The 144,179-nt window shown below is 42.0% G+C and overlaps 1 protein-coding gene across 6 annotated transcripts; it reads left to right on the forward strand.

Moving 5' to 3' along the window:
- Window positions 1–18,269: 18,269 nt before the first annotated feature.
- Window positions 18,270–110,420, forward strand: CD47 (CD47 molecule). 6 transcript variants are annotated; one of them, XM_089512327.1, is made up of 11 exons: window positions 18,276–18,629; window positions 22,638–22,988; window positions 57,640–57,729; window positions 74,930–75,031; window positions 79,557–79,649; window positions 80,691–80,786; window positions 84,092–84,187; window positions 90,086–90,117; window positions 97,200–97,224; window positions 97,860–97,887; window positions 108,006–110,420. In XM_089512327.1, the coding sequence occupies exons 1-10, from the start codon at window positions 18,578–18,580 to the stop codon at window positions 97,883–97,885; spliced, it is 963 nt and encodes a 320-aa protein (XP_089368453.1). In that variant the 5' UTR covers window positions 18,276–18,577; the 3' UTR covers window positions 97,886–97,887; window positions 108,006–110,420. The 6 variants fall into 6 exon arrangements, with proteins under 6 accessions (XP_089368459.1, XP_089368454.1, XP_089368455.1 ...); XM_089512333.1 differs by lacking the exon at window positions 57,640–57,729 and having other exon boundaries at window positions 18,270–18,629; XM_089512329.1 differs by lacking the exon at window positions 97,200–97,224 and having other exon boundaries at window positions 18,275–18,629.
- Window positions 110,421–144,179: the final 33,759 nt, after the last annotated feature.

Genomic DNA, 144,179 nt, shown 5'->3' on the forward strand with positions numbered 1-144,179 from the left:
GGTACACCACTAGTCACTTCTCTCCAGGTCCTCTGGGAAGAATTTGCTGCAGCCTAAGAAGACCAGATTGTCTGCAGTGACCCAGAAGACCTTTTCATCTGCTGCTCCTAGACTATAGAACAACCTGCCGGATGAGATCCATCATATTAGCACTCTAGAAGTCTTTTAAAAGGCTGTTAAGATGGATCTCTTTCGGCAGGCCTTTCCAGATTAGCCACCCCCTCACCAACATCAATGGCCCCATCCCCGCAAGAAAAAGATACGTGTCGCGCCTCAAATCTACCCCTAATTTTAGAATATTTGTATTTTAATGTTTTTAATTTATACTGTTGTTTAATTTTTATTTATATTGCTTTTTAGCTGTTATTTTTATGATTGGGGGAGGGTTGGGGCATGGGACTGTTTATAATTGTGAATTTTTATTCTTCATTATATTTTATTGTTATATTTGTTCTGTAATCCGCCTTGATTCCCTTGGGAAAAGGTGGAATATAAATTATTATTATTATTATTATTATTATTACTACTACTACTATTAGGAGGAGGAGAAGCCATTCATGAGTACCTTTTGGGTTTAGCTGGGCAAGCAATTACAAATCCAGTCAACAATCACATTGTCTAGGGCACATTTTATAAGCTTTTTTGACAAGAATATCATGGAGGACCTTATCAAGGGCAATACTGAAATCAAGATATGCTATGTCTACAGCATTCTCTTCATCTACCAAGCTGGTAATTTTATTAAAAAAAAAAAAAAAAGATCAGATTAGTCTGGCATGACTTGTTTTTTTAGAAACCAGTGTTGACTTTTAAGTGCTTACCCCCCCTCCCCCAAAAAAGAACCCCCAGCCTTTTTTATTGTTTTAACCTCTCAAGCAAGCCTGAGCTCTTTCCATGCTTTAGTTTTTCTGATATTCTCCCTACATGTGCTGGCTATTTGTCTGAATTCTTGCTCATGCTACAAGATCTCTCCAGGAGAACATGATCACTTGCACCCTAACAATCCCACCACTTCCATCCCGTTACTTAGGTCATCCCTATTGGATTAGGATCATATCTAAAATAGCAGATCCTCTTGTGGTAGTCCCATGCAACTTTGAATATCATGGCTTCTTCATATAGAATCTAAGCTGTTGTAGGTTGGTGGGGATTTTCGGTAGGCTTGTGGGACTCTCTGCTTGAGAGCATGAATGCACTCTTTTAAACTACAAGCTTTCCAGCAGAAAATTTGAAGTACCTTACCAAAATACAAATCTCAGGATCCCAAAGCAGATAGCCATGACAGATAAGTCAAGCTCTTGGAAAGACCCCTGAGACTGTCAATGACAGGTAGGGAAGGAAGGTGAGGGAAGCAATCCAGACCACAAAGGCCCGATGCTCTGGATTCCACGTGAAAGAAAACAAAGGTACATTCCACTTTATATGGTACCATCATTTCTTCTTCCACAACCAAGCTGAAACCAACTGCTTCTCCGTGGTCTGAATCAACTCCCCCCCCCCCCAAACACACACACACTGGTAAGTGACAACAGCAGGGCTTGACAGCTGCCAGGTTGTGGGAGGATACAGAACTGCATGTGCAGAGCTACATGCTGATGTAAGATCATGTCCTAAGGATGTAATTCTCAGGTCTGCCCACTTTTATCTTGGTTTTGCCCACTGTTAGAACACTGCCCTTGAGAGCTTTTCCAACATGGAATTCAGCTCTCAGCCATGATCTAGGATATAAGCATATATATTTTTTCTCTTGTGGGGGAAATCATCTCAGAATGGGAGGAGAAATGGTTTCAGCAAAGAAATAAAAGACTTCCCCCAATGATCTGAAAACCTAGGAAGGCTCGTATGGGAAAACACAGGCTCCCCAAAGCAGTTAATGCTAATATGAAACACGCAATTATTTTAGGAAAGCTATTTTCATATGCAAATGTACAGAGATTTAATTGATTAATTAATTGATTAATTGACTAAGATTTCTTTAATCAGATGATAGCTCTACTAATCACTTAATTAGACTGAGTGCTCTGTGAAACAGTATCTTCTTAACTTGCCGCCTGAGGCTCAAGCTAGACATTACATGAAAAACTTCATGCATTTTTTCACATCTGTTTTCGTGGCAAGGTCACCTTGCATCATGGGGTGAATAGGCACTGGGTTTGGGAAGAAGTTGTTTCTTCTTCTTCTTCTTCTTCTTCTTCTTCTTCTTCTTCTTCTTCTTCTTCTTCTTCTTGTACTCTAGCATGGGAGAAATAGTTAAATCCTTTTTGTTCACATCATTCTTCTGAGCAGGAACTCCATGCTGATGACTGTTATTTCACTTCTCAAAAATTTGTGTGCAATCTATTTCCACATTTCTCAGTATGATGCAGCATAGGGTTGTAATCTGAACATTGGAGTAGTGCTCTGGGTAACCAGGGTTTAAATCACCATTCAGGCATAAAAGTCACTGGGTAACCTTGGGCCAATCACTCTCTCTCCACCTTAAAAAAAAAAAAAGACAATGGCAAACCATGTCTCAATAAATCTTTCCAAGAAAACCATATGACAGGGTCACTATAAGTCAGAAATGACTTGAAGGTACATAACAACAACAACAACAAATACTTCCCAATAGTGTGAGAACTAAATGCATTTCCCTTGCAAGGTAGTTCCACAGTTCATTTAAACAGCATGAGTACTGAAGTCAAAAGTTGGGCAAAGTATGACCTGCCAGGTGTTATTGGACTGCAAGTCCCATCAGTCTTAGTCAGCCTGGCCAATAGTGAGAAATGCTAGGAGTTGCAGTTCAGCAATATGTGGAGGCTGCACTTTTCTCATTCTTGAAACAGGTAACTTTGGGCTGGCTTGATTCTCATAGTACAGCGCAGAATGTGTGATTGTGTGTTTTACTGCAGAGGTATGTTGTCATTCAGATATTGGAGGACTCCAGCTCCCAACAGCTCTCACCAAGTATATTGTGCATTTCGGTTGGCCAATAAAGGGATCACTAATGGATTTTTCTTTGCATTAGTTCTCAGATAGAGTTGATGAAAGTTTCTGTTATAACACTGGTAGGACTACACATTGCCAGTCCTACTTTGCCACAGAGTCGAAGCACAGTTGTACCTCCTGCATGTAAATGGTATAGTGTGATGTGACCTTCTTGCACATCAGCTCAAGCCAGCATGGTCAATGGTTGGCAAGAACGTGATGTGTTGTGCAATACAACAGAGGGGGCACACACTCTGCAAACCAGGTTAGGACATTGAACTGTTCCAAAGACTAGGGGCAATGGGTTCAAGCTATAGGGAAAAAGATTCCACCTAACATTAGGAAGAACCTTGTCTGACCCCTTTGCCAGTTGGGAACCATTCTGTTTCTCCATGGTCTGTCCTGACAGTGGCCTCTTGTCCTGAGTAAAGATTCCTCATCTCGTAACTTCCCTGTGAGCCTAAGAATGTGAGGCTGGCCCAAAGTCACTGAGTTTGATGTCTGAGAGGGGATTTCAAACCTACAAGTCCCTTCAGTCCTCACATCTGAACTTGGAAAAACTGTTGGAGATTCTGAGAATGGTAGTAAAAAAAGAAGAAGAAAAAAAGTAACTTTTCTAAGCCTTGCATCATACTGGCTTCCACACAAACAGCCAGGGTGCCATAATGAATAATTGTCTCTGTAGTGGCTAATACCAGGTTTCCTTTCATATTTACAGCTGCCGCTATGGGCCCTGCCTTCCCCCTCTAGAGAACCAACACATTTGTTTCACAGCTGCTTTTCTGAGCAGCGAATCCTTTGGAGAGGCACCACCAGTAGCTAGTTGTGTGTACGTGCCACTGTCTCTGGTAAGGCAAGTGTGGGTGTGCTAGGCAGCAGGGAGTGGGTGTGATCACAGAGCTGCCTTGGCAGCAAAGCGATGAGTGGGTGTGCTGCAGCTGCATCTCTCTGGACTCAGCCACACGAGGAAGGTAGGACTGCAGAGTCATCCCATAATATAGACAGCACTCTGTGTGTGAGCGAAGGCGAGTCCAAGGTTGGCACACAGAAAAAATTTCCAGCCTTTGCCTCGGTCTATTCAAGTTATTCTCTCTGAGGACTGAGTTGGAAACAGCAGCATCCTTCCTCCCTGCACTCCACACACCACACACACATAGTCTGTTAGCTTCAGTCAATTTCGACTGGCTATCAATGAGTGCCTTTTGACTCCCACTGCAGGGAAGAAACTGGCTGGGTATAGTGTTGGTCTTTCCCCTCTTCAAGCTTCCCCATTCCCTGCTCATGCCCTTTTATTAAACAGCCAGCTGGGCTGAATTGCTGTAGGGAACCTTGATCACTGCGAGAGATCTCCCGAATGCTTCATGACCTCTCAGGCAGAAAACACAATTAATCTAAGGTCAAGGGGCAAAGGAGCATGAACAGAGGAGGCAAGGAAAGTAACAATCTCTCCCCCACATGCCCTAGATCTCATATTACATTATCTAAACTACATAGTTACACATTGGTTATTCACACAAACTGAAGATTGCTTCCAACAGGATTTAGTCCTGGCTAGATTCAGCCCTGAATCCAGTTTTTAATGTCATAGAAGACAAGAATGTTCTGGATCATGTTTAGTACTGCACAATAATCAAATACTGCCCATTTCCCTCACAGCAAGGAGCTGGCAATGCTAGGCAGGCCCAAGTACCTGCTACCTTACTTTTTACAAGTTGATAACAACTGCACTTCTGTCTCAGCTTTGTATAATTCATTTTTCCTTTGCTCCAATTATATTTTCTGGGCAGTATTTATATTTACCATGCTTTGGCTGTAATCCTATACATAAGAAATCTCCTCTCAACAGAGCAGGATTTAATTCTGAGTAAATATACATAGGATTGTGTTCTCTGTGAGCCAGCTTGACAAAAGTGTAGGCAGAACACACGTGCTGAATGTCTATGGACACACCTAGCCAACATATCGGCATGCCAGGGCTGTACTCTGCAAGTGGCAGAATAATGGAGTGATATTCATTTTATCCAACTTCCAAAGGCGGCCATTTTAGTGTATTGCTGTAAAAACAAGAACAAGATTTGTGGCAATTTACACACTAGAAAACTGATTATAGTAGATGCTTTCGTAGACTACTGCCCACTTCATCAGATAGATAACACTTCATATATGCTGCAGATATATAGGAAAATGTATGATATAATAAATTGGCTAGTGTTTAAGATGTCACAAGATTCTTTGTCATGTTGTATGATTATATCTCACCTTTTGGCCTCCATGACAAAATTATTACACCTGATTTCCTATTTCATTCTAGGTCCCACAATTTAAAGGTGCTGTTTTTCCCCTTATGAATGATAATCACAATTGTTCAACTTAGCTGGCAATGCTAATTCATAATTCTTCAACTGCAATCACTATTTATCTGTCAAAATACCCAACACCAGGGACCATGACAATGTAATATGTGGGGGTTCAAGACTGGGAGGCCATTATGGCATTTTGTGTACTTAGTGTATGTTTTTTACAAAACAGTTAGATCGTGGAATTCATCACCATCATCACCCTCATCATCATCATCTTCATCATCATTATCTACCACTGACTAGAGCAGTTAACTAGCGTTAATTGAGCTAAAATGGTCAGGAATTTTTTGAGTCTGATAACTACACAGTGTTCTACTCAGGAAATAAAAAGACAAGAAGAAAAAAGTAAGAAAAGACATAGCAACAGCAGTCAAAAAATATAACACAAGGACAAATCGAATAACATCAATAAGACTTCAGGGAAAACCAATCAACATTACCATAATCCAAGGATATGTGCCAACCACACAGGGAGAGGAAGAAGAAATTGAAAAATTCTATAGTGGAGTCCAAGAAAAAATTGACAACTGTGTCCCCCCAAAAAACAAAAACAAGCAAACAAAAAAAGCAAACAGTGTTTTTTGTTTATTATAGATGACTGGACTAGGATGAAGAAATGAAGCACCTGATAGAGGTCTGTGAGGGAAACAATCTATTCATTGCAATGGATGACAGGAGAAACACTTCAAGCAGTAAAGGAAAGAAGAAAAGCAAAATAATAGGGAGATAGGAACAAAACCAGAACCATGAATGCAATTGTTCAATGACTTGTGCGCAAGGATAAAGAGAATTACTATAATAATCAATACAGAGAAATAGAAGCCAACAACAAAAAAGTAAGAATATGAGACCTCTTCTATACGATCTGGGAAATCAAACAGAAATTTAAACCAAGGGTAGGGAAGCTCTACAATCAGCAGGGGGCCATATTACATGACCAAGAGGCAATAAAAAGACAATGGAAGAAATACATGGAGGAGCTATGTAAAAGAGATGAAACGATATCTGACACATGGAAGAGGAATCATAAAAAGATGAACCTCAAATTCTGGAAAGTGAAGTGAAAGTGCAGTCAAAGCAATTAGGAAGAATAAATCACTAGGAACAGATGAGATCCTGTTAGAATTGCTACAAGTAACAGAGTTAGAATTGATTTTAGTTTTAACTAAAATCTGCCAACAAATATAGAAAACAAAACGATGGCTCACAGACTGGAAAAGATCGGTATACATTCACATTCAAAAAAAAGGAAACACAAAAGATTGCAGTAGCTATAGAACCATTGTATTAATTTCTCATGCAAGCAAAGTCATGCTCAAAATTTTGCAGCAAAGACTCCTACTATATACAAAGCAAAAAATTCCAGAGGTCCAAGCTCAGTTCAGGAAAGGAAGAGGCACCAGGGATGACATTGCAAACATATCTGGATAATGGAATGCACCAGGGAATTCCATAAGAAAATCAGCATGTGCTTTATAGATCAGAGCAAAGCTTTTGCTGCATAGATGATGAAAAACTATGGACTGCTCTTAAAAAAGGGATGTAGCATTACATTTGATCATCCCGATACATAGCCAATATTCAGGACAGGAAGCTACAGTTAGAACAGATTACAGAGAAACACCATGGTTCCCAATTGGAAAGGGAGTCAAATAAGACTGTATTCTATCACCCTGTTTCTTCAACTCGTATGCAGGGGGGGGGGGAATCATATGCAGAGCAGGTTTAGACTTGGAGGAAGGAGGAATGAAGATCAGAGAGGAAAGAATATCAGCAATGGAAGATATTCAGACAATACCATTATTAGCAGAAAACAACCAAGATCTTGAACAAGTCCTGGAGAAGGTTAAAGAAGAAAGTGGAAAGGTAGACTTACTTACTAGTGAACATTAAAAAACAAAAATAATGATCATGCAGAATGTACATAAATTCAACCAAGACCAATGGCAAGAAAACTGAAATAGTTAAAGATTTCCCATACTTTGGGTCAATCGTTGATCAGAATGGAGACTGCAGTCAGAAAATTAAAAGAAAACTGGTACTGGAGAGAGCAGTTATGAAAGAACTAGACACAGTTAACACTGTGAATACCATGAAAATAATGACTAAATAATAATGAGAGACCCTAAAATTGTTAAGACATAAAATTAATATACCAAGGAAAAGGGAAAATATATATAGGACTCTGTTAAGTGAATGTAAAGGTAGTTATAAACTTGGGTACTTTTGTCTGGTAGTTCTTCAGAGAGCTCAGCTACACAGGAGTCTTGGTGGTTCTGATCCTTGGCACCTCATCATTTTGGGGAGCTTAAGCCCCCTTGCCCCCCTGTTTCAGGGTCCATGCCCCACTTCCATTATTTGTTGCTACCTTAGCGACCGGACAATCAAATTCTACAGCTGATGTATTTATTTATGCATTCCTTAACCTAAAATATTTATCCCCAGTCTTTGAAAAGTTTCCAGTCCTGCTAACAATAGTAGTAAAACCACAACTATAACCCAGAATTCTTCAAAGAAAACAACAAATAGTACAATCCTAAGGGAACAACTGCTACATCTGACCATTAGCAAAAACTGCTGTATCCAATAAGCCATTCCTCAGTTTTGGCACCTTAACTCAAAATACATAGAGCCAAGCCTGTGATGTCAATCTGAGTGTCTCACTAGATATACGTCAGCAGAAACATTCCAGTCCCAGACTGTTTAAGACTTTCATATTTGAAGCAAACACTTGAGCTGACTTGGAAATAGATGGGTAGCCCATGAAGATGGAACAATATTGATATTGTGTAAGTTTCACATGGGGATAGGATTCAGAGACATAGCTGGGTTGCAATTGGAAAGGGATCCTGTAGCACCTTTGCGATTAACTGAGCAAAAGAACCTGTAGCATAACCTTTCATAGACTTGGTTTACTTCTTCAAATGTATGCATACATCATATGGGGAATTTCTATTCATTTTGATCCACTTCAAGTTTCTGAGGACTCTTCAAAGGCAATCCCATATACAGCATACCATGGCATTCTAATCTAGATGTTACTCAACCATGTCACTGCCCAGATCCATTGTCTCCATAAAAGCATGCTGAAGTAACAACCTAGACTATTAAAAAGCAATTTTGACCACTATTGTCATTACCTGAACATTCAAGAGCAGCAAGTGAGTCTAAAACTGCACAAAACACATTGGCCTGAATAATATTAATCCCAACCAGAGTAAACCCATTGTACCAGTGGGACTTACCTTACCTATATGTTGACTCATCATTCAACAATTGATTTGTTGGGTGTACTTGAGTTGAGACGAGACACCAGAATTCAGTTTATCCCTCTCACTTATTTTTAACTGGTTTTAAATGGTCTTGTTTTGATTGATAAATTGTTTAATATATTTAAGTCTAACAATTATTGTTCTTGTTATTTATTATCTTAAATTGATTTTGTTGTACCATGCCCTTAGATCCTCGATCATAGAGTGGGATATACATGTTTTAATAAATGAATAAATAATCCTGGACTAACAAATCTCCCAGCCAACAGGGTAAATGTCACTTGGTCCACACTAGGAATGTAAACTTTGCATTCCTCACTGTCACAAGAACATATCAATAATTCTCTCACTGTTTTCCTCACTGCACAAAAATTATGAAGATTTTGGGGTAGTCTTTGGAAAGTCTTTCAGGAAAATATTTTTCACAGAAATATGCATGGGTTTGTACAGAGAAAACATGTCTCCTTCACAAAATAGATTGTTCCCTGCACAGGACCCTTGTTTTTTGTGCAAAAGCAATTTTTTTTTGTCTGCAGAAAATCCAGATGTATTTTTGTGCAGCTGAAAACTGTGAGGGATATGGCAAAGTGTGAAGAACCACATGGCTGCTGTTATTCTACCAGACACAGATTCTCAAGTAGCGAGGAACCCTGTCTCGGCTGAAAATTTGCAAAAAAGGGAGAGAAAAAATAATTTTCTTTCCAGTCCTAGTCCACACCCAGACTATCACTGCAGTCAGAGTCTGGTTTGGAAAGATATAGTGTAGTAAGCATGTATGTGTAAGATGTGTTCCATCAACATACCCATCAAACTTCACTCAACAGTATAATGTAGACCACATATGATCCACAGGCTAAATGCAACTCGTTGCAGCCCCTGAGGCCTTTTTTGACTTGCTGAAATTTGCTTTTGTGGCAGTGGCTGAAAAAGCTGCAGAGTTGGACATACAAGTAGCACATCTATTATTTTGAAGCACAGACACAGTCCCAGAAACCTCTCAGCTATGCACTTATGCTCTTTTTTAAAAGGCACATATTTCTCAAAAGCCTTGTTCTTAAAGAGAAATGTGTAAAGGCCACAATGGGGGTGGGATTTGGCACTTAGAACCACAGAACTTGCTCACCCTGATGTAATGCTAAATGTCAAAGACAGCATGGGATCTTTGGTAATGCATAAGCACTGGGCCATAGAGTGTGGGACAGTAGTGATGATTGGATCCCATGTCATAGAATCATAGGATCATAGAGTTGGAAGAGACCACAAGGGCCATCCAGTCCAACCCCCTGCCATGCAGGAACTCTCAATCAAAGCATCCCCGACAGATGGCCATCCAGCCTCTGCTTAAAGACCTCTAAGGAAGGAGACTCCACTACACTCCGAGGGAGTGTGTTCCACTGTCAAACAGCTCTTACTGTCAGGAAGTTCTTCCTACTGTTGAGGTGGAATCTCTTTTCCTGGAGCTTGCATCCATTGCTCCAGGTCCTAGTCTCTGGAGCAGCAGAAAACAAGCTTGTTCCCTCCTCAATATGACATCCCTTCAAATATTTAAACATGGCTATCATATCACCTCTTAACCTTCTCTTCTCCAGGCTAAACATCCCCAGCTCCCTAAGTCGTTCCTCATAGGACATGGTTTCCAGACCCTTCACCAGTTTAGTTGCCCTCCTTTGGACACGCTCGTTTCTCCACATCCTTTTTGAATTGTGTCAACCACTGTAAAATAAACAGTAATTTTTATTGAAAAACATACAGAAATAATGAATTTTAAAACTGTAAAAATTTAAAATTATCAATTTTAAACATAGATGGTTTTAATAGGTATGTGTCTTGTTTGTTCTTTTAAACTGATGTACGTTTCAACTGATATTGCGTTCTTAATTGATGCATATTTGCTGGTCTGTTGTTGCTCCCTGCCTCGATCCATGGAGAGAGGCAGGTAAGAAATAATAATAACAATTTCAGTTAGGTCAGTTGGCCTGTTCTAGTTTAGTAAGGTCTGAGTGGTGGTTATATTTAGAGGGAGTGAGTGGGATAAAGAATGGTTAAAAGCCTGCCAAATGGTTGGTTTTAAGCATACTAAGCTTGAGGTTAACCCATACAAGATCATCATCATCATCATCATCATCATCATCATCATCATCATGTTGTGTGAGTTAACCTCAAGCTTAATATGGTTAGATTAAATTCAACCACTTGGCAGGCTTTTAACCATCCTTTATCCCACTCTCTCTCTCTAAGTAGAACCACCAAACAGACCTGACTCAACTAGAACAGGCCAACTGACCTAACTGACAACTGAATGAATGAATATTTATTATGGTGCATAGCCAGCACATGACTCTGCGGTGTTTAAATCCTCCCTCTTGACAGGAAGCCCCACCCAACCAACACAGCTGGGCTTGGTTTCGCTCCTTCTGTGCTGTCCGTTGCCTGGCAACCAGCTATCAAGCTGCCCTTCCCTACAAACTAGCCAGATTCTCAAGAGGTGTCCAAGGTGCTAGACCTATTTAGGAATAGGGTTCAGCCTTTTGGAGAATATTTCCTTACTGATATAATATAATAATATTATATTATATAAGTATACTATAAATATAGAAATATAAATATATATATAATTTTCCAAAATTTTGGAGCTTATTATTATTATTATTATTATTATTATTATTATTATTATTTCTTACCCACCTCTCCAAAGCAGCTTTTATGGCATGGTTTGGTTACATGCATTCCCATGTACTGCATAGTCAGGTATCAAGGCAGGGAAAAAAAAAGACTGGCTGTCAAGAGGAAAGGGGTGTTGAAGTACTGAGGAAAAGAGGGTGTAACCCATTAGGCGCTGCTTGAGCCAGGGAACAACAACCGTCCAACCAAAATACAAAATTCAGTTAAATACACACATCAGTTTAAAACAGTGGTTTCCAATAATTGGTCACCCAGACATTTTGGACCTCAGCTCCCAGAATTCCTGGCAGTTGGCCAAGCTGTTTGGGGCTTCTGGGAGCTGAAGTCCAAAACATCTGGAGGACCAAAGTTTGGAAACTATTGATTTAAAAGAACAAACAAGAAACATATGTATTAAAACAATCAGTATTTTAAAATAATCATTTAAAATTACAATTTTAAAAAATCACTTGGATTTGCCTGACAGAAAAGACTGGTCTTTAATGATATTTTAAATTCGGACAGTGTATTTAGCTGTCAAATTTCTTCTGGCAAGTTGTTCCACAGTCTAGGAGCGGCTGAAGAAAAGGTCCCCTGGCTGACTGTTGTCAATCTAGTCCTCGTTGACGGGAGTTAATGTCTCTCAGAGGATCTGAGGGTATGGGGCAGATTATACAGGAGGAGGTGATCCCAGATGTAACCTGGACCCAGCCTGGATTAAAGCCTGGAGCAGCTTCATTGCCCTACTGAAGTGGGAGCTACCAGCCACTATTGTGGAGCAGCAATCTTTCAATTTCACCTTCTGGAGACTGTCTGCTGCCATGAAAATACGCTTGCCCCTCCATATTTGCTAGGGTTAGGGGCACAAGATCCCTGTAAATATGGGAAAACCGCAAATAACAAAAACACCATGTTTTTACTTCTTTAGGAATCTCTAGGTCCTCCAGTGCAATTCTGTGGTCAATATCCAACAGAGACTGACCATAGAACTGCACTGGAGGTGGTACAAATACCTAGTAGAGTATCCTCTCTAGGAATCTCTAGGTCTTTCAGCGCAACGGTTAGTTAAAGTTGACCATACAGTTGCACTGGAGGATCTAGAGATTCCTAGAGAGAACATATTAAACAAATCCATGAATAATCAAATCTGCAAATATCAAAGCGCAAATATGGAGGGATGAGTGTATAGTGCAAACCCCCCCATCCCAATTCCAGAAGGCAAACCAGAAGAATACCATGATTGATGCTAAGCAATTCAGGATGACCAGCAGGATCATACTCTGCTTATCCATCTCCCAGCAGAGACTGTCAGATGTGATGATCAAGACAATTTCGGTCCCAAATCCAAGTTGTTGGTTGTTGCTGTTGGATGTCTTCTAGTCATTTCCAATGTATGACAGCCCTAACGCTACCCCTATCAGGGGGTTTCCTTGGCAAGATTTTTTGAGAGAGGGTTTGCCTTTGCCTTCCTTTGAGGCCGAGAGAGTGTAACTTGCCCAAGGTCACCTAATAGGGTGAGTGAGGATTCAAAACCTGGTCTCCAGAGTCATAGTCCAATGCTCAAACCACTACACCACAATGGCCAAATGCGAGAAGCCAAATTGAAACAGATCCAGATAATCAACCTTATGTAACAAGATGGAACATACCATCACATACATAGCACCTTGTTTGAGTAGGATGTGTTTGAGACCAGTTGATAATTTCTCAAAATCAGTTATAATTTGCTATGATGAGCTCCTGTTGCTGCAGCTTTCTTCAAGGCAGACAGGACCACACTGTCAATGAACAGCAACTACATTCTCAAATTGCATGTACTCACGTATTACCATTAAAAAATGACAAGGAGAGATCAAAGGTACGTCCGATACTGACTATTTAGCCAGGGACTTCAATTAGAATGGATGTGAGCAAATTAATCCACCATGTTTATCAAACAGCATCAGAGCAGTTACTGAATATTCCTCTAACTGCCCTTGACAGCCAACCTGTAATGTCATGGAACAAGCTGGCTGAATGCTACCATGTAAATTCCTTGGTGACAGAGAAATAGGATTTCTTTGGCACCATCTTCTTCCTGAAGCAAGACCTCAGAGAGAGTCTAAGAGCCTTATCACACTTGACGAATCCTGCACAGAAACAGGATTTTAAAAGCAAATGTGGTATGTTTTTCAGATACGTTTGCACCAAAGAGCAATAGCACAAAAATAAAATGAATGGAAAGTCAACAAAAACTACACTTTTTTACTTTTGGGAAGTTCCCAAAAGTACTTCCCAGGTGTCGTTTTTGTCGACTTTCTGTTCACTTTATTTTCACGTTATTGTTCTTTGGAAGAGACGGCATCTGAAAAACATCCCGCATTTGCGTTTTTTTCCTACTTTTAAATCCCGTTTCTGCCCAGGATTCGTCTAGTGTGAAAAGGTTGTAAGAAACCAAACTGGTTCTACTAAGTGAGAGAGATTACTTAGCAGTATCTCTTCCCACATCCAGATTCACCAGAAAAGTGTGAATCGCTTGATCAAGAACCCTTTTCACAGAGATCAGAAAGCAACCTAGAATCCACATCCACTCAGCCGCTACAGGTAGATGCTTCCTCCATTGTTTTAGAGTTCAAAGATGTTCTACATAAATCCCTGCCTCCCTAGATCACGTTCCTCCTTCCCAGTAAAACACCAAATCAAGTTTATAATTTAACACATGAGAAGTCTGTAGCGCCATACAGAATCTAAAAGTAGCCTATGACTGCCATGTATTGTTGAGCTCTAGGAATGCTTTGTTTTATTGGTGTTGCCACCTAGGGTGACAAGTCTGGAATTTCCACCCCCATCCATGAACAAGCCACCTCTTGCAAGTCTGCAATGGGGATAAGTGGTGAGCCAATAGTTTCCCTTGTTGTCTTAACAGCCTAGCATCACGGAAGACTGTTGGACTTGGAAAGCGTGGTGGTATCACAGTACACCATTGTGATCCTAACTACTGTCTGTTTCACCTAGAACCCTGATCTGAGGCAACTGAAGAAGCCTTTTTTGTTCAGTCTGATCATGGAAGTACAGTTGGCCCTCCACATTTGTAGCATTGACTTTTGTGGCTTTGATCATTTGATCATTATGTTCTGTCTAGGAATCTCTAGGGCCTCCAGCATGACTCTATGACCAATGTTTTCCAGACATTGTGTAGGGGGGCCTAGAGATTCCTAGAGGCATTTGTAGCTCCTCCAGCACAGTTCCATGGTCAACGTTTGGTAGATGTTGACCATACAGTTGTGCTGAAGGATCTAGAGCAGTGGTTCCCAAACTTTAGTCCTCTGGGTGTTTTGGACTTCAGCTTTCAGAATCCTCAGCTAGCTTGGCCAACATTCTGGAATTATGGGAGCTGAAGTCCAAATCATCTGGATGCCCAAAGTTTGGGAACCACTGATCTAGAGACTCCTGGCACTTTTTCACATGGAAGAAATTGAAAGTTTAAACTGGTCACAATGCAGGGTCATCCAGGGCATTAGGGACAATTTTGCAGTTGCTTTTCAGACAACATTGTGCGCAAACCAGTCAGACTCCAGACAAAGTTAGGTGAATCCAAGAGTAAGCATTTTCACCAAAATACTGTATTTTCATGTCAAGTTCATTCACGAATTCGCTCTCTTCGTGTAATAGCACCCGTCTAAAAACCATGTCCTGGCTTCTCCCAGTTTCCAAATTTCCCAGGGTTCCTTGCTGTGCCAAGGAGAGGGAGACAGGCTTGTTCTTAAAGGGACACACACACACACACACACACACACACACACCTCTTTACCTCGTGTATCTGATCTCTTCCTCCTGCAGCAGGAAACAGCTGGTGAGAGAAGGCAGAGGGAGAGGATGTTTTGGAATTACTCCTCTACAGGAGGGAGAAATGGAGGACATGTCCTGGAAAAGGAGGGCATCTGGGAGTTTCAGCTCTCACTGAAATCAGGCAAGTTTATGGACCAGCCACATCCCCTTTCTCTCTAGTGTGTGTGTGTATGTGTGTGTGTGTTTGTGGTTTTATGGGAATTTGCAAAGGGAAACCTCAGCCTGCCTTCCCCTGAAACAGTTTCTGGCGCAAAGAGGATTTTCCTCCCTGGTTTCCTTTCCCTCTCTGGAGCATGTCTGTGTGTTCACTTGTGAAAATGACAGTTTGGAGCATGTGCAAAAAAGTTATTTCCAACAGGGATTTGTCCTCATCCATCTGAAACTCAGGCCTGTTACAGACAGCCAAAATAAAGCTTCTTCGAGTCACAGTGGAGGTATGGTGTTTCAATGATGCATACGTCCTAAGAGTCCAGAAACCACACCAAAGCCACGCTCCAGTCCTTAGGTCTGGAGCGTGGCTTTGGTGCGACTTCTGGACTCTTAGGACACATGCATCATTGAAACACCATACCTCCACTGTGACTCGAAGAAGCTTTATTTTGGCTGTCTGTAACAGGCCTCAGATTCACATTCAACCCACTTTCTTGCCTAAGTAATGTGCTTTTACCCCTTGTTGTGCTCTGTGTGTGATAAGCATTAACGAATTTGCTTGCTTTTCTGGAATGCCAACACTTTAACCATTTTCAGGACGCAAGCACATAGGTCCCCGTGTGAAAAAGTCCCTAGAAGTGTCCTCTCAGTTTAAAAATATGGTGTGTTTTTATTTGAAGTTTTTGCACTTTCATGGGAGCCCTGCACCCCTAACCTCAGCCGATGTGGAGGGCCCACTGTACACACCACACTGGAGGATCCAACCTCTGGCTGCAAAACGTATTTCCCTATGCACCCACTTGGCACTGAGTAGCAAACTATTAAAGACTAAAACATCCATGGATAGGAAAACTATAGGATGGTCTTAGCCGGCAGGCTGGAAAGGGGCAACACTGAATAGATGAGACTGTCTCTGTTTTCTTAATTTGTATTGATGATAGGGCTGCTGCAAAATGGTGCTTCCCTGTTTTTGTGTAGTCCCTTCAAATTATTTGTGCGTGTGCCACAGAATGGTATTTAAAATATCACTAACGCATGAAGCTTCTGCTCTGTGGATGATGACCAAGCCTCTCTGTATGGCTGAATAGCATCTAAATTAGCCTTAATTTGTTGAAAACACCGTGTTGTGTATTAAATAAAACAAAATATTGAAAAAGCTGTGAAACTGACTAAAAAGGCCACCTTTATTTGAGTTATTCACAATTAAAATTGGTTATGATATTCTCTAAAAGAAGATTTGCATTTGAATCTGAACTGAGAACTTATGTAATGATAGTTTGGGTTTAACTTCAGACATTTCAATGGCATGATTTCTTTAGGTTTTATGAAATGTGACAGAACCACAAGACACCCGGCAAAACAAGGGCAGGAAGCGTCTCTGGATCCACGCTGGAGAAATAATCCGGCTTGACACCGCTTCAACTGCCGTGGCTCAGTGCTATGGGATTCTGGGAACTGCCCCGTTTGCTGTTCCCCTTCAAGAAGGGAAATCATTTAAAAGAATAATTTAAATGTCTATTCAGGCAAAGAATTTGTTACTAAAGTCCCATTTCAAACATTTGCCTTGCTCTGTAAGTATATGGTAAGCCCTCAAGGCATGTGGATGAAGGTATGTGTCTCAGAAAAATATAAGGGAGAACATAACAAAATAAAGAACTATTGTGACATTATCAGTGTTTTGAGCTTTGCATTTGGCCATGTCCTCCAGTTTGTGGGGGCAGGGGTCCTCCTTTCCCAGGACATGTCCTCCATTTCACCCTTTGAAGGAGTGTTCAAAAGGCCCTCCATTTTGAGCAGAACCAAGGAGCATGGATTTACATCCTTAGGAGTGCTTTGAGCTTTGTGTTTGGTCATATCTATCCACCAACATCCAGAGGCAGAGATGGGAGGCCAACTCCATCGGGCGAGAAGAAGAAGAGGGGCCCTCCCTGCCAGGCCTCAGAGGGAGAGAAGACCTGCTGGACTTCCCCCTTCCCTACTGCCATTCCCTTCTCCTTTTTGGATTGTAAGCTGGGCAGGGAAATGTAAGCCGCTTTGATAGCCTTTTGGCTGGAGAGCAGGGCATAAATACTAATACTAATGTCCTCCCATTTTTCAGGAGGGGTCCCCCACTCCGGGGGTGTCAGGAAATGACATTGGTGTGGCCACTAGGGGGAGCTGTTGTGCAGGTAATCTACAGCTCCAGAGGCAATTATATGTCTCAGCATTTAAGCAGTGCATCTTGGGAATGTTGATGCAGCTGCCAAGTGTCCTTCCTAACTGTCAGTGAGAGACAGTGAGATGGTTGTGTGTTAATGTGGCTGCCTCAGAGGTTGTGTTATTATTGTTAGTTGGTGTAAAGAGTGTGTATTAGAGACGGATGTCCAATACACTGTGTATATCTATTGTGTAAATACTGCAAACGAGGATTAAAGCCCTCCTGAAGAGTGAAGGCTTGCTAGTGTTGTTATTTCCCAGGCCTAGAGCTCAAGGCCATTTGCAGTTACATCTCCACAGGTTCCTTCTCCCGGGCGTCCTGTTGACGTGGTTCAACTCTGCAGGAGGTTGTGGTGGACACATAGTGCGTCATTCCATTCGCCCCAACAGAACTTGCCCTGCTGAGACCTTAGAGACCCCCATCTGGGGACCCAGTTCTCCCCCTGCTGCAACCCCACTGTCCCCATTTTGCTCTGGAACTGTTCTCTATGTTGCGTTTCCTTTTTTGTCCTGCTTTGCCATGATGATGATGATGATGGTCGTTGTTATTATTATTCCCTCCTCTTCCAATATAGGGACATTAGGACCTGGGCGTCTGGGAGTCTTGGGGGACCTTCTGGAGGTCCTTAGAAACCCCCCTTGGCGCCCCATCATCCCCGTGTTTCCCTGAGGCCCGTCCTCCATCTTGCGTCCTCCTGGGCCATTGGGGCAGGCGGGAGTCTCGGGGGGAGCACTCCCTCAGAAACCCCGCCAGGGCCTCCCCCTTGGAGAGGAGAGAGGAGACTAGGGGCTCCCTTCCTGCTCCTCCTGCTCCTGCTCTTCTTCTCGGAGGGCGGCGCAGAGCGAAAGCGAAAGCCTTCCTGGGAGGCCCCGCCCCTCTCGCTGCGGCTGGAGGGACCGAGAGGACGGGGCTCCCTCCTCCTCCTCCTCCTCCTCGTCCTCGTCGTCGTCAGGCTGCGGCTCTTGGGCGGCTCCGGCTGGGGCTCCGCTGCTCTCGCTCTCTCTCTCTCTCTCCCTGGGCTCCCCTCCTTCCCTCCCTCCCTCCCTCCCCATCTCCTTTTTTTCATCCTCATCCTCATCGCTAGTCTTCGCGGGAGACTCTTCCTCTTCGCTGCCTGCCTGCGCTCCTCCGTCGAAGCCAGGATGGGGCTGCTGCGCCTCTGCTGGCTCCTGCTGGCCGCCCTGGCCGCCGCCGGTGAGTCCCTCCGCTCCCTCGCCCCGAGCCCCGGAGCCCCGGCGCTGCTCCTCCCCACGGGATCCCCTTCTCCCCGGATCCCTCTTCCCCTCCCTCCCCCGCTTTCGGCTTCTTCGCCTTCAGCTCTCTCTCTCTCTCTCTCTCTCTCCTCCCTTTCCTTCTTCATCATCTCTAGCTTTCTCTTCCTCCTTTTCCTCCTTCATTTCTCTCTCTCTTTCCTTCCTTCTTCGTCTTCTTCTTCATCATCATCTCTCTCTCTCTCTCTTTCCCTTCCTTTTCTCCTTCATTTCTCTCCCCCCTTTTCTTCTCCTATCATCTCTCTCTCTCTTTCCCTCCCTCCCTCCCTTCCTCCTCTTCCTCTTTCTTCTTCATCATCACCATCATCACCTCTCTCTGTCTCTCTTTCCCTCCCTCCTTTTTCTTCTTCTGTCATCTCTCTCTCCTTTTTCTCCTTCTTCTTCATCACCATCGTTATCATCATCATCATCACCATCTCTCTCTCTCTCTCTCTCTCTCTCTCTCTCTCTCTCTCTCTCTCTCTCTCTGGGGCTGTGGGGGGGGGGGGGGGTCCTGAGAGGGGAAGGAGGGGCGGCGAAGGCGCTGCTTGGCTCCAAATGGAGGGAAAGGGGGGCTTCGGGGGCTGGGCTGGCGTTGCGCACTTTGACAGGACGGACTAGAAATCCCTCCGGCCGGGATCCCTCCCTCTGCCTCAGCCCAGTTCTGCCTTTCCTTGCACACTTTGGCAGAACGAACTAGAAATCCCAGGCTCGATGGATAGGCTCTATTAGAGATTGACCCGGTTGTTGCGCACTAGGGCAAGGTGAACTACAAATCCCTCCGGCGGGCTGCGTGCCAGATGGATAGACTCTTAGGGACTGGGACTGTCACTGCGCACTTTGCCAGGGCGAACTACACATCCCTCTAAAAGGGATGCCTGCTAGGTGGATAGGGTCTACATATCAGAGACTGAAGCAATCATTGCCCACGTTGCCGGGGTGAACTACGGACCCTTGTACCAGGATGCCTGCCAGAAGGACAGGGGCTGGGCACCAGAGACCTTAGAGGGACCCTGGGTCCTCTCTCTTTCTCTCTCTCCCTTCCTCTGACACCCATCTAAACAGGTGTCCTCACCACAAAGGAGGACAGGGCCCCACAAAATGGAGGACACCAAAGGAAAATAGAAATAATAGAAAAGCATGCTCTTTGGTCATGATCAACATGGAGGACCTTGGGAAGTTCTTCCTGGACTCAGTCCCTAATGGAGCCTATCCATCTAGCAGGTTGAAATGGAGGATGTGTCCTGGAAAAGGAGGACAACCTCTGGACACACCGATGATGAGACCCCAGCTCAGTCTGACTTTAAGAACTGTTTGACAGGAGGAGATGCTCCATCTTCCCAAGTGGGGTGGAGCCTCCTTTTTTGGAGGTTTGTAAACAGGGGCTGGTGTGTCTGTGTGTGTTTGCTTTGATTGTGAGTCCCTGCATGGCAGGGGGTTGGATTGGATGGAGTTTATCACATGAAGCAGATTGTGAGTTTATCCCATGAGTGTCCCCAAAAAATCGCGTAATTACGCAAACCACATTCACATGGAGTCACCATTAAAGTGGCCAGAAAGAAGCATTAAAGTACATCTTTTTACTTTTGGGATTCCAGCTGCAGTGCATTTCCAATATTGCTTCATTTGCTCAATTGCGTGCGATAATAATCATTCACGCCGTTACTCGCCATTTCTGCTTTACTTGCAGGGGGGCTTTAAATGCGCTTTGATCTCTCTTTAATGCCAAAATTAGCCCCAGTGTGACAAACTCCTAGGATTCTGTGTCCTAACTGCAAAGGAGGACAAGTCACCACTAAATGTAGGACCTTCCTGAAAAGGGTAGGATGTGACCCAAGAGATGCAGCCTCACTACATATAAATGTCAATACATATAAATACATATAAATGTAAATGCTCCAAAGGGAGGAATTTTTTTTTTGACATTCCTCCTGGAGAGAAGGTGGAAAGGTAGGACATGTCCAAGGAAAGGAGGACGTCTTCTGGCCACCCACAGGCACACACTGTGTGGAAACACACTCGCTCTTGCTTTCTCCCACATGTAACACACGTGGCACACTTGCCCACATGCTCCTGTTCTTGCACTGAAGCCGTAAGGAGAGCCAGGCTTGGGCTGCTGGTTTATCGCCACAAGTGTTGTGTTTTCACAGTTAATCATTCTTGGCGATGGCTCCTGCCCTTGAAAGAACCGTCCTAAACAGCTGCGACAGCATGTGATCTGCCGCTCTCTCTTTTTTCCCTTTCCCCCTCTCCTCTTGTTCACTCTTGGGCTCCAGAAACTATGGCACACTTGGGCACAGCAATGCCCCACGCTTCTGAGCAAGCATCCAAAGGGGGAAGGCTACCCTTGGGGCTGGGTTGAGGTGGGATGGGGAGTCACTTTTTCTTGTGATGTTCCCATGTAGAAGAAAGTCATCAGACAGACTGAAGGATCCACTTTCATTATATGCACTCTTGCCTGACCCTTGCTGTGAGTGGATCATAAAGATTAGATTTAGCTTAGATTTAGATGTATCTTAAATTTAGATTCGCTTTATCTTTAGATTAGATTTAGCTTAGAGGGCAGACTCTTCCAACTCAAAGATTTAATGTACATGCTTGACTATAAGTCAACCTCATTTATAAGTCTAGGGCAGGTTTTGGGACCAAAATGATGTTTTTATATGACCCATGGATAAGTCAAGGGTAAAAATTAGGAGCAGCTAACAAAGGATGTATAGAATGAAACAAAGGAAAACAATGTCAAAGAATTATAACTATTTGTGATCACACTAAAGGCTGGATGGATGAGAGAGAGCAGAGGGTGGCTAGTGCTTCCAGGACAGATTATATTTTCCCCTTTCACCAGGAGATGGTTCCTTTTTTGATAAGAGTTAAAGTACAGTACTTACATTGATCCATGAATAAGTCAACTCAGCTTTTTTTGGGTCAAATGTTTGACTAAAATTTCCAGACTTATACATGAGCATATACAGTAAAAGCCAGATTTTTCTTCCTTCCTTTCTTTCCCTCTTCTTAAAATAATAATAATAATAATAGTAATAATAATAATAATAATCTGGAAATGACACTGGACTTTTCTTCTCTCCAGAGAGAAAGACATTCTCAGATCGTGTCGCCTTGTTATGGATAAAAATCAACTACTGCTGTCATCATTGCCACAAATGTTCTTGTAAACATCAGGTGACTTAAGCGCTCCTGGAATCAGAAACTGTGTTCTTAGGAGCTGAATATTTGAGGAGCAGGTCGAAATTAGATCTTTGAAATCTCTTTCCAAAATTTTGCTGTTGGAGAAGAGACCAAAGAGAATGGTTCTCAAAGTAGCTGGTTTGTTGTGAAATCAGGCAGGGCTTATTGACAGTACTTGGGCCTCAAATGAACTGTTACATATGCTGCAGTAGGATGCTTAGTTCTGTGACGCCTAGGAAGTTCAAATAAGTCTTTCACATCCTGATAAATATTTAGAAGTTTCAGTGCAGCTGATTCTGTAAAGTTAGATGGATGTTGATGCTGGAAGTACTAAAAATGCTTGTTGCTTCAGCCCCACTTTCCCATTGGTATGCTCAAGGTTTCTAACAAGGAATAAAAATTTCACTGAATAGTTGCAACAAATAACTGCAAAAGCATTGTTCCAGATGTAAGAATCACAGAAAATCAACAAGAAATGTTGATAGGTGGCTTTTATCCCTTAGTATTCTAGAGTCACTAAATCTTCTTCTGTGACAGTAGTAGGAATGAAAGAACAAATGCAACAGAAGTCTCCACTACTTCAGGGGGACAGAAAGAGAGAGAGAGAGAGAGAGAGAGATTTGTTTTGGCTGAAGAACAGTGTAGGAATTTTATTTAAATGAACAGAGGGACATTGCATTCAGAACTATTCTCGAATAATTAGGACAAGGCTAACCTAGATTTATTAAGACAAAAATAACTAACTGACTTTGTTTTCTTTCAGGTTCTGCACAGTTGTATTTTGAAAAGGTTCGGTCTGTTACACTGGACATTTGCAATAGCAGTGCCATTATACCTTGCATAGTAACTAATCTAATACTGCGCAGGACTAATGTAACATTCGTGAAGTGGAAATTACAAGGAAGTGAATTTTTTGCTTACGATGGAGTTGTTGATAAAGTCACAAGGAACATTACTTTTCAGTCTGCAAATTTACTGGATTTATCATTGCTACCACAAGGCACTGCTTCACTTGTCCTGTCAAGAGAAGAGGCACTTCCAGGAAACTACACCTGTGATGTAGCAGAATCAAACAGAGAAGGAGACACTATAGTCGAACTTATACGCGTTTCAGGTAAGTTGTTCGTGTTGTGTCCCATTCCTTGTGTATTGATCACTGGTGCATTTTAACTGCTGTCCATAAATTATCTCCATTTTTGGGTGAATAGTAAAGTAACCTATGGCCCCCAGATTTTGGCTTGGCTCCAATTACTCACTGTAAGTTGTGATTGCAAATGAATCTTCTACTTCCCTCAATCATGTTCCTATGGCAGGAGAATTTGACAGTGGAGAGGGTTATTCATATTGTATGAAGCTTTGGAATATGAAGGCTGCCTGCTTCAAAGATCACCGAGAGCAGAAATGCCCGCTCTTCCTCTTTGAATGTGAAACATGGAGAAATCTCTATATGCCAGGAGCCTGCTCAGCACAGTGTTAGAAACGTCCCCTAAAAGTTCTTTATAGTTTTAAAAAAGAACTCAGGAGGAGGGAGGACATGTTTGTTGGTGCCTTTCCTGTTGGAAAGCTTAGTGGCAATGGTCAGACAGAGGCTGCAACTTAGTTGTAGATCCCATGTTTTCTATGCCAAAGGAATCAGGTTCACTTCCAAAGAGCTGGAGAGTTGGACAAACTGTGGAGAGCCCCTGCCTGTCTTTGTTGATAGTACTGGATCAGATGAATGGTCTGTTGTAGCAGTCTGGCACTTGCAGTGTGCCAGGAAGATAGACAGGCTTCTCGGTAGTTAGCCAGTGCAGTATAGTGCATCAGAGCAAGATTGGGGGAGATCCAGGTTTGAATCCCATGAAGCCCTGGAGTAGCCCCAAATGGGTCATTTTCAACCTAACCTCTACAGGGAAAATAATGGTGTGTCTGTGGGAAACTATGTACAGTGGACCCTTGGTATCTGCTGGGGTTTGGTTCCAGGACACCAAAATCTGTGGGTGCTGAAGTCCCATTAAACAGAATTGATTGTAAAATGGTGTCTTGTATATAAAATGGCAAAATGAAGGCGTGCTGTTTGGAATTTATATATTTTTAAATATTTTCAAGCCATGGGTGCTCAGATCTGTGGATAAAGGGTACTCAAAATAGGGAAATAGGGCTACCTGACTTATCGTGCCAGTCTGGTTGCCGCTGGGGGGAATGGCCCACCTGTAAGGGCCCACCAGCCCGGCAGAGCCCCAGAAGGCACTGGGCTGGGCTAGCTGGGCCGGGATTGGCTGTGGCTGGCAGGAGGGGTGGCACTTCCAGTCCAGTGCCCAGACTCCAACTCCCAGCAGACACCAGGACCGGAAGTGCCGCATGATTGGGTGGCATTGGGGTGTCCGGGCCCCATGATTGGCTGGGAACTGGGGGCAGGACTTTTTCCCCTTCCTGGCTCCCAATTGGTTGGATGGCCTATTTAAGGCCCACGTGGCACCCTGACCGGCGCCATTCCAGCCCAGCTCTCCCTCCGCCCCTCCTTATGTTTGGTTTGGGTTGTGCTGTTACAACTAACTAGGGGAGGTAGCATAGGTCTTGGATCTGATAGATATGGTTGCCAGGGCTGCGTACCACTGGACGGGAGTCCTACGGGGACACGGGAGTGCTGGGAGTTTGCTGTATTAACATTGCGGGGGAAGCATTGTATCAGCATCCCTTGGTGACAAAGGGTGGAGATGCGAAGATGTGATCAACCACTTAACAGAGAGGCAGAGGGGCGATTAACCAGTACCCCCCCCCCCCTTTTGTCATCCTGAAGCTGGTCATGACTAAGCAAATTGGTTCATCAATCAATAGATGATTGGTTGATGACAGATCTAGACCTTATGTATTTTCAGGCCAACCCTACTTTCAGCTGTTGTTGTTAATAAAGTTGTGGCCTTTTTTTAAACTTCCAATTGAGGTGTTGGTGGTTATTGTTGCAGCGCCTCCTCTCCAAGCCAAATGAGCATTCTGTAGAAGAAGGGCATGTGTTGTTGGAGAAGAGAATAAGGTTATCAGGCCTCAACTGCTGTATGTGCAGTTATCTGATGGTGGAAGATAAAATGGTACAGGGAGAAGTTGTGATTAAGGACTACAGTAAATTGGCACCATGATGGAGCATGTTGGGAGATCCAGCTTCGAGAGAGGAGGTCTCCACGATGGGGGGAAATGGTCTGCTGTGCTTAAGTTTGAATACTCTGATGTTTGGAAATTTCAGGCAAGTTTAAACTGGGAGTGTGGTTTCATAAATTCTGGGAAACATTTCTTAAGCAATTGGGTTTTAATTGAGGACTTTGTGGTCAGCACATTTAACTTGCTCAGAAGAAAGAGAAATATGTACTCTTTTGCTCAGCATTTAATTATCCTGTGGAACAAACCTACTGTGTTTACATGCCGTGGTTACAGTTAGAACAGCTGTTAAACTGGATCTGATAAATTCTTAGAAAATCAGTTTATCAATATTTATGGGTGATTTGTAGAAAGAAAGCATCTTTCTACAAGTTTTAAAAATATGATTGTCCCCTGTCTATATTTTTTTTTTATGATTTCTGCCACTGAATTAGCATTGCATTATTGTCATTATATAATTTTAGAATGCTGCTGGAATAATTTAAAGACATTCTTGTTTTGATTTTGGAGCATGGGGGTGATGAAGAAGACTAAACATTTCATGAAATTACCACCTGTGCTCCTGTTTCATAAGCTCCTAATGTATATAATGATGATAGTTTTTGATGACGATAACTGGTAGTAGCAAAATATCGTATGTTGTTGTTTTATAATGATTTTTGTTGCATTCGGTAGAATTCAAAAGCAGCCATGCTAATCTGGAAAATCAGTATGCAAAGGAATCGAGTAGTACCTTTGAGATTAAATGAAAGAAAAAAGCTGGTAGCATGGGTTTGAGCATGACATGCTTCTGAGGAAGCTTCTTTCTTTCAGTTAGTCTCAAAGGTACTACTAGATCCCTATGCCCACTTTGTTGCATTGTACACATTCAAGGAAATCTAGAGTGCCAGACTAGACATTCTGTGGTAAATGTTGCCAGCACACACCTTACAGGATACTTTTAAAATAAATGTGCTATGGGAGTTTCCCAGTTACTCATTTCCTTCCCCTGTAGCTTCCTACTATAGTTCCCAGAATGGCCCCTGTGGTATTTCCCAGGCTTTACTGTAACTGCACATGTGACTACAACCAAAACCCTGAAACCAAAACAAACTGCACATTGCTTCCTTATTCAGCTCTGCCTCCACTTTCTTCATCTTGCTTTCATGTTTTAATTGTATTTTGTAATCCTTTTGACCTTTTGTACCCTGTAAAGTGCCATGCACTCTGATAGTAATGTGTAAAATAAGAGTTAAGTAGGTGTTCTGCCCCAATGGGCTTCTGTTCAAACTGGAACCCTCCCATGAACCCATGTTTGTGTTGTTGCTTGTGCCTGTCATATCACTTTTAAAAAGGTACAGTTGACCCTCCACATTTGCAGATTGGACTTTTGTGGATTTGATTATTCACAGATTTGATTAATATGCTAACTCTAGGAATCTCTAGGTCTTCCAGCATAACTCTGCTGTAAACTGACCATAGAGTCACACTGGAGGACCTAGAGATGCCTAGAGAAAATACTTCTCTAGGTATTTGTAGGTCCTACAGCACTGTTTTAAAGTCAACGTCTCGCAGATATGAGCCATAGAGTTGCGCTGGAGGACGTAGAAATTCTTAGAGAGGTGTTCTTGCAGGTTAAAAAAATAGTGTTGGAGTCCCTAATCCCAGGGAATGAGGAGGGCTAAATGTATTATGAATGTTTTCCACCTGTACTACCATTGTGATTGCTTTGGTAATAGCAAAACTGGTTGGTTAAATGTTTGGCAGTTTGAAAGTGAAGGGGGATGCTCAGTGGCTTCTGTATTCCTGTGTGATGCCTTATATATGCAAAGTATATACAGTGGTAAATTAAAAAGTAGATTCAGCATGCTGGGGTGCATTGAGTGTCGGACTAGGACTCCAGGAGACAGTGTTCAAATATTTGCATGGCCATGGAAACCCATTGGGTGACCTTGGGCAAGTCACACATGGCTTTAGAGGAAGGCAGTGGCAAACCTCCCCTGAACAAATCTTGCTGAGCAAACTCCATGATGGGCTCACCTTAGGCACAAGTAAAAAGTGACTTGAAGACACACAACAACAAATTAAAAGAGGCCCCCTGCCAAATGTGGTAAAGACGTGTTAATATCTCAGCTTTATGGAAGAGCTGTAAAATTGTGACCCTTCTGGTGATGTTAGATTTCAACTCCCATCAGCCTTAGCAAGCATTCCCAGTCACACAAGCATTATCAGTCACACAGTTATAACTTGCCCAACTTGCTTAAGAAGCATACTGATACCAGTTGAGCAGTCACAGATTAAAATTCAAGAATAACCTGTCCTCCTTGGCTGGAGAAAAAAAACTTTGTAGAAATCCATGCAGCCTGCAGCAGCATTGTTTGTCCACTTGGAAACAGAATTTAAGGACAAAGGGAGGAGTTCATGTTCTTTTTCAAGACCTAAGAATGTCATGATTAATAGTCTGTAGTAATACATGTATACCCGTTGTCCATAAACAGTTGACATGGGGAGGAAGACTTCTCCAGGCTGTGACTGTGGCATGGAGGAGTGAGCTTTTCCTTCTATGTAACAACCAGCATCCAGTAGCAACATCATGTATTGGGAGAGGAGCTTCCGGTGATGTATCCACAGAGCTTTCCTCTGAGCACAGATATCACCTGTGATGGTAGTTAACAGGTCCCAGAGGTTAAAACTTTTCAGGACATTGTTCTGATCTAGATCAGGGTTTCCCATAGCTTCTAAACATTTACACAGTAAGTGCCTGTTTATTTCTGCTGAAATGACATAAAACATAAGATGGATTTCATATGGGGGTATGTGTGTGAAAGGGCCTGAATACCCTAAAGGCACTAGATTCTGTCTGATTTTATAAGCTAAGTTAAGTCAGCCCTGGTTAGTACTTGGATGGGAGACCATCAATAAATAGCAGGTGTTGTACGCTATATTTTAGAGCAGTGGTCACCAAACTGTGCTCTTTAAGGAATTTTGAACTTCAGTTCTCAGAATCCCAGACAATTGGCCAACATGGCTGAGGTTTCTGGGAGCTGAAGTCCAAAATCTCTTAAAGGGCACAGTTTGGGGACCACTGTTTTAGAGGAAGGAACTGGCAAAACCATCTCAGAGAACTTGTTGCCTCTGAAAACCCTATGAAATCCATAGGGTTGCCATAAATTGACAGGCTTAATCTTGCAGGCATATACACACATATGAAAAGTTAGTAAACACTTAAAATGAAAATGTTCTTAATGTAGGCCAGGAGAATACTTTAAGCTTGTATGCCCGTGAATTAGTATTTGAGGCAAGAGGAAGTCTAAAGGAGCAGCTCAGGTAATTTTGGTAGACTGAATCTAGCTGTAGTGTGCAGAATGTTTTGCAGGGGGATTTTGGGCGTACAATCCAAACCATCCTCAGGAATATTTATAACCTGCAGTGTTAGCTTCGCAAGACCTCCCCCCCATCTTACCACTTGTTACACCATTCTTCATCTCCCTTTTTATTTGTCGTTACTTCATTCTAGAATGAAATACAGATTTCATTTGCCTCAAAGTGGCTGGATGTGAATGAACCATCTGGGTAGACACATAGCCAGAGACAACATATATTGAGGCCAAAGCCAATTGTAAACCAGACAGTTCCCCCATTTGGGGGAATTCCCCCTATAGCACACTCTACTGTTGATATTATAGGTGGGTATGATATAAGAAATGTGGAATACATTGGCACTAATATTTGTTGTTAATGTGCCTTCAAGTCAACTCTTAGGATGGCCCTAAGAGGAATATCAACATCACTGGCGTTCTTGGAGAAAATTCTTCAGAGGATTGCCATTGCTTCCTCTAAGTTTGAGAGAGTGTGATTTGGCTGAGCAAGGATTTGAATCCTGGTGTCCCTCAAGGTGTCTATAATTTGGAAACTACTTGAAGGCACCCAACAGCAACAGATCCTGGAGCCCTAGACATTAATCCACTATACCACACTGGCTCTCCATTACTGATGTTTATAGGCCAATATTTTAAATATTTACAGCCTTCCATCCTTTCGTAGGTTTGTAAAATGAGTACCCAGCTTGTTGGGGGCAATTGGCTTACAGATTGTAAACTGCTTAGAGAGTTCTGAGTTCACTGATAAGTGGAAATGTACATGCTATGGCTAAGTGCTATTGCTATGCCTTTTACCTCTCCCCCTCATCCATGGAATACCATGTGGGAAAATTTCAGGCAGAAGAAATAACTAGGTAGAAACAGAGGCGGGATACACACCGCCATATAGTACATATTGTATACGTACTAGGGTTAGGAAGGGGCGGTGCTTCCGCACCCCCCTAACCCTAGTACGTATACAATACGTACAAGATGGCGGCGCCCCTTCCACATGGGCGCCGCCATCTTTACGTACTGGACGCATAGCGTCCAGACGTGTCACAGCGCCTATGACGTCGCGAATGCGCCAGCGGCGCTTCGCGACATCATCAATGCGCCGCAAGAAGAAGCTCCAAAATGGAGCTTCTTTTTTGCTCCACGCAGGAGCCGCGCGGTTTGGCTGCTGCAGCTCCCGCACGGAGCAAATGGCGCCGGCGGGGAAGCGCCGCAAAACGGCGGTTTGTATCCCACCAAAAAGAACAGAACAGCAAAAAGGTTAGCCACTACACTAGAGCAAAGTCGAGAGTGGTCAGAGTTGTGGGGCCACACTAGGAACTGTGTGTGCCACCCACCCCCATTTCATGAAATGCATATCTCAGGGAGTGGGCAAAAACATGGTGAAATTGCCCCCATGTCAATTCAAAATAATAATAAAAAAGCAAACAGAAAAGGGGGTGGCCTCAAAATGGCCTTGGAGGCTACACATGGCTCTTGCCCCACTCTGCTATCACAAGTGCACCCAAAACAAAACCAAGATTGCCTGTGTCTTACCTGTGAAGTGCAGACTTTGCAACATAAGATACATCTACAGCATCTCTGACAGATGGTCATCCAACCTCTCCTTAAATATCTTTGATAAAGTGGAACCTACCACTTTCATGGCAGTCTTGTCCACTTGTAGACTTCTTACTGTTAGGAGGTTTCTCTAAATATTCTGCTGAAATCTGAACAGGTCCTCTCAATATGTTGGTGAGTTGGTTTGAATATCCTTCTCTGGCAACTACTTCCCAAGAATACCTTAACTTGTGAAAGGAGGTTCCTTTATTTTCATATAGATAGAAAATAGAATGGGTTCAAGTTATGTCAGGAAATTTGTGGAAGCCTTACTTTGTAAGCTGCTTTTGGTTCATTAATTGTTATATTGAATTGAAAATTGCAGTTTGTAGTCTGTGTTTAAACTGAAAGTTGGCCTTACCTATGCACTGAATTGTTTGGCAAAGATGTGCTGATCTGTTTTAAACAAGTCTGAAAAAGACCCCGTCTTTCATTATATAAAAGCTGGATTTTCATTTGGCTACCTTATGACTTGGGATATGAAATGTTATGCAGCTGATAGTGTTGCTGTCTCTGACAAAAAGAAGTGACGTGTCTTTCAGCTTGTTCTACCTCATAGGAGTTTATCACATGCGGAAAATTGGAAGTTTAAATAGGTTAGATCCCTCATAGATCCAGTGTATTAGGCGCAATTGTTGAAATGGTTTTCACACAACACTGTGAGCAATCTGCTCAGAATCTGACAAGAAAGAAGCAGAAGTTGAACCAGCTAGTAGACATTTTTGGGAAAATATCGTGAATTCATTGCCGTTTAATTCATGATATTGTGTTTTGTTTTGTCTTTTGTGCACCTGCTCTAGTGTGATAGCTGTTTGCAGTTATTAACAGGATTTTACTTGTTGCCAGATTTCCCATGATTCTTTGGGGCGAATTTACTTCCGGGCTTGCTTGTGCCCGGTTGAAAATAGCTTTTATGGCAAAGAATGCTTTCCTCCCCATTTTCCCCTCTCTCTGGCTTCTGTGTGTTTGTGAGTGGTATGTGTTGGTTTATGAGAGTTTGCAACTGGACACCTCAGCCTTTCTCTGAAAAACCTTCTGGGGCAAAGAGTGAGTGCTTTCCTCCCTGTTTTCCTTTCTGTCTGGCTTCTGTGTGTTTGTGAGTGGTTTGTATTGTTTTATGGGAGTTTGCAACTGGACACCTCAGCCACCCTCTGAAAAAATGGGCAAAGAGTCAGTGCTTTCCTCCCTGTTTTCCCTTCTCTCTGATGTGTGTGTATGTCAGTGGTTTGTGTTGTTTTATGGGAGTTTGCAACCAGAAACCTCATCCTTCCTCTGAAAAACCTTCTGCGGCAAAGAGTGAGTGCTTTCTTCCCCATTTTTCCTTCTCTCTGACCCGTGTGTGTGTGTGTGTGTGTGTGTGTGTGTGCGTGTGCGTGTGTGCACTTGAAAATGAAATATTTGTGCATCACTTCTGGTGATGCAACTATTGCTTGTGTGCGCATGTGCAAAAAAGTTATTTCCAAATCATCAATGGGATTTGTCCACATCTGTGTGAAAACCAAATGTGCTTTCTACCCACTTTCTCGCATTAGTAATGAGCTTTTAATAATAATAATAATAATAATAATAATAATAAATTTTATTTATGTTACCCCGCCTCTCCCATAGGATCGAAGCGGGGTTACAGACTAATTAAAAAACCCTTACAAACAATCTAATAGATAAAATTCAATAGTACAAAAACTATAAATACAATCATACAACATATATATCCAGGGTAGGCAGAGAATTGATGGCATCAGAGATACAAGCTTCATTGTTCAGAGGGGAAGGCTTGACAAAAGAGAAAGGTTTTAAGGCTCTTTTTAAATGATTCCAGGGGGGGTCATAAGACGGAGCTCATCAGGAAGACTATTCCAGATCCTCGGGGCTGCTAATGAAAAGGCCATCTGGGATGTAGCGACATACTTGTAAGATGGTATTTCCAACAGGTTCTTCCCGGGTGTTCTAAGTGTGCAGAGCGGATTGTGTGGGGGGATGCGGTCCCTCAAGTAACTCGGGCCCAAGCCATGTAGGGCTTTATAGGTAATAACCAACACCTTGTATTGTGCTCAGAAGTGGATAGGCAGCCAGTGAAGATCTTTCAAAATAGGTGTTATATGGTCAAACCTGGATGCACCGGTGACCAATCTGGCTGCCATATTTTGTACTAATTGAAGCTTCCGGGTTTGGTACAAGGGTAGCCCCATGTAGAGCGCATTACAGAAATCTAAGTGAGAGGTTACCAGAGCATGTACCACTGTTTCAAGGTCCTTTCAGCCCAGTTAGGGTCGCAGTTGGCGTATCAACCAAAGTTGATAGCAAGCACTTCTGACTGTCGCATCTACTTGAGATGTTAACTGCAGGGACGAGTCCAGAAGTACTCCTAAACTGTGAACTTCGTCCTTCCGGGGAAGTGTGACCCCATTCAGAGCAGGTGGATAAATTTCCTTCCCCGGGCCTGGGGAACCTATCACCAGTACTTTCGTTTTCTCTGGATTCAGACTGGGTTTGTTTTCCCTCATCCAGCCCATTACTGATTCCAAGCAGGCATTCAGAGGAGAGACGCTATCCTTAGACACTGCATCAGTCAGAGACACAGAGAAACATATTTGGGTGTCATCAGCATACTGATAACACTGCGCCCCGCGCTTTATTGTGCTCAGTGTGTGAAAATTATTAATGCATTTGAGTGCTTTTCCAGGATGTGGATACTTTAATCGTTTTCAGGATGGAAGTACATAGGTCCCTGTGTGATAAACTCCATAGAGTTGGACGTGTAGTACTTGTGGTTTGTTGAACAAGATTTTATACTGAGGAGCAGATATAGTTCAGAGCAACAAAGCCAGGTGTTCTGTATTATTATATGAATAACATCCGTGATAGCTTGTGATCTGTCTTGTTGTGGAGTATTGGAGTGCCTACATGCATAATAATAATAATAATAATAATAATAATAGCTTTATTTTTAGCCCGCCTTTCCTAGGATCAAGGTGGGTCACAACAGCCAAACACGATACAATCAATATACAAAAAATTAAAATACAAAAATACAAAACCTCACAATATCTTACAACAATTAAAATCCAGTTAAAATTTTTTCCAACTACCACAAGATTACAAGAACAATGAGGAGAGAGAAGGGGGCAACATGGAATGTTAGGGGTAAGCCTGCTGGAACAAAAAAGTTTTAAGCCCCTTTTTGAAGTGTTCCAGGGAGGTGGCTGAGCGGAGCTCGATCGGAAGCGAGTTCCAGAGGATGGGGCCCAAGATAGAAAAGGCCCTCTGAGTGGTGGTAGAATATCTTGCCTCTGGGACACGTAACAATTGCTTCCCAGCAGATCTGAGTGTGCGGGGCGGAATGTATGGGGAGAGGCGGTCCTCCAAGTACCCTGGGCCCAAGCCATATAGGGCTTTATAGGTAATAACCAACACCTTGTATTGTGCCCGGAAGCGAATAGGCAGCCAATGGAGATCTTTCAGAATTGGTGTTATGTGACTGGTCCTGGAAGAGCCAGTGACCAGTCTCGCTGCATGACTGGAATGGCAATAATTCATTGTGATAATGGTGTTTGGACCTTGGGAACAGGTGGTCATCCTACACAGAATTAACTTCTTGTTGAGACAGAACTGAAATGAAGTTACAGTCTACAGAGAATGAGAATTCTCTCCAGTTCAAAGCAAGTTGTAGATCATATATATATCCAGAGCCTGTGGGTTTTATCCAGTCCCCCTCTTCTGGTGATGGAACAGTTTCCATTAGCAGAATGTGGGAGGAATCCTCAATGTGTGACAGAGGATTGAGGGATCCTTTGGAGTAAATTAGGGAGGAGAGACAGCACCAGAAAGGAAAGCAAAGGAAAGCAAAGGAAAGTTTCAATGCATAAGTGGGGGTCTGCTTACGCATTGTTTAAATTGCTGGAGCACTTCACTAAAACACTCATGGGCAAACCTGATAGCTTGCAATCTGAATATAGGAAGTAAACCAGTGGTTCTTAGACTCTGCCATAGGCCCCCTTTACATCTACATGCACATGTTGCCCCCCCCTTTGATGTTGTATATGAATAAACAGCTTTTGTTTCTTAGTGTGCATAGTTTTATCCACACATTTATGTATACCCATATTTTAACATTTTATAAGAAATCAAAATTGTTCAAATTGGAACACTTTTGTTTCAATAAATTCAATACCCAACTCAGGACAATGTTTATACATCATGTGATGCATGTGCTTGTTTCTGAGCACAAAGTTTACTAAAACAAGGAGTACAGTGGGTCCTTGGTGTCCGCAGGTTCAGTGTATGCAGATTTGAGCAAGAGTAGATTGAAAAGAAAAATCATTTTGATAAATTTTACCTCTGATCAACTGCAGGCAGGCAAAGAAGACTGATTGAGAGAGCAAGGGGCCACTTCCCCATCTCCTTGGTTGATGGTTACTTGTACTTTGAAACCTGCATCAGATTTTAAACCTTTTGATCTCTTCCTTCCCATCTGGAACCAGCTTTTAAAGCCCTGGGCCTCTTCCACCAGGAATCCTGCAACAGATTTTAAACCCCTTGATCTCTCCCTTCCCAGCAAGAAGCCTGAACCAGAGCTGTCGTCCTGCCTTTGGGTCACACCACCACCATTTGAGAAGTGCTGAAGTAGACTAAGGCAGAACAAGGACAATATCTTGCTCTTGCAAAAAATGTTTGTTATGATAGGAGAGTCATGTGTTGTAGTCTTATCTATGGCAGACATGTCTCAGACTGGGCAGGACAGGACCTGTCTCCCAAGTAAGAGGAACACCCTAAAACCAGTTCCATTGTTCCTTGGAACTGGAGGGAATCCTGCACAGACACAAGTCATAACATTGTTTCCTACCATTTCAAGTGGAACAATTTTCACAAATAGAGAAGACTACAATACCTGTTGAAGTACTCCCCACGACAGCATATGATATTATGCAAAATAAATAAATTATGCATATGCATATAATTTGTATAACTTACACAGACTGCAAAATTGGTTTCTCTGGATGAAGTGTTTTATAACTTCTGCTGTAATTAATACACTGATGTTAAGAAGTGATAAGATTTTATAAGTATAAATATTTAATTATTAGATGATATCTAAAACTATAACAGTTGACCTTGTGGGCAACTATAATGTGTTTTAAATCATTGTCAGCTGCAGACCATATAGTTGTGAAATGCATAAAAAGAAAATATTGTGAGTTATCCTATGGGGATATGCATTTAAAATTAATATGTGCATGGTATTTTTTTTTCTTTTGAGGTACTACAGTTCATTACTGTTCTTACTGTTTCAAAGTACTACATTTCATGTACTTACTTAAGAGAGAAAGATGTGTCTATAGATCAGCTGAATGAAGCTGGAATAATAGATGAGACAAGTAGGACTTACTATAAAATATTGCAGGGTAACATCACTCCATAAAAGGAATGCCAACCATGACTCCCTCTAGTCTAGATACTAGTATAAGCCATCTCACTTTTAGTAGGGTTGCCATAGCGCCGGACCTCCAAACCAGGAAAAATGTAGGACAAAATTTTCAAATGTAGGACACACAAACTGTGTCCTACATTTGAAAATTCTGTCCTACATTTCCCCTGGCGATCGCGGCGGGGAGTGGAGGCCAAGCGGCTTAAGGAGGCTTTCCCTCCCCGCCTGGGCCCCGGGCCTCGCCGCGATCGGAGGCCAGGATCGGGGCCTCGCCTCGTTCCTGGCCCCTGCAGGGACCAGGAAGGGGGCGAGGAGGCCGGCGGCAATCGCCGCGGCCTCTCCTCGTTCCTGCGGAGACCAGGAAGGAGGCGAGGAGGCTGCAGGGAGGCGGGGAGGTTGGCGCGGCTGCGCCCAAGAGGCGCCGCCTCCCTGCAGCCTCCTCCGCCCCAGGCCTCGCTGCCCTCCTTTTCCTCCGCGCGGCCATGCGCGGTGGAGGAGGAGGAGGGCAGCGAGGCCCCAGGGTTGCCCAGCAACCCCGCTGCAACCGGCTTTTCCCGGTATTTGGCGGCACCCGTGCCGTGACCGGGCAGGTGCCGCCAAAACCGGGAAAAACCCGGTTGCAACCGGGTTATGGCAACCCTAACTTTTAGCCCCATGGCTTTCTTTCATTGTTTTCCAACTGGCATTATCTTTAGAAGAAGCAAATAAATCTACAACAGAAAGTTAAAATGTGGAGTACCACTGTTTAAAATTGCAACCAGTCAGCCATCCTGTTTTCCATTCTGTTTCTTCTTCATATTTATTTTTAATATCTCTCCACCAAACAGGCTACTCAGCCTGGCCATATTTTGGGTCCCCTCAAATGTTCCCCGAAAAATTATTGTAGAAATCATGGTGTTCTCTTAAGCGTGGTGATAACTTATCCCTTATGCACATATAGTGACATTTTGACTGCATAAAGATTGGCATTAGGATAATGAGTTTATGATACATAATGTCAGTGCTTCCACTAGTTCTTTTAAAATTTGTTTAAGCTACAATTATATAGAATCCTTGACGCGAAAGAGTTGGGAAATATCACGAAGGCCGTTGGTTCGCCCTCTGCCATACATGATTACACAACTAAAGTACTCCTGACAGATGGCCATTCAGCCTCCAAAGAAGGAAAGACTGCTATGCTCCAAGGCAGTCTATTTATCTCTCAAACAGTTTTTACAGTCAAGAACTTCTTCCTAATGTTTAGATGAAATCTCTGCTTGTAATTTGAATCCACTGGTTCTCATTCCAGTTTCTGGAGCAGCAGAAAACAAGCCTGCTCCATTGTCCATGTGAGATCCCTTCAGATATTTAAAGATGGCTGTCAAATCACCTTTCAGTCTCCCCCTCCCCCTATGCAAAACAATATCCAGTTCCCTAAGACATTCCTCATATAGCTTGGTTTTCAGACTTTTGATCATCTTTATCACCCTTTGTTTTGCTCTAGAACTATGTGTAGTTCCAGGCTGCTACAAGGATTTTTGCAATACCAAAAACCAACAGTCATTACTGCTATAACATAAGCTTTGTTGATGGCAAATGGTGTAGCCAATGGTATACAGCAGAGAAGCATTACAGCCCTTTTGCAGACATGATCCAGAGCCGCTCAAAGCCAATGGTAGAATAGATCCCCCTAAACAAATTCTTCCCAGAGCTTTATCCCTCTTCTGGAAATCAAATCCCTATCACTGGCCATACGGGGCATCAGTATGGTGCACTCTTGCCTACACTGAGACAAATGGAAGATGAGTTCCTACAGTTTATATAGAGCAGAAGCAAATAACAACAACTAAACGTATGCAAGCATGACCTGTCTCCCAACTAACAAGAGAACTGTGCAAACAAATTAGCAACAGACTAATACACTCCCAAGAGAAGGTTCTGTCTTGGCCTTCATATCTTTAAAAAGGTAAAGGTATTCCCTGGTGACAAGGTTGTCAGGTTGTGTTTGACCATAGGGGACGGGCTCCTCTCCATTACTAAGTTGAAGAGCCAGCATTGTCAGACATTACTCTGTGATCATGTGGCTATCAGGATTACATAGAATGCTGTTTACCTTCCCACCAAAGTGGTACCTATTTATCCACTTGCATTTGCATGCTTTCATACTGCTAGGTTGGCAGAAGTTGGGACCAGTGATGGGAGCTCACCCCATCATGCGGCACCCGGGCCTTGAAATGCCAACCTGACAATCTTGCGATCAATAGAGTCAGCATCTTAACCACCTGAGCCATGGCATCCCTCCTCAGCTTTAAACTGCACTGCAAATGCAATGAGTATCTAACAAGGTCACTAGTACAGTTTAGTTCTTTAATGCCACTAGAGACAGTTGTTAACTTCTGGCCATTACGCTGGATGTCAAAACTCACCTACCTGGTGGCAGGGTCCAGGCTCACTACACTTTCCTCTGGACACTGACATTCCATCTTGTCAATGTTCTTCTTGAACTGTGGTGCACAGAACTGGACACAGTATTCCAGGCAATATCTGACCAAAGCAGAATAGGATGGTCCCATTATTTCCCTTGATGTAAATACTGTTCTCCTGTTGAACTACTAGCATTCACTTTTTTGACTGCTGCATCACACTGTTGACATACATTTAGCTTGTTGCCAACTAAGACTCCTAGATCCTTTTCACATATAAATATGAAAATATGTTGAATTATTATGTAGATACAGGGTCAGACCAAGATGTCTTGCTGCCTGAGGTAGAATAGTAATTGATATCCCCTGGTCAGTCCTCATATGTGTAGTACCCAATGCTGGCTACCCGAAATAGGAAATCCAAGCACTACTAACGGGGAGTAAAAATACAAAAACATAAATAAAAAATAATCTGGTTTCCATTTCATGACACCTAAATCAGTAGTCTTAACAGCTCATTCACTCTGCCTAATAGCAGGATCAGCAATAGTGGGAGGTGCACTTCAAAACTTTTTCTATCCCAGAAAGTCTGAAATGATATACTTAACTTCAAGACTGTTTCCTTTTGTGCAGGAATACATAATCTGATGCAACAAAATTGGTGGTACAGATATTAAATCTTCCATTCTTATGTTAAAACTTGGTGTTGGGAGTCTTTGGTACATGCCAAACACATACCAACAATTGTAACTGATAAAGATTGGAAACAGGCAGCAAATCTGTGAGCACACTGCTCTCCATAAGCTTGCCTGGAAGCACATCATAATTATTAAAGTGAAGAATACAATAAAAATATCATAATGAAATCCAAAACAACACATACTAAAACCTAACACCAGCCGTATCTAAATCTGCACTTAGCATAACAGTCCAGCATGACTTCAGTAGGGCTTACACAATTGAAGCTTAAGAGGAGTTATGTGAGAGCTTAGCCACAGGGGGTGTAGGCTCCAGAAAGCAGAATTTTCTGCTTTTATTATATTTTTAAGTGCCTCCCTGTTTGTGCAGAAGTGCAAGTCAAAGCATACGTAGTGAGTCTTCTGTGCAATTGCTCGTATTCAGAGAAAATATCAGTAAAAAATAAAACCTTTTCTCACTTTTCAGGATTCTGTCCCAGTTGAGTGTAAAACCATTAGAATAACAGACAAGTTTTTTAAAGCATCAGGCTACCTGTAATTGGGTTCTGGATGTTTGTTTTGTGTTAATATTGGATTCTGTTAGCATACCCAACATACCCCACATTATATTTGGGGACTCCATATTTTCTTATCTGGAGCCAGGCACATTCATAAGAGGTCACAATGACCTTTAGAACACCAGGGAAGACACATAGACCCCAAAGGAGGACTCAGGTAATACCAAAACAAAAGCTAAATGGTTTCCTGATTGCTCCAACCTCTCTCCTGGCTTTCACATATCCTGTATCAAAGGTGAGTAAGCCAACACTTCCTACCTACCGTCTGTCATGTTCCCAGCCAACTTCCCTATCTCCCTATTTTGGAGTTGTCTTGAATGCAGTAACTTGTTTTTGTCATTCCAAAGTTAAAGCCATCAGTCATTTTGGAATCCCATTGTCAATTCCTTGGGGAAACTGTCAAATCTTTGTTATGTTGCAAGATGGCACCTAGCACCCCTTGAGCCTAGGATCTCAGATATCAATATCAGTCCCAAACCTAGCTTCCATGTGCACAGTGCACCCATGTGCCTTCCACTGTTTGAGTTGCCCCCAGGCTCTGTTTGAACCCCACACTGTTTTTTGTGGTCTTCTTTCCAGGACAAGTATTTATTATCCCCCTCTGCAGCTCCTAAAACTCTGCTGTCCAATTTACATATCTCTGTTTTGATTAGCTGTGAATGCTCTGTTTGAATTACAGTCATGTGTTTGATTTCACTCTTGCATATTTCCAAATAGAAAACTTATTATTCACCCAAAATTCGAGTCCTCTTCAGTGAATACTAGTATAAATATGTGGAAACTATCCTCAAGTTACCCAATTCTTTTAAAAGTAATTCCCCCAATATTTTAGAAAAATGCTGACACAATTGGTAGGGATCACCCACCCACTCCAATCCTCCCACCTTTATTTGGGTAACAATTCCTCACCATCAACTCTCTCAGGTCAAAATCTTGGGGCCCTCCAGATGTTATTGGACTGCAAGGCCCAGCAGCTTTAATCAACACAGCCAAAGGTGAGGAATTCCAGTAGTTCATGTACTTTCAGGGACATCAAGAGTTCCTTGGTTTGGCATTCCGAAATACACAAATTAGGACAGTACATAGGAGAGCTAGAAAAAAGAGAATGGATGGATGCAGATGTCTAGAGAAAAAGAGAACGAGAAGGGAGAAGAAGGGAGCAAGCTCAGCTATGCCAGCCCCACTCCTTTTTCCCTACTTTTCAGTTGCTTGAGATCAGTCACTCCAAGGCGAATTCTATTTTGAAGTGAGGTCTAGGAAGATTAAGGTTGCTGTTCTTATGTGCTTTCACGATGACTGACTTACGTTGACCCTTTTCTTGGAAAGATTAATTCAGACGTTTGCCATTACCTTCCTCCATCTAAACCTTGAGAGAGTGTGACTTGCCTAAGGTCACCTAATGATTTTCCCAGTGGGAACCCAAATTGCAAGGATTCAAACCTTTGTCTCTCAGAACCCTAGTCACACATTTAAACCATTACAAATGCTGGCTTCCACCTGCAGAAGGAGGAAGTCCACTCTACAACTGAGTTTCCTTCTTTCAATTGCAGAAGGAGGAGCAACTTTAGTTACAGGAAGTAACTACTGTTTGCACACACCTCTTTCTCTCCTACCCCTTGATGGTGCTGTTGGCAAGAGGAATACTGTCACCCCATGTCTAGCTAGCATCTGGAAGAAGAAAAGAACTAATTTGGAGAGAGAGCCATCAAAAACGACTGAAAACAGTCCTTCAGTACATTGTTCCAACATCCCTCTCCAAATCACTGCAGTTGGAAAGTCCTAATAAAACATTCCCTGTCACAAGAAGCTGAAGATGCCAGGCACCAAATTGCACCTTCATCTCACCACCCTAGTATAGTCATCACGTGGGCAGCTTGAAGGAAAATGTAGTTTAAGTTACTTCAGAGGACTGTGCTTTGGTTTAGGCCTCAGATGGCTGAATTATCCCAATTTGGTTCTGGATTCAGGATTTGTATGAATCTAAAGCACACCTTTAGTCCAAGATGTGTATTTGCATACTGCAAATATATGCTAAAGATGTGAACTGATGAAGTAGCATCTAAACGTTTTAACATATAGAATGTTTGGGAAATTTTCTTGTATAAACATGTACTACATGGAAGATAATTTAGATAAGCTAAAGGAAGCAGGAACTGTAGGAGAGTGTAATGTTCCATAAAGATAGGAAACTGGATTTGTTAGAAAGCAGTTGTAGCCATTGGGGATATATAAGTATTTAAACTGTGAGAATCAGAATTGGAATGGAATTTCATAGAATCATAGAATAATAGCATTGGAAGAGACCGCAAGGGCCATCCAGTCCAACCCCCTGCCATGCAGGAAATCCATATCAAAGCATCCCCGACAGATGGCCATCCAGCCTCTGCTTAAAGACCTCCAAGGAAGGAGACTACACTACACTCCAAAGGAGTGTGTTCCACTGTCAAACAGCCCTTACTGTCAAGAAGTTCTTCTTAATGTTGAGGTGGAATCTCTTTTGCTGTAGTTTGCATCCATTGTTCCGGGTCCTAGTCTCTGGAGCAGCAGAAAACAAGCTTGCTCCCTCCTCAATATGACATCCCATCAAATATTTAAACAGGGCTATCTTATCACCTCTTAACCTTCTCTTTTCCAGGCTGAACATCCCCAGCTCCCTAAGGCGTTCCTCATAGGGCATGGTTTCCAGACCCTTCACTGTTTTAGTCGCTCTCCTTTGGACATGCTCCAGTTTCTCGACATCCTTTTTAAATTGTGGTGCCCAGAACTGGACACAATATTCCAGGTGGGGCCTGACCAGAGCAGAATAGAGTGGCACTATTACTTTCCTTGATCTCGACACTATACTTCTATTGATGCAGCCTAAAATTGCATTGGCCTTTTTAGCTGCCGCATCACACTGTAGACTCATGTTCAACTTGTGGTCTACTTGGACTCCCAGATCCCTTTCACATGTAGTTTCATTCAGCCAGGTGTCGCCCATCCTATATCTGTGCATTTCATTTTTCCACCGTAAGTGCAGTACCTTACATTTCTCCCTGCTGAAGTTTATTTTGTTAGCTTTGGCCCAGCTTTCTAGTCTATTCAGGTCACCTCTGGGGTATTAGCTACTCCCCCTAATTTGGTGTCATCTGCAAATTTGATGAGTATGTCCCCAATTCTGTCATCCAAGTCATTGATAAAGATGTTGAATAGCACTGGGCCCAGGACAGAACCCTGTGGGACCCCACTGGTCACTTCTCTCTAGGATGAAAAGGAGCCATTGTTGAGCACCCTTTGGGTTTCCCCAGTTAACCAATTACACATCCATGTAACAGTTACCTTGTCTAGCCCACATTTTACAAGCTTGTTTGCAAGAATGTCATGGGGAACTTGGTTAAAGGCCTTACTGAAATCAAGATGTACTATATCCACAGCATTTCCTTCATCTAACAAGCTGGTATTTTTATCAAAAGAAATTGGAAGTCATCTAGTCAAGGAGCCTATTGAAATAGTGATACAGTGTCCTTCTTAGCTGGATATCCAAATTTTGCTGATGGAGGAGGTTCTAGTGCCTTTTGAGTCACCCTCTTCTGCTGGCACCTTGTATTGTCAGGGACTTCCTCCTAATTTTTACTTCAAATTCCTTTAATTAGAAGGTCCTGTAACTTCATTTGCAAAAATGAGAACAAAGGGCTCGCATGGAAGCAACAAACACAAATGGTTGGGAATTGATGTGTGGAAACATGACAGTAACTTGCTGTCATATGTACACAAAGGTATTACATTCTGGGAACAAATGATTTATTTTCAATTAGACTGAAATGCTAAGAAGCAATATAAATAGAAGAGAGAGAGAACTGCTTACTTGAAATATACGTAGTAGTGGAATAAACATGTACTAACATTCCTGTAAGAATGTTTTAAACAAATGTATTTCAACGTTGAAGCAAATTTTCTCACTCACAAAGGTGGTTTTCCTGGGTCTCATACCTTTTAAGATTTATTTCTAAAAACTGCTTGCGTTCACAAAGGAAATATGACACCACCTTCTGGTAAGAAAGGAAACAGCATTGATACCACGTGGCATCTTTAAAACTATTTTATATCAACTTGTTCCCTTTGAAGAATTATCAAGTAATGATAACTCTGAATTTGAACACCTTTGTAATTTTATGATGGTGAATTGTCTCTTTAGTCAATTTGCATTCATCCAACACCTTGTGTTTTTTTAAAAGTTGAAATTTGCCTGTAGTCTTTTTAAAAAGAGTTCTGTATAAAGAATTGTTAGATCAAATTATCCCCCAAAGAACACCTACACATGCATGTACCCACCCACACACTATATTATTTTATTCTTGGTCTGTAATTCCCTGAATTCATATAATGCATCTAAATAAACCTCAGAAAGATAAGAAATGTAGTTGATGAATATTACACCACAATTTATCTTCACTATTCACAGTCTTGTGTTACAGTAAACCAAGTGTGAATCCTCACTTGTTCACTCACAAAGCTTGTTGAATGGCCAGACCTATCTGTCCACCTGGCATTGAAAGCAAGAACCATGTGGCATGTTGGAGCAAAAGCAGGATATGAATTCAATACCTAAATGCATAATATGCAGATAGGTAGAACTGAATTTTAGTGTTGCCATACATTTGGGCCAAAAATGGAAAAGAACATATTAATAAAATACGTGACTAATCAAATCCACAAAAGTCAAAGCCACAAATGTAGAGGGATGAATGTATTTATAATAGTGTGGTAATTAGCCCAGAACATAGCAATATTCATGTATTAGTGTTCTCGGTTACTAGATTACGATAATTTTCCCTGAGATTTCAGGGCCAACAACTGTGAGGCCCTGACATGTCATAATGTGTGTGCCCATTAGTAACAAATGTAAAACATGTGTGTGTGTGTGTGCGAGAGAGAGAGAGAGAGAGAGAGAGAGAAAGAATTTTACCATTTTTACAGGTTGAGTCTCTCTTATCCAGAATTGTGAAATCAGAAATATTCCAGAATCCAAAATTGTCCACATAAGTGGTTGAGATAGTAACTTTGCTTTCTATTTGTTTAATGTATACAAATAGGTTTCATGCACAAAATCATTAAAAATATTGTGTATAAAATTTACCTCCAGATGATGTGTATATGATGTATATGAAACATAAATGAATTTCATGTTTAGACTTGGTTGTTATCTCCAAGATATCTCATTATGTATATGCAAATATTACAAAATCCAAAACACTTCTGGTCCCAAGCATTTTAGATAAGAGAGACTCAACCTGTATTTATTTTTATATACCATCCAGTTAACACTGTCATTAAGATGCTTAACAGTAATGTTATTTTTACAGCCCCAAAAGTGAAGCATTCCCCTATCCTTTGCCAAAATCTCAGGGCACATGTTAAGGGGGAGAGAATGAGAAAGGACAAGCCACTGTGGTTCATTTCACTTCCAGCAGGACTTCTGCAAAATTAGAGCAGGCAGATCCCTGCTCTCCTTGTTCTGAATAATTTGGAAATCAGATAAGAAGCATGGAATTTATGATGCCCTTGTTTAGGGCAGAATGCAAAGAGGAAGCAAGGAGGACAGTAAGGGCAGTGTAGAAGTCTCCTGTTGAACTTAATTTTGAAAGCTGAAGTAATTTTTCCTTTGTTCCAACTGTTGCTAATGAAGATTTATAGACAAAAACCAACTAGTATTGTTGTGCTCATGTGTGCACATTCAACTGTTGAATGTGCACAGTTGAACAAACAGCTACGCAGACAGAAAGCATAGATTATAAAGGAGTTACAGTTTTTCCTTGAGCATCGGAAGACCTGCGAGCCCCAGCCCTGGACTCTGCCTTTAAGGGGTGTGGCAAGGGAGAAGGGACTTAAGAACTCCAACTCCCAAGGCCCCTGGGAAGACCTGCGAGCCCCAGCCCTGGACTCTGCCTTTAAGGGGTGTGGCAAGGGAGAAGGGACTTAAGAACTCCAACTCCCAAGGCCCCTGGGAAGACCTGCGAGCCCCAGCCCTGGACTCTGCCTTCAAGGGGTGTGGCAAGGGAGAAGGGACTTAAGAACTCCAACTCCCAAGGCCCCTGGGAAGACCTGCGAGCCCCAGCCCTGGACTCTGCCTTCAAGGGGTGTGGCAAGGGAGAAGGGACTTAAGAACTCCAACTCCCAAGGCCCCTGGGAAGACCTGCGAGCCCCAGCCCTGGACTCTGCCTTTAAGGGGTGTGGCAAGGGAGAAGGGACTTAAGAACTCCAACTCCCAAGGCCCCTGGGAAGACCTGCGAGCCCTAGCCGCCGCTGCCGCCGCCGCTGTCGCCAGGACTGCACCCTTCGCCGGGCGGCCTCCTCCCGGGTTTTTCGAGGTGCGCATCTGCGCACCGCCCCGGGAGTGCCGCCCACGGACTTGGGCAACACCGGGACTGGTCTGGCCTTGGCGCTTGGCGGCCAGTTTTGGACGTGTGGGCCCTTTAAGGACCATCTGGGGGGAAGTTGGGAGGAGCCCCGCCAGGTGAGAGCGGCGGGGATAAAGCCGGGGAACCGGACCCTCCCGACACGCCCCCTTCCGCCTCCACGCCAGGACCACCGCTGCCGCCGCCGCTGTCGCCGGGACTGCACCCTTCGCCGGGCGGCCTCCTCCCGGGTTCTTCGAGGTGCGCATCTGTGCACCGCCCCGGGAGTGCCGCCCACGGACTTGGGCAACACCGCAGTTGCGAAGCTGCGCAGCTGCGCAGTTTTCCATCAGGGCGTGGGAGGCTTGGGTTAGCCAGGGAGCACGAGGATGCCTATAGTGGCTGCCCTCTGCTCCACTAGTTGCCATAGAGGGACGGGGGGAGGTTAGGGATGCGGGGGATGCCTGGGCCGGGGATGACATCTTGGAGGGCGGAGCCCCAATTGAGGTTGTGTGGGGCAGGGGGAGGTATGGCGGTGGGAGAAGGGACCTGCGTTCCAGGGGAAGGCGCGATCGATGCGCTATATCTATCTCGCCTTCCTGTCCCCCTCCCATCCTGAAGGACCTGAGGGTCGTTCCAACCGTGCCACAAACCCTGTCGCTGCTCCTGTGCAATGCCAGGTCTATTAATAACAAGACCCACATCCTCCAGGATCTCCTGGAGGACTCGAAGTGTGACCTGGCTTGCATTACCGAGACCTGGCTGGGGCCTGAAGGGGATGCTGTGTGGGCTCAGGCCCTGCCTGCTGGGTACTCGGTGAAGGACCAGCGCAGGTTAGGTGGGCGGGGGGGGGGGGGTGTGGCCTTGGTACATAGGAACACCGTGTCCCTCACCAGGAACCACATCCGACAGACCTCCTATATCGAGTGTATTTACCTGACCCTAAAGGCTAGGGACAGTCTAGGGATTCTGCTGGTGTATCGGCCACCCCGTGCATTAGCGGACTCCCTTAACGAGCTGACACAGCTGGTCGCTGAGCTGATGTTGGAGACGCCCAGGCTTCTTGTCCTGGGCGATTTCAACATTTCCCTCACGGCCAGCTATGTTCCATCCGGTGCGGCTCGGGAATTCATGGATACCATGACGGCCATGGGCCTGTCCCAGCTGATACAGGGTCCTACGCATTGCGCAGGTAATACTCTTGATATGGTTTTCTGTTCGGATGTGGAAAATCCGTGGGTGGAAATAGTCAATGTTTCCCCCCTGTCATGGACGGATCATTTCCTGGTAGAGGTGAAAATCAAGGCTTCTACCCAGATCCCCCCCGGGGGTGGTGGACCTACTAGGATGGTCCACCCTCGAAGGCTGATGGAACCTGAGAGGTTCCAAGAAGCCTTAGAGGGGCTCACGGTTGGGAATGACGGCGACTCTGTTGATGCCCTTACCGGTATCTGGAATACCGGCCTTTCCGGGGCTATACACAGGATCGCTCCCAAGCGCCCTCTCAGGCCTGCTTCCAAACGTAAGCCCTGGTACACGGAAGATCTCCGGGCGAGGAAGCGGGTTCTGCGACGGCTAGAGTACCGTTGGCGGAAACACCTTTGCTTAGACGACAAGACTCTCCTGGCCCAATTGTTGAAGGACTACGGAGAGGCAATACGAGCAACAAAGAACTCGTTCTATGGTGCTCGTATTGCGTCCGCTGAATCGCGTCCGGCAGAGTTGTTCAGGGTGGTCAGGGAGCTAACTCAGCTCCCTCCTGCCCTGAACCAGATCCTTGAACCTTCTAAGGCCTGCTGTGACTTGTTTAACAACTTTTTCGCGGGTAAAACCTCTCGTATAAGCGAAGGTCTGGACGCTGACATTATAGCAGAGCCTAGGGTAGAAGTGTCCAGAGCCTCCGCGGACTATGTTATACTGGATCAGTTTGAGTTGGTGAGTACCGAGGATGTGGACAAGATCCTCGGAAGTGTTCGGAAAACGACCTGCTCTCTTGATCCCTGTCCCTCGTGGTTAGCGGCCCAGGGGGGGCCGGCGGTAACGTCATTGTTACGCCGGATAATTAATACATCTCTGAGGGATGGGCAATTTCCATCGGATCTTAAATTGGCCATCGTAAAACCGATCCTAAAAAAGCCCTCCCTCGACCCCCTGGTTCATAATAATTATCGGCCAGTTTCGCTGCTACCATTTTTGGGCAAGGTGATCGAGAGGGCGGTTGCGATCCAGCTTCAGGCGGTCTTGGATGAAACGGATTATCTGGACCCATTTCAAACTGGCTTCCGGGCGGGTTACGGGGTTGAGACGGCCATGGTCGCCTTGGTCGATGATCTCCGTCTGGGCATTGACAGGGGAAGCGTGTCCCTGTTGGTGCTCTTGGACATCTCAGCGGCTTTCGATACCATAGACCATGGTATCCTTCTGGGGCGCCTGGCAGAGGTGGGAATTGGGGGCACTGCGCTCCAGTGGTTCCGCTCCTACCTCTCTGGGAGGTCCCAGATGGTGCAGCTGGGAGACGTGTGCTCCGGCGAGAGGCCCCTTAAAACTGGGGTCCCTCAAGGAGCCATTCTGTCTCCCATGCTATTTAACATTTACATGAAACCGCTGGGAGAGGTCATCCGGAGACATGGGGCGCGGGGTTATCAGTACGCTGATGACACCCAAATCATTTTCTCTATGTCTCCGACTGATGCAGTGACCGGGGATGGCGTCTCTCCTCTCGTGGCCTGTCTGGAGTCAGTAATGGGCTGGATGAGGGAAAACCGACTCAAACTGAATCCAGAGAAAACGGAGGTACTAGTGATAGGTTCCCCTGGTCCAGGAATGGCGGTGGTTCCACCTGTCCTGAACGGGGTCACGCTCCCCGTGAAGGACTCCGTGCGCAGTTTGGGAGTGCTCCTTGACTCGTCGCTTCACCTGACTGCTCAGGTGAATGCGACGGTCAAGAGCACCTGTTATCAGCTTCGGCTGATTCGCCAGCTGCGCCCATACCTGGCCCAGGGGGACCTAGAAACTGTAGTACACGCTCTGGTAACTTCGAGATTGGACTTCTGCAATGTACTCTACATGGGGCAACCCTTATACCAAACTCGGAAGCTTCAAATGGTACAGAACATGGCAGCCCGGCTGGTCACTGGTGTCTCCAGGACCAGCCATATAACACCTGTGTTAAAAGATCTTCACTGGCTGCCCATTCGCTTCCGAGCTCAATATAAGGCGTTGGTTATTACCTATAAAGCCCTAAATGGCTTGGGCCCAGGTTACCTGAAGGACCGCCTCTCTCCGTACATTCCGCCTCGCACCCTCAGAACATCTGGGCAGCAACTGCTGAAGGTGCCTGGGGCCAGGTTAGCTTCTACTTCAAGAAGGACCTTTTCCACAGCTGCCCCAGCCCTTTGGAATACGCTGCCCACGGAGCTCCGCTCATCTTCCACCCTGGCCCAATTTAGGAAGGACCTCAAAACCTTCCTATTCAATCAGGCATTCCCCGATTAAATATCCTGTGGGCCTCCCTCCTCTTCCGTGGCCATGAGGCTGGGCTAATGGGGATTTTTATTGTTATTTTAAGATTGCTGTATGTGTTTTTAACTTTGTATTTTGATGCACGTGTTGCATGCTGTAAGCCGCCCTGATCTTTTGGAAGGGCGGGATATAAATAAAAATTTTATTATTATTATTATTTATTAAACTGCAATTCTGGAGACCAGCGTTCAGAAGGCCGTTTGGCCATGGAAGCCCACTGGGTGACCTTGGGCAAGTCACACTCTCTAAGCCTCAGAGGGTGGTAAAAGTGAACCCCCTTTGAAGAAACTTGCCAAGAAAAGCCTGTGGTAGGTTTACCTTAGAGTTGCCATAAGTTGGAAACGACTTGAAGGCATACAACAACAGTGTCATAAAATAATAATAAATAAATAATAAAAACTTTATTTATATACCGCTTTTTCGCAGCGATCAAAGCAGTTCACAGTAACATCAAATATACATAACATCAAATAAAATTACACAATATATAAAATACAAAATAAATAAAACCACAAATACATATGTAATTGAACAACTTTCTTAAAATCAACATGTAAGGAACATTAATAACAACAGCCAGTCATAAAAGCATCTTCAACAGGGAACAATTTCTACAAGGGGTCATAAGGATATGCAGACCGGAAAAGATGGGTCTTTAAGGCTTTCTTAAAGACATCTAAGGAGGAGCTCAGCCTTATCTCCTCCGGGAGCTTGTTCCCATATGTGGGAGCTACAGAAGAGAATGCTTTTTGGCGAGTTGATGCCAATCTCGTCTTAGGATATTCAAGTAAGCAATTCCCTGTAGTTCTGAGAGTGCAGGGCGGATTGTATGGGGAGAGGCGTTCCCTCAAGTAACATGGGCCCAAGCCATGTAGGGCTTTATAGGTAATAACCAACACTTTGTATTGAGCCCGGAAACGAATAGGCAGCCAGTGAAGAGATCTTAATACCGGAGTTATATGATCTGATCTAGAAGTTCCGGCGACCAATCTGGCTGCAGCATTTTGAACTAACTGAAGCTTCCGAACCTGGTACAAAGGTAGCCCCATGTAGAGTGCATTACAGAAATCTAATCGAGAGGTTACCAGTGCGTGTACTACTTTTTCAAGGTCCTTTCAGTCGAGGCAGGGTCGCAGTTGGCGTATCAGCCGAAGCTGGTACCAAGCACTCTTGGCCATCGCATCTACTTTGAGATGATAACTGTAGAGATGAGTCCAAGAGTACTCCCAAACTGCGAACTTTGTCCTTTAGAGGAAGCGTGACCCCATCCAGGACTGGATGACAAATTTCCCTGCCTGGACTTGGGGTACCTATCGTGAGTACCTCTGTTTTCTCTGGATTCAGCTTGAGTATGGTTTATAGCCATTATGGGAAAAAAATGGTATTGAATAAAGGAAAAGCTAAACTACATGTATATTTATGTATAAGTTGATCTCGTGAGGGCAAGTTTTGGGGCCAAAATTATGGATTTTGATACAACCTGTGGATAAGTTCAAAGTAAAACTTAGAGGCATGTAACTAAGGATGTAAAGGACAAAGCAAAATAAAACAATGCCAAAGAATTTACAGAATTCCTGCAGGCATGTTTGTACTCCTACTAAAGGCTGAATAGACAAGGAAGGAACTACAGTAAATGGTGTCTGTGTAATGTGTGGAGTAGGTGACAGGGTGCAAATGGGGCTAAGGAAATACACACATTTCCACAAGGATGTACAGTGGTACCCCGGGATACGAATGCGCCGCCTTACGAAATTTCCGGGTTACGAAAAAAATCCATTGAAAAAAACAGTTCCGGGTTACGAAGGTTATTTCGGGTTACGAAGAAAAATTTGGTGCTTTTCGGCGCGATTTCACACGGAATTGCGGCTTTCGCTATTAGCGCCTATGGGCTTTTCGGCTAGCGAAAGTTTCCGGGTTACGAAAGCGGCGGCGGAATGAATTAATTTCGTAACCCGGGGTACCACTGTAAAGGCAAAGAAAATGAAATGGTGACTATTTCAAAAGGTAATGGTAAAGGTTTCCCCTTGACATGAATGTCCAGTCGTAACCAACTGTAGGGGGCGGTGGTCATCTCTATTACTAAGCCAAAGAGTCAGCATTGTCTGAAGACAACTCCAGTGGTCATGTAGCCAGCATGACTGCATGGAACGCTGTTACCTTCCCACCGAAGCGGTACTTATTTATCTACTTGCATTTGCATGCTTTCAAATGGCTAGATTGGCAGAAGCTGGGACTGGTGATGGGAGCTCACTTGATCACGTGGTGCTTGGACCTCGAACTGCCAGGCTTTCTACCTTCTGATCATCCAAATTGGCATCTTAAGCACTAAGCCACCATGCCTGTCATGACTACTTTAGCAGTGATTATATCCTTGAATTTCAATGAGATAACTTTGCCAGAATTTAACCCAGAAAACTGACAAATATACATAAATGTCTTATTCAAATTCTTCAAAGCCTGATTCCTCTTAGCCTTCCTTTCAGAAGTGCCAAAGAGCTACTGCCATTTTCCCACCCAGACATTCAAAAAGGCTGGAAGCAGTGCTTGTAGTAAAGAGAATAGGGTTTGGTGCTTCTTTTCTCGCAGGATGGACAAACCTCTCCCCTTTCACGACTCTATTCAGAGAAAGAAATGGTTCCTTTTTTTAAAAATATGAGTTAAATTACAGTACTTATAATGACTAATGGAAAAGTTTTGGGGTTGATTTTTTGACTAAAAGTTCTTGATTTATACATGAATATATATAGTATGCAAAGGGATTTTGTAGCACCTTTGAGACTAACTGAAAGTTCATTTCTTTTATAAGAGTTAAATTGCAGTAATTATAATGACCCATGAAAAAGTAGGCCCAGGTTTTTGGGCTGGGTTTTTTTTTATTAAAAGTTCTTGATTTATATATGAATATATATATAGTATGCAGAGGAATCTTGTAGGACCTTTGAGACTAACTGAAAGAAAGATGTTAGTAGCACGAGCTTTTGTAGACTTGTGCCTGCTTCCTCAGATGCATGTTGAGCCTACAAGAATAGTCTCAAACCTACAAAATCTCATGCTATCAATTTCTTTCAGTTAGTCTCAAAGGTGCTACAATAGCAATAGCAATAGAAAGTAAATTTCTATACCGCTTGTCATGCACTTAAGCACTCCCTAAGCTGTTTACAATGTCTAAGCCAATTGCCCCCCAAAAGCCGGATACAGTACTCATTTTTGCGACCTACGGAAGGATGCAAGGCTAAGTCAACTCTGAGCTTCTGGCTGGTTTGAACTCACAATCTTGTGGTTTGCGAGAGTGGCTGCAGTACAGGCATTTAACCACTGTGCCACCAGGGCTCTTTGCATACTGACCTCTTTGCATAATGATTTTCCAGATTAACAAGGCTACGTATTTGAATTCTACCACCAGTAGGTATATACAGTACAGGTATTTGTTTCTCTATGTTTCTATAAAACGGAGGTACTCATGATAGGTAACCCCAGTCCGGGTATGAAGATAAGCTCACCAGTCCTGGATGGAGTCACACTTCCCCTAAAGGACTGTGTTCTCAGCTTGGGGGTGCTCTTGGACTCGTTGCTTCAACTGTCATCTCAGGTGGATGTGACAGCCAGGAGTGCCTGTTATCAGCTTCGGCCTACCTGGAGTCACGGGACCTAGAAACGGTTGTACATGCGCTGGTAACCTCTTCTCTCGATTTCTGCAATGTGTTCTACATGGGGCAACCATTGTACCATGTTCAGAAGCTTCAACTAGTGCAAAATATGGCAGCCAGATTGGTCGCAGTAAAATCTAGGTTCGACCCAATTACACCTATCTTAAAATCTTTATACTGGCTGCCTGTCAGCTTTCGGGCACAATACAAAGTGTTGGTTATTACCTATAAAGCCCTACACAGCTTGAGTCCAGTTTACTTGAAGGAACGCCTCCTCCCATATAATCCTACACACTCAGGTCCTCTGGGAGGAACTTACTGCAGTCAGAAAAAACTAGACTGGTGGTGACTTCCCGGAGGGCCTTTTCAGCTGCCGCTCAAAAAATCTTCAATGACCTGCTGGAGGAGGTTCGTCACATCACATCTCTTGACACTTTTAAAAAGCAGGCCTTCCCAGACTAACCTCTCCTAAAACAAATCAACTGCCCATGTTAATCAGCCCCCCCCCCCCATTATTGCCTATTAGTGTCATATTGCTGTCACTTCTTGCCAAGCTGTTTTAACTGATGTTATTCCAGTTAAATGTTTTTATTGTTATTATTTTATATTGATGGGAGGGAGGGTAGAAGGGTGGTTTTTTGGGGGGACTGTTTCGTTATTTTGTATTTGAAATTTTCTTTGCTGTTACCCATCTTGATCCTCAAACGGGAGAGGTGGGATACAAATAAATATTTTATTTTTATTATTATTTAAGCTAGTATTGTTTTATTCAGCATGTTAATGACAAAAACACAGATATTAAAGTTTCAAACATCGAGTAGAATGGTAAAAATAAACTGTCATTTAAATGGGATTATTAAATTAGATAATTTGTGGGGGATTTGAAAAATGTGCATATTATTATAATGTTATAATTCCTATGGAAATAGGAGGTTTCAGCAAGAATGAATTCTGTGTCATCCTTTCTCCTTCTTTTGCTGCTTTATTAGCTGCTGAGTGGAGGAGGGGCAGTAATGGTTTATTGTTATTTTTATTTGAGGTTATGTTTTAATACTCAACAAATGAGGTTTAAAATAAAAAAGAACTTACAGAAATCCTTAAACTTCAATACTATGTAATTCTCTGTTTCAGGTAGTTTCACCTGTTGGGAAAAGAATGTGGATTTTACACAGTCTTTGTTTGTATTTGCTTTAGCTATATCCTTTGTTTGCATTAGTTATAGGGACCTCATCTTTAAAGGATACACATACAAAGGATACAAATACACATGACTTTTGAACCTGAGATTCTATATAGCCAAGAAGACTAGCAGCCACCAATAGTTGTATCCTCTATTAGAATTTGGCAAACAAACGGGATCCATGCAGTATTCAGCTATGCTTAGATTAAGAGATTACTAGTGCTTTTAACTTTCAAAATGCGTACTTACACATTAAAAACTTTTTTTGGGGGGGGGCATTTGGATAGCATAGCTGTGAACATTTTTCGTTGTCAGATATACAGTAGAATCTTCCATAATATCATTTTGCACCTCGTAGAAACATAAATTAGAAGGGGCCCTATGGGCCATCAGGTCCCATTTTCTGATCGTGCAAGATCTCTACCTAAAAGAAGTTGCTGCCCAGCCTGCTTTGAAGACATCTAGAGGAGACCCCCACAATCTCTCTAGGCCAGTGATTCCCAAATTCTGGCTTTCCAGGTATTTGGGAGTTTGGCTCCCAGAATCCCAGATCATTGACCATTGGCCAGGATGGCTGAGGTTTCTGAGAGTTGAAGTCCCAAACACCTGGGGATCCCACTCTAGGCAATTTGCTTCATTACCAAACAGCTCTTACGGTCAAGACGTTCTTTCTAATATTCAATGGAAATCTGTCCCCCTGTAACTTCAGACCAATGGAACTGGTCCTTCTCCAGGGCAGCAGAGAACAGGCCTGCCCCCTCCTCTGAGGCTGTATCCACACTGCAAATATAATCTAGTTTGACACAAGTTTAACTGCCATGGCTCAATTCTGGGAATTGTAGTTTGTTGTGGCACCAGAGCTCTCTGATAGAGAAGGCTAAACGTCTCACAAAATAACAGTTCCCAAAATTTCATAGCATTGAGTCATGGTCGTTAAAAGGGCATCAAACTGGATTATTCCTGCAGTACGAATGCAGTCTCAGACAACTCTTGAGGTATTTGAAAAATGCAAGCATCTCACCCCATCTTCCTTTCACCAAGCTAAACCTGCATATGTTTTGTTGACCATAGCCCTTGCCATCCTTGTCGTCTTCCTCTGAACATGCTCTGAACTTGTACCTAAGCAGGGTACAAGTCAAGCATACAAACGTGAATTGGTGCCATTTCAGATTGAAGCTGCTTTTCTTTCCTCATGCTGCCTAGCAGCCAACTGAACCAAACAGTCACTGCCTTGGCATGTTTGCTGCTAGTTGGAGCAAGGAGTGTCAGGGAGATAATCCCTTTCAAATCCTGGTGCCTTCATTGATCACTTGCCACCGAAGACAGCCACTGAACAGTTGAGCACTCCTCTAGTTAACAAAGTAAAGAATGGGTGTGTGAAAATTCCATGAGTTGTTAAAAGCACGCCACACAATGCTTTTCTACCAAAAATTATAATTTCCACAAAATACAGTAGCTGTTAGGCATTTTTGATATTTTGTGCAAACAAGGACCTGTCTTTACACTTTCGCAAGGGGGGAAGAATCTTGCAGCAGTTGATACTTTCAGTAAAATATTGAGATATTCTGTCTTTTTGCAGATGAAACAAAATTGTCAATATTTTGTAAGTCTCTATCCCTGTATACATTTCAGTATAGCTTCTGACCTGATCAGATCAATGTTACCTTGATTCTCTGGACTATAATAATCTTCTAGAGAGGGAGACCAAGGAAATAAGTCTTTGATTTGTCTAGGCCTTTTCAAAATTCCTTGATATAATATGTCATGAATACAGTAATAGAATTAAAGAATTGTACAGTTGGAAGAGACCACAAGGGCCATCCCCCTGCCATGCAGGAACTCACAATCAAAGCATCCCCGACAGATGGCCATGCAGCCTCAGTTTAAAGACCTCTAAGAAAGGCGACCCCACCACTCTCCAAATAAATTGCCGATGAGATTTGGACTGGCTCAGGGTCTAAGCTTCAACTGTCTTAATACAATTATTAATCACACCAGGGGAAATATCTGAATATGGTTGATGTTATTCAAAGCCTGTGCTTTGTCTCTTCAAGAGTATCATAACTGTTCTGTGTAGTTCCTAAAGGACTTATTAGTTTTCAATATGCACTTTGGTTGCTTCCACCCTCCTTGTTTTCATCATCTGAATTTCTGCAGAATTTCAGCAATATTTCATGCCTCCTCCTGTACATACTTCTAATCGTGCAACTTCTACATGCCCATCCAAGTCAATTCTATTCTAACATTTAACTGAATGCTGTCTTTTCAATGCTAATCTTGAGGGTTTCTTTACAACTTGCCTTTAGATTGAATTCCATAGGTCTGTTATGGCACTTGGCTTATATTAAAATGAACTTTTGTCTCCAGTGGCAGTGTTTGTAACTGTAAAGGGTAGTTGACAACCTGCTAAAGTGTGCAAATTGAATCTGTTCAGTTTCTCCCATTCATGGGAGTTTGGGAGGTGGGCAGATGCTTCCAGACCAACAGCTGCTAACGCTGCCGTGAAAAGACTTAGCACAGCTAATTCATCTTTCCCACCTGAAGGGACTTTCTGAGGTAAAGAAAAGATGGAAAAAGCAGTGGAATGGAAGCCATTGTAGCTGTCCAGACCTTTCATAATAGTAATAGAAGTGATTCGGGAACAACTTGGATTAAATTGAGGTTTCTGACTTTTCAAAATATTCACCTTGTTTAATGTTCTTTACATAAATATAAAGGAATGGCCCGAAATAATTGTAAAAGGAATGTCGTGGGACCACATCTTCTTCAGTGATGTGTTTCCACCCTAGAGTCTTTCTTTTCTTGTTCATTAGCATTAGTTGGCTTCATTGAGATGTGATACTAATGTTAGATTGCAAAATGCTTAGCAAACAAACTCTGTACTGATACAGACTGAATAAGCATTTGGGATGTTAGCAAGCTGTTGTAGTAAAACATGATTGGAATTCCAATTTGTCAGTATATTGATCCTGAATTTGGCATAAATTAATGAACTTTTAGTGGTAGATGCTAAATTAGAACAATGAAAGTGGAGAATTTTCATTCTAGAACTGGGATATGCAAAGTGTGTCACCTCAGGTGTTGTTGGAGCAATAACCTCTAGCTCCAGTAGCTAGTATAACTAGTTGTGAGGGGTGCTGGGTGTTTCAGTCCAGCAACATCTGGATGGTTGCAGATTTCCAGCCTCTGCTCTAGAACTTTTAAAAAAAGCATTTAAAGAAAATTCTCTCTCTGTGTGTGTGTGTGTGTTCATTCGTGTGCATGCCATAGCTTAGGGGAATCCTTGCTCATGATCCTAAACTTGAACAAGCTTTTCATTTCCTTTGAAAATAGTCCACTTGAAAGCAGTGCAAAATTATATGTTCAAATCTTTAATGCATGTGCACATATTTAGTAACTGTACTCAAGGGGATACCAGTGGATGGAATATAAAGGTTTTTAATATCTGCTGATAGTCTGTTCTATTATCTTTCTGATGTTCCCTGTAAAATGCTTATGGAATGTCAAAATGAAACTGGAGAATAGTCTTTTAATGTTCTTTTTTCCCCTGTCCCCCTGAGAGTGAGTAAGTATATTGAGATGGAGAAGCTGCTACCACAAGATACAGGGAATAGAGATATGTCCAGCAAACTACTTCAGAAATATTTAACCCTGGTATCATTTTTAAATGGAAAGAGAATAATTATTATTTGAGTTATGAGTGGTTATTTCCTATTGTGGTCACCAAAATATGTCTAGAAAATGTGCCAAAAGAGATTCAGAATTTATTCCAATTAATGTAGAAATAATAGTTTGTACAATAGCTATATCTTTTGTTATGCATTTCTACCACAAATTAAGATTATGTGTTATTTACTATATTTATTTTATTTGTAGCCCCATGGTTTAAGCCAACAGAAATCTCCTTCATCATTGCCACCATGGTTGTTGCAGTTGTTTTGTATTTTTCTCAGTCAGCAGTTGTAGGTAAGTACTACATTCTGGATTATTTATCAGTACAAGATCTGATTTTATTGTGAAGTAGTTTGCATATGAATTAGAAATGATTGAAGAGAAAAAAAGGAATGCTCTGCAAAAATAAAAGATAAAATAAAATAAGGTTATACATTTGGAGGAGTTTATATTGCTGCTAACGTAACATTTTCTGTGCTTTTAAAAAAAGATGACATAGTAATTAATTTGAAGTCTGCCACCCTTTAGTTATATAATTTCTATGAATGGTAATTAATACTTTCTGTAATTTGTAGTAGAAAGAGAGTTTGTAGATGTCAGTGGCTTTTCAACATATTAGTCATATAATGAACAATAAGATGGATGCTGTCTGCTACTGTACTATCCAACACCATTTCCTTTTTATATAATTATTTCTGTTATAAGAATATTATACCTGTTCTGTTGTACATGCATTTCCCCAATAGATAATAGTGTATTCATCCTTTCTAGACTATTTTAAAAGAATACTTCAAACATGCCTGCTCAGCCAAGGAAAGAGAGGCTTGAGTGTTATAAGTAAATATGTGGACAAGTAAAATTGTGGCTTTTTGCTGTAGTTATACTGCTACAGTTCAGCAGTGGTGGGAGAAACACAAAAACAGGCAAATGGAGATATGTGTTGCCCACCCTTACCTTGGAAACTCATAGAATCATAGAGTTGGAAGAGACCACAAGGGCCATCCAGTCCAACCCCATTCTGCCATGCAGGAAATCCAAATCAAAGCATCCCCGACCGATGGCCATCCAGCCTCTATTTGAAGACCTCCAAGGAGGAAGACTCCACTACACTCCGAGGAAGTGTGTTCCACTGTCGAACAGCCCTTACTGTCAGGAAGTTCATCCTAATGTTGAGGTGGAATCTCTTTTCCTGCAGCTTGCATCCATTGCTCCGGGTCCTAGTCTCTGGAGCAGCAGAAAACAAGCTTGCTCCCTCCTCAATATGACATCCCTTCAAATATTTAAACAGAGCTATCATATCACCTCTTAACCTTCTTTTCTCCAGGCTAAACATCCCCAGCTCCCTTAGGCGTTCCTCATAGAGCAAGGTTTCCAGACTCTTCACCATTTTAGTGGCCCTCCTTTGGATACACTTTAGTTTCTCAATGTCCTTTTTGAATTGTGGCGCCCAGAACTGGACACAATATTCCAGGTGGGGCCTGACCAGAGCAGAATATAGTGGCACTATTACTTCCCTTGATCTAGACACTATACTTCTATTGATGCAGCCTAAAATCACATTGGCCTTGTTAGCTGCCGCATCGCACTGTTGACTCATGTTCAACTTGTGGTCTACTTGGACTCCTAGATCCCTTTCACATGTTGTCTCCTTAAGCCAGGTGTCCCCCATCCTATATCTGTGCATTTCACTTTTTCACCCTAAGTGCAGTACCTTACATTTCTCCCTGTTGAAGTTCATTTTGTTAGCTGTGGCCCAGCTTTCTAGTCTATTCAGGTCATTTTGAATTTTGATCCTGTCCTCTGGAGTATTAGCTATTCCTCCTAATTTGGTGTCATCTGCAAATTTGATAAGTATTCCCCCAATTTTTTCCTCCAAGTCATTGATAAAGATGTTGAACAGTACTGGGCCCAGGACAGAGCCCTGTGGAACACCACTGGTTACTTTTCTCCAGGATGAAAAGGTGCCATTGTTGAGCACCCTTTGGGTTCGGCTGGTCAACCAATTACAGATCCATTTAACAGTTACTTTGTCTAGCCCACATTTTACAAGCTTGTTTGCAAGAATGTCATGGGGAAACTTGTCAAAGGCCTTACTGAAATCAAGATATACTATATCCACAGCATTCCCTTCATCTAACAAGCTGGTAATTTTATCAAAAAAAGAGATCAGATTTGTCTGGCATGACTTCTTTCTCTGAAACCCGTGTTGACTTTTTGTGATTATGGCATTGCCTTCTAGATGTTCACAGACCCTCTGTTTAATGATCTGCTCTAGAATCTTTCCTGGTATTGACGTCAGACTAACTGGACGATAATTGTTGGGATCCTCTTTCCCCCCCCCCCTTTTTGAAGATGGGGACAACGTTTGCCCTCCTCCAGTCTGCTGGGACTTCTCCTGTTCTCCAGGAGTTTTCAAAGATTATTGCCAATGGCTCCGATATTACATTTGCCAGTTCTTTTAATACCCTTGGATGTAGTTCATCTGGTCCTGGCGACTTAAATTCATTTAGATTAATAAGGAATTTCTGTACTATCTCTTTACTTATTTTGTGCTGAAATTCCCCTATTCTGTCCTCTGCTCCTTTATCCTCAGGTTGAGTTCCCTTTGCCTTTTCTGAGAAGACTGAGGCAAAGAAAGTGTTGAGTAATTCTGCCTTTTCTCTGTCCTCTATTAGCATTTTGAGAGCTTTTCTCTCTGTGTGCATGCCTTCAAGTTGCCTGTTGACTTATGGTGACCCCATGAATTTCATAGGATTTTCTTAGGCAAGAATACTTGGAGGTGGTTTTGCCAGTTCCTTCCTCTGAAATATAGCCTCCAGCACCTGGTATTCGTTGGCAGTCTACCATCCAAGTACTAGCCATGGATGACCTTGCTAAGCTTCCCAGATCAAACAGAATCTGGTGTCTTTAATGTATTTAGGCCATCAGAGCTTTTGTCTAGAACAAAAAGGGCTAAAGCTAGCTGGTAGAAGGAAGACATGCTCTAACCATTTAAATACATATGCTCCTTTCAGTCCTGGCTCATTACATAACACTTGGGAGGGAAAGAGTGACCAGCTTTGTGAATGATAAATTTCCCTTTGAATGGGAGTGGTGGTAACCACTTGAAAAGAGCCAGAGAAGCCTCCCTTGAGTCCCAAAGATCTCAGTAGCTATTAGCTGCTTGTTGATCATAGATGCCTCTGCTGTGAGATACTTAGGCCCAGAACAGATCGCCCCAAAAGGGTGGGCTGGCGGCGGCCTGTTTCCTTCCAGAGGGACACCACAGCAGCCCAACTGCCTGGTGTCCCTCTGCCCCAAAAAGAACCTGAAAAAAATGGGTTCTTTTTGGATCGCCAGGCACACATCGCACTCATGACTGAAACGACATTCAGCAACGTTTGTATGCTGCGTGTTGCTTACATCAAGATGGCGGCACCTGTGTGGACGGGATGCCGCCATTAGGCCACTGCTGTGTCGTGCTAGGATTAGGGACCGTGTTGTTGGTGTGTGGTCTCTAACCCTAGAATCGCCGGCGGCACACCACTTTGGGGCCGTCTGTCCTGGGCCTTAAATAGATGATTGTTGTACAACTCCAGTCACTTCTAGAGTGGATTGTGTTTCTAGATCAGTTTCAATCCAGCTTTAGGCCTTGTCTTGTCAATTTGATTTGATTGAACTTTGCCAAAGGACATTTTGTGAAGTGTTGCCCTGTCAATTCTGCTGAAGCTTTTGGAGCCTTTTTACACCATTGCCCATGATATCCTTCAGGATAGATTATCTGGGTTAGGCACTGTAGGTACTGTTTTCAAGCGATTCAGTTCCTACCAATAACAGAGTAATGATGTTAGCTAACTGTTTGCTTGCTAACTCTGTGCTTTTGATGCTGTTTGGCACGATTATAGCTCCTCCTGCCCAAATTCTCCTGTACTGTTGAACATTTGCTTCAAGGGTAGGGAGCCTCTTTCAAATTGAGGACTGAATTCACTTTCATAGATGCTCTCAGTGGCTGGGTTTCAACATTTGAGAAAGGAAAAAACTGTACAAAATCCATGAAATCAACAAATTATGGTATTACCAAAGGCAATGTGGTCATGTGGTTAGTTGCAGAGGGACAAATTCAGCCCTAGGCCCTAAGGCTATCTATCCTTAGAACACATGATACCATTGAGGGATGTCACCCAGAGCTTTGAGGTAAGATATTGTCAAAATATACATGATACCTAATTTTATTCCTTCTCTCATCTATTTTAAAATAAGCAGAGTATTGAACTATGTGCAGGCCAGTAAACTGAATCTCAGTCTAGACAATACTGAGGTGCTGGGTGATGGTTGTTATCTGATCTTATTTATCTTATGGTTGATATGGTTGCATTCCACTTAGAAGATCAGATTCACAGTTAGGAGACTCCTAACCATCTGTCTCTGTCTGGATTGCTGAGGTGGAGAAAGAAGAATGAACCTAGTCACTCAGCAGCACCTGGCCAAACAGCTTCTGGCCTCTTTTGCATTGCCATGGCACTGAGTGGGGTGAAGCCCAGCAGAGCCAACTTACCATGGTTGATTCTTCCCTAGGCTTCACTCCAGTCAGTGCCATGGTGAAACAAGGGGAGGAAGAGGAATAACAAGTTATTTGCTCAGTGGCACCTTGACTTAACAGCTTCCACCCTCTGGGTTCGAACAAAAAACATGGTGTTGTGATGGTAGTTATTGTCATTGTCATTGACTCCCTGGTGAAAGGCAGGGTGACCCTGCAGCTGCACTAGCCATGTTATTTCCCACTGTTTAATGGGAAAATGCAAGGGCTCTGATACAGCAGTTTTGGAGCTTCCCCCCCTTCTGCCATTGATGAAGGAGACATTCCTCATGAGTAGGAATCACAGTCAGGGCAGGCACAAATAAAATAATTATAACACTTTTTCTCAGAACAGTGAGACAGGCGTCATCCACTTATTTAACGGGTGAGAGATCAGAGCACATAATGGTTCCACATTTTGACGAGTTCAGCTTTTTGTCAGTGGTCTGGTCTCTAATCTGTTGAATAAATGGGGGTTTCCGTGTGTGTGTGTGTGTGTGTGTGTGCCAATGTGGTATAATGGTTTGAGCATTGGACTACAACCTGGGGATTTAGCCTTGGAAACCCACTGGATGACCTTGGGCAAGTTGCATTTTCAGCCTCAGAGGAAGTCAAAGGGCAAACCTCCTCTGAACAGCCCTTGCCTAGAAAACCCATAGGTTCAACTTGGGGTTGCAAACCCTCTCTGAAGAAACTTGCCAAGAAGACCCCATGATAGGTTCACCTTAGGGTTGCCATAAGTCGGAAATGACTTGAAGGCACACAGCTACATCAATTGTCAAATAAGAACATCTGCCTTAGCAGTTGCTTCCCTCCCCCAATCATTTTGCATAACTGTTTTTTAAAATTAAATTTTATTGTAAGCCATATGAGAATATTTTTAGAGAGTGGTTCACAATAAAATTGCATTAAAGATATTCTTATTATAAATAAATAAATGAGTTGCATACTTTGGTATTGTCTCAGTATATTATTATTATTATTATTATTATTATTAACCTTTATTTATGAAGCGCTGTAAATTTACACAGCGCTGTACATGCAATCTTTTTACTTAGACGGTTCCCTGCCCTCGGGCTTACAATCTAAAAAGACATCACACAGAAGGAGAAGGGAGTGGTGGCAGGAAAGGGTAAGAGGTCCAGCAGTTCCTCTCTACCTCCAAGGCCTGGACCAAGGCAGATGGACTGGAGGGAGGGCTTGGCATAAATATGAAAACGTACCAGTTAAGTAAGCTGGTGGTGACAGGACAAAACTAAAGCCACTCCTGAAACTCAGAGAGTGCGGCACTTTTTTTTTTTTTTTTTTTTTTTTTTTTTTTTTTTGAGGTGAAAACCTGCTAGATGATCATCATATGATTCTCACTCAGTATTGAGTCATGTCTGCATTTATTTGGGGGTGTTTCTCTGTGTGTGAGTGAGCCCAAGTCTCTTATTTACAGAATGTAATACAATTGGTGTCTAGTTTGCTTCTGAAAATTCTACTTGCCTGCAGTGAATAAATGGAGCACTTGAAGATACCAAGTGTTATGTATTTATACTTTTATGATCTGAAATTTCATTCCTTAGCCAATGTCTGTTGCATTGCCCATTATAAAATAGTAAGAGAGGTTGTACTGTGAGATCCGGCTTGTCAGAGCCCCACTATTTTTATTTATTTATTTATTTATTTATTTATTGACATCAGTGTAAGTGCAGTGTGTGTGTGTGTGTGTGTGTGTGTGTGTGTGTGCATGTATTAATATTACTAAGCTCAAAAAAGAGATTCAACTGTGTAAGGAGAATCCTTCACATCTATCTGATGCTACTTTTCTTGGGGAGGCTAACCCAATGCCTGTAGGCATTATTTCTTGATACACTGATTAAATAAACAGTCAGCATAGTAACGAAGTGGGGCATTTCCAATTTATTACTGAGCTGTAGAAGTGAACTGAATGCCAGCTTCTGTATTAATATACTAGAAAACATGGCTGTAGTGAAAAGAAATTACTGTTGACTGTTCAGCTTTCAAATGCTGCTCTTTAGAATTTTGCTTACAAGGATTCTTTCTTTTCTTTTTTATACTGAAAATCATGCTGTGTCTTTTTCTACCTCATGCAACATCTACAGTGAAGATTCTCAAATAGAAATATACCTCGCAGTTTGTTTAACCATCCTTAGGGCAGAAGAGGGCACAGCTGGTAATAGGGAGTGTAGAGTTTTTTCCAACTTCCACTCTTTGGAAGACTACCAAAGTGCTATGTATGCCTATGAACTATCAGCCTTTGAAATGAACCACTTTTGTAGCATCCCTAATTTAACTGCATTTTAAAAAGGCTAACATGTTCAAATGAAGTAGAAAAGAGAATGTAATATCTGATCTTTCTCTCATATGGAGCTGGTGGCAGTTGAGTTGAACTCTATGCAGAATACTTGGAATTTGAAATAAAATCAGAAGGAATACCATGGCACATAGTTGTAGAGATGTATACTCATGTGTTGCATCATGTGATGCTTTGAGCATTGGACTATGACTCTGGAGAACAGAGTTCAAATCTCTGCTCAGCCATGGAAACCCCTAGATGACTTTCAGCAAGTCACACTCTCTCAGCCTCAGAAGAAGGACAAGTCAACATCTCTCTGAACAAATCTTGCCAAGAAAACTCCATGATAGTTTCATTTATGGGTGCCATAAGTTGGAAATCACTTGAAGGCACACAACAACAAGACTCTGCTGGTGAAGGCCATCATTTTTGCAGCTGAGAAGGGCAGATGGAGTGCAGTATCTCTAAATAGCCTCATGTTAGCATGAAACAGTTTGGGTTTAGTAGTGGGTCTCATTTTGCTAATGTAAAACTTAGCTGGGGGTTTGCAGTTTATTTAGATGTATAATTTCTTAGAGCCACAGATGACTTCCTTTTCACTGCTATGATTGGCACAAGCCTAATTCTGTAGCAGTTGTGTAATAATTGTGAAAATGTAATGAGGGAGTTAGAGGTCTTGTATTGTTTAGGGTGTGGTGACTTAGTGGTTAAGTGGTTAAGACACCAATTTTGACAATCAGAAGATCGGAAGGTTACCAGTTCAAAGCCTGAGTACTGCGTGATGGGGTGAGCTCCTCTCAATAGTCCCAGGTTCTCCCAACCTAGCAGTTCGAAAGCATGCAAATACAAGTAGATAAATAGGTACCACTTTGGTGGGAAGGTAACAGTGTTCGGTGCAGTCATTCTGGCCATATGACCACCGGAGTTGTCTTCAGACGACACTGACTTTTTAGCTTAGTAACAGATATGAGCACCACCCCCTACAGTCAGTTATGACTAGACATTCATGTGAAGGGACTAGCTTTACTTTTACTTTATTGTTTAGGATAGTTTGCAGTATTTGAACTATCTGATGTCTCGTCTTTGTTTTCTTCCTCTCAAGGATAGGAGGAGAACTATATGCCAGTATTCTGATGATGATGATTGCAAAAAAAGGAGCTTAGAAGATAGTGACAGGAAGTCAGTGTGAAAGGGGGATCTTGCTTACCCAGTTTCCCCCTTTTCAAAAAACACCCATCTTCTGAGATGCTTATATACTCATGTATAAGTTTAGAAATTTGAGTCAAAAAGTCAACCCAAAAAACTTTAGTCAACTTATCCAAAGGCCAGTGTAAGTACTGTACCTTAGCTCTTATCAAAAAATGAACCATCCCTGTCTCTGAGTAGAGTGACGAAAGGTGAGACCTTCCTCAGTCCATCCTGGGAGAACCTAAAAGAAGAACCAACCTTCTACACTCTCCACCGTGGCACTACTTCTGGCCTTGTTGAATGCATTGGTGGGAAATCGGTGGTGGCAGCTCTTTGGTGCTTACCCTCAAAAGAGCACTGACAAGAGTTGAGGGGGTTGGTGCTTCTTTTAGGTGTTCCCAGTACTGAATATGCTCTCGCCTTTCACCACTGTACTCAGAGAAGGGAATTGTTCCTTTGTTATATAAGAGTTAATGCTGTACCTTAACTCTTCCTTTCATATCCTTTTTGACCTGTGCATTTTATTAGCCCTGCCAGCACCTGTTCACCTCTGCAACACATTGCACAGTCACCATTTACCATAGTTCCCTCTTCATCTATCAAACCTTTAGGCCAGGGTAAGTAAAAACAGGCTTGCTGGAATTTTGTAAGTTCTTTGGGATCGTTTTCCTTTGCTATGTCCTTTACATCCTTTGTAACATGCCCCCAAGTTTTACCATTGCCTTATCCTTGGGTCATATCAAAATCTATAATTTTGGTGCCAAAACATGGCCTTGATTTATACATGAGGCCAACTTGTACATGAGCATATATGGGCTGTTTTTTTTAAAAAAAAATCTTGACTCATGTATATCACAGTTAATTTTATATTTACTTTTCAACTACATTAAATTCTAATTTTATACATCTCATTATGAGACACTCCTTTTAAAAGAAAATCTGAAGCACACTTTACAATTTAAATCTATCTTTAATTAATCTGTCATCCTGCATCAGACTTCACTAGCTTAGGCCTAAAGACATTTGTTAGATCCAGCTAAAGTAAGTTTATAGAACCGAATGTCAGTGTTCCAAGCTCTTATTGATTCAGTGGTTCTACTACTGTTGAAATATTTAGAATTAGTGCTTAGGCTTATTTTTATGTAAAGAAATAAATCAGTGATGGTGAGTGGGAAGCGAAATAACATATTTCAGACCTAGAGGCAAGAGATTAGAAATGCCACAGAACAGGTAATATATTTTATTCATTTTATTTGTCATTGCGGACTTTTGCCTTGACACAGGGTTTCGAAGTCATGAGAGGCAACAAGACCCAGGGGTGTCATACTGTCTCTCAACAGGATTGTGCTATTCACTATGTAGGTAGTGATGTACTCTGTGGTTGTTCCCCAATGTGTTTGTTTCCCAGATGCTGAATTTTTATAACTCTCAACTAGGCAGCATGGATATTTGCTTTATATCTCATGAAAAATAGTGTTGTGCCCAGGAGAGATTTGTTCCTGAGAAGTTCTGGAAACGACAGTGTGGTTCCCCAAACATTGACCATAAAAGAGTTCACAGCAGGAAAGCTGCTTGTCCCCCTACTCCATAGAATCATAGAATGACAGAGTTGGAAGAGACCACAAGGGACATCCAGTCCAACCCCCTGCGATGCAGGAAATCCCAATCAAAGCATACTTGACAGATGGCCATCCAGCCTCTGTTTGAAGACTTTCAAGGAAGGAGACTCCACCACTCTCCGAGGGAGTATGCTCCACTGCCAGACAGTCCTTACTATCAGGAAGTTTCTCCTAATGTTGAGGTGGAATCTCCTTTCCTGTAGCTTGCATCCATTGTTCCGGGTCTTGGTCTCTGGAGCAGCAGAAAACAAGCTTGCTATCTCCTCAGTATGGCATCCCTTTAAGTATTTAAACAGGGCTATCGTATAAATAATAATAAATAAATAAATAAATAAAAGTTTTATTTATATACCGCCCTTCTTCAAATCAGGGCGGTGTACAACAAGATTATACAATACACAATACAATAAATACCAAAAAACTGTTACAAAATCCAAAAACCTTATCACAGTAAAAGGCTAACATATAAAAACATTACAAACTCTTGCCAGTCTATTGTGCTGGCAGAGGAAGGGGGGAGGTGAATAGACATTCTAGGGGGGAATATTCAGGGGTACGCCTGCTCAAATAAATAGGTTTTCAACCCCTTCTTGAATTGGGGTAGGGAGGTGGCTGCGCGGAGCTCTGTGGGCAGCGAGTTCCAAAGGCTGGGGGCCGAGATCGTAAAGGCCCTCCTAGAGGTAGAAGCTAGTCTAGCCAGCGGAACTCTTAAAAGTTGCTGCCCAGATGATCTGAGGGTGTGGGGCGGATTATATGGGGAGAGGCGGTCCATCAGATACCCTGGGCCCAAGCCATTTAGGGCTTTATAGGTAACGACCAACACCTTGTATTGCGCCCGGAAGCGAATAGGCAGCCAGTGCAGCTCTTTAAGCACTGGTGTTATGTGACTGGCCCTAGATGTATTAGTGACCAATCGGGCTGCCATATTCTGCACTAATTGCAGCTTCCGGGTATGGTACAAGGGTTGCCCCATGTAGAGCGCATTACAGAAATCCAAGCGCGAGGTTACCAGAGCATGTACAACAGTTTCAAGGTCCCTCTGGCCCAGGTAGGGACGCAGCTGGAGTATCCGCCGAAGCTGATAACAGGTGCTCCTGACTGTTGCATCCACTTGAGATGTAAGGTGGAGCGACGAGTCAAGGAGCACCCCCAAGCTGCGTACAGAGTCCTTCACGGGGAGCGTGACCCCGTTCAGGACAGGTATCACCTCTTAGCCTTCTCTTCTCCAGGCTAAACATCCCCAGCTCCCTAAGTTGTTCCTCATAGGCCATGGTTTCCAGAACCTTCACCATTTTAGTCTCTGTCCTTTGGACATGCTCCAGTTTCTCCACATCCTTTTTGAATTGTAGTGCCCAGAACTGGACATAGTATTCCAGGTGGGGCCTGACCAAAGCAGAATATAGTGGCACTATTTCTTCCCTTGATGTAGACACTATACCTCTATTGATGCAGCCTAAAATTGCATTGGCCTTTTTAGCTGCTGCATCACACTGTTGACTCATGTTCAACTTGTGGTCTACTTGGACTCCCAGATCCCTTTCACACATAGTCCCATTCAGCCAAGTGTCACCCATCCAGCTTGTAGCCATCAGTGACTCCTGCAGAAGGGTTGAAGAAGTCTCTCAAACAATGTGGGATGGGGAACAGGTGACTGTTGCAGGAAGCAAAATTGTACCAAGTCAGCAGAAATAATCCTGTAGTAAATAGTAGTGGCTACTCGTTGGTTTCCAAGCACTGTTCAAGTTGCTGATTATGTATATGTACCATCATTAAAACTATTGTCATGTTTTGCAAATTTCCACATAGAACCACAGAGACATCCAGTTTGGTTTATTATCTAATGGGCCTCAGAGAAAGACCATGGTAAAGCCTGAGTTATTCACTATCAATTATTTTGGTTACCTTCTGAACCGACACTTTGGAATTTGGGATTTTTGGCTTTAGAATTCATATTTGGCTCTAAAATACAAATGTATTAATTGATTTTGACAACTATATAGACTTAGCGTGATGTCCCAGCCATGTTTATGCAAGTATAGAACTGATCAGGAAACTTGTGGGTTTTCAGAAAACCACTGTTTTCAGTTGATTTTGCATGGTAAAACTGTGTTAATCTTTTGTTTCATTCAAATGTTTAGCATTAACCCTGTTAATGTCAGGTAAATTCCCCAGTACATGTCTGTATGGCTTGGGACCATGGTATCCCATGTATTCTCCTTTATGGCCTGCCCAGATTTTTAAGATCTTTGAGAGAGGCTTTTCTCTTAGTCCTTCCCTCTTTGGAAGCACATTAGGTAACCTTCTCAGTAATCCCAGACTGTGGAATTGTTTGCCAAGAGAGGTTAGGCTGGCCACCTCCCAGCTGGCCTTTTGTAATTACAGTCCTTTCACTGTCTAAGATGTATTATAGCTAAAAAGGAGGTATTGTTTCTTTTTAATGATGTATTTTAAAATAGTTTTAAATTTTAAAATTATATTTGTTTTTATTTAAATTTTGTTGATAGCCATCTTGAGTGCCCTATAGATAGAACACAAATGTAATAAACAAACAAATAAATTGTTCTTTAAATCAGGGACGTATCCCTTTGAAAAGTAGTGATTTTAAACTTCTCTCGTATATGAATATTTGTGGAGTAAAGTGGATAAGAATTTATCCTTTGCCAAACTCTTATTTTTAAATCATTAATTGCCTAGATGAAGAAGCTTGTGAGCTTCAAAAGCTAGCACAATACATTCTGTGCCTTTTTGGCTGACGTAATAAAGCCATCAGCACAATGTGTATGGTTGGGAATGTATCCTGTCATTGCCATCGTAGGATGTATCTACAATGTAGAAATAATGCAGTTTGACACCACTTTAAGTGCTGTAGTGCCATCCTATGAATCCTGGGATTTGTAGTTTTACAAGGTCTTTAGCTTTCTCTGTGAAATGATGCTCATGCTTCAAAAAACTACAAATCCCAGGATAATGTACTGTGGAACCATGGCATTAAAGTGGTGTCAGACTGTATTATGTCTACAGTATAGATGCAGCCATAGATGCTATTTGGTAAATGTCAGTGAAAAGTGAAGGCACATATATACCTTTTTTTTTTAGAGAATAGCACTACTTCTTTAAAAATCAGTGGCTTAGATCTGTAGTCCTCAAACCTTTTCCAGCTACACTCTGTTTCATTTTGAGTGATGACCCTAATGCCTCCCCCCTAGGGTTGCCATATCCCGCAGGGGGGCGGGACAATCCCGGTTTGGGAGGGGCCAACCCGGTCCCGGCCCGGTTTGGCGCCCAAACCGGGACGGCCCCGCCCACCGCGGCCACCTCAGGCCCTGCGGCGGCTCCAAGGCCTTGCTGAGGCCTGGGAAGGCTCTCCGTGGTTGGAGCTCCAGCCGCGGAGACGCTCCCTCCCGGGCCCCAGCGAGGCCTTGGAGGCGGCTCCGCGGTCGGAGCTCCGGCCGCGGGGTCCTCAAGGCCTCCACGAGGCCAGGGAGGAGGAGGAGGCCGCTTCCCACTGCGGCGATTGCCGCGATGAGGAGCGGCCCCTGCCTCTTTCCCGGCCTGGGAGCCTGCTGAGGCTTCCTCCCAGACCGGGAGGAGGAGCAGGCCGCTTCCCCTTGCGGCGATCGCTGTGATGAGGGGCGGCCCCCGCCTCCTTCCCGGCCTGGGAGCCGGCCGAGGCTTCTTCCCAGGCCGGGAGGAGGAGCAGGCCGCTTCCCCTTGGGGCGATCGCTGTGATGAGGGGCGGCCCCCGCCTCCTTCCCGGCCTGGGAGCCGGCCGAGGCTTCTTCCCAGGCCGGGAGGAGCAGGCCGCTTCCCACCGCGGCGATCGCCGCGATGAGGAGCAGCCTCCGCCTCTTTCCCGGCCTGGGAGCCGGCCTAGGCTCCCTCCCAGGCCGGGAGGAGGAGGAGGAAGCCTGGCACCGCGGAGATCGCCGCGATGCCAGGCTTCCCCTCGCCCTTCTCGGCCTGGGAGCCGGCCTAGGCTCCCTCCCAGGCCGGGAGGAGGAGGAGGAAGCCTGGCACCGCGGAGATCGCCGCGATGCCAGGCTTCCCCCCGCCCTTCTCGGCCTGGGAGCCGGCCTAGGCTCCCTCCCAGGCCGGGAGGAGGAGGAGGAAGCCTGGCACCGCGGAGATCGCCGCGATGCCAGGCTTCCCCCCGCCCTTCTCGGCCTGGGAGCCGGCCTAGGCTCCCTCCCAGGCCGAGAGGAGGAGGAGGAAGCCTGGCACCGCGGAGATCGCCGCGATGCCAGGCTTCCCCCCGCCCTTCTCGGCCTGGGAGCCGGCCTAGGCTCCCTCCCAGGCCGAGAGGAGGAGGAGGAAGCCTGGCACCGCGGAGCTCGCCGCGATGCCAGGCTTCCCCCCGCCCTTCTCGGCCTGGGAGCCGGCCTAGGCTCCCTCCCAGGCCGAGAGGAGGAGGAGGAAGCCTGGCACCGCGGAGATCGCCGCGATGCCAGGTTTCCCCCCGCCCTTCTCGGCCTGGGAGCCGGCCTAGGCTCCCTCCCAGGCCGAGAGGAGGAGGAGGAGGACAAGGTTTAAAAATCTAGGACTTTTTTTTTAATTTCCTAGCTAGGAAATTAAAAAAAAATGTCCTACATTTTCAAACCTTGTCCTACATTTGTCCCGGTTTCGAGGTCCTCCATTATGGCAACCCTACTCCCCCCATATGTATTGAGATTAGGTTTGCTGTTCTACTGTAAATTCAAAACAACCAATCTCGGTCACTTTGCCCCTTGGTCACCCTGGGAGCAGCAACTGTGCAGCTGAATGAACAGCATCCAAGAAACCTCTCACCCATACCACCCCTCCAGCAAAGGCCAGTGCAGGCAAGAGGCTCTCGGTTGCTGCTCATCCTGCTGCTCAGTGGCCAGGTGCAAAGGGAGAAGTTTCTCCCTGGTAAGGAAGGACTCTCAATCCTACTTTGTTGGGGCAGAAAGGGTGAAGCCAGTGTGTGTGTAGTGGGGTTACAGAGGCCACATGCCCTAGATTGGATAGGCAAGGGGAGACATTTTAACTACAGCTGCCACTCCAAGGGGAAGGGCTCTTTCCAACAATCCACCCCAGATACTCCTCCCTCTCCTTCACTAGAGTATGTCTTCCCCACACAACTTCAAACGTCCCCCTCGCCCACAAACATTACCTCTTCTTTTACCTCTTCTCTCAGTCTGTCCAATGAAAGAAAACAGGAGCAGCAGAGCAGCTACAACCTGCCAGCCAAGTCTCAGCAAAGCTCACAAAGCTTAAACAAGGTCCTAATTTGAAAGCTCCTTTTGGCCGCTGCTTCTCCCACACTGCCATGTGCTCTAACCCCTTGCACCACCCAGTCAGTGTGTCCCAAAATGATACCACTCCAAGTCATAGAAAGCAATGTCCTGCACCCAAGCCTTGCAAGAATTTCCCTACTGCCACCGCCACAAGCTAAAGATGCAGCTAAAGGACTGAGTTTATGTGGGCAGGCAAAGAGCAGTAAACAGCATCACACAAAATGATCAGTGTGAGGCTTTAAGGAACCCTGAAAGAAAATTTCTTGAAACTTTCATCCCCACCATGGTCCTAAAGGCTGCTGCTTCTCCCTGTCTTGCACACCAATACTTTGACTGAAGGCCTCCAGCTGCCACCACCACCACCCCTCACCCCCCCGGATCTTTCCATCACCCCTTGGAGGACATACCACTCACTTTGGGAATCACTGACTTAGATGATGGAGTAGAGAGAATCCTTATCAGATTTGCAGATGATATAAAACTGGGAGGGATAGCTAACACATTGGAAGATAGGAACACAATTCAAAAGTACTGTTTTGTCCCAAGAGCAATGCTATGGACTTTGGGTGTAGTAAGGCCTCTGGCTCTCAGGAACACAGCCAGAACAAAAGACTTGTCCACAAATTTCTTAAGTTTCAAACGCTTTACTGGTTATAACACAAAAACATGAAACTGGTCTCCTTGTTCTCAATAGTCCTTCCTAAATACCTTGCTCTCTTTTTGGTGGATTCTATCTTTCTTCTTCTGAAGACTATCTTTCTTCTTTTGTGGACTTATCTTTTTTCTTTTGTGGACTTATCTTTTTTGTCAAAGGAAAATACTCTCTCCAGGTCTGACTTGGCTGAAATCTTACTACACACAGAAACTAGCTAGAGGGAGACAGCATAAGACCCTGGGATTTCCCACAATTTTTGTCTTTCTTAAAGCTATAGATCTGTATTTCCCTTCTTAAACTAATACATAGAAAACCTAATATAATCTTAACTAAATATATGTCTCAAGAGCATCAAAGATGCTCTGGAGGCATGACAAGTACCATGATAATCTAAAAAAACTGAATTAAAATAATAGCATGTAATCAAGCAGAGACAAAATTCTAGATTTACGTCACAGAAATCAAATGCACACCTACAGGATGGAGGATACATGGCTTAGCAGTGGTACATGTGAAAGGGACCTTGGAGTTATTGATTATAAGTTACATATGACAGAGCAGTGTGATGCTGTAGTGACAAAGGCAAATAATATTTTAGTCTGCATTAATAGAACCATAGTTCCCAAGACAAGGGAAGTAATAGTCCCACTATATTATGCACTAGTATTCTGCCTCATGTAGAGTACTATGTTCAAGTTCTGGGCACCTCATTTTAGGAAGGAAATGGACAAATTAGAGCAGGTTCAGAGAAAAGCAACAAACATGTTAAGAGGCATGGAGAACACTACAATATGAGGAAATGTTGAAGAAGTTGGACATGTTCAGCCTGGTGAAGAGAAAATATGTTTGCACTCTAAATATCTGAATGGCAGTCTCAGAGAGGAGGGTGCAAGTTTGTTCTCTACTGTCCCAGGAGAGTATATTTTATTTGAACATTAGAAGAAACTTCTTGACAGCTTGGCAATGGAACTAGTTACCTAGAAAGGTGATGGGGTCTCTTTTCCTGGACATCTTCAAAAAAAGGTAGATAGCTCCCTGCTGGTGATGTTCTAGGTGGATTTCCTGCATTAAATGTGTTTTGGGTGGTGGTGGCTGGGCACCATGGTATATGAGGCTCTTTCTAACTATGATTCTATTCCATTCTATTCTATTCAGGAAACATATCTTGGGTAGCCGTGTTGGCAATATAGCAAAGTATAATATCATCCAAAATCCACAAAACAGTGATAATAAGACCAATAAAAGTATCACTGTTTTGTAGATTTTGGGTGTTATTGTACTAGCCTGTTGTGTTCATTTTCAGGATGAAGCAGGGCCAGGGAGCATTCAGATTTTGATAAATATTAATTCAAGTGTGAGTGTGTGTCTGAGAGAGAGAATGACAAAGAAGATCCTGTTGCTAGCCTTAGCTAGAATAATCCTACAGAATCAGTGGTATTTACATAAATGTATACTTACCATTCATTAAGTGTTTCACTGTTTGTTCTAGGTAGAACTAGCAATTGGATTTAAGCTGAACAGATCTCGTAGATCTAAAAATGTGTTATGTACACAGACTTTTAGAATTTCATTTACCATTTTCCTTGTCCTTGTCTGTTTTACGTCTCTCATTTTTGGTCTTGCTTTCATTTTAAAAGCCTTGGGGACAGTGCAGTCATTGGCACTATGAACATTAGTACCTTTCTGTGAGTATATGGATATTTTTGATCATGCAGTTCTCAGATATGTGTGATGAGAGGACAGCAGCATAACCACTCTTGTGTATTTCATTTATAATCTGTGTTGTCACAGATCATTTACAGAAACATTCAGCCTTAATGTTCTATTGATGTGCTTCCAGCAGGCATCATTTAAACGTGGTGTGGTGTTCTTCAAGTATATAGTATTGAAAATGTTGTTTTACTCTGGTTTTTCCTGCAGCAATGAAGTTCGACATGACACTTTCTAAGAAGATTGGCTTAATTTTTGCAGGACTAATAATCATCTTCCTTGCCGTGATAGGTATCGTTCTTTTTCTTCCAGGTAAGATGCCTTAACTTCTCAAAGTAAGGGGCAGATTTCTGTGTGATGAGCAGGCCAATACTTGGTTGATTGTTTCAGTTTGACAAGGAAGAAGGTAGGGTCTTAGGATGAGGACAAGAGAGCTGATAATGTCTGTTCTGAAACGGAGACTGAAAAACTAGCTGCTTTCAAACATAGGCTGTTTCCAAAACTGAACTCCCACTCGCATAAGAATGGAGTCCAGCATGGGAAGTCAGAGTTTGCAAGTCCATCCCAAACCTGCTCTGTGGGACTGGAAAACCCTTCATACCATAGTTCTGGCATTGAAATCTGTGGAAGGTGAAGGAGGGAGAGGCTTACAATTCTGTCATGAGTATTGGGTTGAGGCTGTTGCAAATAGGAGACTGGGATGCAGCCGAAATATACCCAGACTTGCCTCCTCTTCCCAGTGCAGTGGCACATTAGTGATGCCACCAAGCCCTTCTTTGGAGATTTAACCCCTCTCAGGTGTGTGAGGGTGTAAAGGCTCAACACCCCTCCCCCATACCTATTGGGAACACAGAATAATAATTATATGGTTCCTAGTAGTCCTGGTCATGGAGACGTGTGACCAGAGCTTCCTATCCACTCTCCTTTGAGGAATAAATCAGGCATTTAAAAAGTGAAGTCTTTTTTTTTTTTAAAGAAAAGGAAGGAAGGACAATTACATGGTAAAAGATAACTAGTTATAACACGAAAGCTCAACTTGTTTAAACCTCCCCTTGGGTGGCAAAAAGAAAAAAGAAAGAAAGAAACATAGATTTAATAGGTTTATACAGTAGATATAAAACCACAGTCCTCTCCAACTCCATCTATTGCTAACCCTGTTTTCCGATCCCGACCTGTTTGCACTATGGGACGGTCTCCTTGTCACACACACCCCAAGCCTTTCCTCTTTTACCTTTCCCGTCTCCCATTGACTAATAGAACCCAAGTGGGAGTCAGGGCCAATAGATCTCTCCACCTTCTCACCTTCCATTGACTGGCTTATACAACCCTGTGGATGTCAGAGCCCAACGGGTCTCTCCATTTCCACACCTGCTACTGGGTAGCATGGACCATTTCTCTTGAATTAACGATTCTTATAAGCTAGATTCAACTGTAATGGAGGCACATGCCAGCTCCCCAAACTGTTGCAAGAGATAAGAAATACATGTGGAGGATGTGATGCGAGAGAGGAAGATGTGGATCCACAATTCTCTTAGTCCCTACCCATATTGTCAATGTGGAAAAGGATTTAGACTGCCCATGAAACTGGTATCATTGATTCCTCTCCCATTGCTTGCAGTGGGTGGAAATAATAATAATAATAATAATAATAATAATAATAATAACAACAACAACAATAATAATTTGTTTTATTTATATACCGCTATTCCAAAGATCATAGCGGTGAACAGCAAGTAAGCTAATTAGCAAGTAAGCTAATTCTATAATAATTCTATAAAGTAAAATTCAAATGTATCGATGGGGGATTGCCCCAAGGATAAAAATGCCTTTTTTCAGGCACCATGAATTTCAGAGACCTGCTGATAGATTGAAGACCCTGCTGTACAATGGAGGCACATGAGATATAGACACACACACACACACACACAGGTCATGTGCCTCTGTGCCAGTTGGATACACAGGATATATATATATATATCCCCTGTCACCACTACACAGGATGTATTGTTTGTGTGTGTGTGTGTGTGTGTGTGTGTGTGTATCTTGTAAACTTCCTGTGTAGTGGTGACAGGGGCATGTGCAATCTACAGAGGGCTTGCATTTGTATGCAGGACCAAGGAGCAGTGTTGTATACATTCTAATTTCCTGAATCTGTTGAGATTTCATTTAGCACATTTGGTTGAATTTTATTAAGTAAACAAAATTGCAGAGTATTAATTTTATTTACTATATAAATATAGTAGCTAAATGTCTGAAATGCTTGTTTAGGAAGAAGGAAAACACACCTAACATAGTCCAAACAAATTCAAAACTTTACTTGACATTATTTTTGGAGGGATATTTGTAGCTGTTTTATTTTTAATGGCTAGGTTTTAATTGATTTTAATTTTACTGATAGTTTATTTACATGTTTAACTTCAGCATGAAGTAAAATTTTAGTGATGTGTATTTTAATGGTTGTAAACTACCTCTAGTCCCACACAGGGGAAAAGGGAGGATATGGATAAATATAATAATAATTAACATAATAATAATAGGCACCTTGGGCAATTCAACTGCATGCCCTTTTGTTTAAATTTTATGTGGACAAAATGTAGGTATGGAAAATTCTTAATAGACTGCCAAGGCTACTGAGATACAAATTAGATATTTAAATATTTCCTAGGATTAAAAAATTGGGGGGGTGGGGGAATAGCTGCACAGTTGTCACATTTTCAGAAAAACGGTAGCTTGTGAACAGTGAGTAATTTGCTAACAGCACAATGTACAGATTTTGGTCAATAGAAAGGGGCAGAAATCCATCTTTGAGGTCTTTGATACCAGGACGATCTGATCCTAGGTATCTGCTCCTGCTCACCACAGCAGTTTCCACAGTGCCTTCATCCTCCCCAACCTGTTTCAGTAAGAAGGACATAAGGAGGATGTGATGGGAGAAAGAGAGAGAAGTGAATTCACAGTTCTCTAGTCCCTACCCATGTTGCCAACATGGGAATGGATTTAGACTATTTATGAAAGTAGTCTAAATGAATCCTTTCCCATTGCTTACGGTGGGTGCAAATCATTCTATAAAGTGCAATTTAAATGTATTGATTGGGGGACAGCTCCAACGGACACAAGGATAAAAATGCCCCCGTCATTCCTTTTTCCTTGGCAGCAAGAACACTTACTTGAAACTGAGCGTTTTAAGCTCTTCAGATATAGGATTATATTATAAGTGTTACTTCTGAACAACCCTTCCTAAAGTTCAACGGATGCTTCAAGGCATTTTTTTTTCATTTCTGACTTACATGTGCTCATAGTCTCTCTGTTCTGTTACTCTGTTTCTCCATGCAAACCAGGAAGAAAATGAAAAGTGAAAGGAAGATAGTGAGTGCTGCAATCATTTCAGAAGGTTATATACAGGACAAAGGATCATAATTGGGCATGCACAATATCTGCCCCACTAAGCTGAATCAAGCCACCACACATTTATAGAGGCTTGCAAAAAGTGGTTGCAAAAGTGAGTTTGGCCAAACATATGAATGTGACTGAAGGGCTGCTTTCAGCTGAAAACAGGCAGATAATTAAGTGACCTGTAAAAGAGGTTACAGTCTGTCACTGAAAAGCAAATTAGATAATAGCATTCACATCTCTTCTTCGTTTTCTTTATTTTCAGGTATCTTGCTCCCAAACCTGGTGCTTAGCCCCTTTTAATTCAGTGGCAGATATTTCTACTATTAGTTTAAAAAAAAAACAGACAAAAACAACGACACATTATTCACTGCAAATACTGCACAAAAACTGTTCAGAAAATACATGTCACCTTGAGATCATATTCCAGTGGTCATTGATCATGTGATCTTTTATGCTGAAGACTGGTTCTTTATTTCTTTGGCCATGAAAGATTTTTTACCCCGTTAATTTTTAAAAGCAAGAGTGATGAGGGAGTGCAAGAGGGATGACATGATCCTTGCCCAGGTGGCCTGCAATCTGTAGCAGGCAAAGTTTGGAACTGTTAGCATAGAAATCCAACATTCAGTTGAAATAATTGAAGCAAAGAGTAGCGATTCAAATTTATGTTTCTTTCTTACTCATTTAGCAGGCTTGATATGGCTACTTCTGTATTCTTAAGTAAACTGGATGGCTATGTAATGCATGAGTTCATGTTATGTAAACATTTAACAGAAAAACTGAATTTTTCTCATGCTGGTTTTCCCCCAGGGAACATTTAAGTAGGTCACTTTCATAATTTTCTGCTTCTTTTAGTATATAGAAACTATTATAATCTTGATGGATAAGGTTTGTATTACTGTATATACTTGTGTATAAGTCGAGAAATTTAGGTCAAAAATTGACCCCCAAAAACTGGATTGACTTATACACGGGTCGGTATGTCCCAAGCTTCTCCCTAGCCGAGCTGCCTCTGCAGTGAAAGTCCAGTTGGGGACAGGCTGAGAAGGGCAATCGATTGCCCTGCCGCTTCTCCCAGCCGGGCTGCTTCCTTAAGTCTGACCCTCAGCTTATCCACAAGGTTGACTTACAGTTGAATATATACAGTAGTCCCATTTAAATGCTCTCTTCCTGAGTCCTTCCAGTACTAATATTGCTTCGTTTATGGCATACCATAAAAATCAAATGGACAAAATGTTGGTCGATCGATCTATGTATTTACAATTGAGTATGTTCTACCTGGTTCTCTAAACAAGCAGCCCCAGAGGTTGCAAGGTTCTTTGTAAAGGAAGAGATCTGTACTTTGAAACTCGAATTTAAGTAGAAGATAACTAGGCATATCGTTCAAAATGCTCCTTTGTATTGTGTTTAATGGCTTTTTCCTCCTATTTTAATTGATCTTTTATAGAGGGATATTCATCTTCACAACGAACTGGCCTTGCCTTAATTGTAGTGCCTGCTTTTATTTTAGTGCCCCTTCTCTACTTTCTGTTCACATCAGGTGAGAATCTGTTGATTTACTGGCTTTGGAAAATTATTCCTAGAATCTGCTATGATAGACAGAAGGGGGCAGAAGGGAAGGGAACTTTTAGATGTGAGAGAATGTGGCGGGGGGGGGGGGTTGTAGAATATTCTCAGCTATTGGGAAAATCTTACTGTTACTGAAACATGGCATGTCCCTGAGTTGTGACACTGCGTGGGGGAGTTCCAGCATGTCAGGAGTTTATTTTCTTCTTTAGCCATTTTGAAGCTGGAAGGTAAGAATCATCTGTTATTGTCCGCTGTCACAGACAAGAATCTGAGCCAGAAAGATGCAGTAAGCATTGTTGTTTGAATCCAAGACATGTTTCAGCTGTGGCATAACTAAGGGGGGATACAGATGGGAAGAAAGGGGCGGCCAGACGCCGCTCCTTTCTGCCCTGGATGGAGGCTGTAAGCAGACAAACGCTGCGGCCTCCGTGAGGCTTAAAAAGAATACGCTCCCGGCGGGTTCTTTTTCCACTGTGTGCGGGGTGCCATTAGCACGCTCATGCACAACAATGACCTCCATGTGGCACCGCACTGTTTGGGCGCTGCTCTGCACAGACGTTACTGCTGCGTGCGCTGTGTAAACGGTGGTGCGCCAAGATGCCGTCGGTGGCATGTAGTACAGCTTGGGAGCGTGCAAATGCTCTGGTCTCCTGAGCCCTACCTTCTGCCCCAGGCGGCGCAAAGCGCCGATCTGTACTGAGCCTGTGTTCTCACAGAGTGCTGCAAATCAAGTTGGTTCATAGAACTGGGCTATGTTTCTGATATATTCTTTCTGTTTGAACATATTGTACTTATTTTGGTATAATAAAATAAGATAGATTAGAAACTCTACCTTCGGGAGTACTTTCATTTGGCAGTTGTGCTTGTTTTTGCCTGATTCACATGTTATGTAGGACATACATTTCTACCAGTTTAAATTGTATTTTAAAAGATCCCCATTTGTTTTGTTTTCATTTATGTGTCTGCTGAGTTTCACCATTCGTTTCTCAATAATATATTATTGTTTCCCTAGTTTTTGAGAAGCAGCCTCTGTTTGCAATTATTCTGGTAGCCCTGAAAGCAATTGGATACATAATTGCCGTGGCTGGATTTGCTTTGTGTGTGCTAGGTAAGCAATATATTTTATAATACTTCTTGCATTTCTTACCCTTGTATTTTCAAGAGGTGTCAGGTAGCATACTGACAAGTATCCTACAAAACAGCTTCTCCCCATTGTGAAATCCATAAAGGTTTTCAAAGAAGAGAAACCTTGAGTGCATTTAATATTGTTTTATCCCATGAACAAACATTGGCCTGAAGGTAGTGTTACATTTTCATCATTATGGCTCTGCTTCACATTCCTGAGTCTTGTGAGCTGGGCCTAAAATAGGTTTGCTTTAAATTATTAACTCTGTAGCACTGCACATCCTAAAGATGCTTCCAAAATTGCTGCTGGCTATTTTGCAGAGCTTGGAAAAGTTACTTGTTAGGGTTATAATGTCCAAAATCTCTGAGCCAGCATGATCATTGGACATCCACACACCAAAACCATATTTTTCAAACACTTGATTTTTGAAATTATTTTAATCTGTACTCTGAATGTTTAGTCCACCTCTGCACTTGTGTTTAATCAGTTTCTGGCGAAACAGATGAGAAAACTGAATAGCTTTTTATATTTTCACACATAACTCTTCCACCAATATTAAATGCCTGCATTTGGAAGAGGTTTCACTTCAAAGGGGGATAAAATCTGGGAAATACTTTTGTGGTAAGAAATGCCACAAACAGAGAAAAGCTGTTTTTTAAGAATGGGCAGCCTGCAATATTGATGGCATACTGGGCATCTGTACAGGTTGTGTTCTTTTGGAGATATCTTTGCAGTGAATATATGCAACAAAATTTCTATTTGGCTTTCTGTTTAGAAAAGGATGCCTCTGTAAAGGCTCTTAAAACAAACACACAAACAAAACAAAAGTATCTTCTTTACTGCAGGCTTTTAAAAGGGAACTAAAAATGTATAAAATGTATAAAAGAAGGAATGCTATTTTAAATTGAGAGCCAAATGGTATTAATTGGATTTAGTTGCAAGAGAACAATTATTGCCTTGTGTGTAAAGCTACAGTGTTTGGTAAATAGGGTGAGACTGTCTGGCTCTATTTTAATTGCTAGACAAGCTGGCCTTTTATCTTTCTTAGAAGATGCAGCCAACGCATGGCTGAAGTGGTTCCTGTGGATTCCATAGGTCTTTTTGAAGTCATGTGAGATCAGGAGAAAGCTCTGTTTCTACTGTGCAAGTTTTAGTCCAGTCTTCCTAAAACAGACATCACATGTACGTTTGTATATGCACACACACACACACACACATGGTTGCAGTCTTAATAGAGAAAAAAATTAACCAAGAAAGCAAATTTTAACAAAAATGCCTCAAACTGACGAAAGCTTTTTAGAAGGTTTTTTTTAATCAAACTGATGGTTTGTAGTGACTGCAGAAGTGATTTAGACAGATTTTAACTTAAGTTTAAGCACATTTCTATTGTGAGTAAACTTAAGTTAAGATGATTTTGATATAATTGATTATTGATATAATAGGGTTCCTAGATGCTTGACTCTCCTCTCTCTTGCAGGGTGGTAGTGGTGGTAATCCAGTGTTTTTGAATCCTGCACCCACCCACCATAATTTAATATTAAATCTTGTCTGTATTAAATTGAATATGTCCTCTTAGATGGAAATCAAATCACTCTTCCTCTGATTATTTCTGAAAAATAACTTGTGTATTTTGCTTATGCAGTAGTATATGTGTTGAAATTTTCTTGTGTGCCAGCTCTTAGAAAATGCCACATGCCTATGTTTTTATTAACATATTCAAAAGCATTTGGAGATTAATGAAGTCAGTCTGACTAGTAAAAGAATATCCCACAATTGTGGGTGGTCTAATACAAAGATTTTCTGCTATCCAATAATGTCTATAAATGAACATATGCACTTGTGCAATTAGTGCTACCTCACAGTTTCTGGGAACTGTATTTGTTGTAAAATTAACGATGATTTGATTGATGCCTTAATAAAGATAGCACTAAATTGGACATTAACACTGTAGCGGACAGAATCAAGAGTCAGTCAAAAATGGAAAAGAGTGCTGCTAATCTCTTCACAGAGAAGGAAGTGGGAAAGAGGTGTATGTGAGCCCAGGCTTGCCCAGGTTTGTTATCATAACAGTTGAACTTGGCCAGACAGATGATCTTTTAAGTTTTGGGATTCACTTTTATGATGGTTAATGAAGTAATGTGACCCCAAACACCAGCTTCTTAAGCCAGACAATACTCCAACCAAAGGGTTTTCATGATACTGCAGATTGTGATGCTGGGAAATGACAACTGAAGGACTGTTATGTTAGTGGGATGCACTTAGACAAGCAGCTGTGGTTGGTCCAGGGAAGTTCTTCTGTTTGTCTCAGCAGGCTCCGTGACTGGGAGAGTGCCTGCAGTCATTATTTCCCAGTGCCCCAATCTGAAGCACTTAGGAATCCCTTTGGGTGGGGCACTGCCTAGCTTAAGAGGTATATTTTGGGGGACTGGCATCACCAGAAGTAGCTATGACTTCAGAGCTCCACCCTTGTAGCTATATCAGACTGCAGAATATCAGCTGTGGCTTATTGCATCTAAATGAGGCCACACATACTTTGCACAATTTTTAGTGCTGTATGTACTGATGTATAAATCTAGAAATGTTAGTTAAAAATTGACCCCAAAAGCCTAGGTTGACTTATCCATGGGTCAATGTAAATACTATACTTTAACTCTTATTAAAAAGGAAAACATCCCCTGGTGAAAGGCAAGAGTGCAATCTGTCGTGGAAGCACTGACCTTCCTCTACTTTCTCTTCCATCCAGCCTTTAGTGTGATCCAAAACAGTTATGTGTGCCATAATTTTGTAGGTTCTTTGGCATTGTTTTCCTTTGCTTCATCATTTAGACCCTTTGTTGCATGTCCTAAGTTTTATCCTCAAGTGCTAAGGGTCATATCAAAATCCATAATTTTGCCCCCGAAACCTGCCCTCAACGTATACATGAGGATGACTTATAGTCAAGTACATATGGTAGTTCAGAAAACCATTTTTGTAACAGTCAAGAACAAAGAATGTAAACAGATTTACTATATGAGGAATTACTCAGTCCTTAGAATACATGCATGGAAGTGATAAAGGGCATTCTGCAATTCCCAAATGGCTATGCACCTTCCATTTTTATGTCTGTATACACCTTGAGGTAAAAATTGTGTAGTCTGGGAACTCGGTGTACAGTTATCCATAGCTAGAGAAATAATTGCATTATGAATGTTTTTATCTAGAAAGTACCGATCTATTCTTTCAAAAATTATCTTTGAGAAATAGAATAAAAGGTGTTAACCTAAATTTATTTTTCCCTCCCCAAACAGCATGCCCTCCAAAACAAGGTTCTGTCATGATTGCAGGCTTAGCGATTATTGATATTGTAGCAGCAATTGGCCTAATTTATCTCATTGTTATTGGTGGTAAGTAAATTTCTATTTAAATTCTACCTGAAAAACGTTTCCTTAAAATCAAACATTACTTGAGTGTTCAGATGAGAATATTCTTGATGAGTACTGATGCATTGCTTGACCAGTGGGCTTTTAGGTAGGGAAGTGGAGGGGGTCTATAAGAGAAAGGTTTTGGACATTTGAGATTGTTCACATGAATGAATGAAGTTGCCAATGAGTGTGTGCACCTAGCTTGCTTTGTCTGTAGACGCTGAGGAATTGGACAGTCATTGCAGGAGTTTTCCAATGTGAGCCATGGAGTCTAGACTTCCCCCTTTCTGCCCTTAGCCCCTGATTTTGTTCAAAATGTGCAGAGAAAGAATGGGAAGATTTAGTTGTTTATAATTGTGAACAAGATCAGCTATATAGTACACTGAGTTTAGTCCACTGAGATAATATCTATTGGGTACATTGTAGGTGGTCTGATACAGGGCATGAATTCTGTATTATTTCATGCATGTAAGAAATGTGTATGATCCATTTATGTAGCATTTATATCCAGTAATCTTTTTCTATCAAATGCATGGCTTATGTGGAGCAAAATCTTCTCTGAGCTCCAGGGAAGTTGTTTCCTGTGTATGTTCGAAAAAAAACTTCATTGGATTTTCATATGCAAACTGCGTATGCGAATTTTACTGTGTATGTAATGTTCCCCTACATAATTAAGATTTCTTTTTTTTTACAAAAGATATTATTTAATAAGTGAACAAAAAGAAAAAGCAGATTCCCTAAAAAGGAATTTACTGAGCACATAAGATGTAACACTGTATTATTAATAATATAGTTGTACACTGTTCGTAGGCCTTGAGGTCTTAGCTGAATTAATAGTTCTACTGCATACTGAAAATAAACCAATGAACCATATAACTTGCTCTGTGTAAATATGTATTATAAAAGTTAAGTCCATTTACCTTTCTCTTAATGAGTGGGTCCTACCTTGAGGTTTTGGGCTCTGCATTAAAAAAAAATACTGAAGATTGCTGCTATAGAATGTGTTCATGGATGGCTGTGAATGCTGGTTCTTCACTTTGCACAGAAGGTGGGGAGGGGTCTGTACCCATGCTATTTTTATTTTCTTTTTGTTAATAGCAAACTTGTTAACATTTGTAGTCATATCACTCCTTGTCTAAGGTGCTCTTGAAGCATTAGAATGGAAAGTACTCATGTAGTATAGGTTTATTAGATGGTTTCTTTTCTGATAACATGGAAAAGTATGATGGAATATATTATTAGGGTTGGTCTCCTGAAAAACTGGAAGAAGTAGGTTATGGTTGAGAAGAATAAAAGCTTGGCTTCTGTTCTAATTCTGTATTGATTGTAGGATAGGGGATAAAGCAGAACCACAAGCTGAAAGTTAGAAAGGAAAAAAGAACAGATCAAACAACATGTGAATGTATTCTAGTTAGCAGGAGATAATACATTATACCATGTTCATCATAACAGAAATTAGTAATTGTAATGTAAAACCTCAAATACAATACAGAATAAACATGAAGACAAACAGCACTAATGTCTGCAAAAAATGTCCTGAATGGCAACAAGATGCTTTACCCCCCCTCAAAGATATTCTAACTGTGCTGAACTGAGCATTCATATGCAGATTACTCAATGTTGGAAATTAATGTGCTGAGTTATATACCACCTCTGCAGTCGTGCTAAGAGCAAAAAGCAATGCTGATGGCTGCAAATCTGGACAACGACGAAGGATTTTTAAATGCCATTGGTTTCAGTGGAGTTTAAGGACATGTGCACCTTCAAATTATCTGGTTAAAAGTATGCCCACTGATTTAGATCAGTCCAAATTTTGAAGATGCAAATAAAGAATATCCAGCTAATGAGATGTTAGCAGAATACTCTTGAATAACCTGAATTTACCAACAAGAGAGAGTATTATAGGACAGAGGAATTTACCTTAGCCTCTGTAACAGGTATTGTCTAGTCTTGGGATGTAGCTGCTCTCCAGTAGTTTTCAGTCTGTCCAAATTCAAATTATTATAATAATTTATTTAACTGTAAATACCCTAAAGACACCAGATTCCAGCTGATCTTGGAAGCTAAGCAGGGTCAGCCCTGGTTAGTACTTGGATCGGAAACTGCCAATGAATACCAGATGCTGTAGCCTATTATTTCAGAGGAAGAAACTGGCAAAACCACCTCATATTCCTGCCTAAGAATACCCTATGAAATTCATGGTGCCACTGTAAATTAACAGGAGACTTGAAGGCACATACAGACACAACTCAGTGAGTTGGATGAAGGAGTAGTGGGCATGCTTATGAATTTGTAGATGACTCCAACCCAGAGGACAGGATAAAAATTCAAAATGACCTCAATAGATTAGAAGGCTGAAGGGGGAAAATGTAATGTACTACACGTAGGGAGAAAAAATGAAATGCACAGTTATAGGATGAGTGACACCTGGCTTGACAACAGTACATGTGAAAGAGTCTACGAGTCCTAGTAGACCACAAGTTGAACATGAGTCAAGAGTGTGATGCAGCAACTAAAAATGCCAATGCAATTCTAGGCTGCATCAATAGAAGTATAATGTCTAGATTGAGAGAAGTAATAGTGCCACTCTATTCTGCTTTGGTCAGGCCTCACCTGGAATACTGCGTCCAGTTCTGGGCACTACATTTCAAAAAGGATGTTGAGAAGCTGGAGCGTGTCCAGAGGAGGGCAACCAAAATGGTGAAAGGTCTGGAAACAATACCCTATAAGGAGTGGCTTAGGGAGCTGGGTATGTTTAGCCAGGAGGAGAGATGGTTAAGAGGTGATATGATAGCCCTGTTTAAGTATTTGAAGGGATGTCATACTGAAGATGGACCAAGCTTCTTTTTTGCAGCTCCAGAGAACAGGCCATGGAGCAAAGGATGCAGATTACAGGAAAAGAGATTCCATTAAACATTAAGAGGAACATCCTGACAGTAAGAGCTGTTCAAAAGTGAAATATGCTGCCTTAGAATGTGGTGGGCTCTCCTTCTTTGGAAGTCTTTAAACAGAGGCTGGATGGCCATTTGTCAGGGGTGCTCTGATTGTGTACTCTGGTATGGCAGCGGGTTGGACCTGTTGGCCCTGGAGGTCTCTTCCAACTCTGTGGAGATTTTCACTGTAGAAAAGTAACAGGAGCATTGCAGGATGCTCCCGTCACTATTGCACAATTGCGCAATGATTTTCAGATAGTGTTGCATGACGTCGCGATAATCGTGTCATTATCCTGCAAATAAAAAGGGATTCTAGTGCTGCTTTTTATTGATGGGACTTTTCTGTGAATGAAAAGCAGTGCTAGAATTCCTTTTTATTCGCAGGATAGTGACATAATTATTGTGACATCATGTGACTCTGAAAATCTTCGTGTGATTGCGCGATCGTGATTGGAGCATTCCACTATGCTCCCGTCACTTTTCCCCATGTGAAAATCTCCTGAGATTCTATTATTCTAACTACTGTAGTTACTTTTAAAATTCTAGTCTATGATACTAAATTAAATCTAATCTTTGTTTTCATTTGGTTCTAAACTATTTTGGAATCACATTATTATCATTTAAGCATCAGTGTTTAGTATGGGTGAGGGGATGCTAGCAAGATTTAGCCTTGCTTAGAACAGAAAAATACGTTGGTGGGACTTGATATAAAGATTTATTACCTTTGTATGTTTTGCCTGCTAAAACTTGGCCATTTTGGGGTTGCTTGAAAATATTTATATGCCATTTTACCGTTACAAATAGAATTGCAATGCCCAGCAAGGCTTTTAATTTACACCATTAAAGTTGCAGTATAATAAAACAAAATTAAACTAGTAGAGAGAAAGAAATTAGAGATGACAATTGTGAATGGATTCGGTGACCAGTTACTACTAAAGTCTGGTTCACACCTTCACTTACAGCATTTGATGACTGTAATTTCCATGATGATTTGCTTGAGTGAATGAGCAATCACATCTGAACGTTAAGAAAAAATCTTTTTTTACAAAGCTTTGACTGCACCAGAGGGAAATGTAATTCTAGGGTGAAAGTAACGGGTGGATAACTGAACTTGCCATTTGATCTCTCTCACTCAGTCGCTTACACACACACATACAGTACTACACCCTTCACTTCTGGTAGTCCAAGAGCAAGAAGTAAAAGACATGGTAGATCTTCACTACCTGAGACAAGAAATAAATGTCTCACCAAGGCCTGAAACATATGAGCCAAATAAAGCAGCTTCTGGCCATTTGGGGGCAAAGCCGTACTCCAGTCCAAAGGGCTGGATTAAAAAGAAGTTGTTTCAGATCGGCTCCTGGCCACACGGCTTGATCGCAGCCAAAGTGGCCAAAGTCCACTCTTTCCAAGCTATCTACTTTGGCCCCAGGTCAGGATGGCTAGCACTGTCACCTTCATAGACAGAGGTGGGTGACCTGGGGGGAGGGGGGAGACAGGACTGGAAGACACATTGCCACACCATGGGAAATTGAATCACTTCACCCTTTAGGGACCATGGGGGCATGCTTTATATTTTAAAAACTTGGGGGGGGGGGGGGCTAGTCGAAAAACTTTTTTGAGGTTTTTTTTAAAAAAAACTTTGAAAATAAAATGAGTTGGGCAGTTTTAGTTGTTAAAAAAACTCCCTCCAAATCTTTTTGGGGTGCTGGGGGGGGAGGGCTTGGGGACTTCAGATGTGACTTTTGAGGGCTGTACGTAACTCACAGGCTGTCCTTTCTCAGTCCCTGCTAATAGACATATTTGGTCTGGATATGAGAGGAGACCTTCTCAGTGAATTCTCCCAGATTCCACAGAAATCCTGTCCTAGGGAGGCTATTCTTCCTGTTATCCTTCCACTGGCAGAAACCATGTGCTTCACTGCTTTTATTTTTATTTTGAAATGGATGTGCTTTACATTGTTTTTAATTCATCCATAGTTTTACTATTATGGTCAATTTAATTCCAGTAGAACAATTGTGAACCTGTATATGTTTTTACACATGCATGTTTTGTTCTTGAAAGTTGCTGTGAGTACAATATAAATAAAATAAACAGTGGCCTGTTACAGACAGCCAAAATAAAGCTGCTTCGAGTCACAGTGGAGGTATGGTATTTCAATGATGCATGCGTCCTAAGAGTCCAGAAGTCGTACCAAAGCCACGCTCCAGCCTGGAGCGTGGCTTTGGTGCGGCTTCTGGACTCTTAGGACATATGCATCATTGAAATACCATACCTCCACTATGACTCGAAGCAGCTTTATTTTGGCTGTCTGTAACAGGCCAGTAATTCCAGGACCAATATACATTTTAAGCTCTCTCCAATAAGAGTCAGTTATTGGTTGCACCCTTGGTCCAATTGTTCCACTTCTTTGGATCTTCCATCTCTTCAAGCTCAGCAAATTAGAGAGATTTTGATGTTGAACTCAGAGCATAGACACGATAAATCCACAGGAAACTGTCTCTGTGATCTACTTAATCATACATTTTATCTGTTTTTCATAGAGTATACAGTAGAAAGGTGGTTAACCAAATTGGTATTTAAGTAGTCCTGGAATGATGGGAAATCTTTGCAGCACTGAGCCTGTAACTAGTTCTTGAAAGTCAGGAGGATGTTTCTGAGAGTGTAACTTGTCAGTACTCACTGTTTTTCTTTTTTTCATCATCCTGAATGACCATCTCACTTCAGTGAAACTTTTACACTGGTTCCGTTTGTGGCATCCTTGTTTCCTGGTTTATACAGACTGTTGTTATGATATAATAATTTTAAAGATGGAAATAGACCAAAAGGTCTTCAGATGAGGTGCTAAAACTGAAACTCTTACTTGATCTTGTAACTTGGTGGTGATTAGATTCATCTACTTTGTGTACCCAGCAAGAAAATCCATTCTATATTTTTCTTGTAATCCTAGGTTCCAGCTTGAAAGATCATCAGCCTCCAAGGGTAAGCTTAAAATGAATGCATTTGGGGTGTCTAGATGGCTCAGGGGATATGTAATGAGATGCTGAGCATTTCCCGACTGGTTGGAACCAGGTTGGTAGCAAGCAAAGTCCATACTGCCATTCATTGGCTATGTAGAATATTTCCAGTGATGGAACTATACGACCCTGATTTGCTTCATTATTCTTTCAACTCTGTAAGAAGATATTCCAGCAATACCTTTCTCACCTCATTCCATATGAAATTGCCACAGAATACAAATAGACCTACAGCATGACCAATCACCCATTGGAACCATCAAACCATATCTTAATTGGGGGGGGGGGGGGGGGAATAACTATTAGACTCAAAAAAATGAAATCAAGTTAATCCATGTCATTTAATTCCTATACGATAGGTATGAGCCCTGATATGACAAGAAAATTGTTGAGACATGGTGGATGAGGGATAGTTCAGTTGATGAATTACTTATAATTCAGTTATTAAACAGATTTCAAGGGACTGACACAATGGCTGCCGCAAGATGCTGTGACATGACAGCGTACAGTACTGGAGAATCCTAACTTACTGTTTATTGCTCCAGCTTGGCTCCTCCTGCAAGCGAAAGGTGCTAACAAATTGTAGACTCAGTTCATGGTTTATGGTGACATCAGGGCAAGAATTATTATTTATTTCTTTCCAAACAAGCCAGAGTCGTGCTTAGTTCAGCTGCCTACATTCACACAAGGAGCCAAACAGGAGTGATTAGGCAGTGTGTACCAGCTTGCCATTTCTTACTGATTCTGGTTTGTCATACTGTCCAAATTCACTTGTTTTAACACATTCCCTCTGCTAAATATTAGATAATCAGTGCAGTCATTGGAAATTTCTTACCAAGGCTGCATCCACACTGCAGAGATAATACAGTTTGACATCATTTTAACTGCCATGGCTTCATGCTGTGGAATTCTGGGAACTGTAGTTTGTTGTGGCACCAGAGCGGTGTCAAACTAGATTATTTCTACAGTGTGGATGCAGCCTAAAATTGCTCTCTTGCATTGCCTGCTGGAGACTTTTTGGCTGAAATAGAGGGGTATAATATTGTATCCAGTTCCATCCCAGCAGAAAAGCAAAATATTAAATAAATAAATATGTATATGCATACTTGCACAAAAGGCGCTAGTAAACCCTACTGCTTATGAAAAAGATACGGGATGGAGGCCATATCTTAGTTGCTGTTCTCACCTATGCCTCCTCAATATTTAAAGAAATTTAGATCAGCTCCTTGAAACTGAAAGATAGTTAGTTGCTAAGTTTCCTTTCCCTCAACCATGCAATAGGGTAGACAATTTATTTAATGTTCCACTTTGGGCAGTAGGTGATAGTCAAATAATTAAATGTTTTGTGTATCACCAACAATCCCCTGTTGTATTGGTGAAGATAAATGAAGGCAGGCATTCACATCTACCTTTCTCCCTCACGTGCTGATACACTGGGGGTGATATATATATGCTCCATTTACAGTTTGACGTGCTCTCATCCAGATTTTAATCTACCATCTCCACTTTTTGTATTTGGCATCCAGGCACCAGGGTTTTGTTTTTTTCCTGGCCGCCAGTGTGTTCTCTCATGTGTAGCAATAAATCCAGGATGGATTCATTGGTACACATTTCTGTAACTACACTTGAAACTAAAGTGAAGCGAAGCATAGGTGTTTTTAATATTCCTTCAGCTGTCAGACCTGAGACCCTACTTGAAGTTTCCTTTTTCCTCTGGCAGTATGAAAAAAATTGCTAGGCATGTTCCATTCTAGCTGCTATTCTTTTTAAAATTCTGACAATTTTTTCTTGCCAGTTTCCTGTCAATGAGGGACAGACTTTAGTCTGTCATGTAAACTCCTTGGTTTTAACTCCATACTGTTCTGGATGTGTCACATTGCAAAAGAGGCAGTAGTGCTATCTTTTAGATCAAATGTTAGATTCCTAAAAGGGGTTGGGAGCAGGAGCCTTGTAAATTCCTCCGTTCTGTGGCTACTTGCTGTAACCATGGTGTAGTCATGTTTCCTCTGCATCTATGTTAACAGCACCGAGTTTTCAAACTCTATTTTCAAGCCTTCTTAAGAGGGAGATTCTAGCTAGTGTTAAACTGGTTTCTGATATTTTAAAGATTTATATGCTATCCTTCAATTACATTTTTTTTTCTGAGCAGTAAAATACAGTAATAAAACATCCTAAGCTGTAAAACAGTAGTTAAAGGGTGCAGTAAAAGCAGCCAACAAATATCAGAATACATCCTGGTGAGGAACACCTTGGGAATTTTAAAAAAAGTATTCGCCAGTACCTAAAAAGAAAATACAGGTGTGAGACCTCCCCAGTGAAAGACAAACTGAGAAGGTCCTTTGTTTGGTGTTTCCTCGTGTCTGCAGTCTTACTTGTACCCTCACACACAGATATTTATGTGTATAATCAACTGGCCCATGTATGAATTGATTTTGGGCCAAATTCAGTGAATGTGGAGTTGTACCATATATACTCTAAGTCGAGAAATTTATGCCCCAAAATTGACCCTAAAATTTTGGGTAGACTTATATAAATGTGGGTGCATCATTAGTGCTGGGAAAAGTCCTAAAGCAAGCAAGCCTGATGCCCCAATCTCCATTGAACACCATTTCCTCACACACACTCCGGTCCGTTTTGCAAGCCTTTGCTTCCTATCAGAAAAACTCCCCATTTCAAAAACACTTGCTTCTTTCCCTCTCTGGTCCTTTTTGCAAGCCCTGGCTTCCTATGGAAACAAGTCTCCATTTAAATCGACTTGCTTCTCTCTCTGGTCTGTTTTGCAAGCCCTGGCTTCCTATGGAAAAACCTCTCCATTTAAATCCACTTGCTTCCTTTCTCAGTCCAGTGTTAAAACCTCTCCTTCAGCACCAGGGAATCAGTTGGGAGAGGTCCAGAGAAGGAGAAGGAGAGACATGCTTCCTTATAGCCCCCTAGGTTTTACTCTTGACTTATTTATTTTATTTATTGATTTGATCATTTGTATGTACAGCGCTGTGTACATTTACAGCGCTATAGAAATAAACTATAATAATAAAATAATAATTATCCACGGGTCATATGAAAATCCAGGATTTTGACCCTGAAACCTTCCCTCGACTTATACATGAGGTCGACTTGTACACGAGTATATATGGTGCTTTACAATTAAATCACCCTGAGAACCTTTTCAGCTACAGAGCAGAATATAAGTGAAAGAAACAAAGAAAGAAAAGACCATGAGGATTATTATTATTAATATTAATATTAATATTCCACTTAATCATTCAGAATCCAAGGAGATTACATCAATAAAACAAGATACAGTTACAAATTCTAAAAACCCCTCTCTCTCCCTCCGAGTATAAAAACATAGTAATACTAAATGGAGATTAAACGAGAATAACATTAAAACAATAGTATAAAATAACATTTAAACTAGGTAGGAGATTTGTAGGAAGTTTATAGCGAGATCCAGATAGGATGGAAATGAGGTAGAGGGTGGAAGTGGTCTAGTCTGGAAAGTCCTGCCAGAAGAGATCCATCTTAATAGCCTTCTTAAAGGTTTCCAAGGTGGTAATCTTATTATTATTATTATTATTAAACACACACTTGAATCAATGATTAAGACTTGAATAAAAGAATAACAGTGTTACTAAAGAAAATACATGATATAGTATGATGTGATACCAAAGGAAGAAGTTGGTCAAAATATTTAGTTAAGCTTAGATTGACAGCTATATATAGTTAGGATGCATACAAACAAAGAGAGAAACATGGAAGATATGGATATCAAGTAAGGTAGCTGTTGGGGATTTGGGAAGTGGAGTTAGATGACTGAATACAATAGAGAAAGTCAAGATGTCTTAATACGGAGTTGAGCAGCATAAGGAGAGTAAGATATTAGAAGAAAACTGGAAAGGAAGAAAAAGTACTTATCTGTTCTATAGGCAGAACTTGGAAAAATTGCCTTTTTAATTACAATTCTCAGAATCTCCCAACTGTTGGCCATGGTGACTGAGGATTTGAGCAGCTGTAGTATAAAAAGCAATTTCGCCAAGTTCTGTTATAGAAGTAGGGTAAAAGGGGTGCTTTCGATACTGTGGATCTCACTTTTAGGGATTAAGATTTGTCCTTCTGTGATACCACCCATGATAAGAACTAGGACTGGACCTTTTGCAGATCTTTATTCAGCCATAGCAATTGCCCACAGAAGAAAGCCCCAGACTATAAAGTGTGCCCTTGCAGAAAAGGCCCAGCAAGGGGAGGGGAGGTATTGTTCCTGAAAATTCTATTCAACTCCATCAAGAAATAAAAGCAGTTCATTTTTAAAAAGATTTTAAATATTTATAAGGCAAATAAGTCTGAAATTTTGCAGGAAAGGTCCTCATCAAAGGGGCTACTTGTTTCCAGATCTAACAGACAGAAAACAGCTACAACTTGTTCTTTCCAAAGATGCTTAACAGGAGCCACAAAAAGGTGGATTTCTGAACCGTCATTCACATTAGAATCTGAGGTCAATTGGCAGCGTCTGAATTGACCCCAATTATACTGCTTCCCAAAATAAAAAAATCCAGGGCAGAATTGAATCTTATTGGTGCATGCCTCATAATCTATCTTGAGTAGGTTGATCATGATAGAGCAACATCTGTAAATGCTGGATTTCCATTCTTTTCACAGTGTTGGATGGGATGCTTCTCTCTAGTGATTGACAAATATAAATGATAGCTTTTCTGCCCGAGGTGCTCAGCCTTTATGTAGCCAGGCTTCTTAGACTAAATTAAGACTTTAAACTCTGTGTTTAGATCAGTGGTGGGCAACTGTACAAAGCTTAAAGGGATGCATTGTCCCCTTAGGAGACTTTGGAGGGCTGCACCTGCTTCTGCAAAAAAAGAAAAGAAAAGCCCCAAACACCTCTAGGGGGATATGAGGGCATTTTCACTATGTTTTGAATGTCAAAAAAGGCCTTTCCTAGATCGACATTGGTACAGAAGGTCAGAAAGTGTGATGGAAATGCACCACATGCCCCCTAGTGGATGCTCTGTATCATTTCAAGGCAAAACAAATAATTTGGATGTATGTACAGTCGGTCCTTCTTATACACGGATTTTTTATACACGGATTCAAGCATACACGGTTTGAAAATGTTCCAAAAAAGTATAAATTTACCCTGATGTTCCATTTTTTATTAGGGACACCATTTTGCTATGTCATTATATTTAATGGGACTTGAGCATACACGGATTTTCTTATACACGGGGGATCTTGGAACCAAACCCCAGCGCATAACAAGGGTCCACTGTATGTGTGTATACACACACACACACACACACACACACACACATATACATACATACAGCCCTTAGGCAGGCTCCAAACATGGTGGAGATGCCCTCCATACCCCATAGAATGCATTTGTTTTTTGAAAATTTTCTTGCCAAAAATTCCCAATACTTGACCCCTGGGAGGACCTGGGGAACACAGAAAGAGCCGGAGGAGGGCATGCAGCCCACAGGATTGCCCTTTGCCCACCCCTAGTTTTGAATCATAGCTATAGGGTCAGTTTTATCCACAAATAATAAGGTAACTGGGCTGCTGGATAACACCAGTCACATTACACCTAAATTCACCTGATGGAGATGTATGTATAAGAGTCTCCAAAGCAAATATCAAGACTCAGACAAGTTAATGTTGAGAAAGAGATGTTCTCTCAGATCTGGTTGGTTAGTTTTAACCTTTGATATTTTATCAAGTGAGCAATGTTCCCCCGGAGTGCCCACAATGAATATTGTTTATGGATCTCCTCTGTTGGCAAATTTCCTTTGTTTAGAATAGCACCCTTGCCATTAAGATGGGTAACAGGCACTCCACACAACTGATGCATGGGCTCCCTGCTCCCAGTGCCCATGCAGTGAGTATGGATGTTTGAACAGATGAGTATGTAGCGCTTATCAGGGCTGGAATCTAACACTGCAGCATTCCACTTCCATTGGAAGATTGTGAATGCAGAGGCCTATTAGTGCATTCTTCTGTGCTGCATATGGCCATGCTCAACACATGGATACTGTGGGAAAGGCTGGAGAAACTGTATGATATTGAAGGCTTGGGGTTTGTCATCTGATCATAAAAACTTATTAATAGTCATATAGGAGACCTACTTGTCTTTCTTTCAACATACAAGCTTAACACTGCAACAGGGTTTTGTCATATAAAGAAATCAGTTATTATATTTGTTTATAGCTATGGTTTGAAATATACCCAATCCACAGAGAGACTTTAGACAGGCTTGAGTGAACAATATCTAGTCCTATTTTTTAACTAAATGTTCACAGGATGATTGTCTTGTTATTTGGCATGTTTTCTTCTGTGTCATCATGGGGTGGGCGTGGGGAGTCTACAGATAACTATTGACATACACCATACTGGAAAGGAATGTAGATGAAATTGCCTTGAGTCTCAGTGCCATATCTGCTCTTCAAGTATGTTTGTATTCATGCCTGCTCAAAAGTAAGTCCTGTTGAGTTCAGTGGGGCCTTCTTCTGATTAAGTGTATACAAGATATCAGCCTTTGTGTCATTTCCCTGTTTTGGGAAAACATATATATATATATATATATATATATATAGGTTCTGCCATAATCTCTAAACTGTTATCTGTGGCACTTGAGAGCTTTAGTACTAATACTACTGACATTAGAATTTTTATGAGTTGGGGGTCGAAAGGAGTACCTTGTGGGGTTCTCCAGCATATTTTTCTTTGCAGGTAGTTTGCTACTAGTTAAAAAGCTCCATACAGACATGGCCCCAGTAAATGTTGTGGCTGATCTTTATTTCTTGTATTGCAGCCAAATTGTAAATAGAGGCTTATTGTTACTAGAGCACTTCTCAGCAGCAGGTGTGGTGTCAGTAAGTAACAGGAATAACAAAACCTGTTACTAAATTTACTAATGTTCTGCTGCTTCTTCTATTTGTTTTGTAGAATCACTATTTATTGTATATATCAATTAGAGTTATTTAATTTTGGCGATCCAGGCTAGACATGAAGGCTTTATATATTTTAAATATTTTACAGAAAGCTGTCGAAGAATCACTTAATGGTAGGTGGTAATTGAAATTTTGTACTTTATTTTAGGGTCTTGACTAGGGTATTGACTCAGTTTGAACAGATATTTATACAAGATAATGTAAAATTATTAATGGTCTTAAATCCTTGCTGGTTCATAGAGCTCTAATGGGCAAATACAGGTACTGGGAGATATTTGGTGACAGAGAATCCTTGGTTGTTTGGACCTCTGTCTTGCTTCGCTGGCTGTCTTAGAATAAATAGTACTTTTCCTTTCTAAATTGCTTTACAAAAAGGGACTAATCAACCAGTTTCTTAATAAAAGAGAAAGTAGATGGTGTCTGCTGCATGGGGTGCATGGATTTCTGTGATAGTGACGGACAAACATTTCCTCCTTGTATCTTGCCTTTGAATATTCGATATCCTAATTTGATCCAGTTGGCTGAGGCAAAAATCTTGCTAAGACTAATATAAATTTAACTGACATGTTGAAATACTCTAATTGGGAAGAAAGATCAGTGATCACTCTTCAGTTTTTCCCACCTTGCATGGAATTTTGGCATGCTGAAATCCAGTATTAAATTCTAATCTTTTCTAAGACTGTTGCTACTAACCTGTTCTTTATTTCTTTCTTATCCAACAACTAACTATTTGCTTCATTTTTAAAAGATGCAAAAGGAGTGATGTTACAATGATGGTGAGTACATTTTGCCTCTATTTATTGGACATATTTTTCAATTGGAGATTTTGCTTTGTTCTTTTGTTTTTCATAATGGAATACATGTTGTCCATTCAGTAGTACCACTAGAGTTCTCATCCCAGTAGACTCGAACTTTGTTTTAAGAATCATTTTTCCAGTTTTGAATGGAAACATTTGCTTTTAATAAAATAATGATATACACAATTTTTATAGCCAATGAAAAGCTGCTAATAAACTTTCTTATTTACTTACTAGGGTGTTTTTAATAATACGAATATAATTAATACTAGTAGTTGTTTTTGTTTTTGCCATAACCAGAGTATATCCTTGGATCCCTTAAGAAGCCCAGTAAAACAGATCTTCTTCACAAAATTTTGATGAAATGCTGAGTTCTAAAATTTAGTGCCGCAGAGTTCTGTGATAAAATGAACCTCTGCCACTTCGTAGAAATTTGAAAATATATTCCTCTTCCCTCCTTTGACACATGCAGAAACCTTAAGAATAGAAGGTTCAAAAATGATCAGCGATGATGGCTGACTACTGAGCCAAGAGAAAAATTAGTTTCCTATTGAGTATTATCACTTGCATTGTATCTTCTGTTCTTATGTTTAATTGAATTTAAGTAGTATGCTAACATTATCTTTATAACCTGTGTTCTTCACTGAATTTCATCTTTCATATAATGCACTCATCATTTACATGCCTTGTAGCACAGAATGCTACAGAATCTTTGTACCTTGTTGCCAAATTGCAACAGGCATTAGCCCTAGTTAGCACACCTAATTGTACTGAATTATGGGAGTTAGCACAAACTGGAAGACTGCTGCCCAGCCTTGGCTGCCCAGCCTTGTTGTATACAAATAACAAACATTTTCTGAGTATGGATTCATGTGTAACTAAAGTGGCACCATCCATACACAAGAAAGAGATACCAAGAGGAAATCTCAAGGTTTACAGAAACGATAGATAGATAGATAGATAGATAGATAGATAGATAGATAGATAGATAGATAGATCACACATCTGAAAGGTGTGTGGCATAGCCTATTGGAAGGTGAGTAGCTCCTGTTGATCATGGGATGATAGTTGACCACAGAGGGTGAAGAACTGAAAACTGTAGATATGGTGGTGGAGTATCCTGGAAGAGGGAATGGCTAGCTAGTTGGAATTCTGAAAGGAGGATTTCATATTGATACTTGAATGAAATATACTTTCCACTCTATTATTTTTATTTGTAAAGGAAAATAATGCAAGGTAGAACTTCTATTGATTGTGCATGTGATCATTCTGTATAATTATGTGTGTTTGAAATGCAAATTGTTTGTGGAAATGTATGTGTCTGGCAATTTTATGCTTACCATTATATGATAAGAGTGTAGTGGCCCACAGACATGCCAATAAAGTGTATTTTTATTTTTCATTTATACATAAAATGAAAATACTAATTTTGTTATTAGTTGACGGAAAGAAACAAGAAAAAAATAATTAAGCTAATGTTCATATTCTGTGTACTTCATTCATCATCTCTGACTTGCTATTTACTTCATACTTCATTGCCTTCTGTTTAAACTAAATCCATTACATGGCGATCAAGATTAATTAATCTACGACTGCAACCTAACTAGCGAGTAATTAGGTCTCAGTCATTCAAGCAGTTCATCAATGTGCTAATCATGAGTGTTTCATCAGTTTGTTCCATATGCAACTTTTCTAACACTAGGTTCAATGAGAAAGTAATTGAAAGTCATTTATTCAACTTTGCCACCCACTGAGATTTGATGGGGATAGTATTTTTGTGGACTAGTAGTATGAATGGTGGGAAAGATCAGTCACAGGACCCATTTGTGGTCCAGAAGAACCCAGAAACCCCCCCATGGTTTTTCTATTCCTAAAACAGTTGACCACCTCCTTTGAAGGACTTCAGACATGCCCCCCCCCAAAAAAAAAAACCAGTTGAAGAAATAACCAGAAGTGACTTCATATCACATCAGTAGTGATTATGTGGTCTGCAGAGGAATGGCTCCCGCCCCATTGCAGTTACCACACTCTGGTATAAATACATATGGTAGGATCTGTCTGACAAGCAAGTAGTGAGCTCCACATCTAAGCAGGGATGCTTCAGGTTGCATTTGTGCTGTCTCAAAACTGGCTCCTGAAGGTCAGCAAAGCCTCCAGAGAAACATCTGATGTGCTTGAATGCTGCTATGTGAAGCTGAAATCAGGAAAAAATTTCTGCATATGCACACAGGACAGCAGTTGAAAGTATTAAAGGGCGGGGGGGAGTTTGACACATCCTCTTTTAAAAATTGGTTCTGTAATATTTCTACCAAAGGGCCAATGACTTTTGCAGATCTTTTAGCTGCACACACAGTCAAGTACAATTTCGTTACAAAGTCCAGTACATAAAATACACAAGACTTGTATATTATAAAATGTGTAAAAATGACAGAACATAGACTACACTGCATTATCCAGTTATCAAAGAACTGTGGCAAGCACTAGCAGCAGCACATAAATTTGATTTTCTCTGTAATTTTGGAGTCTGGACCTGAGGGAAGATTTTTGAAGATAGAATTCATCCATTCTGTGTGCATTAGGAGGGGCAGCATGGTGTAATGGTTTGAGCATTGGACTAGGACACTGGAAGATGAGGGTTCAAATCCAGGCTCAGCCATGGAAACCCACTGGGTGATCTTGGGCAAGTTGCATTCTCTCATTCTCAGAGGATGGCTGTGGCAAACTCTCTGTGAAGAAATTTGCCCCCCGAAAAAACATGATAGATTTACTAAGACACTAAGTTGGAAATGAAGTTATGCAGCAGCAACAACAAGCTGGATTGTGTTTAGACAATAGGAATAAGAAAAATCCTGTGAATATTGCACAGAAAGGAACAGTATATACAGTGCACCTGCATCATACATGGATACGCTTTACGTGGCTTTCAGCTGGGAAAGGGGGCATCATGCCCCATAAGGGGTAATGGCGCATGCACTTGTGGTGCGCACGCCGCTGCGTGTACAAGTCCCATTCATTTCAATGGGGTTCAAGCATGGGCAGAATTCCCTTTACATTGGGGGGGGAGGGGCAGAATGGATCTCCCGCATAAAGGAATGGCGGACTGTACTCAGTGGTTTCCACTTACCTTTTATTGCAGAACATGCATCTTTGCTATAAATCTCTGTGATATCTCTCCAAAAGTGGAATAATAAATTGGACTATCATGAAAGATGTTCTGAATTTTGGCATGGTTAGGTTACCCAGATAATTCACTGGTGCAAATAACTTATCTCTAAAAGAACAGGATTTTATAGCCAAGTTTAAGTGGTGGTGTGATTCTATGTTCCAAATTCTGTATTTAAGTATTTTCACTTTGCCTTAAAGTACACTCACTAAATAAAATAATCTATAAATGTTAAAATAGAAACAATATTGTAACAACTTTTATGTTAGGGATCTGGGCCAGTTCTTATTTTCTTTATTGCAAGAGTTAGTTATAATGTCTGACCAGACTCTCAGATGGTATTGAAGTGGTCTCACTGCTTTTTCCATTTTCACTGAAAACGATCTGTTGAGTCAGAGGAACCAGTCCTATAGGGAGCAAAACAAAGGGGCTGTGCAGACAGGCAGCTAAACACTGCCCGTTTTTGCCCCAGATGGAGGCTGCAGCAACCACACACCGAGGCCTCCAGAGGGACCAAAAAGAACTCGCTTTTGGGAGGGTTCTTTTTGTGTCTCCGAAGAGCTGCCATAGGCAAGCTTGCGCACCATGATAATATCCCTTTTGCACACAGCAAGCATCATCATGGCACGCGCCATGTAGATGGGCGCACACCAAGATGGCGCCCAAGTGGCACAGTGAGGGCTCAGAGCATAGGAATGCTTAGCCCTGACTACTTAAGGAGCCCTGACTACTTAAGAGCCCCAAAGTCTTAAGCAAATTTAAAAAAATGAAAAATTAAACAGAAATTAAGCCTGTGTCAAAGCTGTGTTAGGACAGGACAACAAAGGAATCTTTCAGTAACTGTAGTTTGTATAATTTCAGATAGTCTAAGCCAGGATCCATACATAATCTTGAATATTTGGGCAATCTGGTGCCTTCCCTTTGGGTAGAAAAACCTCCCCTGAACTTTCCCCATGGTGTTCTTTGTTTGGATGCTTCAGGATGCAAAGAAGTGAAAAACTACTCCCAGATACTTATAGTTCCTTATCTGCTCAGTAGATGTCTCATTAATCTTCCACCTGCTTGATCTTACTACTAATAAAGAACAAGACATTAGTCTTGCCATAGTTGAAAGTTAATTGCCAAAATAAATGGCAGTTGGTCTCAGTAGCTGCCTTAAGCCAGTGTTCACCTGGGTCTCCCAGTTCCAGTTTCAGTCAATTCAGTGTGTTCAATATTTACAAGGGCGGTATAGATACCATAGTATTTAGATACAGTATAATTTATAGTTTAATTTCCATGCATCGTTAGGAGTATTGATCCTGTGAGTTTTTAATTCTTTGCAAATCTTTTCACAGAAGAGTCTGTACTCTTCACACATCCCACAGAGATGGAAACTTTGGAGTAACTGTACTTGTTCCTTAGAAATAATCTGCAGAAGTGTCCTCAAACTGTTTCTCAAAATACTCCTCAAAAGTATAAATTCAAAGATACTATCTTTCTCATATAGTATCAAAATACCAAGTTTTATTAACTGTGTATACTAATAGTAAGAGAGCTGGCATGGCATTGTGGTTTGAATGTTAGACTATGACACTGGAAGCCAGGGTTCGAATCCCTGTTGAGCCGTGAAACCCATTGGGGGGCCCATGGGCAAGTGATACTCTCTTTGCCTCAGAGGATGGCAATGGCAAACCCCTTCTGAAGAAACATGGCAAGAAAACCCCATGATAGTGTTGCCATGAGTCGGAAACAACTTGAACGCACACCACCACAACAACTAATTGCAAACTCAGGCGGGTTACAAACCGCCATTAGGGACGTCCTGAGGACGTCCCAGTTTGGAAAAGTGGCGTCTCTTCTAGACGCCCCTTGCCCTATCACGGACTCAGTCCGTACAAAATGGTGGTGCCCTGTTCATACGGGCGCCGCCATTTTGATGTAACGAACGCTCTGCGTCCGCACATGGCGCCCCGGATGTGACGCTGCGTGCGCGCCCTTTGGCACTCACGGCGCCTCTTCCGGGGCCTGAGAAGGAGCGTGATTTCCGCTCTCCTTCTCTGCAGCGTCCGGGAGCCGCGCCGTTTAAAGGCTGCGGCTCCCCGACGCTGCAAGCGGCGGCGGAGGGAGAGCGCTGCAACCCGACAGTTTGTAACCCGCCTCAGTTCTCTAAATTCTCACACCTACGATTATACAGCCGAAACACCACTGTCCACATGCAAGAGTAAGGTATCAGTAGTTTGTTGTTATGTGCCTTCAAGTCCTTTTTGACTTACAGCAACTCTATTACAGTGTTTTGTTGGCAAGGTTTGTTCAAAGGAGGGTTGCCATCACCCTCCCCTGAAGCCAAGAGAGTGTGACTCACCTAAGGTCACCCAGTGCATTTCACGTCTGAGCATGGACTCTGGCCTCCAGAGTCATTGTCCAACACCTAAACTACTATTTCATGCTGTGCTTACAGTTGACATGTTTTCACTTGCTCCAGAGACTAGGACCTGGAACAATGGATGCAAGCTACAAGAAAAGAGATTCCACCTCAACATTAGGAAGAACTTCCTGACAGTAAGGGCTGTCCGACAGTGGAACACACTCCCTCGGAGTGTAGTGGAGTCTCCTTCCTTGGAGGTCTTTAAACAGAGGCTAGATGGCTATCTGTCGGGGATGATTTGATATGGATTTCCTGCATGGCAGGGGGTTGGACTAGATGGCCCTTGCAGTCTCTTCCAATTCTATGATTCTATGAAAAAATATTCAGAAGAGGAAATGAGCCAAAAGAATACTGGATATCCCTGGCTGCTCCTAGAACACAGGCTCACTGTTACAAGAAGAACAATGTGTGTGAAGGGCAACAGAAAGGAACATGTGGAGGAAGAACATGGCTGATGAACTGGAATACTCCACACCTCTCCCACACATAAACCCTTTTACAGTACAAGACCTATGTGAAGGACCATATTCATCCATATGAGCTTGCTTGGGTTTGTGCAGCTCTGACCTCTTCAGAGGTGGCCCTTGTCTTGGTCCTGTCAACCTCACAGACATGTTTGGTGGGAACAGAGTAGATAATATAACTTTCTTTCAGATGAAGCCTTTTTGTGCATGTGTCAGCAGGCAAAGAACGTTTTTTATTCAGATCGGGGTTTGACAATTGATTGGTTTCTGGGAAATAGGCATTTAATTGACTAATGCTGTACTTCTCTCTTGGTTTGTTTTTAAATTGCTTTTTAATTCAGTGGTGTTTTATAATACTGTATTTCAGGTTATGTGCTGTGTTTATGTTTTATAACTTTTGTAATTTTTAGCATCATTTTATTCCATTTAAATGAGATTATTCTAATTGTTTTTCAAATTGTATTGGTAAATTTTTAATCAATTTTATCTGTAATCTGCCTTGGGTCCTACTCAGGGATAAAGACATTTATTTATAAACTAAATACATTTTGTTTAATCCTCATCAGGATGGATTTTTAAAAGTTTCTATTTAGTGACCCAAGTGGCATTCTCACCCCTGGTGTCACCTGGTGTGGGGTGGGGCTGATGGGGAACAGGGCCAAAAGAGCACCCACACCCCTTCTCCATTGCCATGGTGGTGGCAGCCTCCTTGCAAGTAGACCACCACTGCACTGGAGGACGTGCAGTGGGCACACAAGGGTCCCTTTTATGCCCTGATGACAGTGACCTCCCCCCACACTCACCTCCATGTGTCCTTGAGGGTGTTGAGGCAGATGGGGAAGCTGAAGGGGCTCTCCTGGGGTCTGGAGATGCCCAGATCTAAGCAGGATGGAAGAGCCCTGGTCCATGCTGGTTGGGTGGGGGCCACCAGAGTTGGCAAAGAGGCATGTGGGGTGGTCTGGTTTCATTCCCCCTGCCCCGTTGGCTGGGCATGGCCAAAGAGGTACAACTCTACCCCTCAGGAGCCCCCAGGGCAGGAGGGGTGTCAGGCAAAGGGGGTGGCCTTCCTCCTCAGGGCAGTGCCTCTTCCTCTTCCTCAGCCTTCAGACACAGGACTGGGGACAGGGAGACTTCCAACTACTCATGCCATGGTGAAGAAGGTAAGATGCACTCAGCCTCCCCCCCCCCCCCCAGCAGGAGGAAGGCCCAGTTGGTTATCACCTCTTTTCTGATGTTTGACCTGGTATGGGCTTCACCACCACACACCCCTAGTGCCACCCCTGAGTGACCCCTGTAATATTTTCATGACTGGATGGGAATTCCAGTGAATTTCAAGGAATAAAAATGTCCCACATCCACAGGAGTGTTTGCAAGTACAGAATAAAGGGATTTCACAATTCCCAAAGAACAGGACCAGAAAACAAATGTTCAAAACCTTTATTTTGAGTAGCTGGTATATCTTCTTTTCTGGAAGGAAAAACAGCACAGTTTCTACCTTCTAAAAAATATTTCTGCTGTTATTTCCAATTGAAAAAAAAATTCTTGAGAACTCCTAAAATTAAAGAATAGTGCAGGAAAACATCGGTTTGTTTGTTTGTTTGTTTGTTTGTTTGTTTGTTTGTTGGTAAGAACCAATAGTATCATGAGAGGTGTTTTTCTAACCCAAAGAACAGCAGGGTCATGAGGGGAAAAGGTGGCAAGGGGGCCTTCAGTTAAAGTATTGGTGCGAACTAAAGACAAGGGGAATCAGCAGCTTTTAGGACCATGATGGGGGTGAGGGTTGCATGAAACTTCTTTTCAGGGTCCCCCTTAAAACCACAACACAGCTTCACTGATCATTTTGTGGAGTGGTATCTCCCACTCTTTGCCTGTCCACATGAGCTCACTCCCTTAGCTGCATCTTTCACTGGTGATAGTGATATCCATAAAAATATGACTTTATTGACCGGTGCAATTAAGCCATCGTCCACACAGGGGGCAGAAGAATAGGTATCAGTGGTCTCATGACCCCAAAGACTGGCACAAAGGAAAGAAACAAACATTCATACATATATACTTTTCCATATGATAATCACACAACATCCTATCTCTACATAGCCTTAGTGTCACTATTTGGCAGGTCACATTTCTACAGCATGCATACTAAACTCCTATCCCATAATGATCCTTTACTACCTAGCAGCTCCAGAACTGAGGAAGGTACCTTTTGGTAGAGAGATGTGCTTTAGAGCTTGTGTCCTCAGTAAAGCACCCTGAGTTCAGAAACTACAATCGTGAAAAGCATCCAAGCTGTGCAGGCATCAGCTATCACTAGGCATAGCTAGGTGCCCCTTTATCAACCATGTTTGCATTAGGCTTTGTAGTTTTGTCTCTATTATCCCCCTTGCTGCATTCCATTCTCTGCTTATCTGTTGACATTCAGAGTTGCTTGCTATATCTTGAAGAACTATAGCAAAGGGCAAGGAGAGATAAGCATACATTTTCTCCTCTTTAATATTGGCATGCTGTTTTCTACCGATATCTCATACTAGTTTTTGTTACTTGTTATTATCCGTGGCAGTGGCAGTTGGGAAACTCTTGCGAACCTTGGGCACAGGACATTGCTTCGTTGGCTTGAAACAGCACACACAAACACACTGGCTGCACTCTTCTTTGCCCCAACGAAGAAGGATTGAGAGTCCTCACCAGGGAGAAGCTTCTCCCTTTGCACCTGCTCATCTTGGGAGCAGCAAGCAAGTAGCTGGCTGAGCAGCAACTGAGAGGCCTCTTGCCCTCACTGGCTTTTGTTGGAAAGGTGGCATGGGTGAGAGGCTTCTTGGTTGCTGTTGAGTCGGCTGCTCAGTTTTGCTGGGTGACCACATACAAAGCAACCAAGGTTGGCTATTTTGAATTTACAGTAGAACAATCGACCTAATATAAGCAATATGTATGCTGGGGGGCACTATGGTTGTCATCTGAGACAAAAGGGGGCAGTAACTTGGAAAAGTTTGGGGAACACCGATTTAGAAGATTTAGAGCATTGGTTCTACTCTGACTGGGGAATCAGGACATCCAGTAAGAATCTTTTCCATCATACCTTTTAAAAATGACAAGGATTAAATATATGACTTTCTGCATGTAAAAAATGTGGGGAGGGGTTATTGATCCAGAAAGGAAAAAAAGACTCTGGAAGTATTGAAACTTTCCCGTAATTTCTGTTCTGATTTGAACCTGCATATTTATGGTTTTGTATCCAAACCTTTTCTTAAAATATCTTCATTCCCCCTCCCTCCCCCTGGTGTTCTTCCTTCTCCCCCTCCCGTTGCTCATATTTCACATCTGACTTTTCAGAAACTGACGTTTCAGAAACTGAGTTTAATTTCCACTTAGTCCTTTTTAATTATTATCCAGGAATTATCGTTATCATCAAAGTGCTCTATCAATATTACACTAGTTAAGCATTCGGGTCATTTTCCTTTATTGCTAGCATTCCTCTTTCCTTCACTTGCTCTCTGTTGAATCTGGGTCCTAGAAACAATTGCTACATTTCTTGGTAAGATCCAACTTAGCTAGTTCCAGTGTAACACAGACAGATAGCTATGGAGAAGTACATACCATTTTAGGAAATACTGGTTTAATTTGAACTGACTGGGGAATGAAAAGTCTTTGTTAATGCTCAGATTCCCTGGGAATGCTTGAGGATGGGGAAAATAGGATGTAGATCTCCAAAATGAAATTGGTTTATAAAGGAACAAAGCCAGGGACTTTCAGAAACTTTTCTTGCTTGGAGAGGCTCTTTATCTCTTTCAATAAAATTGTATGTTTGAACTAATTAACACATGCCTAATAGGCATCTGAAATGCATTTGCACAATCATCAGTAAGTTTGGGAACCTGAAAATAGTTATGAAAATAAACTTTGCTGGTCTTGCATAGCAATTGCTATGGCAAATTGGCTACATTACTGCTATTATGAGTCATCTTTTTTCCTTCACTTTTAGAGTAAAAAAAGAAAATGGAAGAAAAACTCATTGCATTAGAAAGGACTCAGATTTTTGAATAACGGTTTTGTGTTTATTTTCTAGTTTCTCTCGTGAAGTAACTGAATCTGCTGTGGACATGGAAACAAGTGGAGAGAGACTTTTGTTGATACACCGTGGCCTTGATGATGCACTACTCAAAGAAAAAAGAAAATCAGGAAATTAATTGTTTTTGCATGTGTGGAAAAGTGCTGTAATTACTTACATGATGTAACTTTATAGTCACAGCAGCTGTCGTAACTTTCGAGAGAGAAGTGCGTGTATGCACATGAGGTTTTTTTTCTTTGGGGGTGGATGAGGGCAAAACTACAAAAGACTCTTTTTATCCACTGTAATATGTCTTTTTCATGCTGCACTTCTCAGAACAGTTGAACTGCCTCTTTGCATAAAGACCAAACTCCACAAAGGACTAATCTCAGACATCACAATATTGGCACATTAGCTACCTTCTTCTCTGGGCCATTGTACAGCAACTTCTTATATGGAGTTATGCCGCCATTCTTAAAATTCAACACAAAACACAAGTTGTAGAGCCGCAATGCTGAAGATGGAAAGTAGGGGTGTTTTACTTTTTCCAAATAACTCCCCAGAGGCAATTTTATTTACTCTTCCATTTATAATATTGAAGTTAATTTTTTTCAGGTGGCCTAAAAATTAGCTAAAATCTGCCGTGTATTACACTAAGAAAGGCTTACAATATGAAACATTGGTGTGTTTCATCATAGAACAGACTTCTTTGGGACCACTTAAGCAAATCTTTGTACTGCATGATAAATACTATTTTCTTTTTGGTTTTTACTCACTTTCCTCTAAAAACCAACCCAAAACCAACCTACCTTTTGACATTTTGTATGACAAATGAAGAAAACAGCATTAAAATAAGGGTATCATTTCTATAACATTTATTCTTACCTATACAGTGTGAACATGAGTGGATGTGGTACAGGATGAACAAATATGGTACCTTGTATAACATTTTTAAAGATCTATAGCAATTAGCCTTTTTTCTAAAGAAAAGCTTGGTTTCCAACTCTTTCGTATCACAAAAGTCCAATCCACCTACCTGCTGTTAGTATTTCTGCTGTATATACTGGAATTCTTTATGTGCTTTGGTGATCAGTATTGTAGTTCAAGTAACTTCATCTTTTATTTTCTGTACTTTCATTTAAAAGCAATGGCCGTGTTCAGCTTTAGTGGCACAAATCCTGACTTCTACACCGAGAAGTGTAGTCCTTTAAAGTTCATAATGTTGAAAATAAACTGCAATAGTTCTGCTAATTAAATCACATTTCCCCATTTTTACCAGAGCCATGCAGACAGACAGGAGCTGTTCTTTTTCACACAGTAGGTTGTGAACACTCCAGATTACACTGCAGATACTTCAGCTGAAAGTATGAGTTTATTTATATTGCAGTTGCTGCGGTTTGATAAAAATTTCACTCAAGTCTCCATCAAACAGAAACCTGGGATTTATAGTTTGGTAAAATACTTAGGATTTGCACTAGAGCATTCTAGCACAAAGTGTTAAATACCTCACCAAAGTGCTAATCCCAGACTTTCATAGTATGCCCCATTTATGTATTACTTATTTTTATGGACATTTTGTCTTTCTTCCAACATGAAACCCAAGGCAGTGAGGGTAGTTAAACTACTACAACTATATAGTATAGTTGGTCGCGCTGGTGGCGCAGTGGTTAAATGCCTGTACTGCAGCCATTCACTCAAAACCACAAGGTTGCGAGTTCAAGACCAGCAAAAGGGCCCAAGCTTGACTCAGGCTTGCATCCTTCCGAGGTCGCTAAAATGAGTACCCAGACTGTTGGGGGCAAATTAGCTTACTTGCTGTTCACTGCTATGATCTTTGGAATAGCAGTATATAAATAAAACAAATTATTATTAATTATTATTATACTCTCATTTATTTATTTATTTATTTATTCACTTTTTTAAAAATGAAGCTTACTTCCATCTTGGCCACATTAGGTCCTGTATGGGAGAAAAGTGGGTTATAAATAAAATGAAATGAAATAACTCTTCTGTATCATTTCTGTGATCCTGCCTTTCAATTATTCTCATGTATAGAACTCTGCAAGAGTATCTATGGAACTGTATTCCTGTGCCTGTCTAGTTTTCATAAATGCTGAAAACATGTATAGAATCTACTCTGAACCCACTACATGGAAAGGCCTTGTCTGTTCTGCCACTTTCCTACAGAGAATCTATTCACAATCAATACATTACAAGATCAATTGCATTATTTAAACCAATATTTTTATTGTTCTGAGCGCCTAACTTGCAGTTACTTCCCTTTTTGTAAATTCAAGTCACTTCCATGAAATGCTCTTCATTTGTTAAAAAAATATTCTATGAGACTTTTTCTCACTCTCCTTATAGCTTTCCAAATACAGATTGTCAGTGCATTTTTTTTCTTATCAATAAACTGTGTTTCACCTTTATGAAGGTACAGTGTTTGTTTTATTCTGTTTAGGTAATTATTCTGTTATGTTCCATGTCCTCACTTTCTTACCTGGGGAACAAAACAACAGTGGTAGGCTGATAGATGTCCCTGTTCTTCCTACCCCATCTGAACAAAAAATGCTGCCTAGCAGTGCTTGAGGGGGGGACCCTTCATGAAACTGGAGCCTGTTGATATAGTTTACCTCTTGTTCTTAGATTGTTACATTCTCTGGGAGTAGGGCTATCCTATATTGCTTCTGGACTTTCATTATGAATTTTAGTTTTTACACCGGTGGAATAGTCAATGGCTCATATTTCTGCAGTACTTTCAAATATTATTCTTGGGCGCCTGGACCGTGGTGTAATTTATTCCTATAATAACTGCTAAACTAAGCGGGAAGGCTTCACTCACTTGTCTAGTCTGAATAAGGTGGAATTCAGACTCAGTGCTTCTTGTTAGGGAGATATTAAAGAGGGCAGGATTGCTGACAAGCTTGTATATCGGCTTTAATATTGGGGATGCTGGATCTTTATTTAATTACATTACTGTGTGTGTGCTTGAAGGTTTATTATCCTGAAACAAAATAAAATATATTAGTTGATCAGTGGATGAGTTCCATTCGAAATAGTTTGCTGATGGATCGCGCTTCTGCAGCATGCAGAAGATACAGTTCAGTGAAGTTATCCCACAATTTTAAGTTATTTTGTTTAAGAAGGGACAGGGAAGACATGGCTTTCCATATGTTGGACTGCCACTGCATTCAACACTTACTGGGTGGGACTGATGGGAATTCCCATGACACATCTGGAGGACCACACATTCCCCATTCCTGTTATAAAGGAAAGTAACTGTAAATACAGTTGTATTAAACACAGTGGATCACATTCTATTCTATAAATGGAAAATTCCTGAGACTTATTGAAAGGCTTGAATTTTGCATATGCCCTTTTGAGAAAGGTATAATATTGCAAGAGGGCCATCTGTTTTACATTTCTTATGGCTGACTTAAGAAGTGTTAACTTTTCTAAACTAGTCCTTCATTTTCCCTAATGTTTTGAGAGACCAAAGCGATTATGGTTATTTTAAAGATTGTGTGGATTCTTCTTCTTCCTCTTCTTGAAAATATAAAGCCACATGCTTGTTTCTCCATTTGGAGAAATCTTCTTTCAAACCTAAGTGTGCTTTTATTTATTGAACATGGCTTTGTAAATAGAACCTTATAATTAAAATAAAACTGTTTAATTTTTTTGTGATTCTCTTTGAGTCAGGACAATAATTACAAGGTCTGGTAGGCTGCTTTTCCATCACTGTAAACCTGTAAACTGTGGTAAATTGTTACAAATTCCTGTTTTTAACAATGTGCATAACATTGCCCCTTTATTTACTGGAAATATGTAACCATTAAAACAAAACAAAACAAGAAATCGGTAATGTGGTGTTTGAAACTGAGTTCACTACTGGAGTCTAAGTGACCATATAATAGCATTACATGTTTGAATTTGATTTAAAACCATGCATAAAACAGTAAAGCTTAGGTCATTAAATTCCTGGGAGTTACAAGCATCAATGCAAACATAATGGAAATGAACTTGACCAAGTATGAAATACTCAGCTTACCACGCAATGGGGAGCAGACTATAGTGTAGTTTTAGTCATTGAAAACTTTGTAATGCACAGAGCACATTTTTCATTCAAGTCACATTATAGCATTGAGGCATTTTTTTTTTTTTAAAAAAAATGATTTTTAATGATTCCACCTAAGAAATTTCATCAGAATCTCTGAAGAAAAGGAATTTATTGGATTAGATGCCTGTCAGACCAAGCCTTGTAACAATTGCTTATACAACACATTATTTCTTCTGTATAAATTAGTGAATAAGTCTTTGCATTTGCTTATAGGTACACCTGGAATATGCAGGGGCTAAATCAGTTGCTAGTTGCAGTAGACCCACAGAATCAAATGCTAAATCAAATTCCAGTAATTTACACAAGTGCTATTGATTTGATAGACCTATTCTAGTTGTGACTAGAAAATGTATTTAGACCCACGTAGATGGCAATGGCAAACCCCCACTGGAGAAACCTGCCAAGAAAACATAGTGATTGGTTTGCTTTAGGGGTCTCCATGAGTTGAAAATGACCTGAAGGCACACAACAACAATAAATTTACATTCAAGGGCAAGAATGGAGGAAGTATAGCCATGGGACCACAGACAGCCCAGCAAGATTGTTCTTGCATCTTTTGTATCAGTTGCTCTCCAGGACTGTAGGAGAGCTCTCTCCTCTGACCTTACTCTTGATGTTGCTCAGCTGCCACTGCCATTTTATGCACCCCAAAGCCACATCTTAGTGAAAGAGAGGCAGCTGTGCAGCACTTTCCCAAAAAAGATATGACACCAATGGCATAGCTTCATTGACTTCTCTGAGCAATTACAGGCATGGGCACGTTCACGTGGTGGTGCAGTGCTTTGAAAAATCTTGTTTTGGTCTCTCATAGATACATTCACACTTCCTTCAAATGCTATCAGCCCAGATATCAGGTTCAGAGGAAGCGTACCTTGTTTTAAAGGAGAACCATGCTTCTGGGAAGATTCCAGGAGCACTATACCCTTTTGGGTACATTGAGGTTCTGTATGGACACCCCAGGCTAAGGTGATCTACTCCTAAATGCTTTCTGGGGACCCCTTCAATTTGAAAGGAATGGTTTACAACCTCAAAACCACTTTTTATTATGGCAAGTTTCTTTTCATGGCTCCAATAATTAGAATTTCCCCTCTTTCCATTAAAAAAAAGTTCTACCAGATGTCGTAGGCTATATCTCAGAGGAAGGAACCGGCAAAGCTTCCTGTGAGTATTATTTGCCCAAGAAAACTCTATGAAATTCAAATTGAGAGGCAACTTGGAAGGCGCGCACACACACATACACACCTCAAGTCTCAGACCATTTATTAATGATGAGTTATTGATGTTAGATATATGAAGGAATGGAAAGTATTCAAAGTATAAGTGCATCTTGTAACTCAGGCAACACAGCAAACTCAGCAGAATTTTTCAAACTATTCCAGACTTAACAATAGAAAATTGTATTATAGTATTTATAATATAAAAGCTTGATAGTATGCAAGTAACAATCCTTTTCATTCCTTTTTTTCTTTGCTGACAAGAGCTGCAAAATAGTAATAATAAAAAAGCAGTTGCTAGTATGTTTTCTTTAGAACATGTCCGTTGGGTCTGCATCCTCCCCCCCCCCCCCCCCCCCCACTTTGTGAGTTTGCCCATCTTCCATTTATTTGAATTCCCACTACACTGGATTACATTTTCTGCCAAGCCCAAATATCTGTCTTTCTTTTGTCCTGCAAAGCTTTCTGGCTCATTAGCTTACTGACATTACATTAAGTATTGACTAAGCTGCATAACAGATATTTATCACATCTGCAGCCCGCCCTTATATCCTTCTGGTTTTATCCATTTGTTTGTCATACTCAGTTTAATTTTCCCCAGGCAGCCTGCATAGAAGATATATATGGTATAATTTATTTTTGCAAATTCTGTATTGCTCCTTTATCGCCAAAAATGGTGTACCTTAAAAAATAATTATAATTATTTTTAAAGTGATTGTGAGAAGACATATAAAACCAAAAAATAACATATCCATTTGGACTGCTACTTTAATTCAAGTCTAAAATTCACCTTAAAATGCACAAATAGACAGGACTGTTTTAATTTGGCACCAAAAAGAATACAGAAGTTTGGTCCGGTTAATCACCCTCGGAAGGTAATTTCAAAGTCAGTTTGTCCTCTTATAGACAACCCTCTGTTGCCTACATGTGTCATACACTTTTTCCAGTAGTGGTATCATGTTGTTGAGACTCAGCTTTCAATAGGTCCCAGGTTGCCTAGGGATCTTTCACACTACACAGTTATATCACTATGATTGCACTTTAACTAGCCTGCTTACAAGATGAATTTTTGGAGCACACCACTGGAAAAGGTAGATACTGAGATGCAGTTACTATATGACAGATGTACAATTTAGGATCTCAATATTTTTCCCCACTTTGGCTTATGTCCTTCCTTCTGTGAACAGAAACATGTCCATAGAAAAGGGATTTTCTGCCCTACCCATTTCTCCAAACCTTCTCCCCCCGCCAAAAAAAAAATAAGTTTGTAGTGATCAGGAGAGGACATCCTTGGGAAGTATAGGTGGGTTATACCCCTGTTCTAAATGGGGGTGTGTGTTTTTAAGTTATCGTGTTTATTTACAATAAATGAAGGAAGCAGTTCCAATGTTGGCTCAACCATATTTTTCCTTTATTTAGAAAACTGGGGGAGTGGGTGACTGGCGTTTAATTTAGAAATATGAAATAACACATTCCAGCGTACTTGGAAAGTGATCAAACAAACCTTGAATAGGCAAGAGAACAGACTTCTCAGTTTAAAAAGCAAAATGCAACTGTTTCAACAAGCATGTCCAAGGAATAATGAACACCTCATTTATTCTTGATAAAATAACAGATTGTTCATGGGTTCAACACTTGCCTCATTAGAAGTTGTACATGCTACTAGTGACTCGTCCCTTCAGATGAGGTTCAAATCCACTCTGATTTCTGCTCTTCAGGATTTTCCTGAAGAAAAAAATGTAAACTTGAAAGTCTTTTTTTTTTTTTTTTTTTTTTTTTTTTAAGAAATGGCTTCAAACCCTGGCATTTTAAATTGGTCTTCTGGTGTGTAACCACCATTCTTAACACAGCCCATCCAATATTGCTCTAAGAGATAGTCAATTAAAATACAACCCCCTTATTACTTGTAGCTATAATCAAAGTTGTAGAACAGCAAAGAACACTTTCAACAGAATTTACAGAATTGTTACTTAAGTTCAACATGAAATGAATCAAGTTTTAACTTTCCTGTGGTTTAACTGACTCTTTCTTTGAATGCAGGGGGAAGTGTGAAGGCAGCAGAATTTAGATTTTAATGAGCCAGCTGAATAGCTTTTCTTGGTATGTGATAAAGAATGCAGAACTTATTAGTTGCAATTGCAGATGCCTGGCATATGTCACTGTCACATGCTACATCTGTAGCAGTAAATCAATGCTTTAGAGACCTGTAAATTCAGCTGCCAATACACCCTGCTTAGTCTGTCTTTCCCATTAAAAGGACACTGTTGTGCTGCAGATAATGGAGTGACCCAAAATTCAAGTCAAAGCCAGAACGTCTACTGATGTTTTGCCATTCTCTGCTGTTCAGTGGAACATGAAAGTGGAAAATCCATTAATAAGAACTATTAAACCTCGAGCTCTGGCATAAAAAGTCTGTCTCCTCCATTTTTTAATGGGGTGATGCTGGAATCTGATTTTTGTGGCCTTCTTGTCTTCCTGTCTTCTAAAGCTTCTCTGTGGTAACAGCATCTCCTGCAATACTTTTAGCTGGTTTATGGAAAGGTTGTGATAGCGCTGTAGGCTAAATAATTCCTCAGTAGTCCATGTCAGCTGAGGCTTGACAAAGGTGAGCAAGGCCATATGCAGGTTGATACATGAGCTGTACTTACTTACCTTAATACTTGTCATAGAGAGGACTAGCCCTGCTTGGCTTCCCACCATCACCACTCTAAAATGTTTTTGTCTCAGATCTGTTTTCAAATTATCCAGGTATACTCCATAACCTGAAAGTGATAAATGAACCCCATTACCCTTGAAAAACTGAGCTCATTCTGGTATGATAGCTGGTTGTTGTATTGCCCTTCCCCCAGCCATTTCAGGTTCCAGATACAGTGGACCCTTGTTATCTGCTGGGGTTTGGTTCCAGGACCCCCCATGAATAACAAAAGCCATGTATGCTCAAGTCCCATTAAATACAATGGCATAGCATATAAAATGAAAAAAATCAAGATTTGATACTTGAAATTTATACTTTTTTTGAATATTTTCAAGCCATGGATGCTTGAATCCGTATATTAAAAATCCATGTATAAGGAGGGCCAACTGTATTATTCTTTTAGAAATAATCTTATTCCACAGCAGATGTAGACTTGGAAACATTGCTTTTATTGTATGGGAATCAGTTGTGGCCCTAGCAACCAAGCCTAGTCCAGATATTTGCATGATCTTTTTTTCACCTAGGTGCATAATCAAGATATTTGACTAGGGGTCCTCCTTTGCTTTGAGTTTGATCAGATGCGGTAGGAGAACCTGCCAACATATTCCTCATTTCCTAAACCACCAAATATGGGCAATGGGTGATATCCTTAAATGCTTACCCATCCCAGGTTGTGACAAATCCCCTTTTCAGGCTGGCCCCACAGTTCCAACATTTGGGCTCCTGTCATTCACCTTGTCCTTTTGCCCCTCTTAATCTCTTCCTGGATTAGGTACCTGGGCCTTGAGGTGACCCCCAGGTGGGCCAGTGTCCATGTTGTTTTGATCTGTTCACATCTAGTAAGTGTGACCACCAACTTAACAGGCACAGAGAGTATTAAAAAGAACAAATAAGAGGACATTTATTAAGACACATTTAGATATTACATTAAACCCAAACAACTTAATAGTTCACAACTCCCCAAAACCCTAGTTAGTTCTTTCCTCTGGCTGACTGTCCTGTTTCTATTGCCATCTTTTCCCTAGCTCTGCAATCTTTCCCCTATCTCTATAACAATGGTTCTTTCCCATGGCCTGTGCTTTTGTTTCATTGTGTTCCCCCATAGTTCCCCTTCCAAAGCCTCCCTGACCCAACTCTTTCCAGTGCCTCCTTCACACAGGTGGTACTGCATGTCTGTCTTCCCCCCCAAAACAACCCTAGACTCTGGGTGCCTATTCAGATCTGCTAAGAAGCACAAACAATTAACAGATAGGGGAGCTGAGTTCCCAACCCATAGGAAAAGTGTTCACCCTACCATCTGTTACAGGCCTAACATGCCAGGGGAAGGTGGCTACTTCCATTTTCCCAGCCTCTACTAGTTTGACTGCTGCATCCATGGTTGTACCGGACCTAAAGGTGAAAAAAAAATAAGGGGAGGTTTTCTACCCCTTTGCCTTTCTTGCCTTTCTATCACTAGGGTTGGTGTCACCCAGTGCGGTAACTCATGGTGTCACCCATACACACACCTTTGATCTTCTCCCATCCCATACAATACAGAAGCCTTCGGAATGGGGGCTTTTTGTACTCATGTTACTCATAAATTGTAATTCCCATATATTATTGGATTTCATGGTAATAGTTGTGACACAAACAACTAGCACAATTAAAACTAAATCTCTAAATTGCAATGTCATATGCACAGCCTCAGTGTATTTAGATGTACATAGTTTCATGTGCTTACAGTGAAAAATTGTTAAGAGGTTACTTTTTTTAAAAAAATTAAATAATTCTTTTTATTTTTTTAAAATTAAATGTGAAAGGTTACCTTTAAAAAAGGAGGGGCTCTCTTTTCTCCTCCCACTGATCCTCACCCCACTCATGCCATCCCTTCATTATTTTTAAAGGGACACAGGTGAATGCTACAGCCCATTTCTGCCAAAAGGCAAATGTTTGAGGATCAGTGGTGTCACCCACCCTTACGGTGTCACCTAGTGTGGTCCACACACTCTGCACCCCTAAGTGACACCCCTGGGTAGATTGACCTGATGTATTAATAATCTTAGACAAGGTGGTGAACTTTCAGGAAAGTCCTGAGGGATAAAGGAGTCTGTCCTCTGCAGAGTGCCGTCCTCAACACACAAAAGATGATGAAACAGTGATGGAGCAGGGGATGAGACTAGTATGCTCTTCCTCTTCATATTTTTAATTCCCTCACTTCCATAATTGTCATAATGCTGTGTTCTTTTCACATTCTGATACCCACTGAAAAGCTGTAGAAATGCGAACACAGTTGTATCATTTGAATTTTCCACTTCATTCCTAACCCTACTCTTCACTCTTTACTACACTATTTGTGAGCAGGACCTGTTGTTTGTGCAGGCTTTTGTGACATTCTCAATGTACTTCAGATGTGCTTACTGTAATTCCATAATACTATGTCAGCTTACGTTTTGTACAGACCTACTCCAAGGCATACGGTGTCATTGAGTCCCAGTTGGATGAGAAATAAAGATAACAGCAACAACAGCAATACTGATTTAAAAGTCTAAAGACTGGATATATGTATATGCTGCAGTCAAAATTTAGCACGCTAAGCAGAGTATAGGAAGCTGACTTATCAAGTCAGACCAGTGACTCATGTAGTTCAGCATTGCTGGCATTGATTGGCAGAAGCTCTCTAGGGTTTCAGATAGGAATCTTTTTCCAGCCCTACCTGGAGATATGAGAAATTGAACCTGGGACCTTCTGCATGCAAAACATCTGCTCTGCTACTGAGCTACAGCTTTTTCCTGTCAAAGTGTTGCTGAGAATGTTTGGCTATGAGAGGCTTGTTCCTCCTTCATACCCTTGAATCTGTTTGGAGGAGATTTCGAGTAGCAGTCATATGCTTTCCTTGATAATGTCATATACTAACATTGGCTGGCAGCCTATATTGCAGTTATGGAGACATAACTTTGAGTGAGGGATCCCTCACTGCTCTGTATTAAGTTATATACTACATATTCCTTGAGAACCAGTATGGCGAAGTGATTTGAGCATTGGACTATGACTTGAGACCAGGGTTTCAGTCTCAGATCAGCCATGGAAACCCACTGGGTGACTTGGGCACGTCACAAGGAAATCCCATGCCAAGAATACTCCATGGTAAGTTTGTCTTAGGGTCACCATAAATTAAAAATGCCATGAAGGCACACAACAACAACAACATACTCCTGATTTTGGCACTATTTTTTTGATCACAAATACCCTTGAATCTCACCTTAAACTCTAAGACGCCATTCTGAGCCATGGGGATCTGTTCTCCTGACAACTGGAGAAGTAGGATTACTTTAGAGCCAGTGTGGTGTAGTGGTTTGAGCATCAGATTACAACTCCATAAACCAGGCTTCAGTTCTCCGCTCAGGCATGGAAACCCACTGGGTGACCTTGGGTGAGTCACACACCCTCAGCCCCAGAAAACCCCATGAAAGGTTCACCTTAGGGTTACTAGATATTTAGCCTTCTTTGTCACAGAGCTCTGGTGTGACAACAAACTACAAATCCTGCAGTTCCATAGGATGGAGCCATGACAACTAAAGTGGTGTCAAACTGCATCAGTTCTGCAGTGTAGCAGCAGCCTAAATTGTAATGTTTTCTAAAGCCTTTGGAATATCAGTTTCATTTTATGTTTATACTTTTATATATTTGTATAATCTGTATTTGACAACTTGTACAGTTGTCCCTTCATATCCGTGGGGGATCCATTCTGAACCCCCACTGTGAACAGCAAAAATGTGGGATCTCACGTCTCATAGTTTTCTATGGTGGTGTGATGTGCATGTGGCCACTGGCGCAGATTTTTGCACACTCATCCATTAAAAACAATGGGGCTTGCTGTCCATGGAAGCTCAAATCCACATATGGCAAGCCCACGGTTGAGAAGGGCCCATTATATTTGGATTTGTTTTTTGTATGTGTATTAGTTCATCTTTTCTCCTATATTCCTTTTCTTTTATTTAGATTGCATATCTTTGGCAGGGCTGTCTGTTTTATTGTTTAATTTTTGTAATTTGTTTTTGCTTTATTGTTTCATTTTATATTTTGTACAGCATCATGTACATCAACCATGCTATCATCATCATCATCATCATCATCATCATCATCATCATCATCATCATCATCATCATCCCACTATCTCCATAAATGTATTGACAATACCAGCTATCAGCTAGATTCCAAGTAAATGCTTGGAAGAATGTGCCACAGAGAAACAGGACTCAGGAACCTGTTTCTGGTAAAATGTTTCACAATCTTCCTACAAGAGCTGAAGATTTTTAAAATGCACACACACAAAGCAAAATGGAGCATAATAAGGACATTTATTTATGAAGACGCTACGATAGACTAAATGTCTATGCAACAGGTAAACAGATCTTTCCCACCTCTTGTGAATGTTGAACATTCAGTATCTTTAATGCTGGGGATATGCTCAACCTTTCATTGTAGGTGATGTATCACTGCCATTGTGCATTTAATCTCCATATTGATTGTGTTGTGAAATACCTTGTTTATTCTGAGTCTTCCTTTGTTTCCCCATTTTTTAAAAAAACAAAATCACATTGTTGCAAGAGTGTGAGTGGAGGGGGCTTATTGGTAGCATATCCATCAAGTAGTTACTGCAGTTATCTTTTATGGGGATTGCAAACTATAAATTGAGAAAGCAGCAAGATACTTGCTTACCATTCTTTTCCCAATTACGCTGCACTAGATTGCTTTCCTTAGTTAGTTAATAGAAGCATTTATGCTTTGGGATTATATTAAAATGTCAGCATTTTTTCATAACTCCAGGAATTGACTCTCTCTCTCCTCCAACTGTTCTTTTGCATCTATGCTTACTTACTAATGCTCTGGCATGTACTGTTTTGTGTATTGTGTATCCAGTTTTGTCGTCTAATAGGACTAACATTTTCTTATGTTAGCAATATGTGTGTTCTGTGCTGATTACTTTAAAACAACTCATACTTGGATTCAAACCTTCTTGCCAGCAAGTGGTCCATAAACATTGGCAGAATTGCTGTGATGTCATGGACAGTCACAAGCATTCTTGGTGCCTTAAGGGAACAGCAACAAAATGGTGGTAAATTAGAGCAGTTTCTGCAAGGGAACAGATGGATCAGTTTTGCTGGGACTAAAAACACATGGGGTGGGGAACAAGAGAGTTATGTGGACACAGAGACATGACAGGGCGGAAGAAAAAGAGCTATGTAGAAGGATGTCACTCAGCAGAAGCATATAAGAAGGGGAAAGTAGGCAGGGGGAAAGAAGTTGATGGGAAACATGCAGTTGAGTATGGACACATAAGTGTATTATGTGAATTGTTGTGGATTTTTGCACCAACACATAATTCTCTTAAATTCCCTGCTCATTTTGCCTCTATTCATCCTCCCTCTGCTGAAAATGTGCAGTCATATGAATCCATGCGAATCCATTCAAAGTGGATGAGCCACATGTTTGATAATGTACATCCTTGTGGATACTCCAATAGAGACCATGAATCATTTTCAGTGGAGTTTATGGAGTTCACCCCCAACCCAAAAGCCTGAATTCCTCCAGATAATGTATGTATGGATTGCTGTCTATTCAAATAGAACATGGAGTATTTAAACAGCGTAGACGTGCTGTAAGAGATGTTAAAGGGAAAACTCACATAGCAAAACTTAGAAACAGGACAGTCTACTCACTGCTGGTAGAACGTGAGTTGAAAAACAATTAAGCTTGAGAGCAGATGTTTTGGATTGAAGAATCAGGAGGCTGAGCTGGAGGTCTAAAATTCACATTTGATTTGAACTAGCAATCTGAACGTAAGGCTGTGGTTCCATCCATTTTTTATACTATTGCTATAGTAACACCTTGAATTATCAGGCCCCCAGATGGCTCGTTACAAATGCATAATGAAACATATTTATATTAATTTTAAATAGAGAGCAATTAGTATGAATAAAATTAAAAAGAAACCTAAAATTGAGAGTTACTAATCTAATATGGAATACTAAAGCACAACCCGTTATATCAAGAAAGGAATATATAGACAGACACACACACATACACATATAGTATGTGAAAAGACATTCAGCAGAGCCACAGTGAGAGCTAACTATTAAGAGAAATATTACTTAAACACTGTGATTCTTTTTGTCCCTTTGCACAAAGAAATTTCATGCCATTCCTAACTTTTTTTCATTTGGCAAGCTGCCTGGGAAGACTTGCTATGTATTTACAATTTATGACACTAGTATGTTGCTAACTGGAAGCTAAGTAGAAGCCCAAAGCTACAGTGATGGTGCCATTTCCTAAGTGCTTGGCGTCCGGCCTGGTCCTACAGCTCTCACTAGCAGGTGGCAGCATGGAGTTGGAAGAAAAAGCTGTGGACAGTGCAACTTGCTTTGTGCCTATGTGCACCTGTTGCTGTCTGGTGTGGTGGGCAATGCTTTTCCATTGTCAGTCTTGAAGAGAGATACAACTTTCAGTTCAACTGATTTTTCTCTATGGAATGGGAACAGGTTCCAGCTTGTTCCTCACCTCAGGCAGCAAAAGGTCCTTGGTTGTCCCTGATTGGCTGGACTTGGAAATAAAAACTGAAAAGCATCAGGTGCTAGGAAGGGAAAGGAGGACACTTTTAGGTGCATGGAAAAGGACTTACTTATTTAAAGACCAGTGAATTTAATGAAATTAATCAAAATCAGAGGGAAATAATATATAAAAGAGACAATGTCATTCCAAATGAATACATTTGAAGATGGCTGTGGATGCATCTGATGGTTCAAATTTCTGTTTTAGCTAACATGTATCACAGAATGAAAATTCACTAATTTTTTGTCAGGCTTGTATATACTAAAATCCAGCAACTTGGTTGAGTGTCTCAACATGCCTTTGGACAGATTTTCTGTCTCAAGAATAGGCATCCTGGTGTCCTCCAGATTTTGACTATAACTCCCATCACCCATGGCCAGCACAACCAGTCGTAGATAATGTGAATTATAATCCATCACATCTGTGTGTGCTCAGGATAGTTGTTAAAATAAAGTGCCTCCAGTCTTAGAAAAGCTGGGCCGCAGGAAGATGCTATTTGAGAAACACAGGTGCAAAGCTCTCTTGGATCCAAGTAACTGGTTGTGAGGGCCTTTGAATCAAGACTAATTAGAAAAATAGATATTTAAAATCAACATTGTTTTTAAACACTACTGCCACTAAATCTGTTAACAAACTTTTTCATTCAAAATAGATAGCTTTGAACAGTGAAGTATTTTTAAAAAGAAGACAAAGCCCCCAGCACACTCAGGAGCATTAGATAAAAGCAAACTCCAATTTATAGTGCATCAAGAATGGAAAAAGCTACAAGGGAATGTAAAAGGTGATTAGGACTAGCCAAGGGGAACATGATCTTCTGGTGAATGCTCCAGTGATTAATCTTGCTTTAAAAATTCAGAAGAAATGCTGGTTCTGTAGCCTCACTTGTGTAAACACTAATAGTGCCCCTGAAAATATTTACCATATTAAACTTCTCATTATCCAGTTTACTCAAATATGTTATAATTTGTTGATGTTTAATAATTCAGGAGTCATTTATCAATATTTCAGAATGCTTTCCTCTGTAAATGTTGTTGAGCTGGATTCAATGACTCTGAGCCAAGCACAAATATTTGATGAGTAAGTTCCTCAGCTGGAGAGGAGGCATTATTTACCAATATATGACAAAGGAACAAAAGGAATGCGAAAAAGAAATTAAAGTTGTATATCAGGTACTGTCTGTCTGATTCTACTGACTCTGCTGAGGTCTCTGACAGAAAGACCACTCCTGGCTTTCCAGAAGCATCTAACATCAGGACCATTTTTCCCCTCAAGGCTGCCTGTTTTTGAAGACAGTTGCATTTACGCCAAGGAATTTTTCTTTCATTCTTTCCTCAGCAAAAATGTTAACCCTCTATTAAGCACTGATCTAGACAATTGTCTAGCATATCCTTTTGATAAGGTAAGGAGCTGCAAGTGTTCTGAAGTATTTATTGTCCCTGTCCCTTTCACGTTAATAATGCTGCTGAAGAACTGAATGAGCAACGTTCCCTGTGCCAACCCTCCAACCCTTGGCAAAATCATTATGTTGGCATAATCTCAAGGCTTCTTTTTCATTTGGCTTCCTGTTTATCAGGTGTTGGAAGTACTTCTGCTTTGGCACCTTCTGAAATTTCACTACAAAAATAAGTTTTGACCAGAAATTGCTAACAAAAAACTCCCAGGGTATCCAGAAAATATAACAGGCAAGACGTCTTTTGTTTCTCTGTGCTCCAAAAGTATCTCGTAATGGTTAGCTACATGATGATGATGATGATGATGATGATGATTTTATTCATTTACAGTGGGCACTTTGGTATAAATAAATATGATGATGATGATGATGATGATGATGATGATGATGATGATGATGATGTTTGGTGCCCCATCCAGGGATAGGAAAAACTGTGGAATCTCAAGCCCATATTAGTCAATGGGTGGTGATGTGTGCATGCCTGCATCAGTTCAGCCATGGGCACATGCTGCCATTAGGTAATGTGGGGTAGAGCAATCCATGGAAACTAACACATCAGCTAGCCCTCTGATACAGCAGGCTCACTGTATATATCCCACCTTCTTTAGAACAATGGTACTCAAGGTGTCTAACATATCTAAAACAATACAGATTAAAAACTACAAAAATATTAAAAAATATAAAGTTACCTAAAAACCAATTAAACAATTTATCAGGATAAAACATTAAACATTAAAACATTTAAATTAATTAAAATATTAAATTGATCATGAAACATAAAAATGTGCAGCACATTATTAAAAGCCCACCCCGTTCAATTTCCAAAAGCCTGGTGGCAGAAGAATGTTTTCAGTTGCCGATGAAAAGAGGGCAAGGAAGGAGCCATCCTGGTTTTCCTAGGGAGGTACTTGCAAAGGCTGGGAGCAGTCACTGAGAAGGCCCTCTCCCTTGTTCCCACCAAGAAAGCCTGAGAAGGTAGTGGGACAGAGAGAGGTGCTTCTGCAGCTGATCTTAAAGCTCTAATGCACTTGAAAAGAAAGATACAGTTCTTCATGTTGCCTGGAACAAACAAACAAACAAACAAACAAACAAACAAACAAACAAACAAATAAATAATAATTCCAGCATTTTCAATTGTGCCCAGAAACATATCAGCAGCCAGTGGAGCTGTTGCAACAAGGCAGTTACATGTTCCCTGTAGCTAGTTCTAGTTAGCAGTCTGGTTAAAGTTCTTTGGACCAACGGAAGTTTCTGAGCACTTTTCAAAGGCAGACTCACAAAAAGCACATTATCATGGAATCATAGAATCACAGAGTTGGAAGAGACCTCAAGAGCCATCCAGTCCAACACCCTGCCATGCAGGAAATCCAAATCAAAGCATCCCCAACAGATGGCCATCTAGCCTCTGCTTAAAGACCTCCAAGGAAGGAGACTCCACTACACTCAGAGGGAGTTTGTTCCACTGTCGAACAGCCCTTACTGTCAGGAAGTTCATCCTAATGTTGAGGTGGAATCTCTTTTCCTGTAACTTGCATCCATGGCTCCAGGTCCTAGTCTCTGGAGCAGCAGAAAGCAAGCTTGCTCCCTCCTCAATATGAAACCCCTTCAAATATTTAAACAGGGCTATCATATCACCTCTTAACCTTCTCTTCTCCAGGCTGAACATCCCCAGCTCCCTAAGTCATTCCTCGTAGGGCATGGTTTCCAGGCCCTTCACCATTTTAGTCGCCCTCCTTTGGACACGCTCCAGTTTCTCCACATCCTTTCTGAATTGTGGTGCCCAGAACTGGACACAATATTCCAGGTGGGGCCTGACCAGAGCAGAATAGAGTGGCACTATTACTTCCCTTGATCTAGACACTATACTTCTATTGATACAGCCTAAAATTGCATTGGCCTTGTTAGCTGCCGCATTGCTAACTCATGTTCAATTTGTGGTCTACTTGGACTCCCAGATCCCTTTCACACGCAGATTCGTTCAGCCAGGTGTTATTAGCTACTCCTCCTAGTTTGGTGTCATCTGTAAATTTGATAACTATGCCCCCAATTCTTTCATCCAAGTCATTGATAAAGATGTTGAATAGCACTGGGCCCAGGACAGAACCCTGTGGGACCCTGCTGGTCACATGACAGTAATCCAAATAGGCATGTGTTTCATGGCCAGATGCAACTTCTCTAGGAACAGGTGCAGTTGGTGCAATTATTATTTAAACAACAAATAAAAAAAACCTGAATTCGGATATTTTCTGCCTGCTGTTATTTTAATTTCTTCTCCTATGCCATCATTTCCATCTATTTCAGCTGCAACTGTCTTTGCTGAGAATGAGTGATACCTTTTATAAGTTTCAGTTACACAGCTTTGATTAGGCTACATTCATATATGCATTCATACCTCCTGCAGATACATTTTTAAAATGTTTTTAAAATGCTTCAACAAGTCAAAGATTACAGTGGCTGTTGCTAGCATTCCAGAATTTCAGGTTCCTGTAAGGCAAGATGTCAGCTTACATCTACGCTGCAGAAAGAATGCAGTTATTGCAGTGGCCCAGTGTTATAGAATTTTGGGATTTGTATTTTTGTGAGATATTTAGCCTTCTCTGTAAGGGAGCTGTCATAACAAACTACAAATCCCAGGATTCCATAGCATGGAGCTATGGTAGTTAAAGGGGCATCAAATTGCACTATTTCTTCAGTGTGGATGCAACCTAAGAAACACAGCAGGGAGGGCATAGACATGGGCAGACTGGTAGTACGAACAGGGTAGAACAGGATGGGGTAGCTTTGGCTTTCTAGATTTTTTTTTAAAACCTTATTGCCAGAGGTCTTACCAGCATATCCGACTGCATCAGACTGATGCAGTGACTAAGGATGGCGTCTCTCCTCTGAATGCCTGCCTGGAGTCGGTAATGGGCTGGATGAGGGAAAACAAACTCAGACTGAATCCAGAGAAAACCGAAGTACTCGTGATAGGTTCTCCAGGTCCAGGGAAGGAAATTTGTCAACCTGTCCTGGATGGGGTCACACTTCCCCTAAAGGATGAAGTTCGCAGTTTAGGAGTACTTCTGGACTCGTCCCTGCAGTTGACATCTCAAGTAGATGCGATGGCCAGATGTGCTTGCTATCAACTTAGATTGATACGCCAACTGCGACCCTACCTGGGCCAAAGGGACCTTGAAACAGTGGTACATGCTCTGGTAATCTCTCGTCTAGATTTCTGTAATGCGCTCTACATGGGGCTACCCTTGTATCAAGTCCGGAAGCTTCAGTTAGTACAAAATATGGCAGCCAGATTGGTCACCGGTACATCTAGGTTTGACCATATAACACCTAAGTTGAAAGATCTTCACTGGCTGCCCATTCGCTTCTGGGCACAATACAAGGTGTTGGTTATCACCTATAAAGCCCTACATGGCTTGGGCCGAGCTACTTGAGGGACCGCATCTCCCCTTATGATCCACCCCGCACACTCAGAACATCCGGCAAGAATCTATTGGAAACACCATCTATGTATCCCACCTTCCATCCACTCTCCTAACCAAAGAGGTCTGAGGGTCAGTCCAACTGTACCACAAACCCTGTCTCTGCTCCTGTGCAATGCCAGGTCGGTTAAGAACAAGTCCCACATAATACATGACCTTGTGGAGGATAAGAACTGCGACCTGGCTTGCATTACTGAGACCTGGCTTGGGCCTGAGCGCGAAGCGGTGTGGGCACAGGCCCTCCCTGCCGGGTACTCAGTGAAGGACCAGATCAGGGTGAGTGGGCGGGGGGGGGGGGGAGTTGCCTTGATCTACAAGAACACCCTTTCCTTAACCAGGAACCATGTCCGCCAGACAGACTATATCGAGTGTATATACCTGACCCTAAAGGCCAGGGACAGTATAGGGATTCTGTTGGTTTACAGGCCACCCCGTACGCTAACAGACTCCCTGGCCGAGTTGACACAGCTGGTCTCGGAGCTGGTGCTGGAGTCCCCCAGGCTTCTTGTCCTGGGGGACCTTAACATCCCCTTCGGGGCCAGTCAGGTTCCAACTGGTGCGGCTCGGGAGTTCATGGCTACCATGACTGCCATGGGCCTGTCCCAATTGGTCACAGGGCCCACGCATTCTGCTGGTAATACACTCGATGTTGTCTTCTGTACGGACATGGAGTCTCCGTGGGCAGAGGTAACTAATATCTCTGCCCTGTCATGGACGGATCATTTCCTGGTTGAGGCTAGTATCAAGGCTACTGTCCAGATCCCCCCCGGGGGTGGCAGACCTATTAGAATGGTCCACCCTCGAAGGCTGATGGAACCCAAAAGGTTCCAGGAAGCCCTAGAGGGCTACTTGGTTGGAACTGACAGCGATTCTGTTGATGCCCTGACCAACATCTGGGATGTTGATCTTTCCAGGGCTATACACAGTATCGCTCCTAAGTGTCCTTTCCAGCCTGCTTCCAATAAAAAGCCCTGGTATACAGAAGATCTCAGGGCAAGGAAGCGGACTGCGCAACGACTAGAGTGCAAATGGCGGAAACACCAGCACTTATCCGACAAGACACTCCTAGAGTCTCTTTTGAAGGCCTACGGAGTGGCAATTGGTGCAGCTGAGAATTCGTTCTATGCTGCATGAATTGCATCCGCGGAGTCGCGTCCAGCACAGCTGTTCAGGGTTGTGAGAGAGCTCACCCAATTGGCTCCCCCCCTGAACCCATTATTGGAGCCATCTAAAGCCTGCTGCGACGAGTTTAACAACTTCTTCGCGGATAAAATCTCTCGGCTAAGGGCTGATCTTGACGCTGTTATTGGTTCAGAATCAGGAGTAGAGGCGTCCAGAGCTTCCGTGGACTCAGTTATACTGGATCAGTTTGAGTCTGTTAGTACCGAGGATGTGGACAGGATCCTCAGTAGCGTTAGGAAGACGACTTGCTCTCTCGATCCCTGTCCTTCATGGCTGGCAGTTCAAGGGGGAACGGCGACAACAGAAATGTTGTGTCGCATTGTTAATTCATCATTCAGGGAGGGCCTTTTTCCATCGAATTTAAAAACAGCCATCGTAAAACCTTTATTAAAGAAGCCCTCCCTTGATCCCCTAATTCGAAATAATTATCAGACTGTGTCACTGCTGCCATTTTTAGGAAAGGTGATCGAGAGGGCGGTTGCCTCCCAGTTGCAGAGGGTCTTGGAGGATACGGATTATCTGGACCCATTTCAAACTGGCTTCCGGGTGGGCTATGGGGTTGAGACTGCCATGGTCGCCTTAGTCGATGATCTCCGTCTGGGCATGGACAGGGGTAGCGTGCCCCTGTTAGTGCTCTTGGACATCTCTGCGGCCTTCGATACCATCGACCGTGGTATCCTTCTGGATCGCCTGGGGGAGTTGGGTATCGGGGACACTGCTTTGCAGTGGTTCCGTTCCTACCTCTCGGGTAGATTCCAGATGGTGGAGCTGGGGGACTGTCGCTCTGACAAGAGGGCCCTCACATCTGGGGTCCCTCAGGTAGCGATTTTGTCCCCTATGCTATTTAACATTTACATGAAGCCGCTGGGAGAGATCATCCGGAGACACGGGGCGCAGTGTTATCAGTACGCTGATGACACCCAAATAGTCTTCTCTGTGTCTCCAACTGATGCAGTGACTAGGGATGGCATCTCTCCGCTCAATGCCTGTCTGGAGTCGGTAATGGGCTGGATGAGGGAAAACAGACTCAGCCTGAATCCAGAGAAAACGGAAGTGCTTGTGATAGGTTCTCCCAGTCCTGGGAAGGAGGTTTGTCCACCTGTCCTGAATGGGGTCACGCTCCCCGTGAAGGACTCAGTTCGCAGTTTGGGGGTGCTTCTCGACTCGTCGCTTCACCTGACTCCTCAGGTGGATGCAACAGTTAGAAGCACCTGTTATCAGCTTCGGCTGATACGCCAGCTGCGTCCCTACCTCGACCGGGGGGACCTTGAAACAGTGGTGCATGCACTGGTAACCTCTCGACTTGATTTCTGTAATACGCTCTACATGGGGCAACCCTTGTACCAAGTTCGGAAGCTGCAGTTGGTTCAAAATATGGCCACTAGGCTGGTCACTGGCAGCTCCAGGGCCAGCCACATAACACCGATATTGAAAGATCTGCATTGGCTGCCAATTCGCTTCCGGGCCCAATACAAGGCGTTGGTTGTTACCTATAAAGCCCTAAATGGCTTAGGCCCAGAGTACTTGGAGGACCGCCTCTCCCCATACAATCCGCCCCGCACACTCAGGTCTGGTGGGAAAAACCTTCTGAGCGTTCCCAAGACTAGACTTGTATCAACGGCGCAAAGGGCATTTTCTGTTGCGGCCCCGCAATCTTGGAACGCTCCCCCTGAGGAGCTCTGCTTAGCCCCCTCCCTGGAGTCGTTCAAAAAGAACCTGAAGACTCATCTATTTTGTCAAGCCTTCCCTCACATGTCCTGACTGTCTTTCCCCTTGTGTTGTGTATTGTATTGTATTGTATTTTTAACATTGATTAGTAATTTTTAACTGTTTTTATGATGGATTTTAACGAGGTATAGTTATGCTTGGTTTTGTTAGGGTAATTGTTATTGTTAAATTTGTTCTCTTTTAATCTGCATTGTATTCGATTTGTATTGTTGTAAACCGCCGTGATCGTGGGAACGGCGGTATAGAAATAAAATTTCAATTCAATTCAATTCAATCTCAAAAGGCCTTCACAATAGTGGCCCTGAGGTTGTGGAACAGCCTTCCTGATGAGCTCCACCTTACAACCCCCTCGGAAACATTTAAAAAGAGACTTAAAACTATGCTCTTTCACCAAGCTTTCCCCTCAATGAGTGATAATTGATATGCCCTATCTGACAATGACATTCTGCCCTTGCCCCTGGATGTTTGATGGTTTGATAAATTATTGATGTTACATTTTACTGTTTAGTGTTTTATAAGATTGTTGTACAGTGGATCCTTGTTATACGCTGGGGTTTGGTTCCAAGATCCCCCGTGTATAACAAAATCCGTGTATGCTCAAGTCCCATTAAGTATAATGACATAGCAAAATGGTGTCCCTAATAAAAAATGGAACATCAAGGTAAATTTATACTTTTTTGGAACATTTTCAAACCGTGTATGCTTGAATCCGTGTATAAAAAATCAGTGTATAAGAAGGGCCGACTGTATGTATTTCGATTTTAGTAGTCTGTAACCCCACTTCGATCCATCGGGAGAGGCGGGGAAACACAAATAAAATATTATTATTATTATTATATCCAGTTTCAAAGGATGATGGGAGTTGCAGTCCAAGGGATAGTGAGGGCCAAAGAGGATGTATTCCTAGCCAGAGTTCTGGTTTAGGGCTTAAGTGCATAAATTCCTAAGTCCTGTACCAGGTGCATAGCTAGCGAGATAAGACCAAAGGCTTGTCTAGACCAACCTGTTGTTTCCCACAGTGCTCAGCCATAAGTGTCTATAGAAAACCCACCTGCAGTATATACACTACTTCTGCTGTTGTACACCAAATTCTGCAATACATAGACATTTGTTTCTGACCCAGAAAGCAGCCTGTAGCTGTCATGCCTGGTAGCCCATTGTAGTCTCATCCTCCATCTCCTGCCATGACTGGATAACCTCTGGTTTCTAGTACTGTAAGATAAGTAGCTAAATGTATCTGTGCCCATTTTCTCCATACTATGCATTGTTTGGTACACTTTATCATATCTTCTCTTAACTAAACAACAACATCCCAAACATTGGCCAGCATCCTGTGACATATACAAGGATAAGTTCACCTTGTGCATGTGTGTGTCTTTTTTTAAAAAAATCTATTCCTCCCTCTGCAATGACCAAAGCCTCCTAGGACTCACTGTTTTGCTGTCAGAACCACCTGCAGAGTGTGAAAGATCAAAAAAGCATCTGGCTATGCCTCATAGTGAGACACTGATTGATGGCATCATCCACCAAGCCCTCAATAGATCTTAGCAGAAATCATTGGTCTGCATCTGGTTATGAGGTATAGCCAGATGTTTCTCTGACTTGCATCCCCACTCTCTACCAAATACTTGGTGGTTATTCAGGGAGGTTATTGCAGAAGAATTATGCATCCTGGAGGTTGTGAATGGGGAGCTGTATGGAACTGTTAAGGTTATCCTGAGCAATGTAAAGATTTGCATAGGAGAGTTATTGCAGCTTCCTATTGTTTTTGGTTGTCCTCTTCTGGCTCTAAAATATACCTTTTAAGATATAGCATCCAAAGCTGTACACAATAGTCAAAATGTGGTTGCATCAAAATCAAATGTTGGATGGGACACTTGACAATATTGCCTTCGATGAGTTACTTTTTGAGGGACAATGAAGTGTCATCTCCATGATAATTCTGTTTCTTACTAATGCAAGAACTAGCAAAGTAGTTGGAGATGGGGTGTTGTCATTTACCTTATACAAGGTAACCATGGGGATTTTGATTTAATTTTTACTTGAAACACAGGTCCTGTGCTGCTCAGTCCCAAAGCAGCACAAAAGCCCATATACTGTGTAAAGTCAAAGGCTTTCATGGCCGGCATCCATAGTTTTTTGTGCGTTTTTCAGGCAATGTGGCCATGTTCTAGCAGAGTTTCTTTCTGACGTTTTGCCAGCATCTGTGGCTGGCATCTTCAGATGCCAGCCACAGATGCTGGCGAAACGTCAGAAAGAAACTCTGCTAGAACATGGCCACATAGCCTGACACCCCCCCCAAAAAAAAGCCCGTATACTGTTCCCAAATTCATCCACATAGATGAATACAATATTCTGAAACTGCTCCATGACCTAGCAGCACTTTACCAACATATTACTTTTTCATTATTATTCTCCCCAAATAAACTTAAAAATCAAAAGAGCATTTTAAAAAAACCATAAAGTACCTCCCACCAAAAAACATTTTAGAGTAAATATTACTTGTTATACCTCCAAAAGTTATTCATAACATATTGTTATACCCTTGTTAAATTCCAGACACAACAATCATTGCACACTTTACTTTCATGCTCAGCTATAACATTGGCGGTTTTACTTTTACTTTTAAATGCTCTTTTATAACATTTACAATTTTACCTTTCCTACTCTCTGGTGTGACATTTTTATTGAGTCACCCCAAGTGCGGTTCCCATCAATATACATCAGCAGTTAGAATCCTGACACCCCCTGACATGTTCTTTGTGATCTTGGTCTCTGTTTAAACAGTCTCAATAATTTGATATTGTTAGCAAATTTGTCCATGTCATTACTCAGCTTGCTCGTGTTTTATGAACAAGTTAAAAAGCAGTGATCCCAATACAAATTCTTGGAGAACACACCCTTGGGATTCCCATGTCTTGCCATTCTCCATTGCAACATGTGTCAATGAGTTCTTGCAATTTGCTAACCTCTAGCCCAGGAGCAGGGAAAGTATGCCCCATGGGCCACATATAGTCCTCCAAATCCCAAAATGTGGCCCTTAAAGCCCCTACACCCAATTTTTTAACAGTTTAAAGGTGATTTTCCACCCAACCCAGTCAAAATGCATCAAACCCACTGAAAATCAGAGCATGTTTGCCCCACAACTCTGACATACCTGCCACCAACTCCTGCAAAGCCTAACGCTTTAAAAAAGTCTAACTCTTCATAGTATTTTGTCCTCCTTCTTCCCAGCTCAGTGGATTGCCTTACAGCACTGTCTAGAGGTAAGTACAAGTTAAACAGGTGTAGTGTTTGCACACAAATGCTGCAAAGATCACAGGTGTCGTGCATCACTTCTCCTGATCAGTAATTCAGGATCTCAGATTTCCCAACAAAATATTTCTCAGAACAGTGAAAGAAGACACAGACTCATTACAAGGAAGAGAAACCTCAGTTTGCTAGCCAAATTGATCTTAAGGGGAAATTCTTCCCAAGATGCTTCCCAGTATGATCATGATCAATTTGATTGTGAATTTGAAGCAAACCTATCAGCCTCTCACAGAAGAAAAATCCCTGGTTTTCACACCAGCCTTGTTCTGCTTCAGAGGAGAACATAACACAACATAAACCCACTGTGTCTAAATATCATACCAGTTTTATGTGAACAGTTCATCAATCAAGTCTACAGCACAGTTAATCAGCACTGCTGTTTGTCCAAAGTTACAACCAAATCTTCCATTATGTTCCCTTAAATATATTGCCTTTTAAAACCACTCTGGAATTAAGTCAGACATACGCTTTGTGGTCTTCTCAAGGTCTAGTTTTATTTGCCAGCGAGAAAACAAAATTCAGTTGATATATGAGGGATAAATTCAACTCGCTGAAAATGTTGATGGGTAGAAACATTTGACAGGCATAAGACATAATACACATGGAAACTGCCTACACTTTGGAACTTTTAATGTGAAAAACATGAATTCCGCAGTGGATGAAACAAGCTTTAGAAGAGCTATAGACTTAGTGGGATAGCATGCAAAATGCCCTGGATTCAATTCTGATTAGCTCCAAGTAGGACTGGATAAGATTCCTTTTTAAAACCCAGGAAAGCCACTGACAGTCTATAGGGATGGCATTTAAAATTGTTGGTGATTAGAGGGATCAGGCAGATGGGCTGGGGACTGCAAAAATCCCCTGGGGGAGTCACATATGTTCCATAGGTTGCACTATGCCCACCTGTGTTTGAACAGTACAAACAGGCAAATGGTCTAAGTTGGTATAAGGCAACTTCCTACAGTCCTGTGATCAGAGCTTGGGAATTAAATGTTTGGACTACATATAACACCCACTCTCTCCTTTCCTTCAATGACCCTTGCTTGTTCGACCATATTACACCTATTTTAAAATCATTACATTGGCTGCCTATTAGCTTCTGGGCACAGTATAAGGGGTTGGTTATCACCTATAAAGCCCTACATGGCCTGGGTCCAGTCTGCTTGAAGGAACGCCTCCTCCCATACAATCCTTCCCGTATACTCCGATCCTCTGGAAAAAAACCTCTTACAATCTAGAATGACCAGACTGGCTGTGACCTCCCAGAGGTCCTTCTCTGCCACCGCTCCAAAAACTTGGAATGACCTGCCAGAAGAGATTCGCCAATTATCCTCGCGCGAGGTTTCGAAAAGGCAACAAAACCCTTTCTCTTCCGGCAGGCCTTTCCCGGTGGATAATGTCCAGAACCAAATGAATCCCCTTCCTCTTATTATTTTTCTCATTCGTCAATTGTTTATTAATTTTGATGTATTGTTATGTATATTTTAAACATGTTTTATTGTTTAATTTTATACTTGGGAGGGAGGGTGGGGCCAGGGTCTTGTGGGGTTTGTTGTTTTTATTGTTGTGTATTGTACAAACTTTGTTGTTATCCTCCTCAATCCCCAAAACGGAAGAGGCGGGATAAAAATAAATATTTTATGTTGTTGTTGTTGTTGCTCTTCTTTCACCTGCCCCAATGTGGACTTTTTCACACTAGGAAAATTGGAAGGTTAATCCAATGGCATTCCTGGGGCAATTGTGGGGTTTCATGTTATTTTGAAGGAGATTATCAAACAACGTCGAACGCAATCGAAAGTCCTTCCGAACGCAATCGCGTGTCACTGCAGAAATAGGTACATTCGCTAAACTATCAAATTTGTAAATCCTCTTCCACTACAAATTAGCGGTCAATTCAAAGTTGTGGTGTTATGAAATGCATCTCTATTTCTGCCCCAGGATTCCCCCCTCCCCATTGGAAAGAAACTACAATTGCCATGATCCTCTCTTGCAACTTCCCAGAGAAAAGCAGCCAAGAGGAAAGTCTTGGGCAGCCTCCGAGGGCAGCTAAGGCAAACCTCATTGGAGTAAATGTTGCCACAAGTGAGCGCTAACATTCAAACATGATACCTTTTTTTGAGGGGACATGCTAACATGAAAAGCATCCCTTCCAAGCTCTGGCTCTCCCTTTTTCCATTCTCTGCACTGCGCCCCAGCAGAGAAGGCAGGCTGGACTGCCACCGGGAGAGAGACCGAGAGGAAAATCTGTACTGTGACCATTTATCAGAGGCATTACAGAAGGGGGGGGGGGGAGAGTAACCCTCCTCCTTAATTTTTGTCCTTGCTCCGGAATTGAAAAATCTAATTCGCAAGAAAGAAGCCGCTTGATATGATGAATTCATTTGCAGTGGCTCTGCTTTTCCTTTCAAATGGCTGCTGTGTTAAGCATTGTGTATGATGAGCTAGCACGTAATTACGTGCATTTGTGAATTGCAGGTCCTAGCTGCACTCCACCAACATAATGGGGATGAGGGGCCTTTTGGAATCAGGGTTTTCCCCGTGGCAGACCCTGAAATGGATGCAGGTTATTCCCCCAGTGGGAATGGGCCCTTGGTCTCCTTTCTCACAAGGCAGCTAATAGAAGATGTTCCTATGAAGGGGGAGGAACCCAGCTAAAGCAAATCAAGGTCATCCACTTCTGTCTCCTTCTCTCCTGATAAGCCATGCTTATTGATATCCCAGGAATCTGGAATGAGTGTGTTATCCACTGGCTCCTGAGTAAAGGCACAAGCATACATCCACATACTAGGGTTGCCATACCTGAGGACCTCCAAACCGGGGAAAATGTTGGACAAGGTTTAAAAATGTAGGACCTTTTTTAAAAATTTCCTGGCCAGGAAATTTTAAAAAAAGGTCCTACATTTTTAAACCTTGTCCTCCTTCCCGGCTTGGGAGAAAGCCTCGGCCTCCTCTCAGGCCGGGAAGGGGCGCGGGGGCCACCCATCATCGCGGCCATCGCCGCAGTGGCAAGTGGCCTCCTCCTCCTCCCAGGCCCCGGCGAGGCCTTGGAGGACTCCGCGATCACGGAGCTGCCTCCAAGGCCTCGCTGGGGCCTGGGATGGATCGTCTCCGCGGCCGGAGCTCCGACTGCGGAGAGTGCTCCCAGGCCCCGGCAAGGCCTTGGAGGACTCCGCGGCGTGCGCGGGGGCGGAGGTGGCTGCGGGTGGTGCTGTCCTGGTTTTGGCGCCAAACCGGACCGGGACCGGGTTGGCACTGCCCAAAGAGGGATTGTCCCACCTACAGGCGGGATATGGCATCCCTACACATACCCATATTTTTAAGGTAAAGTACAGAGTACTGACCAGATGTAATATCCAAAATCTGTTTCTTTAGCCAACTGCCAGGACCCCAAAATAACCCACCAGTACTAGTGCTTCTTCTTGATCCAGATCTCTCATTCACACCCTCCTTTGAATAACCACAGGTATCAAAAAACAACCTATTTTAAATTTCTCACAATGTTCTGCAGGCAGTGATGCTGGCAGGCAGAGGATATACTTTGTACATGAAGCCCTCTAAAGGTTGGACTGACCATAGTGATCTCCTTTCAGGGATCCTGCCTGGATAAGGCTCTCTAATGAGTTGTGTGATGCGTTTTAATGGTCCTGTGGTCAATACTGTGCTGTCATTGATAGTGCCACAAGCCAGCCTGTATATTTGTAGGTTCAGTGGGTGTTTTTCTGCAGCAAGCTGTTAAGATAATGTGCTTTGAATATTTTTTGTTAATGCTTAAAATGCCTGTAATACCGCCCCTCACTACTTCCCTCCACAGAGCTCACTTTGCTTGCTTCTCTGAATACTCCAGGGGACACCCTCTAGCAAAAATAGAAAAGAGAGGTGATGGATTTTTAATGATGGAATGAAGGCCTGAAAGCTTCTGTATCTATCAAAGTAAGGCATTTTATGTGCTGTTCTTCATGTATAGATATTAAAGTTAAATTTGCTCTCCCATAAGCTTGGGATGGGAAACTATAGCTTGAAAGATTGAGAGTAAGAAGGGAAAAAAATCTAATTACAATATATGTGAATGAGCCCCTCTTGTATCCACTGAACTTCGTACAGGACTCCTCTATTGCTCATCTTGAAGTCACATAGGCTGCATCTACACTGCAGAAATAATCCGGTTTGACCCCACTTTAACTGCCATGGCTTGAGGCTATGGAATTCTGGGAACTGCAGTTTGTTACGGCACCAGAGCTTCATCTGGTGCCACAATAAACTGCAATTCCCAGAATTCCATAGCCTCAAGTCATTGCAGTTAAAGTGGAGTCAAACCGGATAATATCTGCAGTGTAGATGCAGCCATAGACAGCAGTGATCTCTGCAGGGCTGGCAACACCTTAGCAACCTGTGAAGAGGACTGACTGTAGGAAAACTTGCAATAGCAGTAGCTCCCTGAAGAGAATTGGAAAAGTCACTGTTCCTTAGTCTCTCTTGCTTCATACAGGTAAAATTCAAAGATATAGCCATGTTAGTCTGTAGAATCAGTACATAGAGAAATCTTGTAGCACCTTTGAGACCAACTGAAAGGAAGAAATTGGCAGCATGAGGTTTTATAGACTTCAGTCTATTTCCTCAGATGCATCTGAGGAAGTGGACTGAAGTCTAAGAAAACTAATACTGTCAATTTCTTTCTTTCAGTTAATAATAATAATAATAATAATAGATTTTATTTTTAACCTGCTTTTCCACGATGATCAAAGTGGCATACAGATTAAAATTTCAACATAAAAATACATACATATCGATAAAAACAATGTAAAAAATATCACATTAAAAGCTATTACACAGCCAGCTTGGTTGAATTGATCCAAAACATTGCGAAAGTCGTTACGCAATAGGGGGAGAGGGCATAATATCACATCTCATGGGGGGGAAGCTTGGTGAAAGAAAAAGGTCTTAAGGTTCTTTCTGAAAAGGTCCAAAGATGCAGTGGAGCGGAGCTCATCAGGGAGATTATTCCATATTCTCGGGGCCGAGACTGAAAAGGCCTGTTGCGAGGTCCTCACATAACGCGCAGTTGGGACCTCCAGCAAGTTTTTCCCTGCAGACCTGAGTGCGCGGGGCGGATTATATGGAGAGAGGCGGTCCTCTAAGTACCCTGGGCCCAAGCCATTTAGGGCTTTATAGGTAATAACCAACACCTTGTATTGGGCCCGGAAGCGAATAGGCAGCCAATGGAGATCTTTCAAGATAGGTGTTATATGGTCTGCCCTGGAACATCCAGCGACCAATCTCGCAGCCATGTTCTGCACTAATTGAAGCTTCCGGGTTTGGTACAAGGGTTGCACCATGTAGAGCGCATTACAGAAATCCAATCGAGAGGTTACCAGAGCGTGTACTACAGTTTCAAGGTCCCCCCGGTCCAGGCAGGGTCACAGCTGGCGTATCAGCCGAAGCTGATAACAAGCACCTCTGACCATCGCATCCACCTGAGATGTCAGTTGGAGCAACGAGTCCAGAAGCACTCCCAAGCTGCGAACTGAGTCCTTCAGGGGGAGCATGACCCCATTCAAGACAGGTGGACAAATTTCACTACCTGGGCCTGGGGAGTCTCAAAGGTGCTACAAGATTTCTCTACTTGCTTCATACAGTTATCTGAAACCTAAGATGTCATTCTGAGCTGCTCAGAGAAAGTGCTGGGAAATAAACAGATAAAGAAGTGTATTTAAATTCCCCCCTCATGCGTTGAGGGAGGGTTAACTCTTTTTCAGGTCATTAGGCCCCATTCCGGTTTTGGGAAGTGTTGGGTAAAGGGTGGGGTGGTATTTGCATTCCAGCAGTGAGTACGTCCAAAACAAAATTGAGAAGGCTATTCCAATATCCCAGGCAGTGAATACCCAGCCAAAGCAAATATCCATGTTGTAATGTAGCCTCAAAATCACAAAAAGATCAGCCATCAACCACTCCACATTATTTCAGCCACACCAAATAAATTATTTGCATTCTTCCCAGTTCAACAGAATCCTTCCTATGAGCACACCCAATAACACTTACACACTTCTGAGATAGATTTAGGCTGCTGCTATGCTACAAAATTAATGCAGTTTGACACCACTTTAACCACCACCAGAGACTTCTGACAGAGAAGGTTATATATCTCACAAAACAACAAATCCCAGAATTCCATAGCATGGAGTCACAGCAGTTAAAACAGTATTAAACTGCATCAGTTCTGCAGTGTAGATGCAGCTGAAGCGAATTCTTTATATTCTAACATCCAACATTTTGCGTAGGTATGAATGTACACACAGGCAAACAAGCCACTAGTTTCCCCACAGAAATCCTACACCTCACAAATGTGACCAGAAAGGTGGAGGAGAATTTAAGAGAAAAACTGTAGTCAGCAAACCATTCTGAAGGGATGAGCGAAAGAAAGTTTAGGAGCTCCAATGTGGTCTGGCAAAAAGAGCTCAGAGAGAAGACAGGTTACCCCATAATGTGGAGGAATGTCAAAAAGTGTTTGGAAAGACAAGGGGGGAAATCTGCAGCACAAAAGGGGTTGGCATAGAGCACATGGAAGAAAGAACAACAATAGAGGCAAAGAAAGACTGCAAGATGAGGGGTGTCTGATGGTGGACAGGGGGCATGCTCAGCACGCAGAATTTTGTGGGTCTTGTTTGGAAGCTTCATGGACCACACATTCTCCTTCTTCAGTGTGGACAGAAACAAAACATCAGGTTTGAGACTGAACTTTAAAACAGGTATCCAATGTGTTAAACCCTATCCCTAAAATAAATCCAAGGACCTTGGATAGCTGTTTTACAGTTCAGTATAAAATCCAGAATGAAGTTTCAATGCCACTGATATGGGAGATACCAGCTACCATTGGCACCAATCTAAAATGAACATCAACTATGGAGCAATCTAAGGTGACTCCTTTGCTACCCATTTGTACCTCAAATGACATGATAATGGATCTTGTTACCTTGCTCTCATTTGCAGGATGATAAGGATGAGAGTAAGACTGCTCAGTTCAGCCTTGTGTGGCTAACTGTATGGTCTCAGGGTCTTAGAGCAAAAGAGGAGCCCTACTGGATTAGGCCAAAAATCTATTTGATCTAGCATCCTGTTTTGCACAGTAGTGTCCTCTCCCTAGAAAGAGCAGGTGCCAGGAAAGGCAGGCTATAGTAGGGGGAAGCAGTTATAGATGAGTTAAGCTGAGAGGGACATAAATATGGCTGAACTTATGCTTTCTTGCTTTCTGCTTTTGTACATGGCTTTGCAAAAGAATCAGTGGTTACAGTAGACTCATAGACTGAGCTACAGAGTAAAGTGTACATGGGCTATGATGGCCCCCTGCCTTTTGCTCCTGTGTGTGTCACACGCACGCACTCACCCTCCCTTCGCCAGAGCTTTGAGAATACAATGCTCTCCCTTTGCTGTGGCCTTGAAGGGAACATGATCATCCTAGCTAGTATCTCTTTGCATTCGAGACTGCTAGCAAATGTAATAGCAAATGTAGAGCCAATAAGAAAATGTGTGACCTTTGCGTGGACAGTGAACGCAACCAATTATTTGTTGTTTAGACAATAGCCAATTAACTGCCTTTTGTATATAATCATGTGTGTGCTAAATAGCCAATTAAGCTAATGCTATGTAAACAATGAACTGTGTTTTACTATAAAAACTTTTGGAAATGGCTATTGGACGCGGCAGCCATTTTATCACCATCTGCTGGTGTGCTGTCGCCTTGGCCAATCAATAAAGTGCGTATTGCCTATGGAGATTTCGGTTTCTCATATCTTCACTCAAGGACACTCCTTTCAAATGAACATATTGGGAATGTTTCCCTAACAAAGCCAATCCAGGTTGCGCATGGGAAATCTAGGGAGCTCACCAAAGATGAAGGGAGATGCAGTAGTAGAGACTTATCCTTTTCACAAGATGCCAGAAGTCATGATAATGAAAGCCAAAGGGGAAAGGCATCAGATATAAACTTAAGCCAGAGCGGAGGTCGAGATAAATAAATTACTTCTCAAATAAATCTTCCTAAAAATCAATTCCTGAGAAGGGTTGTGTAGTTGCTGGGAGATGTATAGGCTTTGAGACACCAGGAGGGTAATTGCTCAGATTTTTTTCATTTAAGCTTCTGCAAGAGGTGTTAACTCTTGTGACACGGCTGCTTTTCCTGTTGACATGCTGCAAATGATAGTGGTGTCTCCTCAGTGTCCATCAATCCCAGTTGAAGTGGGGGTCTTTCCTGCTAAAGGTTTATCAGCTAGATTTGCCACTAGCTGCCCAGTCTCTGGAAGACAACAGTTCTGTGGAGCTACATACCTGTCTACAGCTGCTGTCTCTCTCTGCACATAGAGGAGTCAGATGGAAGCTCCATCTGCACTGCAGAAATAACCCAGTTTGCCACCACCTAAAGTGCCATGGCTCAGCACTGTGGAATTCTGGAAATGGTAGTTTGCTGGGGCGCTATAGTGGAGCAACAAACTATAATTCCCAGAATTCCATAGCATTGAGCCGTGGCACTTAAAGTGGTGGCAAACTGGACTATTTCTGCAGTGCAGATGGAGCTTCCATCTGACGCCTCTATGTGCAGAGAATGAGTAAAGACAAGTCAGCTATCAGATTCCCCACTGGGAAGGCCACGGCACGACCAGTTGGCCTATACAGTAGCAGGCGCTTAGCCTGGAAGAAGAACAACCATTAGCTACTGAGAATTTTACACTCTGTGAATTTATCTAATTACCTTTTAGGGGTAATATAAGAAACATAAAACAGGCTGTCTGTAAGAAGCAGTAATAAATTTTCAGCAGATACTTAATTAACTTCCCTGGAATCTTGAGTAGTGCTCACACAGAGCAGCCAGGGCTATAGGCACAGAACCCTTTTAAAAGGGCACCTGGGAAAGAGTGGGAATCTGAACCCAGCCCTCTGATCCTTTTCTAAATAGCTAATGGGTGGCATCAGGATTGCAGATGGGGAATTGGGGAAGGGGAATTTAGTTATTCCATTCTCTGAAGAGGATCCATCCTCTGAAGACTTTTTTTAACTGGGAAGAAATTTTCATTGTCATCAAGGGAAGCTATTTTGTTGCCTCTTCTTCTTTCCCTCTGAGATAGGCATCATCATCATCATCATCATCATCATCATCATCACCACTGATATTCATTACAAATTAAACTGGTCTATTTGTATAGTATTATTATCATCATATCATCATTCACAGTCTACCAGGTGTTATCAACTGGAGTTTTCCCAAACCTGAGGGACCAGTGAGGTATCATTGGAAAATGTGGCATACTTCAAATAGTATCACCTTTTATTATTGTGCTGTTGTGGTCCTATCTAAGGTGATTTCATTCAGATGTTTGGTCAGTCCATTTGAAATTACTCCCAGTATACCCAGTGTACTCTTACTATTGGAACCACTGCTGTTTTCTTTTCTGAGGAGTAGCAATATAATTACAAATATATGTCTGTCTGTCTGTCTGTCTGTCTGTCTGTCTGTCTGTCTGTCTGTCTGTTGGATGAGATCAGACATAGCTAAGTAGTGGAACTCTGTCATTGTAGACATTTCTGCTAATGCTATCATCCAAAAACTTATCTCTGAAGTTGGACAGTGTCTGTCTGAAGTGTTTCCAAGGCAGCTGGAGAGATGCAGCTCCCTTAGGGTTTCTCTCGATGGACTCTGTAACTGAAAGTGCATTGCAGTCATAATTTCCCAGTGTCTTGATCATTAATGACTCAGACATTCATTCACTGGGGTACTGTCTGTTTTGGTAGGTAGGTTTTGGAGGTTATATTGGTTGTTAACGGCTGTGAATGTGAATTCCCAAAGTTACAAGACCATGTCTGTCTTATATTTTCATAAATAGAATACCAACTTCTTCCTCCTTCTCTTCCCCCTTCACCACTACAGCTACTCCTACTACTGCTCTGAACACACCTCATTTGTTCCTTTTCTGCTTGGGTCAGTCTTGGAGTCTGGGCTGCAGACCTATGGGACACCCAGCATGTGAGGCTGGAACAGTTTGTCAGCAGGCAATGTGAGAGACCATCTATTTCAGTCTCCCTTGCAAAAAGCACACTCTGTATGGTGTGGACTATATCCCCCATCAGCCCCGCTTGACAAGGGTGTCCCATTGGGGATGTGACCGAGATAAATAGGAAGCTTTCATAATCACTTCTGTTCCCTCTGAGCCACCAGGCTCTTACCTATGGTCACATTTGCTATAGGTACTGATATCTTTTGAATTAAAAAAAACACCAGGCATTCAAACCAGACACCGGATAATTGCCAGTACTGTGGAATCTGAAATTGGGGACTGGGGGAGTCAATCTGATTTCAGCTTAGATTTCACAGCAGCCCAAAGAAGCAAAATAGATTCCCCTTAATAAATAATTTCCCCAATTGTTCTTCAGGGGGGAAATCC

Source organism: Sceloporus occidentalis, unplaced genomic scaffold, assembly GCF_023333645.1.
Source record: "Sceloporus occidentalis isolate IW3139 unplaced genomic scaffold, rSceOcc1.0.p SCAF_2, whole genome shotgun sequence".
Lineage (NCBI taxonomy): Eukaryota > Metazoa > Chordata > Lepidosauria > Squamata > Phrynosomatidae > Sceloporus > Sceloporus occidentalis.

Bases quoted from the DNA above. Each gene is read 5' to 3' on its own strand.
- CD47 (XM_089512327.1), top strand. From the start codon at position 18,578: ATGGGGCTGCTGCGCCTCTGCTGGCTCCTGCTGGCCGCCCTGGCCGCC. The intron at 22,989-57,639 runs GTAAGTTGTTCG...TTTTATTTGTAG, and splicing joins CGAACTTATACGCGTTTCAG to CCCCATGGTTTAAGCCAACA. The intron at 97,225-97,859 runs GTAGGTGGTAAT...CATTTTTAAAAG, and splicing joins TGTCGAAGAATCACTTAATG to ATGCAAAAGGAGTGATGTTA.